At 45.6% G+C, this 144,179-nt stretch overlaps 1 protein-coding gene across 2 annotated transcripts; it reads right to left on the reverse strand.

Annotated features, from left to right (window-relative positions):
* Positions 1–630: 630 nt before the first annotated feature.
* Positions 631–85,046, reverse strand: MAML1 (mastermind like transcriptional coactivator 1). 2 transcript variants are annotated; one of them, XM_040440902.1, is made up of 5 exons: positions 84,608–85,046; positions 12,615–14,060; positions 9,278–9,559; positions 5,977–6,091; positions 631–4,974 (listed from the first exon to the last, which is right to left on the reverse strand). In XM_040440902.1, exons 1-5 carry the CDS (start codon positions 84,926–84,928, stop codon positions 3,977–3,979), a joined length of 3,162 nt encoding a protein of 1,053 aa, XP_040296836.1. In that variant the 5' UTR covers positions 84,929–85,046; the 3' UTR covers positions 631–3,976. The 2 variants fall into 2 exon arrangements, with proteins under 2 accessions (XP_040296836.1, XP_040296827.1); XM_040440893.1 differs by having other exon boundaries at positions 12,615–14,063.
* Positions 85,047–144,179: the final 59,133 nt, after the last annotated feature.

The raw sequence follows: 144,179 nt of genomic DNA on the forward strand, positions 1-144,179 counted from the left end.
TTATAAACGTGAATCCTTATCCTGTTATTAAGCTGCCCTCTCCCATGTTCCCATGTCCCCCCTGTATCCCCACAGCACTTACTTAAGCTTCAATAGCAGGCAGAGCAGACGGCAGCAGTAACGTCACTCACTGACGTCGAGCGCCTGCTCCGCCCCCTTTATGAATGAAGCAGGCGGAGCAGACGCGCGACGTCAGTGAGTGACGTTACTGGTGCCGTCCGCTCTGCCTGCTATGGAAGCGTGTGAATCGTAAGTGCTGTGGGGATACAGGGGGGACATGGGAACATGGGAGAGGGCAGCCTAATAACAGGATAAGGATTCACGTTTATAAATACTTCGGTGAGCGGCGGGGCCCGGTGTATTGGGGGACACTGTTATGAGGGGGATCTGTGGATGACATATAGCAGTGTCATCCACAGATCCCCCCCCATAACAGTTCCATCCACAGATCCCCCCACCCCATAGCAGTACAATTTGAAATGGACACTGTTATGAGGGGGATCTGTGGATGACATATAGCAGTGTCATCCACAGATCCCCCCCATAACAGTTCCATCCACAGATCCCCCCACCCCATAGCAGTACAATTTGAAATTTATTTTTTTTTCCTGAAATTTCCCTTAAAATGAAGGGTGCGTGTTATACGCCAGTGCGTGTTATACGCCGATAAATACGGTATATACTATCCGTGACCATATTGGGCAATATTGACATCTGCAATTTTCATATTTCCTTTCTATTCAAGAATTTCATTGGTTCTGGATTACCTGTATCACAAACATAATTGAGGCAGACATTTTTACCATAAAAACACCAAATTCATGAGATGCCACAATCCATTTGCTTGGAAGTGTTCACTGACTTCTCAAGCGTCATACAGGCCTCTCTGGAGGTGCAGAATTGTTAAATGCATAATTAGAAAAAATTTGTATAGACTGGAGCCACATCAGCACAACTGTGGAAATGTACTCAAGTGTTCCATAACTGTCATCTACAGGAAGAAATACAGAGCTAGAAGGGGAAATAACCAAAGTTTCTAAAAATGATGGTTTGTCACTCCCTCCAGATCTCTAGTGTAAGAAAGAATACAGTAACTTCCACAGTTTACTGTCTGCTCACAGAAAGTCCTTTAAGTTAACTACTCTGCAAACCCATAAACCCATCATTAGTGTACAAAGGATGGAATACAGAAGACTAGTCCACTTTATTTTCAAAAACGTGGGCATCGATCTACAAAAAAAAAATGACTGCCTTACCCCACACTCAACCCCTTTTTTACGTTATAAATCAAAAACCACAAAAGACTAGTCAATTGCAGTAATTAAAATATATTGTTCTGTACCCAGGAAACTTGGTAGTGGGCTGCACTGGGTACTGTAGCCTTGTGCCATTCAAGTGAGTGAGACAAAACTGCAATACTCAGAAGACATGCTGCTATGTGTATGACGTTTAGGAGTACAGTGCAGTGTAGACCGTGAAGAGGCTGCAGTGCTCACCCAACTATTGTGGTCTCTTCAAGCCGCTGATCGGTAGGGATATTGAGAATCGGACCCCCACCGATCAGATATTTATGGCCTATCCTAAGACTAGTACATCAATATTATCTAGGAAAAGCCCTTTAAGGGCAACACCTATGCAACATTTAATAAGACAATTTAAGGGCCCTGACAAAAACTAGCCTAACATTACTGGGGAACTATAGGCTGCACAGACTTCTTTAACAGTACAGAAGTCCTGCCACAGCTTCTAAAAGGCACAATGGTGAAAAATCATGGACTGGTCAGAAGTTAAGAAAATCTCAGGTCTAATGTACAGTAATAAACAGGTTAACTGTTATGTTACCTCCTAGTTTTAGGTCATTGTCTACAACTCAAGACAAGTTCACAGCTAGATTTGCAATAAAAAAAAGTGGACAAAGTAATAAATCAACCCAACCAGTTGAGATTCTAATGGGGAGGGAGCAGATCTCCTCAAAAATGTATTTGTGTAATAAGATGTTAGGTTATAAGAAGGGTCAACAATGTTATAACTCATTTTTCAACTGACAAGTAACTTCATTTTCACTTGTTTGTAATTTCAGTATACGTTTGATATTTCATAGAGAAAGTTTAGATCGGTGAAGGTCTGAGCGCTGAGACCCCCATTAATCTCTAGAACGGGGGGAGAGAACGGCTTGCTTAGCGTGCCCTTTCCTCACTGGAGGACAGGAGGAAAGTCTATGAGCCTGCCTCATGCTACGAGGCGATAGAAGCGCTTCTTTCCCCTCATTCTAGAGGTCGCGGGGGTCTCAGCACTTAGACCCCCCACTGATCTAAACTTTTGATATGTCCCTTAGACATATCAAACGTTTACTGAAAGTACAGGTACACATTAGGTTCAATGAGCCCACTGCCAGCACCCTGGTTACACTCCATACAATGTGAAAGACTGTATGTGATGTGGGAGCCAAATAAACTAGAGCTATACCAAATGATGAACATAGGACAGCAGGAAATCTCATCATTGCATAGTTTTATATGTGTATAAAGGTGTTTTTTAATGGAAGCAAGATCCATATAGTTAACATCTGGCAATGTATGTGTTTGGATGGCGCCATATCTATACAACTTGTACATCGTAGTGTATCCAGTCAGTAGAAGGTGTTGGTAGAATTTTTGTTATTTGCAATTATTCTCATAGGATCTATTGCCTGAATATAATGGGGCACCCAATGTGCTGATCAGCAGGATTTCAAACAGAGCTTTCATTTGCAAGAGAAGACTGGATAAATCACAACTGCTAGAAATACACAAACCTTATATACATGTTCCAAATGGTCATCAATCCTGCTCACTCAGGTTATAAATCTCTCTCTGTAAGGCAACTGGCCACAGCACAACCTCTCTCCCACTACTATAGTAAAAGGCCAGGTGATAAGGAAAGGGAACAAAAGGAAGTTAAAGATTGGTGTATTCTGCAACATTCCTACAAAACAAAACATTTTGGGCACTTTATTATTTCTTACTTTTATGCTTCGTTTAGTGTTCCTTTACTACTAGGTCAGTTGATCCTTAGCAATATTCTTCAGTAATTTTTTCTGCATGTTCTATTACCAACAAAGTAACTGTTTCTGGTATGTTGCTAAGGAGCAACTGACTGAATTTTAAATGCAATGTAGCAAATCTCAACATAATTCCTTCTCACTGTAGGACAGCAGGAGGCTTTCCATCTCATTCTTCAGGTTTGTTTTTCATAAACTCATTTTTCTAGTAATTATTGAACGAAGGGGTGTACAACTGGAACAGTGATGGAACAACTTTTTAAGATCATCAATAAAAATGCAAGATTATATAATACATATACAGGGCACAGAGTTGGGAGCTGGAGCTGCTGTTCTTTCCTAAAGCTCCAACAGTGAATATTCTTCTAGATATTACAAAAATAAAAAGGAATCGTGAAGTTTACAGATAAGGCCTTAGGAACAAAACAGCTTCTCAGCCACCCAAAGAAGAAACAGAGCACATCTCTGGTGGGCAATTTCACAGTGGGGCGAGGTACAGCAATAATGGGGTTTTGTGATGAAGTTGCCGCAACCAGGGGTAAACACAGTGATGAGATTTAAGCTATAGCTTACAAATACAGGACAAAACAAAAAAGTAGCATTCAACTGGCTCTCTGCTACTGAGGACCTACCAATCCCCACAGTGCTTATGAAAAATAAGGCATTTGTAGAGATAGGGAGAGGGGTCCTGCCATCATTAATGACAGACGGGCAGTGGCGAGCAGAAAAACCCACATATGCTCCAGGCATTTGTGGTCAACAGGGGTAGGAAAGGAAGCAGCAGGCCATTGTATGTTCCAGCCTCAAGAACAACAGCATCTCAATGGCACAGGTTTTTGGTCCAAAGAAAATTTACATTTAAGTTTTTCATATTTTTTTCATAAAATGCACCAAAATGTTCTCAAAACCATTATGTAAAAAATCCCAGGCTCTGTATCAATGGTTCCCCAAAAACTCATCCAAGTCATTCATCCACTCTTCTGCCGAAGTCCTGTCTTTGAGCAAGCAGTCCAACAAATCTGCGTCCCCTGACAAGTTCTGTAACCCAGCGTTGCCCGACTGTCCACCAAATCCAAACTGCATGTCCTGACCTGTTGCTCTAACCTGGTAATTTTGATTACAATGAAGCCCAACTCTGTTAGCCATTTGTTGACCTGGGTTCTGGCTGAACGCTGTCAAGTCTGGCACTGCTTGGTTCATCACAGGTAGGACCTGCTGGTTAGGTGTTGGCTGCTGAGTGGCAGGATTTGTCCTTTGTTGGGAAGCCATATTTTGCATCATCTGACCAGGGACGGAACCGTTCAACGAGTTCATAGGTCGACCAGCTCCTAGACCAACTTGTGGAAGGCCCTGGACAAATGGTTGGTTAGGTATCTTGTGGTGATTCTGCTGGAGATGAAAACCAGGATTGGCAGCATTGAATGCACTCAAGCCAGTATTTCCTTGAGCCTGATTGTTAATGTTTTGGATTTGTTGATGTTGCCACCCTGGATTTTGAGATGCCATGGCAGGCATTCTTGGCATCTGGCTCTTAGATATAGCAGGGTTCATCCCTGCTTTATTATGCTGTGCTGCCAGAGCAGAATTTGCCATAGTGTTTGGTCCATAACCAGTGGGTAGTGTGTTTCCTTGACCCATGTTTGGCTGCCTCTGTATCTGTGGCTGTCCATTAGACATGTTACCCTGTGCTGCATGATTTTGAACCATCTGTGGGAGACCGGATCCCATATTGTACATTCCGCTACGCTGCACATTCTGCATATTGGGGTATTGGGAAACAGCTCGTTCTTGAGAATTTGCAACAGAAGACAAGGGTGGAACTGCGGCATGCCCCCCTCCCATCTGAAGCATAGGCTGTGACTGAGTAAACATGCGTGGACTTCCTGAAGTCTGATGCGCCATATTGTTCACCCCAGGCATAACTGAAGTTGACCCTACAAAAGAAACAGAAGAATCATGGTAGATGTTTAGTTTATTTACCTCTGTACTGTAATGCTTACCTTTGCCCTCATGGATAGAAGACCCTGAATATGCAGAAGCCCACTCGGGGACCACAGGCTTTTGCCTTCGGCAGCTGCTGAGCCCAATGTGCCATTGTTCTTAAGCTAGGACCACATAATAACAATGCTTGTGCAGCACCCAGCTGTGTGTATGTGGTTCGTCCTAATAAATTAGCACTAGCGCCACCAGTATAACTATCCTTATAAATCAATGTTAGACCTTGAGACAAAATTTAGGATTATTGCCAAGCCAGTACATCATCTGTAGACCGCTGCTTTGGGGGTTATTGCAACCTCATTAGTGCAGAACAGACTTTGCTGGGTGAGGCCCTTTTCAGGGACATGGGAGGACCTTGTGGAGAGCACCTAGTAGATGAAAAAGCATCTTATAGGCCAAGGCAGTTCTCAGTGGGGGGAATATGTATGAAAATTAGCCCTCACCAAAAGCAACCAAAAAAAAACTGCCTCTGAGGGCAGTGAAACACTTCTGCCTCTTTATACTCTGGTCTATTTCCCAAAAAGTGAATGCCTACAGAAGATGGACATCAAATCATGCACATAGGATTCCTCTTGCATCTCAAAGCTTTTCCCAAAATAAAGCCCTTGACGATCATAACCTTGCTGCAGATTTAATGCTTTACTGTACAACTTCTGATTCTCAAATGTTGAGAAGTATTCTATAATTATGATCTATACAAACTAATCAAAACTATATTCAGAAACTCTAATATGATAGTTTTAAACCCATTTTATATACATAATTATGAGATTTCTTTCAGACAGATAACTACATATTGACTTTTACAGGAAAGTGCAGTGGGCATGCTCTGTGACATGTGTAGGTCACATTGGTGTTACCTTTTACTGCAATTCTGATTTTTTTTCCTGATTAACAGTTCCCTTTTGCACAAGCTTGAAAATGCTTAGTGACCTCACCTGGAAAAGGGCCTACTGTCTGCTGTGGATATGAATTCTGCTGCTGGTCCTGGTACTGAGGAGGAGGTCTGGTAAGGTGCCGCTGTAGTTGCTCCTGTTGGTGCCTTTGCTTCTCCTTTTATGAAAACACAAATATAATACACAGGGTCATATAACGCTGAAACACTCAATGGCATCAGTACATGTGACAATAGAAACACTGGTCTGAAAAGGCTTTATAACATAAAAGGCAGTTTTCTTTTCACTGTAGTCTGACCGCTAGGCGCTCTGACACAGCATGCAACCGGTGTAGAAAAGTGCAGGTCAGCTCAACAGACACATTCTGTGATCCAGACAGTCTCCGTTTGCTGCACAGCAATCCCAAGCTCAGAACCTCAGTTCTGCACCGCAGCTCCGGATTGCGAACCTATTTAAGTAAATGGGTTTGCGGGCTGCACTACGGGCCACGTTGCATGAGGCCTTATGGGTTTTGTTTTTACGAAATTCCCTGTGCAGTAAGACTGGCCTGTTACATTCAGTTTCAGGGTTAGTACAATTACAACAATACCACATTTATATCGTTTTTTTTTCTTGTGTTTTAACACTGAAAAAATAAAATAAATACTTTGGAAAAGAAAATTTCTTTTCATCGCCATATCGGACCGCCATAACACTTTTTTTTAGATCGTTACGTCTACAGAGCTGTGTGAAGGCTCATTTTTGGTGGCACGATCTGTAGTTTTTATTAATACTATTTTTGAGTGTATATGACTTTTTGATCACTTTTTCAAGATTGTTTTTGGGAAGTGACAAAAAAATTGTGATTCTGTAATTTTGATATTCTTTCCATCTTTCACAGTATGGGATAAATACATTTATATTATAACAGGCTTCACTAGGTTTATTTTGTTATTGTTTATTTTTATTCTAATTATGGGGAAAAGGGGGCGATTACAATTTTATTGTTTTAGATCCCTAAAAAAAAAATATATTTTTTATTTAATTTTTTTAACTTTTTTGTTCAACCTAGATTGCTTCTCCTTTACATTGACTTTGCAATTCATTGCAGATTTGCGATGTAATTATGGAGACCTGCCATCTGGGCTCAATAGCAACTACAACAGCATGGGTTTCATAAGAGAGACCCAGGCGATCACTGTATGGGGGATCTGTTCAGGACCCAGGAGCAGTGGCGTACCAAGGGGGGGGCGGCCCGCCCCGGGTGCCACTCACAAGGGGGGTGCCAGCCGCGACTGAGGATAAAAAAAAAAAAAAAAAAAAATATGTGGCGAGTGGGCCGGCCCAGGCGTGGCGCTGTGATAGGGGCAGGGCTCCAGATGGTCTCTCCGTCCCCCTGTGCTGCTGCCGCCACGGCCAATAAGAAGAGGGACAGGGCCGGGGGAGGGGCTGTGGCCACTGCGCCACCAATGAAGATAACTGAGCTGTTAATACAAATACAGGAGGCGGGTGCTGGAATCACATAGCCTGCACCCGACCTCTATGACAGGGAGCTGCGATCAGCTGCAGTTAACCGCTCAGGTGCCGCTCCCTGTCATAGAGGTCGGGTGCAGGCTATGTGATTCCAGCACCCGCCTCCTGTATTTGTATTAACAGCTCAGTTATCTTCAGAGTGCCCCCCCCCCCAGTATAATAAACATTGAGTGCGCCCCCCCCCCCCAGTATAATAAACATTGAGTGCGGCGCCCCCCCCCCCCAGTATAATAAACATTGATTGCGGCGCCCCCCCCCCCCAGTATAATAAACATTGGTGGGCAGTGGCAATGAGGGTTAAAAAATAAAAAATTAACTCACCTCCTCCAATTGATCGCGTAGCTGCTGCCGGTCTCCTTGTAATTTCTTCAGGACCTGTGGTGACGTCACTGAGCTCCAGCCTCTATCACATGGTCCATTACCATGGTGATGGATCATGTGATGAGCTCAGTGACATCACCACAGGTCCTGCGTCCTGAAGAAAGTACATGAGACCGGCTGCTACGTGATCAATTGGAGGTGGTGAGTTAATTTTTATTTATTTTTTTAACCCTCATTGGCACTGCCCACCAATGTTTATTATGTTGGGGGGGGGGGGGGGCGCACTATGCCACCAATGTTTATTATACTGGGGTGTTGGGGGGGGCACTGCACCACCAATGTTTATATGTTTATTATGCTAGGGAGGGGGGGCGCACTGCCCACCAATGTTTATTATGTTGGGGGGGCACACTGCGCCACCAATGTTTATTATGTTGGGGGGGCACACTGCGCCACCAATGTTTATTATACTAGGGTGTTGGGGGGGCGCACTGCACCACCAATGTTTATATGTTTATTATACTAGGGAGGGGGGGCGCACTGCGTCACCAATGTTTATTATACTGGGGTTTAAGGGGGTGCAGGTTTTTATTTTATTAAGGAAGGGTTAAGGGGTCTATTAAGGGGTGGTTAATGGGTTTTATTAAGGGGGGTTAATGGGTTTATTTCGTTAAGGGTGTGTGCAGAGGTTTATTTTATTAAGGGGTTTTATTTTTATTTATAAATATTATTGAAAACATTGAAAAAAGTTTGTGCATGTTTTCTTAACTTTCTTGGGGGGGGGGGGGTGCCAAACAAAGGGTTCGCCCCGGGTGCCAAATGCTCTAGGTACGCCCCTGCCCAGGAGCGCAGAGCTCCAGGGTTTCACCTTCCGAGATGTTGTGGTCACAATTGACTTTGGCATCTGAGTGGCTAAATGTCCGCAATCTGCGTTATCGCAGATCACAGACATTAGTCCCGGGTTTCTGTTCAAAACAGTTGAAACCCGGCAGCTATTTTGACCACTGTGCTCGTGAGCAGGCGCCATCTTTAAAGATCCATATATACGGCAACGGACGGTAAGGGGTTAAAAATCAAGAATATCAATTCATGGACATTGCAGAAAAAAGGACCCCGGTAACACAGAGTTCTTTCTTCCGCATTGTCCATGAATTATTGATGGGATTAGCTTACCGAGGGTGACATATTAACCTGACAGATCAGCTTTAGTGCTCGCCCACACAAGTGTGTGTGCACCGCGCCAGTGTTGCGGCCATGTGCACTCCATATCCTGGGTGCGGACTTGAATGGGTCCGCAATCCTCTAGATAGGGAACGGTATGGAGCGGAGGAATGGATCAGAAGCCCTTTGGAGATTTAGGTCCGTTCCTCTAAATAAAAAACTGTGTGGACTGTCTCTTGCAGATCGCGGACCCATTCAAGTCAGGGCACACACGCTCGTGTGCATGAGTCCCTAAAAGGTAAAGGTCTCCTTCATGCCAGTCTTAGGCCTTCATGAGACAAGAACATACCTGCTCTGCAAGCAGCTGCTGCTGTTGCTGCTGTCGCTGACCGAGAAGATACTGCTGTTTCTGCTGCTCCAGGAGTAACTGCTGCTTCTGCTCTCGCTGTTTCTGCTGTTCTAGGAGAAGCTGCTGTTGTTGCTGCTGTTTCATCAGGGCTTGCTGTTGACTGTTCAAGTAAGGTGCATTTCCATGGTTACCAGCCATAGACACAGTAGGGGGCTGTGCCACCACACCAGGTCCTCCCACAGACACAGGGACACGAGCCACATTGGGCTGAGGATTCTGGTCCTATAAAGTATCCAGAGAGAAAGGGGAAAATGCCACATTATGCCGACAAACCATTCATTTGAGTCCTTCAAATACTGAAAGCAATCACAAAGTCTATAGACATTTCCTTACAGTTTAACCCCATTTTTCCATTTTCGGTTTTTACTCCCTGCCTTAATTTTCCATCCACATAGCTGTATAAGAGTTTTATTTTATTTTTTTGTGGGACAAGTTGCACTTTCTAATGGCACCATTTTATAATGCATACGTTGTAGTAGAAGATGGACCAAAAATTCCTAATAGGGTGGAAATGGCAAAAAATAAAAAAACGCAATCTGCCATCATTTTATGAGTTTCATTTTTATGCTGTCCCCAGTTTGGTAAAACTAACCCGTTCCCTTCATTCTCCAGGTCAGTACGATTACTGCGATAACACATTTATGCAGTTTTTCTTACATAAATATATAAGAAAAAAAAAAGAAAAAAAAAAGAAAAAAAATCTTTGCATTGCCATCTGTTTATAGTTAAGTCTATGGAGTTATGTGAGAGCTATGTGTTTACTGACACCATTTTTGAGTGCGTATGATTTTCTGATCTTATTTTATTACATTTGTTTGGGAGGTGAAGCCGTGACAAACAAAAAAACGGTGAATCTGCAGTTTTGATTATTTTTCGGCACTCGCCATATAGGATACACTTATATTTTAATATATGGGTGTTTTGGGATGCCTATGATCTTTCATTATATTCCTATAGAGTCTTGCCACAGGTAGGGCTCCATAGAAACTTCACTGTGGCAAGCCTCGGAGGGTTCAGAAGGCCCGAGGCTGCCACAGCAATTGAACGGCTCCCTCGATCTCAACGTGGGTGATCCATTTGGGCCCTGGGAGTGCAGTGCTCCTGAGGAAAGCCTGCTCAGATGCCGTTTAAAAATTCTGTGATAGGTGTCCTTGTGTTAAACTGCAGATACTCAGCGCGAGTGGGTGTCATATTTAAAGAGGACCTTTCACCTGTAGATGAAAGTTAAACTAAAGATAGCCTTACTTACATGCCCCCGGTATTGCTTATTCAGTCATTTTTCAATCAGTGCCCCCGTTTGTCCGCGCTGCCCCCCGGAATATTTGCCGCCTTGTATGCTAATGAGCCATTAGGCTCAACTGGGCGGGCCTTCAAAAGTTCTCCCGGGCGTGTCATTCTTCTCCCTGGCATGGAGCGCATCCAATCAGTGCGCTCCGCTCTTAGCCAGGGAGAAGACGCTCCAGTTCTCGCAAGATGGCTCCGGATGGATGAAATCGATCCAGTTCTCGCAAGAACTGGAGCGTCTTCTCCCTGGCTAAGAGCGGAGCGCGCTGATTGGATGCGCTCCATGCCAGAGAGAAGAATGACACGCCCGGGAGAACTTTTGAAGGCCCGCCCAGTTCAGCCGAATGGCTCATTAGCATACAAAGCGGCAAATATTCCGGAGGGCAGCGCGGACAAACGGGGGCACTGATTGAAAAATGAATGACTGAATAAGCAATACCAGGGGCATGTAAGTAAGGCTATATCTTTAGTTTAACTTTCATCTACAGGTGAAAGGTCCTCTTTAAAGTCCAGACTCTCTTCATGCATGCACGACGGAGGTCCGGAACGGGGTTGTAGGAAAACAAAAATCTTATTGATATACAGAGGATGAAAGCCCCCTCCCAATCCTAAAAGTGGCCATACACAAGATGAACGCCTGCAAAAACTCCCCAATTGCAGTGGGACCAGCGAACCATCTATGTATTTGTATGGGGTGGCTCAACTCTGACCAACAGCAGATGATGGGAATATAAGGATTGGTACGTTGGATTTCAACATGCCGCATTCTTTGTTCTCACAGGAGATAAGCTGACTAAGGGCACTATTCGGCTGCATGTTTTTTGGGCCAATTATCTGGAACAAGCGTTTATAGGATTTACGAGCAAATACTTGTTTGTCAGCACTGTCGGCATTTTTCCATCAGGATGTTGCCGATAATCAACAGAACTGTACGAGGGAGAAATGACCGCAGTACAATCAGTTTGCATTGGTTTGAGTAACCAGGCCAGTGCATACAAGTACGGATGGATGTGTTCTCATCCATTGACGCTCACACTGCCCAAACAATGGGCAGTGTACTAAAACCCTTATTCCCCCTATCCCTACTGAGGACACAAACCGATTAGAGACATGAGGCATTAATCTGAAGATTTTAGCGGGATCTGCCAATGATCGGCATAAAATCAGCCAGCTTAAAAGGGCATCTGTCAGCAGATTTGTACCTATGACACTGGCTGACCTGTAGCATGTGAGCATGGCAGCTGAAGGTATCCGTGTTGGTCCCGTGTTCATATGTGCCCACACAACTGAATGCTTTAATTTATGCAAATTAGCCTCTAGGAGCTAGACATCATGATGTTTACACTGCCTGGTCCTATCACAGTGATGAGGGGGCGGCAGTTGCAGAGAGAGCTGAGCCTCTAGGAGTAATGGCAACGCCCCTGTTGCTCTCAGAGACTCATTTGCATATATTAAACCATTCTCCGCAATGCTGACAGATATGAACCTAGGACCAACACAGATGCCTTCAGCTGCCAAGTGCACATGTAACAGGTCAGCCGGTGTCATAGGTACAAATCTGCTGACAGAAGTCTTTAACCAGTAGAAGTCAGATAAAAGAAGGGGTGGCTATTTTGGATCTGCCCACAGGAGATATTGTGATTCTAGCCATACACATGAGATAACGAATATCTGGCTGACAGCCATCTCTCACCATTACACATGTAAGGCTGGGCTGAGAAGGTATGTGTTGTGAATATGAGATAAGCCGCCACCTGAGGTGTCTGGCAGGACCTATCTCCTCGAGAACATAAAAATCGGAAAGAGTTGGGCATCCCCATACAAATTAAATGGTGGGCCGATCCTGCCCAAATCGTTGCATTTGTCCAGCTTTAATGGCTGGAGGAATATATTAGAAGGTCAATGTCCACCATGCAATGTGGTCTAATCGGGTTCTTGAATATTTATACACCATTTTATTTTCCATTTTACACGGCAATGTCATGGCACTTACCTGCCCATGTGATACTAATGGTCTATAAGGAATTCCAGCCTTCTGTTTCATCATAAACATTCGGCTCTGTTCCTCTGTCATTGGAGGCAATTGCTGCTGCGAGGACTGCTGCTGCCTCTGCTGGAGATATGATATCATTACATTCTTGTTCTGATTTTGGGTTACAACCCCTGGACCACAGTCTGCCTCATAATGTGAGAGGGGTATGGTGTTGCCATAATCCAGCATGGCATTGGGACCTACAGAATGGTTGGGATTTAAACTGCTCGATGGTTTATGACCAATCATGTTTACGTGGTTGGGCTGCATGTAGGAGCCTCCCCCACGGGGGGAATTTTTGTTCATTTTAGGCATCATAAGTTTCTGGTTATTAAAGTCTTGTTGGTAAACAGAAGGGCTGGTTGGTTTGTCCATGCTATACGGAACACCTAGAGGACTTTGAGAAGATCTTGACTGTTGCCAGTTGGTCATTTGATTTGACTGATGGACCTGCTGAGCCTGCTGCTGGTTTTGCAGCAACTGGTCCCTCTTTTGCTTAGCTGCAATCTGCTGAAGTTGGTGCGTTGAGGACATCTCTTTGGTAGTTCCAGCACCCTGTCCACTCATTAATACATTGGGTAAAGGTCTCTGCACATTCTGCGACTGGTTTGGAGGCTGCATTGCTGTCTGGTTGGATGATTCTGTCCCAGAAGACTGCTGGAACACCGTCTGGGAACCACCTACCACTGGAGATGAACTGCTTGTAGGCACTGAATTAGCTCCACCAAAAGGTGACGACCTGACTTGTGGTGACCTGACTTGTGGTGACCTGACTTGTGGTGACCCAAGGGAATCCTGCTCAAATGCTGCAGGAGAAAACTCAGTTTTGATGTGAATGTCTTGTGTTGATGGGGTCTGTGTAGCAGAATTTGAGGCGTCATTGTCCTTTTTGTCCTCAAAGTCGTCATTGAAAATATCCTTCATATCCTCATCAGGAACAGATTTGTTAAGTTCCTCGATGAGTTCCTTCCATTCCTGTTCATTCAGGTTAAGGTCTGGCATCAAATTATTTTGAGACATGGACCCACCAACTCCAGAAAGCATACATGGCAAGTCATCCACGGGCTCCTGTTTCATTTCTTTGCCAAGGCAAAGTGTGAAGTCATCAGCATCTCCATTACCATTTAGCTGCAAACCAGCATCTGGGAGACACTTTTTACTGACACCATCAAGTCCAATTGAATGGCTGCCATTTAACTGCAAAGAATCTCCATTGGGAGGCTTACTATCCAGCTGATGCAAGGGAGAAACTGGAGGCATCCCATTCGATGATCCAATCACTGATGTTAGTCCATCATCATGTCGGAGCTTCTTGGACACTGAGAAGATATCACCAAATCCATTTTGTTGATCCCCATTTTGAGGCGAAGCTGCACTATCCAGCTTTCTTTTAACGGTTTCATGAAGCTGCTGGAAAAAGAGAAAAATAATCAGTTGCGCAGAAAGAGCAACAAAATAAAAAAATTGTTCATGTGAACTTAAAAAACAAAAAACACTGTAAATCTACTTGAGGTCAGTGAATTAAGAACATTCCTGATTACATTTATAGCTGTATCCATAGACCTAATACTTATCACAGAGGTGGGTTTGTTACTACATAACCATTTTAGCTAATCCACTGTAACACACTTGGAAACAACCAATATGGTTCCCGTTTTCAGTTTCTGATCCGATCTGTATCAGGTTTTTTTGCTTCAGTTTTTCGCCGATGCATTTTTGCGTGTAGATTTTACTGGGTGGCCTGGCTCAGTTAATATTGGAAAGGATATACAGATTGGTTAAAATAACTGTAGTGTACGACTGATTGCTATGACTGCTTGTAGAATACCGGCGCTGGCACAGAGAGGGTAAAAAAAGTCATACATACAGTAGGCTCCTCCACGCGTGCGCTAGCTACCGTCCGGAGCAGCGCGCGAGGCGAGTTAGAGCAAGAAGCGTTCCATTAGATCCATAGAGCGCTTCTTGGAACAACAGGACCACACCACATTACGGAACGATCATCTATCAGATACAGGTAGAGACTTTACAATTAGTGTCCTGTATAGATGTATGACATTTAACTCACAATTTACGTAGTTTTCTACAACTGGCAACCACCTGTGACGTAACGCTTTAGCAGTGAGTCTGGGTAACCATGTATAGAAGAATGTTTCCAGTCATTCACAGCAAGCTGAGAACTTAAGAGGGGTATTCCACCTCTAACAGCTCCAACAGCTGAGTAACTGCGCTCAAAACTCTCCTAGAGGTGAATGTAAAGAGCCGCGCATGTGCAGCCCCGTCTCCAGACGCCACAGCCACTAAACAGGGCCCCATTCTCTAGACAGATGTGGGTACCAGAAGTACACACAGCTCTCTCCATTCATTTCTATAGGAGTTACGGGAGAGCAGCACATGCCCACCTCTAAATCAGTACCCTGCTGTCCCCCTGGTCAATCTGGAGCTTGGGTGGGTGTGGGTTTCAAAAGGTAGGACGCACAACTCTCAGGCATATCCTGCAAGTAAACAAATTGTATATATGCTTTTTAGCAATTATCACAGCTGTACACCAGGGGGCAGTAACAACTAATGTTTTAGTCCACAGTCACACAAAACAGAAGCTCCGCTCAAAGTGGCAGCCAAACAAATTCCACTGTGGTTATAGTGACCTTTTCGGATAAATGTGTCCTCCCAGCCTGAGCTTTCCTAGTTCTATGGACTTACAACATATGTAGGAGTTTCTCACAGATATAAGACCAGATCTGTGTACTTAACTGCCTATACTTTGTACTAATAAAACGAATTGCGGCAAATCGTTGCTTTCTGCCTTTTCTACCTACTGCCTCCATTCACTTCTATGGAAACATGCAAGCAAGAAGTGGGACCTGTATACAGGAGGCCAAGTGCTTTCAGCCGTTATCAGAACTACCACAGAAGTGAACAGGGGGAGCAATGCATGGGTGGCAACCTCTCCATCTTGAAAATGGTGACACATTTAACCATTAGGGGACCTTGCAATTTTCCGTCATCGCTTTTCACTCCCTGCCTTCCCAGAGTGATAACTTTTAATTCTGCCAGTTTTTTTACAGATTGGTAAAATTGGCCTATTACCTTTATTCTCCAGGTCAGTATGATTACAATGATATCACAATCGTATAGGTTTTTTTTTTGCATTTAAATACTAAGAAAAAAAAAAAGAAAAAAATCCTTGACAAACGATTTTTTTCTCATCAGTATATTCTGACCCCTATAACTTTTTTGAAGATAGGCTACTTTCACATCTGCGTTAGGTGCGGATCCGTCTGGTATCTGCACAGACTGATCCGCACCTATAATGCAAACTATTGGATCCGTTCAGAACGGATCCGTTTGCATTACCATGAACAATTTTTTTTTTTTGTTCATGATAATGCAAACGGATCCATTTTGACTTACATTGAAAGTCAATGGGGGATGGATCCGTTTTCAATTGCACCATATTGTGTCAGTGAAAACGGATCCGTCCCCATTAACTTACATTGTAAGTCAGGACGGATCCGTTTGGCTCCGCATCGTCAGGCGGACATCAAAACGCTGCAAGCAGTGTTTTGTTGTCCGCCTCCAGAGCGGAATGGAGGCTGAACGGAGGCAAACTGATGCATTCTGAACGGATCCTTATCCATTCAGAATGCATTGAGGCTAAACTGATCCGTTTTTGGGCCGCTTGTGAGAGCCTTGAAACGGATCTCACAAGTGGACCCAAAAACGCCAGTGTGAAAGTAGCCTTATGTGTACGGAGCTGTGTGAGGGCTCATTTTTCAGGGATACCATTCTGAAGTGTGTGTGACTTTGTGATCGCTTTCCATTACATTTTTTTTGGGGGGGAGAGGGGAAGCTGAAGTGCCAAAAAATTGGGAATTTGCCGTTTCTAGTTTTTCTTTTCCGTTACACCATTCGTTGTATGGGATGATTGTTATATTTTAATGGTACGGGCCTTTTCGCACGTGGCAATGCCCATGATAGGCAATTTTTTTATTGGATTTTCAATCATTAGATTGCCCATTGTGTTCCGTGATGGCTATACATCATTGAACACTTCATTTACAATATACCAATACAGTGCTGCCACCTGGTGACCTGTATTGGAATATTTTAGTAATAACTGTGGGAGCCTGCTTGAGGCATTCGGCTATTACATTAATGTAACCGGTTGACTGATCTCGGCCGCTATGATGGAAGCGAGCTGCTCCCGCTTTCGTATAGCTCAGTTGTAGTGGTCAAATCATCTAAGGGTTTAAATGTATTCGATCAGCCTTATGCCTGATCACATACATCCGCTGTGGGTCTCTCCATCTTTAAAATGCCACCCTCCGCTGTACATGTACAGCGGAGTTAGTGAAGGGGTTAAATACAAAACTATATTAGAAAGTTACACAACCTAAAAGGTGTCGTCATACTGCGACAACCCCTATTATACACTGCTCAAAAAAATAAAGGGAACACTAAAATAACATCCTAGATCTGAATTAAATATTCTTCTGAAATACTTTGTTCTTTACATAGTTGAATGTGCTGACAACAAAAATCACACAAAAATAAAAAAATGGAAATCAAATTTTAAAACCCATGGAGGTCTGGATTTGGAGTCACACTCAAAATTAAAGTGGAAAAACACACTACAGGCTGATCCAACTTTGATGTAATGTCCTTAAAACAAGTCAAAATGAGGCTCAGTAGTGTGTGTGGCCTCCACGTGCCTGTATGACCTCCCTACAATGCCTGTGCATGCTCCTGATAAGGTGGCGGACGGTCTCCTGAGGGATCTCCTCCCAGACCTGGACTAAAGCATCTGCCAACTCCTGGACAGTCTGTGGTGCAACGTGACGGTGGATAGAGCGAGACATGATGTCCCAGATGTGCTCAATTGGATTCAGGTCTGGGGAACGGGCGGGCCAGTCCATAGCATCAATTCCTTCGTCTTGCAGGAACTGATGACACACTCCAGCCACATGAGGTCTAGCATTGTCTTGCATTAGGAGGAACCCAGGGCCAACCGCACCAGCATATGGTCTCAAAGGGTCTGAGGATCTCATCTCGGTACCTAATGGCAGTCAGGCTACCTCTGGCGAGCACATGGAGGGCTGTGCGGCCCTCCAAAGAAATGCCACCCCACACCATTACTGACCCAATGCCAAACCGGTCATGCTGGAGGATGTTGCAGGCAGCAGAACGTCTGTCACATGTGCTCAGTGTGAACCTGCTTTCATCTGTGAACAGCACAGGGCGCCAGTGGCGAATTTGCCAATCTTGGTGTTCTCTGGCAAATGCCAAACGTCCTGCACGGTGTTGGGCTGTAAGCACAACCCCCACCTGTGGACGTCGGGCCCTCATATCACCCTCATGGAGTCTGTTTGACCGTTTGAGCAGACACATAAACATTTGTGGCCTGCTGGAGGTCATTTTGCAGGGCTCTGGCAGTGCTCCTCCTGTTCCTCCTTGCACAAAGGCGGAGGTAGCGATCCTGCTGCTGGGTTGTTGCCCTCCTACGGCCTCCTCCACGTCTCCTGATGTACTGGCCTGTCTCCTGGTAGCGCCTAGATGCTCTGGACACTACGCTGACAGACAGCAAACCTTCTTGCCACAGCTCGCATTGATGTGCCATCCTGGATAAGCTGCACTACCTGAGCCACTTGTGTGGGTTGTAGACTCAGTCTCATGCTACCACAAGAGTGAAAGCACCGCCAGCATTCAAAAGTGACCAAAACATCAGCCAGCAAGCATAGGAACTGAGAAGTGTTCTGTGGTCACCACCTGCAGAACCACTCCTTTATTGGGGGTGTCTTGCTAATTGCCTATAATTTCCACCTGTTGTCTATCCCATTTGCACAACAGCATGTGAAATTGATTGTCACTCAGTGTTGCTTCCTAAGTGGACAGTTTGATTTCACAGAAGTGTGATTGCCTTGGAGTTACATTGTGTTGTTTAAGTGTTCCCTTTATTTTTTTGAGCAGTGTATTAGGACATATGGATGTCAAGGGGTCCCCAGATCAGAACCATGTCTATGAGTATGAGTGACTCCTTCAGGCAGACCCAGCACATCCATGCATTACTAATGGATGGCTGGCATGTAATGCTACACTTCCCCTGCAGAAGCCGCTAGCAGATCACTACCACCGAGTGGACCTCTAAAAAGATGCCCTCATAGGACAATCCATTAAGGGTCACTTTTGATAAATGTTGCCATCATTAGGATCCTTGCAGCCCACAGGAAGGACCTACCTCAGGACCTAACAGGGGTTTCAGTGCATAGTAATGTCACTATTAACAGCATTTTCTGATCCCGACGCCAATAATTATTTTAAAGATCAGTCAAAACTATACATTTAGGCCACTTTCACACATTCAGTGTCTGATCAGTGATTTAGAGCCAAAACCCGGGTACAGGTCAAAAAACACCAAAAAGGAGCAAATTCTTCCATCATACCGGATCTCTGTGTAGCCTCCACGTTTGCATTTAACAGAATCACTGATTGAGAACACTGATCGAACACCGATTGTGTGAACACGGTCTTATGGTATCTGGCTGAGCTTTCTCTGCATTCAGACGAGGCAATCATTACAACTGACAGGGAAAAAAAGCTAATATTGCCTATAACTGGCCAGTAAATAGTCACTGTCTATGGGCCAGACAGAGGATTCCTATTGGGAAAAAACAGAATTGAATAGGATGGATTTGATTCAAGATAAGGCTGAGGTGTCGGGTGGCCACCATCTCTACATCTATATTAATACGGCTGTGGGGAATAAAAATTACATTGAAATAGTTATGGAGAACGTTCTATGTAATTCAAGGATAACAGTTATATATATTTTTTATTTGCTAGTTTATTAGAGGTAGGCATGTATACCGGAGTTAGTCTGTCAATGATTGCCAAAACATCTGTAATTACCTTATAATAACAGCTTTTATTAATGTCCCCTATCCCTTTCCACTGCTCCCTTAAAAGACTGTTGCTATGGCTCATCTGTCTCCGGCTAGGAAGACGGAGGGGCGGTCCTTCACACTGCATGCCTGCATTAGGCTTCAGAGTGAGGAGGCGTGTCTCTCAGTAATCCAATCTGATTGGCTCGCAGGGAGCTGCTGGCTACAGCAAGTTTGTATGTGACCTGAGGGAATGCAGTTTTGGCCTCAGAGAACTGGCAGAGGAGCCCTCTTGAGAAGATACTCATAATGAAGGATTTAAAACAGCCGTAACTATGGGGAAAACTTAAGGAAAAAAGTGGTAAGAAAAGAAACTAAAAAGATTGCTTTATGCATAATGCTGCTGCTGCAGCAGTAACATATGCTTATAAAAAATATATGTGATGAAAATATAACCGTTATCTTTTAAGGATAAACAGATCTACTGATCACAGGAAAGTGAGCAGTATTTTGGAAACTAGTGGTCATAACATCTGCAGATAATTTCTTTTCCTTTTACAGTCATTTTGGTGCACTGTATTGGCAGACATTGCTTTACACTGTACATTAAACCTGAGATATCCCCACATCACCTTAGTTTCCCTCATTTTACCCTGTTGTCCTCCTGTTATTTCTTAACTGAGCAAAGAATGATGTAGATATTCATAAAGGGAACACCATGTACATACAAAGTAACAAACGTGCTGAGGACTTCGTCACCAACTACCAGAGCCTATAGACAGTCAATGATTTGACCATGGTTTTACAATATTGGACAAAAATTTGAACACCTTGGACAATGATTACTATCATTCTATATTTACAAATACTATGGAACCCAAAGTGTCTCCATGGCTACAGACTACAGACACTGTGTAGTCTAACCTTGCAGCCACTCTTACCTTTTGTGCAGATACATTTGATAGGTTACAAGTAGTAAGCTGGCAGCTGGAAGTGAGTAAAACATGGCTGTAGGATCAGATCACACTGGATTTGCCTGCATTTGCAACCATGGAGACATACAGGTCTACAGGCAAGCTGTAGACAAAAAACTGAAGGAGATCATAAATACTGGCAAAGTTGCTTTAATTTTCATTTTAGATGCATCCATTGCATATAAATCATTTATGTCACCACAGACGCACCAATGATCAGAAGAATCACCTACTTTAGGCATCGTTGACAGAATTCAAGGATCTTTGTCCAATGTGGCATTTCAGACGACGGTACCCAACAACTACAGTTATAATTGTTATATAGCAGATCAATAGTCAGACCAAACGAGCAACCTTAAAAACCAAGCCAAATAAAACACAAAGTTGCTGTGCCTCTAGTTTTGAGGACTCTGGGGCACAAGGTGCATACTGCAGTCGTGGAACATTTTGGAGTTAAATAATGTGTTAAGCTGCTTCCTAGGTTTGTCTGACACCCATCAATTAAAGTACTGTAGTAATCACCTCTACCTGCACGAGAGAGATGAAGAGTGAAAAGGATGAGTAAGACCAACACCCACTCGAAACCTGTAACCAGCGTCTGACACACAAGAAGTAAAGCGATTCCTGTTTTCATGGAGAACAATGAAGAGCATTTTCAGCCAAAAACACAAAAGCATCACTAGAAAAGAGGTCCACAAATTGGCCACCGACTGTATTCAAGCAAGTTATCCTTTCTCGGAAAGCTGGGTGGTGGTGATGTAGGTGCACTAGAATATTTCTGAAAGCCATCCAATTTTTCATCACGCTAGGTGTTATAGTAGAAGTGTAATAGAATTATATAAAACTGGAAGACCACTTCATTGACAAGACAACTTCCCATTGTCTTGACCATCGGCACATACAGTGGAGTGCGACTCAGTATGCCTTGCGGCAGTGACTTGAAGTCCAGTTCTATATATACACTGCAATATTAAATTAGATCAAGAGGCAGTGCTGACTTAAATAGAGAATATTGTTGATTATTTGAGGCAAAAAATAAATAAAAATAATGTGTTTCAAGTGAAACCTCTCTATCCAAGCTTGAAATGCACAGAATAGGCACAGTTATATAGCATGTAGCACATATAATGCAGTGTTGAGTAATCTCATGATGGGGCCTCAAGGGCACATTACATTCAATATCCTATTTTTCCTGCTGCGAAGAGGCAGCCCACCATGCAGCCACCATGCAGGGGACAAGGTGCCCTTTTTCTGTGTGTCAGGGAAGTAGACTGCACATCTGGTACACACTATACATATGGCTGTATCAGAGGTGCATGGGGCCTCTACTGTAAATCTACATTTCTATAGAGCCCTAAACTATATGGAAGTAGGAAGCCAGTACCCCCTCCAACTGAAGGAAATCTAAAACCTTTTTTTCCTCCTCGGTCATCAGGATCCACAGAGGAAATAAAAGCAACAGTTGTAAAAAGGTAGTAATGACTTGAGTCACACGCTGAGAGTTGTGGGGGTGAAGACGCAAGATGGTGTCCAATACACAGTGACCATGCATAATGACAAAGAAGGCAGGCGCTCACTCTCCAGACCTGGGAGCGGGGAGGGGTTGGGAAAGTCTGTATGGTGGAACGTCTGCCTCAGGCATGTGGAGACTAGTATCTCACACAAGACAATTCAGCTACTCCCTTACAGCCGACCTTCTCGTATTACAGAGCAAACAACTCAAAGCAGCCAACCTCCATCCACAGTGAGAAGACAATCGTCATCACTGCTGCTACATATCATGGAGGGGTTCAGGATATAAATCATGGAAATGTTCCTCTCTCCTGGTGACATGTTCAACAACTGAAAGGTCAGGCAACAGGATTTCCTGGAGATACATTAACACTACGTTACTCTGCCCCAAATGATGTATCTTTAAAGTATAAGTGTTTAACATCCCACAAAATAATGTGCAAAAGTATCACATTTCCTTTACTACACCAATATCAATGGGCCAGTTAACGGAAACCTCCCGTCACACGCACTTTATATACTACAGCTTGCTTAAAGGGTTTGTCATCAGAAATGTTGTTATGTAGCTGACTGACATTAGTGATGCTCTAATGTCGGCAGTACATAACAATGTGATTTATAATTGTGTCCCTGCCGAATCATTTAGCACACCCAGGTCATCTTGAGTGACGTCCGACTTCTCCCGATTGGCGAAGAAATGCTGCGCCTTCCCGTTTTGTATTTGGCGCAGGCGCAGTAAATGAAGGACGCGCTCCTGGTGCTGGCTTCCTCACTGCACCTGCGTCAAACGAAGGAAGCACCTGCACCAAATACAAAACGGTACGGCGCAGGCGTGAGATTTCTTTGCCGATCAGAAGAAGTCGGACGTCACTCAAGAGGACCTGGGCGTGCTAAATGGTTTGTAGACCGAGCCTCTAGGTGCTGAATCAATGCCCTCATAGCACCTAGAGGCTCAATAGCATATTTTAAAAGTGTATTTGTAAGAGAACGGCGGCAGGGACACAATTATAAAGAAGACTTATGTACTGCTGACATCAGCACATGGCTCATGTCAGTCAGCTACATAACAGAATTTCTGGTGACAAACCCTTTAAAGCGTTTTTTCTTCACAGACAAATATGGAACCAGCTGATCATGACAAGTCCAACTCCCGACAGTTGACGCAAATGTGTTATTTTGATTACCCGATTGGAGTCGGGAGGAAAATTGGCTTCCACCTCATGGGTTTTTTGCCTTCCTCTGGATCAATTTGCAGGATAACAGGCTGAAGTGGATGGACAGATTTTTTTTTTCAGCTTTACAAACTACGGGGGTCAGTTATTAAGACCAGCGTTTTAGACGCCGGTCTTAACACCTTGCGCTGGATCAGCCGAAGATATGTAGAGGTGCCAACCTCTACATAACTTAGGCATATGCACCGCCGGTCTAAACGTAAGCCAGCTTCACCGCCCCTTGAGCGGGGAGAAGTCACATATTGCAGCGCATATAACCTTTGCGCCATATATATGCCAGAAAACTGGCGCATATCTGGTAGTAAATGACCCTCTATGTTACAAATAGCTGATTTTATTGGGAGACTAATTACGCTTCATGTAATGCATGGAGAGCAGCTATTCAAAAAGGAGGTATCTGAGTGGGGGACACCCCCCTCAGATGTTCACAGGCCATAACATAACACTGGGGCATATTTATAGGGGTTATCCTCTAATATTTTTCTCATGTCATATCACCTGGAGGGGGTGAGTATTACAAGTATAAGCTGGTATTTTTTTTCTCCTCATCCAGTGATATGGTGTAAATCTTTATTGGCCACTTCCAGGCTCACGTGCCGTACGTGATCCTAGCCCCATTTCAAACCACAATGCTGGCGGGTTGCTCATGCGCTCTATGGCAGTTTTTGGCGCTGTATAGTGTCTACAGGTGGATATGCTTTCTGCTACATACAGTATGCAAGCCCTCTGACCGATCAGAATAAAATAAACAAACCCTAATATAGAAAAAAATATTGGACCGCAATCTCTGCCCTAACAACTTGTACAGTGATTTACATTGATTCCAACCCTGCTGACAGCCGCACAGCCCCACATGTTACATGCTTATACAGGACATAACAGTAACAGGAAGGGATCCCGTGATGGTCTGGATTGCGCAGAATTTTCCTAATACTAAAACCATTTTAAACAGTGTCCATGGTTTATTTACAAGTCGAATGAAATGTTAATGAGGGTGACTCAAAGCATCCATTACATCTGTATGAGGGGCATCACAAGAAACCAGCAAGGCGGCCTCGTCCAAATACAAACTTATAAGGCTACTTTCACACTAGCGTTCGGGGCTCCGCTTGTGAGTTCCGTTTGAAGGCTCTCACAAGCGGCCCCGAACGGATCCGTCCAGCCCTAATGCATTCTGAATGGATGCGGATCCGCTCAGAATGCATCAGTTTGGCACAGTTTGTCCTCCGTTCCGCTCAGCAGGCGGACACCTGAACGCAGCTTGCAGCGTTCGGGTGTCCGCCTGGCGCCAAACGGATCCGTCCAGACTTACAATGTAAGTCAATGGGGACGGATCCGTTTGAAGTTGACACAATATGGCTCAATTTTCAAACGGATCCGTCCCCATTGACTTTCAATGTAAAGTCAAAACGGATCCGTTTGCATTATCATGAACAAAAAAAATAAAAAAAATAATATATGTATTTTTTTTTTTTGTTCATGGTAATGCAAACGGATCCGTTCTGAACGGATCTAAGCGTTTGCATTATAGGAGAGGATCCGTCTGTGAAGATACCAGACGGACCCGCTCTGAACCCAAGTGTGAAAGTAGCCTAAGGGATAGCTGTATTATGGGTGAAGCTTTAATGCTTTAATAATGGGGGTGGACTCCACCCAGAAATCCTTTCGATCAGCATAACCTGTCCTGGGAACCAAAAAGTCATCCACTTGTCAAAAACACCATGAAATGTATTTTTTCTTCAATTGTTTTGAGTGCCATTTAGTCACATTTTACTTGCACTTTTTCAGACTTTTGTTCTAAATATAATTATAGCGCGACACTGTCCTAATGCAGTTTTATATTACAGGATTGTGGTTTGTGTTTAGTTTTTTTTTTTAAAGAAAGCCTGACCTAGTAGCATAGCTGAGCAGAAGACCCCGCAGGTACTGTCAGCATAGCGGAATGGGTGGCCTGATCGAGGAGTGAGTACTGACCAAACCTTCTGCCCACAACAGGGCAGGAGACAGCTGACATTTTTTTTTAAAGCCCAGAGAACCTCTTTAATCCTGTGATCCGATTGGTTGCCATGGCCAATAAAGCAGGGCTGTGGAGAAGGAGTCAGAGGCAATTTTGGGTACCTGGAGTCAGGAAAAAAATGAACCGATTCCAACTAAATTTAAATTGGAATACAAAATAAAAAAAAGCAAGTTTAAATGTCCCAATTCACAAAAAGTTATAATTACCGTATTTTTCACCCTATAAGAAGCACCTGACCATAAGACGCACCTAGGTTTTTGAGGAGGAAAATAAGAAAAAAATGTTTTTAACTAATGGTGGTCTGTGGATGGCACTGTTATGGGGGCATCTGTGGATGGCACATATATAGCATCTTATCTTGTGTGTCATCCACAGATCCCCCATAACAGTGTCATCCACAGATCCCTCACTAACTTCTTTGCAGTCAGGAGGACGGGCGGGCGCTCGCAGCGTAGCTCACTACATCACGCGCCTGCTTCATTCATAAAGTGGGCGGAGCAGGCGCGTGACGTAGTGAGCTACACTACGAGCGCCCGCCCTCCTGACTGCAAAGAAGTTAGTAGTACAGCGCTAGATTTAAGATGATTGGAATACTTTAACAATACCCACAAGTTAGATATGATTACCGTATACTACAGTGAGCGGGGCACAGTGTAGTAGAATACAGTGACTGCACCGGGACTCTCAGCCTATTCACCGGACAGCAGTCGCAGCATTCGCCCCATAAGACGCACTTTTGGGCGGAAAAGTGCGTCTTCTAGGGCGAAAAATACGGTACTTCTCTACTGTAAGAATAAAGGACAAAGCATGCAGTGCGTCACGTTACCGCAAAACGAACACGTTAAGTGACCATGAAGAAGCATGCTTTTCATATGCTTCACTATATGGCACGCAACGCACAGTTAAGGAGCGGCAATACTTATACTTTTTATTGTGCTGTGTTCCGCGTTGCGCCCATGGTTAACCTAGCCTCTCACTGATAACGGATTAAGTAAATATGTTTTTTGCAGGACTAGAGACACTTGTATAAGTGACGGGAATGGGTAGTCAATAGCTCAAGACTGAAGCTGTAAATCATTGGAAAAACTGCTGTCATTCAGCTAAGGCTATAAAACCTTGTAAACTCAGATTGTTAGCTTAAACTTTAAACATGACTATAGGATTCTCCTAGGGAAATCAAGTTTTACAATATAGCCCCTTCCCCTGGCCCTTCTCCTGAATCCCCCCACTGCCCTATCTTCAGCAGAAGATCAGCACCCAAAGGAGAAGGCAGCAGCTTCCTAGCCAGTAGTTCTGTGGTAATGACATGTATGTTGCCTTTCTTTCCCTCAAGCAATGTATAAAATACATTCGCATATTAAATACAGAGGAGTCGGAGTCGGAGGTACCAAAAACTGAGGAGTCGGAGTCTGAGCATTTATCTACAGACTCCACAGCCCTGCAATAAAGACAGGTTTCTTTTAGACTTGTTCCTTTCACCAGTCCTATGAACGGATTTGTTGAACTGCATTACATCATGTCAAAGAAACAAAAAACGTGTATTAGAAAACTACCTTTCATACACAACTATTACGCTTCACAGGCATAAGAATAGACAACCCCTTTAAGAGGGCATTCATATCTCATTTTTATTTTACAAGTAGATCTGCTCTCAGTTGTCTTAAAGGTGTTAATATGTCCCTATATCCAGGAAAAACAGCTCGTCTTGTCTTACCACCGCTTCACAGTCTGAATACAATAAGATACTTGACATAGCCTGAAGCTGGCTCCTCAAAGGCCCCAAGACATAGCAAGCAAGTCACAGGATGCACTTCCGTTAACAACGGGGGCAGTTACTGGTCACTTTAAAACAGAAGCTGCATTATGGTGAAGATCTCCATCAGTATAGACACACAGATGGGTACACATCCATGCAGGCAATGAGCAAAGCAGTCTTGGCTGCTACTCCTGGCTCACCCCAAGAAACCCAATCAGGTCTACAAACCAGAAGAACTTGTTTCACCAGTGGGTGAAAAGAGATCTGGGATTGGCTTTCAAGAGAGAAATCAGTTAAAGGTGCAATTCCATAGATGGCTGCTTAGGACAGCCCAACTGAAGCATATACATAAAAAAAAAAAAAAAAAAATCTAGATTTTTTACCTTATATTTCCAATATCACTACTATGGATCATTTTGTGATGAGCGAATCGACTTCGGATAAAACATAAAACTTCGTTCGGAGCAGGAGCTCCGTACAGTATTAGACTGTATTGGCTCCGATGAGCCGAAGTTATTGCTTCACGAGACTTTGCGCAATAACTTCATAAATTAATTAGTACTGTAAAAAAAAAAACATTTCCTGAAGTTATTGCGCGAAGTCTCGCGAAGCAATAACTTTGGCTCATCGGAGCCAATACATTCTAATACTGTACGGAGCTCCTGCTCCGTACAGTATTAGAAATAAGTTTTACGCGAATCGACTTTGGATGTTTCATCCGGAGTCATTCGCTCATCCCTAGTCACAACCTCAGAAGGCAGACACTGAATGCACAACAGGTTAGTGATCATAGCGATGACATCATACCTCATGTTAATGGAGTTGTGCCACATTAAATGAAATTTTTTATGTAATCCAGCATGAAAAACTACCAGTAGGTACTTCTGTCATTTACTTTCTACTACAAAAATGCTGCAGTTGTAAAATACTCTTTAATTCATTATAATAGTGCCCCCTAATGTTTAATCGGTATAGTAATGTGTACGTCCACCTACTGAAGTGGCTGCCCATGCTCAGTTCCATCCTTCAACTGCCACCAGATGCATCTATTCTTGCTTTAACAGTTAGGCCCCTTTCACACGAGAGAGTATTCCGCACGGGAGCAATGCGTGATGCAAACGGATGCATTTTTTTTTTACGCATGGTTGCTAAGAGATTTTGTTTGTAAACCTTCCGGGGTTTTTTTAGCACATGCATGCAAAACGCATTAAACCGCATTGCACCCACACGATAAAAACTGAACACGATCGCAGACAAAACTGAATGACTTCGTGTGTGAAATTGCACATTTTTCACTGAACGCATTCGCAACGCATCTAGACCTAATCCGCACACGCTCGTCTGCAAGGGGCCATACAGGGAGAGGGCTGCAGCAGAAGGGATATGCCCCCAGAGCCGTGCTAGGGAGAGAATCAACAGAAAGGACACATCCCCTGTGCTGCCAGCTTAAAGGAAATCTAGCAAAGAAATTTAGGAAATGAATGGGGAGATCTCTGGATCCATGTGCGGTACAGGACTGGTTTATCAGAAAGATTGTCATGTACTATATGATCTCTGAAGTCAATGGAAGCATTTTCTGTATTATGGGATGTAAAATCGGAGCGAGGACATGCAGCTACAGCTCCTTATAAAATGTCGCTGTTTGGCAAACAAGATGCACAACCAATCAATGGGAAGTTTAAGTCGACGAACTTTACTTTTGCTAGTGGTAAACAACCATGGGCATTATAAGGGGGGGGGGGGGGGGAGGATGTGGGGCGTGAAGCGGAGAGTGATCCACCTAGATAAATTTGAGAAAAAGCAGAGAACAGTGGAACATGCTGACTGTCTAAAGGTTAATACTTTCCACTTATAGCTTTGTGTCTTTTCTCTCCTAAGTGATCCTTCTGCATAGAACTGTTACAAGAGCGTTGTGAGGTAGGTTCTCTTTTGAACAGAATAGGGGTAAACTAAAGTAAAGGGAATCTGTCACCAGTGACCTCCCAAACTACTTATTTCCATAGACACATAGCTGTGGTTCAACCGATTAAAGCGCTGTTTTTCTTTGGTGATCTGAGGCTCTATTCCCGAGTTGTGATCAGTTTGCTTTATGTACAAACGAGGTGTTTAGTGCATTGAGTGCGTCACTGTTGCACCCAAGATCCACTCTCTTCTGTAGTCAGCCCCTGCCTCACTCCTTAGGACCAGGCAGTCACAGAGCAACAGTAATGCCCTTCTTGCACCAAATGCCCAATTTGCACATTAGGAAAAAGTATCACAAGAAAATCTCTCTCTGCAAACCAGGATAGGTCATCAATATCAGATCAGGTAAATCCTGAACATCAGGACACACCCTAAACCTTGGGCTCCATTCAGATGTCCGTAGTGCATTGCGGATCCGCAATACACCCAGCCGGCACCCCCACAGAAATGCCTATTCTTGTCCACAATTAGGACATGCTTTATTTTCTTGCGGCGCTGCGGACCAGAAGATCAGGCCCGCGCTCCAGAAATACACATGCGGAGAGCACATAAAAGGCACAAATGCCAACGGACAAAATAATGTTGCATGTAACAGTTTGTTTCTGTCCGAAACCCGGCATGTATGCTGGAAAGTGGTCGGATCACCGCTGGACCTCATTACAGTCTATGGGGAATCGGCGGTGATCTAGAGAACCTGGCGATGCTTGACAGATATAGCCTCATGTACATGACACCTGTAATTCAGTCCACAGACCGTGGATCCGCAAAATACGGACACCTTACAAGTGCAATCGTCATTTTTCTCACTCCCATCACTAGAAAAGACTATTCTTGTCCACAAAAAGGAGAAGAATATACACATTCTATAATCTGTGGAACGGACATACAGATGCGGACAGCGCACGAGTGACATCCACTTGCTGTCCATTTATTTGCCAATTCTTTTGATCTGTGTGCAATCCACAAATAATGCTGATCAGACACGGATGCAAAATGCAGTAGTGTGCACAAGGCCTGATTCTGAGGGCATGTTCCCATGTAAAAGCGGTATATAGCCGCATCATTTTGCAGGCACAGCATAAAAAATGCAGTCTTTCAGAACAGAGATTAATGGACACATGGTTTGGTGGGCAAACTGCTCTAGTATACCCATAGAGGCAAGTAATCTAGATCCATAAGCTGTAAGAACCGGGACATTAAATTAAATGAAGATGACAGATTTAAAGTGCAAAGAAGATTCCACATGCTCTGCCCCCCCCCCCCCCCTTCCCACTACGTATAACACATCATATCTGTTATAAAGAAACTAGAGGAGGGGCTGACTGATAGCAGCAAGAAACCTGCCAATATAAGTGGGTCTGACTGGAAATACTTATTTAAAAGCGTTGACCACACAGCTGTCGCGCATTTCAGACCCTTATGCCAAAGATGAATGCTAAAAGAGTTTGCTGTGATTTATATATTGATGGCCTATCTTTAGGATAGGTCATCTAGATCAGATGGAGGGAGGTCTGACGCCCAGCGCCATCCACTGTGTAGTGGACAGAGCCAGATACTGCAGCACCGCTGCTCTGATATCAATATCAGATTGGTGGAAGTCTGATCAGCTGTTTGTAGCTGCAGAAAAAAAGCGCACCAGAACAGGAAGCGGTGGCCTGGCTACTGCAGCTCCGGGAGCTAAGCCGACACCAAAAACTACAGTGTACAGTGCCTTCTGCACAATGGTTTGCTCCTGGTGCTGGGGGCTGCCACAACAGCAACATCTAAGGCTACTTTCACACCTGCGTTAGGTGCGGATCCGTCTGGTATCTACACAGACGGATCCGCACCTATAATGCAAACGCTTAGATCCGTTCAGAACGGATCAGTTTGCATTACCATGAACAAGCATTACCGTTTTGACTTTACATTGAAAGTCAATGGGGGACGGATCCGTTTGAAAATTGAGCCATATTGTGTCACCTTCAAACGGATATGTCCCCATTGACTTACATTGTAAGTCTGGACGGATCAGTTTGCCTCCGCACGGCCAGGCGGACACCCGAACGCTGCAAGCTGCGTTCAGGGGTCCGCCTGCTGAGCGGAGCGGAGGACAAACGGTGCCAAACTGATGCATTCTGAGCGGATCCGCATCCACTCAGAATGCATTAGGGCTGTACGGATCCGTTCGGGGCCGCTTGTGAGAGCCTTCAAACGGAACTCACAAGCGGAGCCCCGAACGCAAGTGTGAAAGTAGCCTAAAAGGTTGAAAACCCCCTTTAAGTCCCATCCGACTACTTGGCGGAAACACAAGATAAGGGCTCATGGAGCGCAAATGGCACCGTCTGTGTGCACACAGTTTGCAGACCCATCGACTTCAATGGATCCACGATCTGCACCATACAAAAATAGTACATGTTCTAGGTGTGGAGGCATGGACCAAAATCCCACCGAGGCACTTCATACGGCTTCCGATCCATGCCTCCACTCTGCACCGCTCTGTATCTTGAGTATTGCGGACTCAAGTCAATGGGTTTGCAGTCTGCAAATCAGGCACAGGTACACACTTGTGTGCATGAGGCCTAAGAATGTGGGCCTCACTTACAAGGAGGACTATATTGTATGTACTGTCCGCCAGAGCAAGGGTATGTTCACACGTGGCAAATTGCAGCAATTTCTGAAGAGGCTATTCCATATATGTGAATGGTAGCACATACAAGATGCAAGGGGGAGGGGATGGTGGGGGATGGGGGGCAGCAGGAGTGCTCAGATAGGCACAGAGACCAGACAAGAAAGTTGCTCACCTCTGTGTGTTCCAACAACGTTGCAGGCAGAGCTGGATGTAGGGGGTGCACCTCGCAGTCCCCAGGCCTATGCATGGCTGTGAACGGATCCGTTTATCATCTTTAACATAGCCAAGACGGATCCGTCTTGAACACTATTGAAAGTCAATGGGGGACGGATCAGTTTTCTATTGTGTCAGGAAAAACGGATCCGTCCTGACACACAATGTAAGTCAATGGGGACGGATCCGTTTTCACTGACAATAGAAAACAGATCCGTCCTCCATTGACTTTCAATGGTGTTCAAAACGGTTTGGCTCAGTTTCGCCAGACTCCAAAGCGGAATGGAGACGGAACGGAGGCAAACTGATTCATTGTGAGCGGATCCTTTTCCATTCAGAATGCATTAGGGAAAAACTGTTCCGTTTTGGACCGCTTGCGAGATCCCTGAACGGATCTCACAAATGGAAAGCCAAAACGCCAGTGTGAAAGTAGCCTTACACATGGGCTTTCTGTGCGGATTCTTGTATGGAAAAGCCCAATACTGTACCAGTAAAGTGTAGAGATTTCACAACTCTTCTGTACACGCTGGTTTTTTCTTTCATTCACCTGCCGTGTGGATTTTGAAAGCAGCAGCATGCCAATGCTTTGTACGGATTTCACCCTTTTCAATGTAAGGGCGAGATCTGCTGTAAAACCGCATCAAATCTGCAAGTACCACACGCACAAAAACGCGTAGCCTAAGAGGTGGAAATTCTGAGACACTGGATTCGGCTCCGTCATAAAACTTTGACTTTCACATGCTGCTTGGCACACAAGGCGCTATCTTGGTGCGGGTATCTGGTGGTACCAGCAGCACATGCGTACTCGGGCCCACTGCGCCAGCCACTAGGACACAAATGCCAAGATGTACGTTATTTTGTTTCGGTATCAGTGGAAACAGGCAGGAAAACACAGGCGGGCTGCAGCTACGTGCCATTTGTTCCAACATGAATGACACTTAGCCTTAATACCCTCTTTTGTCCGGGGAGCTCTGAAGAATGCTGAGCTGTTGCTTTAGCAACAGAGGCCCACATTAACCCCTCCGGTGCCGGCGGGGGCCTGTCAGGCACAGACCAGCTGGTCATTCTAGTGGTAAAAGAGGTCAGAGCAGAAATGTGCACACACTGGGGGAAGGAAGGGGGAGTGAACATCTGCACCGACAGCGCTCCCCCTTCCCCTCCACACACAGCTTGTCCTTGCAAACCATTTCAAGAGACCGGGAATAGGCGGTTGGGGAACCTTGAGCGGCTTCCTAGATTATAACATTTTAATGAGTAATTATTGCAAGATGTTACATTAGCAAAGAGCGATACATTGATTTTCCTAAAGGAAGGCTTAAATACTACAATACTTAAAGGGGTTGTCCAGGATTAGAAAAACAGAAGCACCCCTGTCCACGGGTTGGGTCTATTATTGCAGCTCGGCTCCATGGGAGTCAATGAGGCAAAGCTACAATACCACTCACAACCCGCGGACAGGGGCTGTGCGGTTTGTGGACGAAAGTGGCCATATTTTTCTAAGGCTACTTTCACACTAGCGTTAAAGTTTTCCGGTATTGAGTTCCGTCACAGGGGCTCAATATCTGAAAAAAAAAAAAACGCTTCAGTTTTATCCCAATGCATTCTGAATGGAAAGCAATCTGTTCAGGATGTCTTCAATTCAGTCCCTCTTACGGTATTTGGCCGGAGAAAATACTGCAGCATGCTGCGGTATTTTCTCCGGGCAAAATTCCACAACACTTGCTGGAATATCAGATCCGGCATTAATTCCCATTGAAATGTATTAAAGTCGTATCCGGTACCAAGTGTTCCAGAAAACCGGATCCGGCTTCCAGGTCTAAGCATGCGCCGGATCCGTTTTTCTGGATAACACCGGAGAGACGGATCTGGTATTTCAATGCATTTGTCAGACGGATCCGGCAGGCTGTTCCGGCGACGGAACTGCCTGCTGGAATCCTCTAACACAAGTGTGGTGGTACCCTAATTCTGGACATTCCTTTTAAGTAAAGCTAGATTTCCTTAACTACCTACATAAGGCCCCAATGTCTGACAAGAAGTCAACATGGCAGCACTTGTGCTTACAGATGAGGGATCTATCGGAGGAAGGCGGGGGAGGATCTACAGGTATATGATCACTGGCAGATGGTGATAAGCGAAGCAAGCTTCAGATCTGTCTCCGTACATTATTAAAATGTATGGTACCTCGGAACCAAAGTAGAGTTCGGTTTCATGTATTAAAGCGTTTTTTCCCTCTTTAAAAATCAATCTACGTACAGCATTAATTCGAAGTTTTGAACGAAACGACTTCGGATGTATGATCTGAAGTTCGCTTCGCTCATCACTAGTGGCAGATTCCACTCCTTTCAAACCAACCACTCTGTAGACCTCTTAGGCCTCTTTCACACTAGCGTGTCCGGATAAGGTTCGGATGCGTTGCGGCAAACCCGCGCGAGTAGGTACCCAATTGCAGTCAGTTTTGACTGCGATTGCGTTCCATTGTTCAGCTTTTATCGCGCGGGTGCATGGCGTTTTGCACGCGCATGATAAAAAACTGAATGTGGTACCCAGACCCGAACTTCTTCACAGAAGTTCAGGTTTGGGTTCAAGGTTGTGTAGATTGTATTATTTCCCCTTATAACATGGTTATAAGGGGAAATAATAGCATTCTGAATACAGAATGCATAGTACAATAGGGCTGGAGGGGTTAAAAATGGTCCATCACCATGGCGATAGATCATGTGATGGACCATGTGAGGAGCCTAGTGAAGTCAAAGGTCCTATTCCTCACAGATTAAGACAGAAGAGATGCCGGCTGCGCGAACAAGTGGATTAAGGGGAGTTAAATCATCATTTATTTATTTTTAACCCCTCCAGCCCTATTTTACTATGCATTCTGTATTCAGAATGCTATTATTTTCCCTTATAACTATGTTATAAGGGGAAATAATAATGATCGGGTCTCCATCCCGATAGTCTCCTAGCAACCGTGCGTGAAAATCGCACCGCATCCGCACTTGCTTGCGATTTTCACGCAGCCCCATTCATCTCTATGGGGCCTGCGTGGTGTGAAAAACGCACAAAATAGAGCTTGCTGCGATTTTCACGCAACGCACAAGTGATGAGTAAAAATCACAGCTCATGTGAACAGCCCCATAGAAATTAATGGGTCCTGCTTCAGTGCGGGTGCAATGCGTTCATCTCACGCAATGCACCCGCGCGGAAAACTCGCCTGTGTGAAAGGGGCCTTAAAGGAACACTCCAGATTACTGGGGCAGATTAACCTAAAAAACCCTCTGGAAAATGTCATTTTTTTATTGTAGATTTAGAATTTATGTCTGAAGTAAATATACCTGGGCACTTTTCACCCCTTGGGGTTCTTTCCCGCTACCGTTAGGAGTGCTCAGAACAGCCTGCCGGAGCTCTCTGGATCTGACATCCCTGTCAATGCCAGAACTCATTACACTAGCGAGAATCCTTAATGGATCTCTCCTGGCTGAAGATGATGGAAATAGGTATTTTCCCACTCGTTCACAATTTCCAGACATCACACCAATCTTCAAAACAAAGTCAAAATCGTGGCAAAACTGCAGCAGTTTGTTTATTTGTTAAGGCCACTTTCACACTTGTGTTTCTATTTTCCGTTATTCAGATCTGTCATAGGATCTCAATACTGGAGAAAAACGCTTCCATTTTGTCCCCATTCATTGTCAAAGGGGACAAAATGTAGCTGAACAGAACGGAATGTTTGGTAGCGTTCCCATACCGGAGAGCAAACCGCAGCAAGACTGATCCGTAATGAACCCCAAAGCAAGTCAAAGGAAACGGATTCTTTTAACTGACAAAATCTGACAATAGAAAACGATCCTTCCCCCATTGACTTTCAGTGGAGTTCATGACGGATCCGTTTTGGCAATGTTAAAGATAATACAACCGGATCCGTTCATAACGGATGCAGATGGTTGCATTATCAGTAACGGAAGCGTTTTTGCTGAACCCTGCAGGATCCAGCAAAAACGCTAGTGTGAAAGTAGCCTTAGGCGTTTGGTGTTGATCAGTCATGGATCTGCACAGGCGGATCTGTTCAGATAATACAACCGTCTGCATCCGTTCAGAACAGATTAGTTTGTATTATCTTTAACAGCCAAGACAGATCAGTCTTGAACACCACTGAAAGTCAATGGGAGACGGATCTGTTTTCTATCGTGTCATAGAAAACGGATCCGTCTCCATTGACTTACATTGTGTGTCAGAAAGGATCAGTTTGGCTCAGTTTCATCAGACAGACAGCAAAAGCGGAATGGAGACGGAATGGAGCCAAACTGATGCATTCTGAGCGGATCCTTTTCCATTCAGAATGCATTAGGGAAAAATGGATCCGTTTTGGACCTCTTCTGAGAGCCCTGAACGGATCTCACAAACAGAAAGCCAAAAACCAGTGTGAAAGTAGCCCAATATATATTCCCCCCCCCCCCCCCCCCCCCCCCCCCCACCTACATCTGAGCACCACCTAAAGCAGCCAAAATAGACCAACAGGTTTAAGGTGGATTCAGACATGTAGATTCTCTGACAGATTATCGGGAACCAACATTCCTGCGAACACTTGTTCACTACAATCTGCGGCAGATCACCCGATGAATGAGCGAAACGCTTGTTCATCGGATGATGAGGTCTTTCCTGCATGCACCGCCAAAAAAATGAACATGTCCTATTTTCCGCATAACAGACAAGGATAGGACTGTTCTATTAGGAGCCAGCTGCAAAATACGGAATGCACACGGACGTCATATGTATTTTTTGCGGACTGCAAAATACATACGGTCGTGTGCATGAGGCCTTAGTTGGAATGCCTCCTTTTTCTACCAGGCTTCTAGGTGGTCAGGACTGCAATGCCAGGAAAGGAGACCCATGTTTTCCATCTACAAAAATGAACTCGCTGCAAGTAAGACAACAAACTAGCAATCATCAAAGCAGTGGAAGAATTATAAAATGGTCCCGTATTTGTGAAATACCACTCGATTGGGGGGTCTTTATCAAACTGGTGTAAAGTAGAACCAACTAAGTTGCCCATAGCAACCAATAAGATTCCTCCTTTCATTTTCTGAAGGAGCTGTTCAAAATGAAAGGTGGAATCTGATTGGTTGCTATGGGCAACTAAGCCAGTTCTACTTTACACCAGTTTGATAAATGACCCCCAGTAAGTCTGCAAGCACCACGCACGTGTATACACATTACAGAAGGCCAGCAGCAATCTCAGTAGAGCTGGAAAGTGATTAGGTGACACTGATTTAGCAGCTTCCCACTATGGATGCGAGAAGTAATCTGTGAGCTGTGAGTAAAAGTAGCTGCACACTCCATGGATCTCTCTCCAACTGCAGAATGTGCTCTTTAGCCAGCACTGGGGAGGGGTGTACAAAATTGCCAGTTAACCCCTTATGGCCTTGTGTATGAGGTAGGCGGGCCTGGAGCCCAGCAGGATGGTTCACTCTTCAAACAAATTGTTCTGCTCAGTGAAGTCTGCTTCTCCCCCACCCACGCAAATACGAAACAATGCATTCCTGCAGTCTCGCATTAATGTAGTGTGAGGCTTGGTCTACTCCGTGCTCCCAACTGTCCAGTCTCCACGAGCACACAAGACTTGGAGAGAGAAAAGGTCCTGTTTCATGGTAAAGATATAAAGTCAGCATGCATACAGTCAAGGCATATTGGTTTGCCTAGTTACAACTCAAGGAAATCACTTTTCCCTCCCACACAAAAACCAAATTTAGCATTCACTAACTTTATGTAAGACGGTGGTGACATCACTACCAAGCCATATCAGGTTAGAGAAGGCAGCATGTTGGAGGACAGTGACATCACTTCCAAGGCATATCAGATTACAGAAGGCAGCATGTTGAAGATATTGGTGACATCACTACCAAGCCATATCAGATTAGAGAAGGCATGTTCCAACACAAGCCCCAGCAGAAGAACTGCAACACTGGACAGAAGAACGCAACAGAGTTTATAAGCTTTCTGTAGGAAACCCAATGTGCAATCTGCGAGATACGGTGTGGAACAGAATTACGGATTGGCGACTACGGAGTGCTTCTGTGAGTGGGTTTTCTGTCCGTGCCACTGCAATGAGAAAAAAAAAAAAAAGCAGTGCAACTGGTGGATGCGGATCGTGGACCCCATTCACGTGAAGGAGTCCGTGTCCGCAGATGGTAGGCACACAACTAGTGGTCGTGCACGAGACCTTGAGCTGCAAATTCCACATGACTAATGGTGGACTTACTCATGTAGATATTCAGACAGATCGTCGGGGACAAATGATTATAGGAACGCTCGTTCCGAATAATCTGCCTGTCTGAAGGTGCAGCAGACCACCTGATAAACTAGCAAAGCACTCGTTCATCAGGTGAAATGACTGTTAGTGCAGGCACCTAAATCATCGTTTCTGCCAGCAGATCGTGCTGACTGAACGGCGTTTTGCCGCCCAGAAACAACTCAGCCGTATATAGCAACAGCGATTGCTCATTCTCATACTGTGGAGGAGATCGCTGCACGTAAATACAGTGCTCCACCCCCACTGAACAAGCAGCCGACTGTCAGGAAGGAGTGCTTCCTTTCAGATAATCGGCTGCTCCCCAGGCCGTGTAAACCCACCATGACATGGATTTTCATAGATTTTGCAAGGGATTTGTAGAAGATTTTGCCATATGATTGTAAAGGGTTAAATCCACAGCATAAACAGAAATGTTATGGATTTAAAATCTACACCGCAGGTACAGTAAAGTCCGCTGCCGATTTTTCTGCAGTGTGCGGATGAGATTTTTTTAAAAGTCTCTTCCACTTTGCTGATACTGGGATACGCTGCTGACTGTCTGCAATGCCACAGCAGTAAACCTACAGCGTACCTACCTTGTGAACACACCATAGAGGGGTATTTCAGATATTTTGCAGTACTACACACTATGTGCAAATGGCTGCAACAAAACATTGTACTGTAGAAACTGCTCAAGCGACAGTAATGTCTCCTACACTAAAAACACCTTCAGATATAATATGCACGTTGTATGCATGCTTTCCACAGGGTTGATAAGCGGATAGCTACAGCCAACGCGCATTCAAGTACAGATCAGTCAAGTTTACAAATGGATTTCCTTACCCAGCCCAGGTTGGACACAAACACAGACTATTTCATGGAAAGCCAAGTGACCAGCCCTATCAATAAGTCTTCGGACTGTGGAAGGAAACTGGAGTGCCCAAAAGAAAGGACACACGAGCTCCGGGCCACAATGTTTTTACAGGATCTACGAGAGACTTTATGGGTACTGTATAATGGATCCATAGCGCACAGAACAGTAATGCTACCATGATGTCTAATGATATAGAAGACACTTCTGTCATTCGGGTCCTTTTCACCACATGTCTAAAAGGTCCTTTTACCAGGCTGTTGATCGAATAACCAAACGTTCCTACAAGTATTCATGCCGATCACTGCTGTGTGTGAACATCCCCAGTGTTCAGCCAACAAACCAGCAAATCGTAACTTTTATGTGGGCATAAGAATCATCAGTTGTCAGCAGAAGATCCCATGTTAACAGGAGCGCGTTATCAATAATGAAACTGTACGCGCTTGAACAACAGTAAAAGTTATTTCTTTACATATGGCTCGCAGGGGGTTAAATCATAAAGAAGCTATATTAATACTCAGGATCCCCCTCCAATTCCAAATGCCAGGCTTGATACACAGGAGGTGCCTCCTCAGCAATACACTGAACAACTTGCTATATAAATCGATCAGCGCTAGTCATGACCAGGCAACCTGACAGTGTGAAGGATCCTTAGGCCACGTTCTCACGAGCAGGCTTTCCCGTCCTGGTGCGATGAGTGTTGCGAACAGACAGCATCCAGACCGAATCCTGACCCATTCATTTCAGCGAGTCTGTGCACATGAGCGTTGTTTTTCATGCATCATATCTGCATTCAGGAAAAATCTCAGCATGTTCTAGATTGAAAAACGTACAATCAGTCCTGGACCCGTAGAAATAAATGAGGCTTGCCTGAAAAACGGAAGACATCTAGATGTAATGCGTTTTTCACTAATGGTTGCTCGGAGATGTTGTGTTGGGTATGGCTATATGGCGATGCTGTAGCGGCTAGGCTCGCAGGGGCATTGCACACTCCCACACTCACCCTGCGACCCCATTCATTTCTATGGGATCACTCCTACACTGCGATGCCCCTGCAACCCTGGCTGCACCAGTGTCACTGTGTAGCCGTACCCCAATTCTTCAGTTTTTCTTTACACGTGTGGAAAAAAAAAAAACATAAAAAAATTGATTGAACCTGCATGGAGAACATCGAAAGACAAAACTGATTCAACTTGTGGGCAAAACCATCAGTTTTTCTGTGAACAAATCCCGACACAAGCCGCATGGCTCGTGTGAAAGAAGACTTCATGGTCCACTTGACTACACATCACTCACCCAATACAGGTCTCGTTTAAGCTTCTGTGTCCGAGGTGACACCTGTGAAAAGGTGGTCAGTGTTTCATCTGTGAAGGGTCCATGTCTCATCTGTACTCTACATGCACTTCTAGGCTGCAAAATTGTGAAGACCACCGACAGAACACAGAAGATATCCGTGGTCTGTCAGTGGTTTATCAATGACTTCAATGGGTGTGTTTGGTCCACATCACGGACCAAATTGGTAAATGTCCCCATTGTTTTTCCTCTGTCAATAAACACATTACTTCATGTCTGCAAGATGCAGATCCACAAAACACAGATACCAGCCGTGTGCATGCCGCAGCACAGTGCAGACAGTGCTTCCGCATCCATGCTGCAAAACACAGGACATGTTGTATACTTCGCCGCAGACCAATGGAAGTCTATGGGCCCGCACCGTGATGTGGCGCGCACACAGCCGGTATATGTGTTTTGTGGATCCATGGTTTGTGTCTGTCAGCAGATTTGTACCTATGACACTGGCTGACCTATTACATGTGCACTTGGCAGCTGAAGGCATCTGTGTTGGTCCCATGTTCATATTTGCCCGTATTGCTGCGAAAAATGAAGTTTCAATATATGCAAATGAGTCTCTGGGAGCAACAGGGGCGTTACCGTTACTCCTAGTGGATCAGCTCTTTGCAACTGCCACGCTCTCTGAACTTTGACAGGGCTAGGCAGTGTAAACGTCATCCCACCTTGCCCTATAGAAGTGCAGAGGGGGCAGCAGTTCCAGTGAGAGCAGAGCCTTTAGGTGTAACGGCAAAGCCTTAGTTGCTTCTAGAGGATCATTTACAAATATTAAAGCTTCCATTTTTCTCAGCAATGTGGACACAGATGAACACGGGACCAACACAGATGCCTTCAGATCCTAAGCGCAAATGTAGCAGGTCAGCCAGTGTCATAGGTACAAATCTGCTGACAGATGCCCTTCAAGTGTGAACGAGGGCCTAAAACATATGAAGGAGCTGGCACAGTACAGACGCTTTAGAACTGTACAATACATTATTTTTCTCTGTTCAATCTCTTCCAAACTCTCAGCACTTAATCTCAAGGGAAACGTCCTATGGCTTAACAGGTGTTCTCGTGGCGTTGGCAGTGGACCTCAGGATCGTGTTACAGTCAAGTGCGTTTATATAGGGCCTTCCACTTTAACAAGAGCAAACACTGCACCCTTGCCTCCCAGAAATACTTGAAGTCACTTCTATTGTGTGAACCGGGAAATAAGTAAAGAGCGTGGTGAAATTCAGCATTACTTGGCAAAAGCGATTGAGAGAGAATTGATGGATTCAAAAAAACTGTTTATCATGAGGCTGTATAGGAAGAGTAATGGACACCAAAACCACATATGAAGATAGGGGTATGCCCATCTCCCTGATCATAGTGTAAGCTTTTACTTAGGTGCCATGGATCATTTTTGTAATTATGTTGTATTATCTAATTCCCACCCTTTTTGACAAAATTCCTTCCCTCCTACCCCATTGTTGTATGAAGGTAACTATTAGATATGGCCACCGCTTCTCGCCCGAATCCAGGGGCCGTGCTTGCGCAGAAGACACTATTTTCACCCAGTCACTGCAGCCCTGAATGTGCACGCTGCCGCGCATGCGCAAAGCTCATTTCTTCAGTGCCGCGTCTCGTACAGAGCCGCGCTTGCTCTGTACGCAGCGCGGCCATAGGACCGACGGAGATAGGACTTGGAGGACGTGCTCTGCATCTGAGGACTGGGGGAACAAAAAGCCTATGTGAGTGGCAGGTGTACTAATTCATTTATCCCTTATCAAGGGGGTTATCGGACGCTGATGCAGGACACTATGCAGTGGAGGGAGGCTCAGAGTGATGTCATAAGGAGGCGTGGCCAGCCTTAGTAGCAGGAAGTGAACAGCAGAGCCGACTGCTTGCTCTAAGATCTGAGGGATTTTCTCATTTCGACTGAGCGGCATCCTAGTGTGCATGACTAGAAACGTAGGCCTGCTGTGACACTTCTGTCCCAGTGACGTCTGACCTCGCACACACAGCCTTCTCACGCACGGTGGCATTATACTTGCACTACCGGCGAGTCTGGAACAGGGCTGAATTGAAGAGCTGTTTCCTGGCATGCTCTGAGAGGGCGTAGCTACTGATAAAATGGTGCCAGGTTTCTTTGCCTTGAACTTTATAGTTCAGAGGTTTTTTTTTGTAAAGCACAGATTATCAACAAAGCTAAAAAATAAACCTAAACTATAGACCTAAAATGTAAAAAAATAAAAATAGTGATATAAAAAACACCCGATACCCGACTCGCTCAACAAATATGGCTACTGAATGGAAGTATTATCCTAAAGACCAGGTTCTTTTCTCCAATAATACAGTATGCAGGGCCCTAAGTGATGGAAATCTGTAGCTCGGATACACCCTGTGTAGCTCAGAATTGGCCATCTGGCAGAGTAGTCTGTGCCACAGTGATCACAGCTGACAACCAGCGCCAAGTATGCATTTACCAGCACCTCAAGAGATGTACGGTGAAATCTAGACACAGAGCAGCCTGAAAGGCCTTTACAGGCTTTTCTCCTGTTTTTCAGTCATAAAAACATTAACTGCCTACTTATACAGTAATTCTGGATCCCTGCCACAGAAAGAAGTGCCAGCATTGTATGCTCTAGTCGGCCTGCTGACTTGAATTTCAATATATGAGTGCCCTCTTACGGCTAGACTCAAACAAAGGCCAAATCTGCCACCGAATCGAAGACAATGTGTGAAAAAAGTGACATGGATCAAACACACTGCATGTTAACAGAGCCCAAAAGTGGAAAATGGAGAATAAAATAAACGACTGTCTGCTGCTCGAGGAGCAGGCCACACTGCGAATCAGAGACGTATCATCTACAAGCAGGTCTACAAATGTACAAGAAGACGGGCCACCAGCACAGGAAGAATAGAAGATGAACTAAAGACCAGCATGCTAATGAGTGACTACACAAGCCTAATGAAGTGTTAATCACCTTGAGTGCTGTGGATTTATACCAGGGATGGAGGGTGGTGGGGGTCCGGTTTATCTTGTTCACACCATGGCAGATGAGATAACCAAATTCACACTATCCCTGCACTAGCTGGAATTTAGACGCTTCCTACCAGCAAAATCATCTGTATAAATGGATTGACCGGTCACCTAATAAATGTAATGAATGACTATAATTAGTTCTCACGTCCCATTTGTTGGAATACACATGCTAGTGTTCTCACGTAGAGTTTGAACAAGCAACCTATTAAGCCTTATTCACACTAGCTGCAGTGGTCACAGGTTACAACCCCCAACTTGTATTTTCTATGGAGGAAACTACAGCACCGAAATTACATGCAAAAAAATCTCGATTGTGGTTAGACTGGGCTCACATCACTGCTTTGTTTTCCGTTCTTCTGATCCGTCAAAAAATAAGCTAAAAAAACCTGATCCTTTATTTTGAGAATCTGGTGAGCACCTTCTAGGCCAGTGATGTAATGTCCACCAAATATATGGACCTGGACTATATACAGACGTACAGCACTGTGCTCTGTATGCTGTGAGGAAGCTCATCAGCAGGGGTGCTGGAGGTCAGATACCCACCATTCGATATTGATGACCAAACCTGAGAACAAGTCATCAATACCGTACTCCTGGAAATCCCCTTTAATGATGCAACATGATTATTCCATAGATTCCCCCTAAGATGACAATCTAAGGTCTCATCACACAACCGTGTCTGTACTGCAGTTCACAAACTATGGGTCTGCAAAAGGAGGACACCTTCTGTGTGCCATCAATATTTTTCTCACTTTCATTAGAAATAATTATTCCTGCCCACAATACGGACAAAAGGACCTTTTCTATAGTTTGTGGATGGACACACGAATGTAGTCAGCGCACAGATGATGTTTGCTGTGTTTTTTTTTCTGACCCATGTAAATGAATGGGTCCACGTGGATCGGACGTGATGCAAGATAAGGCCTCATGCACACAACAATGTGTAGGAAAAGGAATAAAGGATGCACCAATGGGTCAATGGACTGCAAGATTACTCATATCACATCTTATATAGAATATATATATATACACATACACACATATATACATACACACACACACTGGCTCAGGTGCAACGTCCAAGGGAATGAGCTTCTCACCCTTAATATATGCCAGAAATAGGACAGCACTCCAAGACTTGAAAAAACTGTGTCTTTATTCGCCCATGTGAAGCAGTAGCGACGTTTCAGCTCACAACTGAGCCTTTCTCAAGGCTTTAGAAAGGCTCAGTTGTGAGCTGAAACGTCGCTACTGCTTCACATGGGCGAATAAAGACAGTTTTTTCAAGTTTTGGAGTGCTGTCCTATTTTCTATCTATCGTTGGTTGGGATGGCCCTTGTCACTATGATCATATGAGTACAGGACAATAGTCCCGCAGACGGCCTGATGTGCACAGTATAGTAACCTCGGCCGGTAAGTCTCGGACGGCATACAGTCGTGTGCATGAGCCCTAAGGGCTATAAGGGCTGGATCATGCCAGGCACCTGCTGATTCATAATACATTAACCCCTGCTCTATGCAGATGGATAAAGTCAGAGAACAGGAGAAACTGTTTAAATAGTGACTCACTGACATTCCTTAAAGTCGTAAACACACCTTTAAAAAGGGGGTGGCGCTGACAAGTGACCGGGTGTGAAATTCTTAGCCTTGACCTTAATTATTTCTTCAACCATAAGGCTACATGCACACGAACGTTGTTTGTGTCCGTGCAGTTTTTTTTTTTTTGGCGGATAGGATGCAGACCCATTCATTTCAACGGGTCTGCAAAAAGTGCGGACAGCACACTGTGTGCTGTCCGCATCAGTATGTCCATTCCGTAGCCCCGCAAAAAAAAAAAAATAGAACATGTCCTATTCTTGTCCGTTTTAGGCATGGTTACAATGGAGTAGCCCCAAAAAAAAAAAAAAAAAAAAAAAAAACACAACACGGATGGCATCCGTTTTCTTTTTGCAGATCCGCAATTTGCAGACCGCAAAACACATACGGTCATGTGCATGTAGCCTAAATTAGCAGAAACCATTTCTACCCTTAGATTTCACCACACAGCTATCATTACGACTCCGGCTTTCACCAGACTGGAGCTCTCTCTCTGCCTATATTGTATAATCTTATAACCTCAAAATAAAGGCCAGACATCTACGGATATCTTAGGCCTCTTTCAGACGGGCGTTGCAGGAAAATGTGCGGGTGCGTTACGGGAACACCCGCGATTTTTCTGAGCGAGTGCAAAACATTATAACGCATTTTGCACTCGCGTGAGAAAAATCACGCATGTTTGGTACCCAAACCCGAACTTCTTCACAGAAGTTCGGGCTTGGGATTGGGGTTGTGTAGATTGCTATTATTTTCCCTTCTAACCATGTTATAAGGGAAATAATACATTCTGAATACAGAATGCATAGTAAAATAGCGCTGGAGAGGTTAAAACAAAATAATAATAATTTTAACTCACCTTAGTCCACTTGATCGCGCTGCCCGGCATCTCCTTCTGTCTCCTTTGCTGAACAGAACCTGTGGTGACGTCACTCGGATCATGTGTGATGGATCATGTGTGATGGATCATGTGTGATGGATCATGTGTGATGGATCATGTGTGATGGATCATGTGTGATGGATCATGTGTGATGGATCATGTGTGATGGATCATGTGTGATGGATCATGTGTGATGGATCATGTGTGATGGATCATGTGTGATGGATCATGTGTGATGGATCATGTGTGATGGATCATGTGATGTCACCACGTGATGTCACCACAGGTCCTGTTCAGCAAAGGAGACAGAAGGAGATGCCGGGCAGCGCGATCAAGTTGACTAAGGCGAGTTAAATTATTATTTATTTTTTAACCCCTCCAGTGCTATTTTACTATGCATTCTGTATTTAGAATGCTATTATTTTCCCTTATAACCATGTTATAAGGGAAAATAATAATGATCGGGTCTCCATCCCGATTGTTTCCTAGCAACCGTGCGTGAAAATCGCACCGCATCCGCACTTGCTTGCGATTTTCAAGCAGCCCCATTCACTTCTATGGGGCCTGCGTTGCGTCAAAAACGCACAAAATAGAGCTTGCTGCGATTTTCACGCAACGCACAAGTGATGCGTGAAAATCACCGCTCGTGTGAACAGCCCCATAGAAATTAATGGGTCGGTATTCAGTGCGGGTGCAATGCGTTCAACTCACGCATCGCATCCGCGCGGAATACTCGCCCGTGTGAAAGGGGCCTAATAGGGGTATGGAGGGCAATTACAAGCCAAGGCTGTAAACAGTGGGTGGTGGTTTCAGCACAGCTGTGGCCCCATGTCCAGCACCAAATCTTTGCCCAAAATCCTCCATCTGAACATGCCCTTAGCCTTTCATTTAACATTTGAGGCAACTCTGACAGCTGCATGGTGGGAATTCTTAGCATCAGCTACACTTCGTACAGGTATGCAATAAAAAGTCGCTGTGCTTTCCCACAATTTCATGTAATTTATGGATTTATGGTGTAATTAGCAAATTTCTAAATCACTTCATTTAAAAAGATAAGCCTGCATCCACCTGAAAAAAGCTGTTAAGTCATGGCTTCTAGAGGTCTCACTTCCATCTAATTTGCAGTTCACTGCCTGTTACCAGGTAAGATCCGTCCATAATAGTAGAGATACAGAACACAGAAAAGGATATGTCACAATTAAAATCAATGCGTCAATGAACTGCGAGAAGTGAGCGGAAGGCGGGGGGGGGGGGGGGGGGTCAGAGCCAAGTGTGAGTACCCCCGCCTTATCTGTTCTGTGAGTTCCGGAGCAGGACACAAACATAGTAGGAAATAAGGTCACATCAGTACAGTGCTGATAGATTCCAGAGAAGACACTTGTGAGAGAAATGCATCTAGCTGTGCAGATAAAACAGGGAATAAAATGGCTGAAAGACATTAGGTAAGCCCCCCAAAAAAAGACCTGTTCCCTCAGTTATGGTTGTACATAGATGCACAGCCATTTATGAAAACTCAGGTAAGCTTTAAAGCGTATCATTGCCTTCGCGCCAGGTATGTGGTGTCAAGAGGGACTAAATTTTGCACAAGCATCATTAGTGCGAACATGTGGAACATATGAGGGGTTTTATACCACTCATTTAAAAAAATAAAAATAATGTATAGCGTCTAAGGAGGGTCCCAACAGACTACAATTTATACCAAAAACTGGAGTGAAATTAAAGTGCATTTGCTTTTCTGAAACACGGACTGCCAGAAAATAAAATTGGTGCATCTTACTCCAGCACCTAATGTCAGTCTTAGTCTATTTTCACACTGGCGTGTTGGCCGTTTGAGAGATCCGTTCAGGGCTCTCACAAGCGGTCCAAAACAGATCAGTTTGCATTCTAATGCATTCTGAATAGAAGGGGTCCGCTCAGTTTGCATCAGTTCTGTCTCCATTCCGCTTTGGAGATGGACACCAAAATGTTGCTTGCAGTGTTTTGGTGTCAGTCTAATGAAATTGAGCCAAACAGATCAGTTAGGATAATACAACCATCTGCATCCGTTTAGAACAGATCAGTTTGTATTATCTTTAACATAGCCAAGACTGATCCGTCTTGAAGACCATTGAAAGTCAATGGAGGACGGATCCGTTTTCTATTGCGCCAGATTGTGTCAGTAAAAACTGATCTGTCCCCATTGACTTACATTGTGTTCCAGGACGGATGCGATTTCACTGGCACAATTGAAAACGGATCCGTCCTCCATTGACTTTCAATGGTGTTCAAGACGGATCCGTCTTGGCTATGTTAAAGATAATACAAACGGATCCATTCTTAACGGATGCAGACGGTTGTATTATGTGAACAGATCTGTCCATGATGGATCTGCACAAAATGAGAGTGTGAAAGTAGCCTTAAAGGGGTTGTCCTACTATAGGAATGTAAGCGTCCCACACAAAGTCGTATCCAATTTTAGTCATAATGTGTGAAGAACAGATATCTTTTATTAGATTTTTTTCTCACTTCCAGCAATATAAAGGGCTACTGTCATCCACAAATACATCCAAGAACAGGACCTGAGCAGACATTTAAAGATCAGACAATGAAAAACTAAATAAATAAAAAATAAAACAGATGTGGGCATAGCACCATAGAAATGAATGAGTCAGGATAGCACACTGAAGAAAAATATGGTCATGTGCACAAGGCCTTCTGTTACGATCAGCTGGCCCCCAGCCGATCAGGTCCTTATAGCCTATACTGCCAATAGGGGATATGTTCTTATGATGGGATAACCCATTTAATAAATTCTCTTGTGCATGTCTCAAGAATGTTATTTAGCACTAAAGCATGTGTTGCCCAATGACAAGTTGGGAGCCAAGGGAAACTGCGGCTTATGAAGACAACAACCTTTGGGAGTTACAATTTCCATGAAGCCAACAAAAAATTATTAAACTGATTCTCCGAACTACAGACAATATTAGATACTGACCGTAGCGATAAGATGGATATGGCTTGGTTGAAACTTATTCAACACAGCCAAATGCATATGTAATGGCAGGTTTACACTAGGGAATCGACCGATTATCGAAAGTACCGTTATTAGCTGATATTCAGGATTTTGTACATTATCGGTATTGGCATCTAACCTTGCCGATATAGTGTATAAAGCGAATACTAGTGAGCGCTTCCATTATGGAAGTGCGCACTAGTATGCATCAGGTGCCGGGAGCGGGGAAGAAGCGCAGCAAGCGCTTCCGATACTCACCCTCTCTGGTCTTCTTTGACAGGGTCCGCGCTGCACTGTCCTGACCCCGTACAGCGTCAGGACGTAGTGCGCGCACTATGACCTGATGCTGCACGCTGTCAGATGACAGTGCAGCGCGGCCCAGAGAACACAGGGGAGTGAGATGCCGGACCCGGAGATGAAGATGAGCCGCGGCGCAGGAGAGGTGAGGAGTTTTTTATTTTATTCATCTGAGGTCTGATAGGAGTTAATAAAAAGGTCTGATCTGAGGTCTGAGAGGGGTTAATAAAGTCAGTGAGGAGGGGGGAATGAAGTGGAAATTGGCATTTGGCACTAGTATGTTATAAATTTACTACCAACTAAGGGCCGTATTAATTTATCATTTATATTATAATATACTAGTGCCAAATGCAAATTTCCACCACCTCAGTGACTACCAACTAATATAATATATATTATGAGATATAAAATATCGGTATAAATTATCAGTTATCGGCCTGAAAGTTCAGATTATCGTTATCGGCTCGAAAATAAAATAAAAATAATAAATAATATCAGTATCGGTCGGTCCCTAGTTTACACGTTCTAATAATCAGGGACGAATGTTTCTGCGAACGCTCATTCCTGACAATCTAAAGGTGCAGCCGATCAACGAAAGGATCACCCCATGGATCGTGTGTTGCAGGAAAGTAAATGATCATTCCATCTAAAAATCGATCTGCTGCCCAGAAACAACGTAGCCATATACAGCCATATCTTATTATACTGTGGAGGTGATCACTGAAAATGCAGCGCTTCACCCCCATTGAATGAGCAACCAGTTGTCGGGAAGGAGCGCTTCCGTCCCGATACTCAGCATGCGCAAATACATCAACAGGAATAAGTGTCAACCAATTATGGTTAGGACCAGACAGTCAAAATACCCATCTGTGGGCTGCCCACACTGAAAATTTCATGTCCATGGATACCGCCAAAGCCAATATGAGGAGTTTCAAAAAAATCTGATGTCCAGCTTAAAAGACAGAACTTTTAGGATTTTTGGGGGTCCTTTAACACAGTGGGGCACATTTAATAAGACCGCTGCCGTAAGCTTCATCTAAAGCTACTTTCACACGAGTTTTTACTGGATCCAGCAGGGCTCAGCAAAAACGCTTCCTGATAATACAACCATCTGCATCAGTTATGTACGGATACGGTTGTATTATCGTTAACATCTCCAAGACGGCAAAGAAAATGTATTGTGGCAGAGGGAACGGATCAGTTCCCATTGACTTGCATTGGGGGTTATGATGGATCCGTCTTGCTCTGCATCCCAGGACGGAAAGACGCAACTAAACAGAATGGAATGCATTTTGGAGCAACCGTTATGTTCAATTTTGTCCCCATTGACAATGAATGGGGACGAAACTGAGGCATTTTTTTCTGGTATTGAACCCTATGCCGGATCTCAATACCGGAAAACTAAAACGCTAGTGTGAAAGTAGCCTAACTTATGACAAAGCATGCACCTCATCATAAATTAGGTGCATCTATGGCCGTCCTTGCTCCTGACAAAAAAACAACAACTCCAGGCCCTGGCTGTCGTAGTTTTTCCACCAACATTTATGCCAGTTTCCAGGTGTAAACGTTAGTAATTGGTGGGACCGACACAGCCCCCGAATCGCCCCTGCCCAGCTGCCGTACACAGTGTGTATCCGGCTGTGTGACTAAATATTGTCACACAGCCCTAAAAAAGGGAAATCACAACTATCTTTTTTCAACTAGAATAGTCACAAGTCCCTTAATAGATGACCCGCAGTGTTCTTCAGCTCCAGTCCTTATACTTTCAGGATTTCCTTAGTATTGAGTAGGTGATATAATTAGTGTCAATGATTCAGGACTTAACACAGGAATTCATTCTGTGGGATATACCCAAATCATGACCGGCAGGTGGGCCCTGAGGAATGGAGTTGAGAACCACTGCTCTAGCAGTAACCTGGGGTCTCATCAAAGCTTGGTTGAGGACAGCCAAAATCAAAAGTTGAAAATCAAAGGGATTTTGGTTATAACAAGTTTTTTTACTATACACTGAAGAGGGCATAAACTGTTAGATCAGTGATGGTTCGACTTCTGGGACCTCCACCGATCAAAAGAACGGTGGAGCTGGTGCATCATAGATCCACTCATATCTATGGGACTGCTGGATATAGCAGCTTTTGTAAAACTACAACTCCCACCATGCCCTGCTGTAGGCTGATAGTTGTAGGAAGTCTAGGCATCTTGGGAGTTGTAGTTTTGCAACAGCTGGAGAGCATCAGGTTGGCCATCCCTGATATAGAGTATAGTGCTTGGTTATCCCCAGCAGAGTCATGGAGCACATGCTTGACATTAGTCCATTCCCCTGTTCTTGTGATCGGTGGGTGTTCCCAGCAGTCAGATCCCGACTATTTAACTGTAAAAACCCCATCATGTACAGAGGGGATAACTTGTTTTAGCTAGAATACCCCTTTAAATAAGGAAGGTGGAAGTTCATTGTAGTCTTGAGTAGAAACCTTCCATAAAGTGGTATTCCCATCTGGACTTTTATGGCATACCCATTGTATTTCTGTATGGCAGGCATGGCCAACCTGCAGCTCTCCAGCTGTTGTAAGATTACAACTCCCACCATGTGCTGCTGTAGGTAGTCTGGGCATGCAGGGAGTTGTAGTTTTGCAACGGGTGGATAGCCTCAGGTTGACCATCCCTGCTGTATGGCAACCAATGCACTCTACTACTTTCAGAAATCCCATCCAAGTGAATGAAGAGAACTGCACATGGGCGGCCACCTTGAGATAGGAGCAGGTCCCAGATCCTCACCTACTGGAAACTTATACCATACCCTGTGAATGTGATAAAACCCTTTTAAGGAGTATATTTACACACAGAAGCTTCATTACGGAAATTTCTGAGACTGATAAATCCATTCTATACATCTGAATAGAGTTTTCTGCATTACGTACATGGACTTCTGCACGGTCCATTGAGAAAAACTGGACAGCCACAGAAAATGCTGTAATCTGCCGTGTGTGTTCTCTGCCTTACCCTGAAGCAACACGCTCCCGCACAAGCACAGCCAAAAGCCGCCTTCGACAATGCTAAGCAACAAAGCTCAGATAACCTGCAGTAACCCATGTAACAAAGGCATTCATTGTGTAGGGGACATTTGCTCTCTAGAGCACATACAGCAAGGTTCCTTTAGTCTGGTATCATCAGAACATTTCAGGATATGTTCTGGAATCATATGTACAGAAAAGGGCACATAAAATTGCCAATATGACATTTACTATTGCACTTCGATATGTCGTCTGCAACCTGTGGGTTCCGCAGCTCTGAAACTACAACTCCCAGCGTGGAAAATAAAAATTTAAATGGAGTTAGTTATTACAGTAACTCCTTCTGTTTTAAAACAAGCCAAAGGGAGGGGAAAGGGTTAACGTGAGCATATTCCACTTCGCAGTAACCTTTACAAAGCTGGACACAAAGCAGCCGTGCTGGTGCTCAGGGGATTATGAGGCTTTGAAGCACAGTGACTCAGAACAATTGCTTATATTCGAAGAGACCGAGGGTAGAACATGATGAACCTTCCATAACAAGCAAAATAACCAAACGACCATGTAGTAAACTACTAGCTGCACCATGACTAGCAATTTAAAGGGAACACACTGGACCTCCGCTATAAAAGCTAATATATGCACAAATAATGCAGTTGGAGCCAATGTCCATAAGCTCTCACTTCTTCTAGTGTTTAATGTCTAATGATTTCGGACAACACAGCACGTTATGTCCCCACTAGTCCATGCTAATGGGATTGAATGCAACTACACCCTGGATAGTCAACGCAAACTCAACATTTACACAGATGGAGACATGAGCAAAACACCATAGCAGAACAGACTGTTTTAATATAGACACATTTCTTTGACGTAAATCTCCGTGCTAGCTATAAGGCGGAGGTCCTGAGCAAGATAACCCTCTCCATGATGGCCCAAATTCCATAACGGGGCACATGGAAAAGGGCTGACCAAATGAGAAACTGCAAGTACAAAAGCTGTATTCCTAACCCCTTTAGAGGTTCTGCTCTTCTGAGTCCCCATATTGTCCTTTAAAGAACAGACATTGCAAGTGGTCCATTTAAAAAAAAAAAAACTAATCTATAAAAAGGGCCACCATAATCTAATTCAAAATTTACCATGGACCGCCCCATTAAATGTAAAGTGTCAGAACCTGCCAATTTTGAAGGGTCTGCGTGACTAATGTGTAGGTGGCCTTCTGACTCTTCCCCTAATGGTAGATGTCAGGGGACAGAAGGATCGGGCTGTTGAATTTCAACATGCCTGACAGGGCCTTGGAGTCAGTAAGCCAAAGTTCTGACACCAACTCCTTCATAAATGGCCAATACCATAGTTATAACAAATTTACTGTAGTACAATGGTAACATCAGGCTTTTTCTTACTATCATGTAAGAAATCAGGGTACTTAGGCCTCTTTCACACTTGCGTTGTCCGGATCCGTCGTGTACTCCATTTGCCGTAAGTGCCCGCCGGATACGTAACACCGCAAGTGAACTGAAAGCATTTGAAGACTGATCCGTCTTCAAAATGCGTTCAGTGTTACTATGGCAGCCAGGACGCTATTAAAGTCCTGGTTGCCATAGTAGTAGTGGGGAGCGGGGGAGCAGTATACTTACAGTCCGTGCGGCTCCCGGGGCGCTCCAGAATGACGTCAGAGCGCCCCATGCGCATGGATGACCTGATCCATGCGCGTGGGGCGCCCTGACGTCACTGAAGCGCCCCGGGAGCCGCACGGACGGTAAGTATACTGTTCCCCCGCTCCCCACTACACTTTACCATGGCAAACAGGACTTTAGCGTCCTGGCAGCCATGGTAACTATTCAGAAAAAGATAAACGTCGTATCCGGTAATTGCTCGAAACGACGTTTAGCTTAAGGCCGGATCCGGATTAATGCCTTTCAATGGGCATTAATTCCGGATCCGGCCTTGCGGCAAGTGTTCAGGATTTTTGACCGGAGCAAAAAGCGCAGCATGCTGCGGTATTTTCTCCGGCCAAAAAACGTTCTGGTCCGGAACTGAAGACATCCTGAACGGATTTCTCTCCATTCAGAATGCATGGGGATAATCCTGATCAGGATTCTTCCGGCATACAGCCCCGACGACGGAACTCTATGCCGGAACAGAACAACGCAAGTGTGAAAGAGCCCTTAAATATAAGTTCTATTTAATGGAATACAATTTCTGAAATTTCTGACATTTTCTAAATTCCTGTAAGTAAATATACATTTAACAACTGGAAAACACTGTCTTATACTTAAAGGGGTTGTCTGAGTTATTTTTTTATTCTTTGTATGTTTCTTACTAGGCAAATGTAAGGACTTTACAATTCACTTACTTTATCTCCAGTTGCTGCTTTCTCAGATTTCAGAGGGTCACATGACCTGTAATGTCAGCTTCTCTCCCTGCTATGATGTTTCCTGCACAAGCCTGAGAGATCAGATATGAGTCTGTACACCAGACTGTGACTGTGCTGGTCACGCCCCCCCTTTACTGCCCTCTCTCCCTGGATTCTTAACCCCTTCAGCTGCACAGACTCAGGGATGAAGGCTTTATCGAGCAGCTGGAGGCAGTGAGGAGACAAATGCTGGGACTAGGCGCTGACAGATGAGTTCTGCAGAGCATTGCACGAGAACAGGTAGGGAGAAGATCCTGTGTGTATCAGCAGTGTCATTATACAGCTGGGACTTCTAGTCCTACACATACAACATACTTCTAAGTATCCCAGCAGGCAGACATGTCACTCAGGGCAGCACTAGTATTCCCTCCCTTTGCAGAGCAGGGGGAGGGGCAGAGACTGTTTTTGCTGGTAAACAAAGGGACAGAAGAGAACCAGGGAAATGAGAAAATAGATTTTTTTTTTTGCCGAAAACTTGCTTAGCTTAGTTATATATTGCTGACCATCGGATTTACAGCGCTATATATTTTTTTCATAACTCGAACAACCCCTTAAATAATTGTAAGAAATCTATTAATTTGTTCTCGTGTTGCTGCTATGTTCAGTGCTTGCCATAAAAGGGTTAAATAACTTTTCACAGGTGCCTGCTGCCTGCCTACGCTATGAAAGGATTCATAATTACCTGGTGTCTACAGCTCTGGCTCCTGTGTGTCTATCTGGATTCAGAGGTGATGTGTCACACAGGAGAAAAAATCACTGCTGAAGCCAGTCATGGGCTGCAGCAAAGCAGATGATCATGCAGAGGATGAATTAAAGAAGACGCGAAGCAGAGGATGGAAAAGAAGAGGAGCCAACATGCAGGACCAGAGTGGTAGGGAAGTAAGATTCTTTCCATAGTGGAGGCAGGTTGCTGTCTTCCTGTTCTGTCCTGAAATGACTGGAGGCTTGTCCAGTAGTGAACTTCCTTCTCTGGTCGTTAGAAAGGAAACTTACTACTGAGCATGTGCAGCACTGTTTCAGGCATTGTAACTAAGGGCCTTGCAGTTGCATGAAGATACCTAGTATAAGGGACAGGGGAGAACACGAGAGGTGAGAACTGATTATCTATCTAGGACACCCTGTTATCACAGATTTTGATAAATTGGGGCGTTAGATTCATATTTACGATTAACATTTATAAATTTATATGAAAGTTAATAAATTAACTACACAATAAAAGATAATACTTTAAGCTGGAGTCAGGACATTTCTACTGACTCCACCAAAAATTATCTTCAACTACAACGCCACAGCTCTGGATTCTCTGATGCCCTTGTCCTCTGAGAGATAAGCAGCAGCTTTAATCCCCTCTTCCTATTCAGAACACATGCATGCTCCAAACAGCACACTGAGCATGCATGTGTTTAGGGGGCAGGGCTTGAGGTACAGTTCAGGTGTTTGACCAGCTTTAGTTCTATTGGTACAGAGATTCTTACAGCAGTGTTCTCCTGTGAGGAGCCTACAGAAGAACACAAAAGGTGCTGTGCCCATTTGTGTGAACAGCTTTTTTCAGGTGCTGTGGGAAAGTCTATGAGACTGCATCTTACGGGAGAGCAAACACAGAATAGGAACAAAGGGCTATACATGGTTTAGCTGAAGACTTCCATCAAAACTTAACAGGTCAGATGTTTTTAGAAACAAAAAGGTATATTTTAATACCTAATTAAGAGGTCCTACCTGATGCCATGAAACAGAAAGGTCATGGCACATTCTCCTTGAAGGCTAGAAGTCACTGCCTTGGTTGTGGGTGGGTGGGTGGAGGGCACTGTTGTCTATTTTGTCTTTGAATCACTGGCCTTGGTCTTATACAATAGGGAGTTGATCCAAGAACAGTTCTTTGTCACGTCCGAATAGGGAAGATACTAATTATTAGAAAAGCTCCCCATTCAATTGTTGGACTCCATCTCAAACACAAGTCTTTCTTCTTTATGGGCCTCTGTGTTTGAGGTCGCTTTCCATGCTGGAGTAAAGCAGGAATCTCCTCACCGGGACACACTTGAGCCTGATTTGTTTGCGTTTTAATTCAATGTTCTTTATATGAAAGTCTGACCAGATACAAGGATCATTCCAAACAACCAAGGAGAAAACCAATCCTACTAGAGCTGTCCCTCTTTAAATAAGTATTTAATACTCCGAGTTTTCCACCAGCAAATACATTTTATAAAAAAAAAAAAAAAAAAAAAAAAAAAAAAATCGATATGTCCCACACTTCTCTGCTTATTAATTTCTTTATATTGCATCCACACTAAGAAATGAGAAGATTGGCACTTCTACACACAAGATATTGCACATTCAAAATCAAAGGCACTTGCAGAATATCACAGTGGTAGTAGGCCTACAACTTAAAGGGGTTATGCAAATATTGATGTAAATTTTTTTTAAAAAAGTCAGACGACATATAGTACAGGGATCAGCAACATCCGGCAGGCCAGTTGTACTAAAACAAACGCCTCGAATCCTCTTTTCACTTTTATGTGAGCTACAAGAATAGTCAAGTATGCATGCTGAGAGTTATAGTTTCAAAGCGGCTGGAGTTCCGAAGGTTGCTGATGCTTAATATAGTATATGACAATACCTTTATAACAAAGCTAGAACCAGCTCCGAGTTCAGCTCCGAACCCGAACATACCCATAATTTCACCTAGGCAGCCCCCCCTGACATGAGCACCAGAGCAGTTCATGCTCCAATACTCTTCCTTGCCCTGCGCAGGATAGGGGCTCTTTTATTTAATATAACACACTGCCGGGCAGAGGCTTCCTGGGTGAAATTCTGGGCATGTCTGATCGGTGGTAGGCTCGATAATCCCGATAATGTAGCAGAGCAATTGGAGCAGTTCGAGGGGGTTGTCCGGGTTCAGCTCTGAACCCGGACAACCCCCTTGAGCTGCTCTGCTACATTATCGGGATTATTCGAGCCTACCACCAATCAGATATTGTTGACCTCAATATCAAAATCTCAGACAACCCATCCTTTTATTGACTTTTTACATCCATTAAAAGAAAGCCATGGGCAAAGGCTACTTTATACTGGCCGATTGAGAACGAATGCTTGTTCATGATAATTGCACAGTATAAAGGTGCCATCCATTACACCGTGAATGAGCAAATACTTGTTAATCAGGTGAAAGCATCATTGATGCAGCACCCAAGATAATTTCTGAGCAGTTGATCATTCTGTGTAAACAGGGATCTGCTGCCTAGAAACAATGAATCTGAATGGGGACAAGGGATCATGGTAGTGATCGCTTATCTCCATACAGTGTAGATGATTGCATGTAAATAAATTTCACTTCCACTCATTATCGGGCAATAATTGGAAACGTTCAGTTCTTAATAAAAGAACTGTGCATGAGCCTATGTAAAGCTGGCTTAAAAAGGATAACTGTCATATTTTCATCAAAAAAAGCTATTTCAGCATATGTTACTGCTGCAGCAGCATTATGCATAAAGCAATCTTTAGTTTCTTCACTTACCACTGTTCTCCTTGAGTTTTCCCCTTAGTTTTGAATCCTACATTATGAGGATCTTCTCAAGATAGCTCCTCTGCCAGTTCTCTGAGGCCAAAACTGCATTCCCTCAGGTCACATACAAACTTGCTATAGCCAGCAGCGTCCTGCCAGCCAATCAGATTGGATTACTTAGAGACACGCCTCCTCACTCTGAAGCCTAATGCAGGCATGCAGTGTGAAGGACCACCCCTCTGTCTTCCTAGTCGGAGACAGATGAGCCATAGCAACAGTCTTTTAAGGGAGCAGTGGAAAAAGGACAGGAGACATTAATGAAAGCTGTTATTATAAGGCAATTACAGATCTTTTGGTAATCATCGACAGACTAAGGGTGCATTCAGACAACCAACAGCAGACAAGAATAGGACGTGCTCCATATTTTTTGCAGCCCCGCAAAACAGAACGGATGTGGACAGCACACGGTGTGCTGTCCGCATGTTTTGCGGTCCCATTGAAATGAATGGGTCCGCACCCGTTCCGCAAAATTGTGGAACGGATGCAGATCCATTTATACGGTCGAGTGAATGCAACCTGACTCAGGTACACATGCCTAGCTCTAATAAACTAGCAAATTAAAAAAATATGACGGTTATCCTTTAAAGGAGTGAGAGAACATCAAGTGACTGCTGTTTCATGTTTCTTTACACTATTTCTTCCTGCTTTCGAGGTAGGAACAAGCATGTAGAAACACGAGATGACCATCACATTTTCTGAAACAGCAGTCCCTTTTTTGCCTAGTTTTGGACAACCCCTTTAAGAAAAGGCTATTTCTTAACCTTTTAATTCAAGGTTTAACTTTGATGACTGGAATGGTTCTTTCACTCCTTACACCCGGCAATGCAGTTTATGACAAATAATATTTGTTTTAGAATTTTCTACCTATAAATCCTAGGTGTGTCTAGGGGCTCATGCACACAAACTTTTTTTCCCCGTATCTGTTCCATTATTTTCTTACAGATCTGCATGCAGAACCAATGGGTCAGGGGAAAAAATAAAAACTTTATATGAAATGACTCCGTATGCATTCAGTTTCCATATATCCACATGTCCGTTCTGAATAAAAATAAAAAAAACATCCTATTCTTGTTCATTTTGCAGACAAGGACAGGCATTGTTACAATGCACCCAACATGGATGTCATCTGTTTGTTGCGGACCAGTGTTTTGTGGACTGTAAAATACGTACGGTTGTGTGCATGAGCCCTTATGGAGATAAGAATGCACACATATACAATGTCAATTTCAAGATTTTTGCACAGCATCATAAAGTCAGATAATACAGCAAGTCAGAGAGCAGAACGCTGGTCCAGATGGCAGCTACTTTAGCCAAGTCTATGCCAAACATGAACGCTCAAATTAACTTTTTACTGACAGGGAAAGGAGAATATACTACTGCCAGCTTATCTTCATTCAGATCCCTCTGTTCCTTGGGAGGGGGGTCCTCTTACATACTAGATGGCATGATTTAGCTCTCCAAAATCAGAGGGTTCTACCAGCTTGTTACAGACCTGCTGTTCAAATACTTATTTTTGTCCATCTCCCAAAATCTGGATAACTTACAGCAAGTCATGGTAAAGCTAAAATGCCCCCCTTCCCCCCCCTCCGATCTGCTGTGCCCTCTCCCCTCATGACACATCCAGGCCACTCTATTGTTTATCTCCACCAGCTTCCTTTTTCTTATTTTAACCATACAAGACAGGAAAGTCACATCAGTTAAACGGCTTGTGGTCTCTAAACGGCAAGAAAATCTCTATAAAGCAATCACCTATAGGTTGGCCAGAATATCTGCAACAGCAAATCACAGAGCCCATGTTTACCCACGGACAGGTTCCACCGCTTTGTCATACCACTTACGCATAGTGACCCGGAAGGCATGCTATGTGCCAAAACAGAAAGACCAACCCAACGGGAAAAAAGAGCAAAACAAACTAGAATTTCCTAAGCAATTCAAATGACATTTTAAGTGGCATACAGGAGGGGTGCAATTCTTAAAGACACTAGGCTGTAGTGATCGTCAAAACAATATCTGTTCCCTGTAATCAAAACTTCTCAAATATCTTCTTCTAGGGAGTCTTGCGGCAAGCAGGCAATTCTCGTACTGGGTAAGAAAGGAGGCAGTGGAAGAAGCAGCAGCAGCACAGACAAGTCAGAAATGCAACACAAGACAGACAGGAAGTGTTCGCCTGAGATAAGGAATGCAGTCCCTCCTGATGACATCCACAAATGGGAATGCAGGGCAGACTGGGACCAGTCTGGGAATGCAGGAGAGAGAAAAGGCTGCCATGCCTTCTACCCCTTGCTCTGCAGGAGGGGTCCGATAGGCGCCTGTGGCTCACGTCTGACCACTGAAAGGAGAAGGTGTACCAGAAGTGACTGAAGAGTGGTGAAAATCACAGCCTGGGGATTGTGGCAACTAGTAATGCATATTAAGGTGTAACGGAAATAACGTGGGCAAGATAGGAAGTGGTCTGTGCTTAAAGCAATAAGTTATCTTTCCTCAGTGACTGCACCAAAGAAGAGTTGATTATTTTAACCAAAATTTCTAAGTACTAAAAGGTACCTACCATAATGTGGGAGTGCAGAGAAAACCTGCAAGACACACCTAAGAAACGGGACATGTTACAGTTCTCCATATCACCTACCGTATTACCTGAGGTGTTGGTGGGCGGTCTGCCACAGAAGAACTGGTGACCTGAGGCCAACAGTTCTTCTAAGGCTTCATGCACACGGCCGTTGTTTGGGTCCACATCCGAGCCGCCGTTTTTTGCGGCTCAGATGAGGACCCATTCACTTCAATGGGGCCGCAAAAGATGCAGACAGCACTCTGTGTGCTGTCCGCATCCATTGCTCTGTTCCGTGGCCCTGCAAAAAATAAAATAAAAATAGAACATGTCCTATTCTTGTCGGTTTTGCGGACAAGAATAGGCATTTCTACAATGGGCCGCCCGTTCCATAAATTTTTGGGCGGATCTGTCATGGATCTGCAAAAACGGATCTGTTACAATAATACAACCGCATGCATCCATTCAGAACGGATCCGCTTGTATTATCTGTAACATAGCCAAAACAGATCTGTTACAATAATACAACCGCATGCATCTGTTCAGAACGGATCCGCTTGTATTATCTGTAACATAGCCAAAACGGATCAGTCATGAACTTCATTGAAAGTCAATGGGAGACGGATCAGTTTTCTATTGTGCCAGAGAAAACGGATCCGTCCCCATTGACTTACACTGTGTGCCAGGATGGATCCGTTTGGCTCCGTTACATCAAGCGGACAGCAAAACACTGCAGGCAGCGTTTTGGTGTCCGCCTCCAGAGCGGAATGGAGACTGATTAGGACAAAACTGTCCATTTTGGACCGCTTCTGAGAGCCCATGACGGATCTCACAAACGGAAAGCTAAAACGCGAGTGTGAAAGTAGCCTAATATCGCACTGCAACCACCATAAGGACCTAGCCTAATAAAATGTACTCCTCTCCAAACAAGTTTCTTTTCAGCAATAAACCAGTGATGAAAGCAATACAGCAATTTAGCAGATAAAAAACAAAAAAACAAAAACAAACAATTTGCACGTGGCAATTAGGCACATAGCAATTAAATGACGTGACTTGTTAAAATAATTACATATGTGGGAGTTAGACCGAGGGATCATATGCAATGGTGACAGAGCCAATACAAAAGTAAGGCAAGAAACTATTTTTTAATAAGATCCAAATGGAAATGATCAGCAATAGCGGCATCCGGCCTGAACCCTTCATTCCAGTGCGCATGTGCACGAGTATTGTTTTATTGCGTTAAAGGGGTTATCTATGGCTATAAACTGCTCCCCCCCCACCCCCAAATGCCAGGCCCCTCATATTAAATATACATGTACTTACCTGGCTCCCTGCGCCGCTGCTGCTTCTCCCCGTATGCAGGTGAAAACATTTGGTGTCGTGGGGGAGCAGCCATTGGCAGGCGGTGCGGGGACCAGGAGGGGCCCAGCATATGGGGGGGAAGGGGGAATTTATAGCCTTGGATAACCCCTTTAAGGGAAAAAATAAAAATAAAATAATCACTTTATATATTGTGTGTTTTTCACGTAGTCTTGGCTCCATAGAAGTGAATGAGGCTTGCATGAAAAACCAGAAGGCATCCGGATACAATGGGTAAGAACCTGTTTGTTTGCCATGAGCAACTTCAACACTTTTCTCACTTGTCCTAGTCATTACTCATATTAGGCTGGGTCCACATCACGTTTTGCCCTATGTTTAAGGGTGCCTTCACATGTGGCAGAAAATTCCATGACTGACACAAAATCTGCCACGTGAGAAGGCACCCTAACATATAAATGGGGGGGGGGGGGGGGGGGGTTGGAGGCTGCAAAGACACCCTACACCACGCTTTTCTATCCTGCATAGTCCAGCAAATAAGTACCATATACATTAATGTATTTTTTATTCTTTTTTTTTTTACAATGGAACTCGGATGCCGCTCTATAACATCGATCAGACATCCGTTTAATGTACTTTTTTGTATACATTTAAAGCAAGATAAACATGATGTGAACTCAGCCTTATTCTCTATTATGAATTAATAAAAGTAGGACGAGGGCTCATTCACATCTGTGCTTAGAACAGAAAATGAAAAATAACTCATCTGTCTTAAGCCTCATTCACACGTTAGTGATTCACGGACGTGTGCTGTACGCGTTCTCCACGAACAGCAAACGTCCCCATTCGTTTTAATGTGTGTATTCACACCAGTTTCTTACCAGTCTGTGCATTCGTGTTTTTAGCACGGATCCATCATGCCTATTATAGTCTATGGGTCAGTGAAAACCACAAACCTAAGGCCTCATGCACACGGCCGTTGTTCGGGTCCGCATCCGAGCCGCAGTTTTTGGGGCTCGGGTGTGGACCCATTCACTTCAATGGGGCCGCAAAAGATGCGGCCCCATGCTGTCCGCATCCGTTGCTCCGTTCCGTGGCCCCGCAAGAGAAAAAATATAGCATGTCCTATTCTTGTCCGAACTGCGGACAAGAATAGGCATGTCTACAAAGGGCCGCCTGTTCCGTTAATTGCGGAAGGTACACGGGCAGCTTCAGTTTTTTGCGGATCTGCAAAAAACAGCACGGTCGTGTGCATGAGGCCTTACACAGATGCCATCCGTGTTTCACGGATCATTAGGAAGAGATGCTTGGAAAATTCTTTAGTGTCAGTGAAACACAGATAGCAAAAAACAGACACACGGACCTTCACGGATGCAGCATTGAACACCTTTTCACAGATGTAAGCACGGACATGCGAATGAGGCTTTAGGGTCCATTCACACATCCGTATGAACGCGTCTGGATCCATTCCGAAATTTTGCGGAACAGTGCTGACCCATTCATTTTCAATGGGGCCGCGGAACGGAAGTTTGGATTGCGGACAGCACTGTCCACATCCGCACTTCCGTTCCGCAGCCACACAAAAAATAAAAAAATAGAGCATGTCCTATTCTTGTCCGCAGACACGAACAAGAATAGGCATTTCTATTGGGGTGCCGGCCTTTAAGAATCAGCTGTGATCGGATATAGTCCTGCATGCAGTTATATGTCATTTTTCTGTCCTTCTGACAGACCAGAAAAATTTTCCATTTTCTAAACACAGATGTAAGCGCAGCCTGATTTTGACATTTTAACATGATACAAAAAAATATTGGAGGTCATTTCCTGGAGTTTCTGACCCCGTTTTTGAAGTGGCAGGGGCCGGCTGGGGCATAGGGCCCAGCAAATTTACTAACATTTACTCCTGGAAACACGTGTAAGAAAGGAGTGAAAACACCAGTCAGGGGCTGACAGTTTTCACTCCAGGTGCACGGACTGCTGGAGGTGCACCTAAGGCTACTTTCACACTGGCGTTTTGGCTTTCCGTTTGTGAGATCCGTTCAGGGCTCTCACAAGCGGTCCGAAACGGATCAGTTTGCATTCTGAATGGAAAAGGATATGCTCAGAACGCATCAGTTCAGTCTCCATTCCGCTTTGGAGACGGACACCAAAACGTCCGTCTGATTAAACTGAGCGTTTTCTATGACACAATAGAAAACTGATCCGTCCTCCATTGACTTTCAATGGTGTTCAAGACGGATCCGTCTTGGCTATGTTAAAGATAATACAAACGGATCCGTTCTGAACGGATGCAGACGTTTGTATTATCTGAACGGATCAGTCTGTGAAGATCCATGACGGATCTGCACCAAACGAGAGTGTGAAAGTAGACAAATTTATGACAAGGTCTGTGCCTCGTCAAAAAACTAGGAGCTACCTCCGGCAGCACAGGGGCTATCAAAAGGCAAAAAAAGCTGGCCTTTGATAAATGACCCACATTCTGCGTGAAAAGATCCTATACAATCTGGCCTTGTGGGGGGGCCTGCAGTAATTGGATACCCTGTAAATGAAACTAACTACTGTAAATAAAGGAAAAAGCAGTAAATCAGCTAAAAGGACGGCAGGCCACCAGCAGCCTGGATAGTACAAGACCGATGCAGCAGCACAGACATGTACAAATCAATACCAAGAGTGCAGCTAAGGAAGCACATACCTGAACTCTGCTTTACCTTTCTTCTTGGAAAAGCTGCATTAAAATGTTGCTTACCAGCAAACTGGTCCAAAAAGAGGATCACAGGTTTTTACTGTATACAAAGAGTAGCACATGATCAGACTTGTCTGAGGAGACTGTCACTTCTCGGATCCACTCCTAGAACAAGAAGTGAAGGATGGACAGCCACGAATGCATAGCCACCATCTGTTCACTGCTATGGGAGTTCCGTCAGCTCACCTGTCTATTTCCGGCAGTCCCATACTGGTGATTGGAGAGGTGGCATTGAATGCATAGTGAGCTCTCCATCCACCACTAAGGGACGTCCAAAAATAGCTGAAAGTGCTCACTCAGCTATTTTCGGAACTCCCACTGCAGTGAATGAAGAGCATGCTACGTCTGTGTGGTTGCTCTCCTTCACCTCAAGGGTGAGTCTCAGAAAATGGAAATACCTCTTTAAAAAGGGAATCTATCAGCTCCGAAACACCTACCAAACTAGAGTAAGCGGTGTACAGTGCAAGTAATGCTGAGTCCAATAAAGTCATTTTTTACTTCATACTCACTTGTGTTCCGAGAAAACCAGCAGTAAAATGCATTGACAGGACTCCCGAGTCCCCTCCATCATGTGTGGGAGCTCAGGAGTCCTCTCAATGCATTTTACTGCAGGTTTGTGAAGATAAAAGTTACATAATCAGACTCGGCACTGCTTACACTATACAATGCCTACTCTAGTTTTGAGGGCGCTTTATACTTCTATGTGAATAATAAGACACCATGGGGTAGATTTGTTATCGAAATTGAAGTAAAGGAAAACTGGCTTAGCTGCCTATGGCAACCAGATTTCACTTTTCAGAGCTCCTTTGGAAAATGAAAGGTGGAATCTGATTGGTTGCTATGGGCAACTAATCCAGTTTTCCTTTACACCGCTTTTGATAAATCATCCCCAATGCTTGTGTACAAAGCTGCAACTCCAAGTCACTGAGCTCCAGACGTCTGCTCATAATTCATTAGAATTGGTTTCATAAAAATCACATAGGACTGCCTCTCCTCCCTTCACATGTATACACAAGATATGGCATCTCAGTCCATACGGAGACATTGATGTCCTCAGACTGTATCAACATAAAACAATGTCAACCCTGAAATGGCAAAAAAAAAAAAAAAAGGTAAATATTTAACGCTAGTATTAAAATAGGCTGATTTGTTGGAAATATCTGATTAATAATGCAAACCGAGATCCTATGACTGCTACCTAGGCGTGAGCACAGTGACCACCCAGATAGCTGTGTAGCTGGGTCGTTTGCTAGGGGGACACTGCCCAACAACTATAGCTTATTACATGCATTTGAGGGTCATGGGGTAGAATATCCATGGCTTGGCTTCTCACAGAGGATGCAGATCTATAGCTCTGGGCCAAATTGATTCTGAGCTGAATACATGGCAACATGTCAAATACTGCCATACTAATGAGATTTTTTCTGGAACTAGAATTCAGAGGAGCGCTTAATTTCCATTTAAGGTTCAAAACCAATATGATCTGGCAGGCAAGAACCGTACTGACCGCCACCAAAGCGTTCTTCAGCCACAAAGAGGGGGAAAGCTACTGAGCAACCGCTAAAGAGATGAAAGGCATTTATCACCTGTGAGTGGGAGTAATCACCCAACAAGGTGTCCCTGGTGACAATACTGGAGAAATCGGCATGCAGACAACGCTGCTTGCAGCAATGAATTTAACTTACAACCTGAGAGACGGCAGAAGATATAAACAGCATACATGTGATCATGGCTCCCAGTATAGTAAAACCACACACGGGCTGGATTACGGTAGGTATGCCTCATTGCCTTAGGCTTGCTCACGCAGGAGCCTCTGCAATGCACACAATGCAGGTAGCTTCTGCTTTTATAGCCACATGAAGGAAGCAAAGTACATAGGGGGAGATTTATCAAACTGGTGTGAAGGAAAACTGGCTTAATTGCCCCTAGCAACCAATCAGGAGCCACCTTTCATTGTCCAAAGAAGCTGTGAAAAATGAAAGGTGGACTCTATGGGCAGCCAGATCTCCCCCATAGTCTACAACCCAATACTCCAAAGAGGATTAAAAATGTTCCAGTTTAAAAAAAAAAAAAGCCTACCTATCTAAACCTGCAGATCTATCCTTCACAGAAGTGTTGCTGCCCTCCGATCAGCTTTCATCACCTGGAAAAGTAGTCAGAAAGTGCTCATTTGACTTGTAGTGCTGTGACCCAAGTGGGTTATCCACGTACTTCACGGAGGAAGACAGATATGTTTCTGCCCCAATCTGTAGACAACCCACATCTAATAAGAGTGTTCCCCGGGGAATTGCTGGCACACTGCGTTTGAGCCTGGCATATATGCTGGGCAAAAGGTGCCCATATAGTGGCATACATTGTAGCTGTCAGAAGTATACATCAGGAAATCTTCCCAACATATACAGTCTACGAAAGCCTCCGAATCAGTGCAGAGCCTCGTACACAGGCAGGGATGCTGTGCAAATACACTGACATCCACTTACAGAAGTATGTAGCTTAGGGACAGCACCACAGCTTTATGACAACTAGGGCTATCAAATATCCACAAACCTGTACATCACGTGAGTAGTTTGTCAGGAGCTGCACCACATGCATTAGGCAGCGTGCCCTTTCTTGCAACACTGTTCATAGACTTGACCCATCGTCCACCTGACACTGGTCCAGCCACCCTAAGAAATGTTCTCTAAGGGTCCATTCACACGTCCGTGTGTGTTTTGCGGATCCACAAAACACGGACACCGGCAATGTACGTTCCGCATTTTGCAGACCGCACATCGCCGGATCTATAATAGAAAGTGCCTAATCTTGTCGGCAATTGCGGAACTGTGGATGAGGAAGCGCGGATCCGGAAGCGCATAGTGCGGCCCCATAGAAATGAATGGGTCCGCAATTCCGTTCCGCAAAGTGCGGACGTGTGAATGGATCCTAAGGCGTCTCCCACATTTGCAGTACCACCTTCCGGCAGGCTGTTCTGGATTAGAATTTCAGGAATCGGACGGACAAAAACCGCTGCATGCAGAGTTTTTTTCCCCCAGCATATTTGCCTAGTAACGACCAAATTATAGTTAATGTGGCCAGTGGGCATTCCGGTAACACTTGGCAATGCCAGATCTGGAGAACTCTGGCAGGTTCTTCTCTGCTGAAATGCTGTGGCGCAAATGTGATACTTGTTTAAGGCTAGTTTCACACCAGCGACGTGAATCCTAGCAGAGAACAGCCTGCCGGAATTCACCGATATTGGACGGAATGTCCGCTATCCCTATTAATTATAATGCGGTCCGGGGGACATTCTGTCCGCATCCGGCTAGCAAACGGAGAACCCGCTTAACACATCGCTGCACGCTATGGTTTGTGACCAGCCAATCCTCCGCTTGCCTGCCAGATTGTAGCTACCGCTGGTGCAAAGGTAGCTTAAGTGGGGGACAATTTCCCTTGACTTAGGACCACCGAGTCATGACAGACATAGTCGCATGGCATGCAGCAGTGTGCACGCCCTTCCATCACAGTACAGATGTCGATACCTCTAGGCTAAAATTTCCTATAACCATATTCATATTATATTTTTAAAAACCCCAGAAGTTTACAGACACGGGTGAGCTTTGGGAACTTCAAAGGGCCCATTTTAATTCATCTGAAGTCTAGTTCTGCACTTATTTATGCGTATTAAAAGAGGGTGGCAGCGCACCAGATCCACAATGTAACCCTTACAGCGCAAGCGGAAAAGTCCGGCCAGCAAAGCTGCTAAACATGCAGACGGCGGATACTTCTATTTTGCTTCCACGTGTAGCTGTACCTTTAATGGCAGAGCTTAGCACTGGAGAACGAGCGATTACATGGAGCTCTGGAATGCGTACTGGGTTTGTGCCTAGTGCACTGAGGGGTTGATATAAGGACACAAGGCAACCTTAGAAGCCGATCCTTTATCCTAACCATGACATATGCCGGAGAGGGTTTTGAAGTCTGGGCAAGCAGAAGGTGCTGGCAGTGAGACACCAGCAACCAGAGTGTTAAAAGCTGCGGCCCCAGCAGATGCTCGGAGCCTCGCTGTTTGTCAGAGCCTATTAAATGGAGAATTCCTGAAACATAGGAGGGTTACAGTATGCATCAGCCTGCTAATTAAAAACCCATCTAAGGGGCGCCTAATTATCCTGACCCATATTTTCTGGAGAGACAGAAATGAAGAAATGTCAGACACCCTGTTCCCTCAAGATTAACACGACCTGAATATCCAAGAACATTGTTTATGGAGGGATATCAGCAGTGACATGCAGCAGTATGCTGGACGCTCCATCTTTAGGTAACAAAGTAGGTCAATGAAATATATAACTTGCCCAAAATATTCTCTGTAAGGCCTTATGCAAACAGATGTATTTTTGGTCTGCGTCCGATCCGCCAAAAAAAAAAAAAAAGAAAAAGCAGACAGCACACGGAAGCCCTCCATGTGCTGTCCGCATCTGTGCTGCAAATTATAACATGTCCTATTCCTGTCCATTTCGACAATGCGGCTTGCAGAAAAGTGTGGCATGCACATGGCCTGTATTTTGCAGATACACGGTTTGCGGCCATCAAAATACATACGACTGTGCGCATGTAACCTGTATGCATGTGACCTAATAACATTTTTATCATTTTCACTTTTACCTGATAACTCTCACAAATGTGTGCTACTTTCCTATTCTGCAGCACTTTCTCACAGCGATGTCATGTGCAGGCCGTCAAGAGACGGGCAGAGCACAGCACTGAGTGCCTCGGCTCGGGCAGGGCTCCTGAATGGTAGCAGCTAGAGACATGCAACTGGTCTCGTTTGAAAACTTTCATACAAGACGAGAATGACAGCTACAGTCCAAGCAACAGAGGAGAAATCACTGTTAGAAATTGAGTCGGGAAAAATTGCAGATAAAACCTGCTTTTATTTTCACTTTCAGCTTTATTCACAGCATCCCGTTTTCTAGCAGTGATATCTTCCCATGTACTGAAAATATTGCTGTCATTCTTGGAATGTCAGCTTTCAGACAATACAAAGCCCATATCTCTAGCTGGTATGTACCAAACCAGAGATATGAGCAGCTAAAGCAGATTGGTCTTGTCCATCTCTGGTTAGTCTACTTTCACACTCACGTTTTGGCTTTCCGTTTGTGAGATCTTCTTTTCAGGGCTCTCACAAGTGGCCCAAAACGGATCAGTTTTCATTCTAATGCATTCTGAATGGAAAAGAATCCACTCAGAATGCATCAGCTTGCAGCGTTTTGGTGTCCGTCTAATGAAATTGAGCCAAACGGATCCTGGCACACAATGTAAGTCAATGGGGACAGATCCTTTTTCACTAACAATAGAAAACAGATCCGTCCTCCATTGACTTTCAATTGTGTTCAAGACGGATCCGTCTTGGCTTTGTTAAAGATAATACAAACTGATCCATTCAGAACGGATGCAGACGGTTGTATTATCTGAACGGAACCGTCCATGACACAAAACACGAGTGTGAAAGTAGCCTTAGCTGTATGTGAGAAGATACACACTGCTCTAGGGTAGTGGGGGGAGGTTGTCTGCATTCTGATTGGTCCTGCTAGTTCATGTGATGAGAACAAGGGGTTATGGGAAGTGAGGGAAATACAGGATGGCCTCAAGGACAGGGCAAAGATCACCACAGGAAGTGCAGCAGAGGCCATTTTAGGAAGATGCTGAAATAGAGGCAGAGAGAAATAAGGTTGCTAAGGGCTGAATTCAGACATCAGAAAGGTAAAATTAACTGAAAAATAAAGCTTCATGAATAGCTTCCCTTCAGCATCACATATGTTAGGAATTTCATTTTTGGTATTAAAATGGCAGTTACACTTTAAGTGCACCAGAGGGGGGTCCTAGTGCACCCTAGCCTTGCTTCCCTGGACAGTCCACTCTCCACCTGATTGACAGGGCCAAGTACCCATGTGGATACCCTGTTATGTTATAGGAAAATCTCCACTTGTAAGGGGTGCAGCCACATGTTGCAGCAATTTGACTACAATGTGTGAATACATCCTTACAGATTTACTAGCCATGCCATTACCCAACCAACACGAAAGCTTCACATGACTGGTATATGCTGTCAGTGGTGCCATATGCCCCATTCCTCATGCCTATGAATAGGAACACCCCTGACTACATCAGCCACCTGGAGGTTTGCTTCTTCATAGATCTGCACTGATGGAGATGCGCAGAGTTCAGAGTGAAGAAATCTACTTACTGAAATTAAATAATGCTTCCTGTCATTACAGCGGCATCACCAGGATGTATCCTCATGCCGCCTTGCCACAGAAATAACCCACAGGCAGAATTCAGAAAACATCAAACGAAAGGAGACCCAAAAGGAACAGAGTGTTCCTCAGAATCCAGTAAGTGCCAGACCTCATCTCATGAAGATCCCACTGTGTGACAGAGTAGAATTTCACTGCTTGCAAATTAAAGTAGGCTTGGACCCCGAACGAAAAGGCTTCTTGTGAGCACAGGTGGCCGAGTCAGGACAGAAAGTTAAAGGATTCATTCTGGAGATGGCCAACATGGCGTGCCAGTAACCAGCTGGCACCACATAAGCTGCACTGTTATGTAGCATGCATGATGCAGAGAAGGCCCAACCAACTGTAAAAAAGAATCTAACGCTGGAAGCTTTTGAGTGCTGGGTGATTAAAGGGGGGTTTCACAGGATTAGAAAAAAAAAATAAAAAATCAGCTTTTTCCCCACCTGACCACAGGTTGTGTGCAGTACTGCAGCTCAATGGAGCCCAGTTGCAATATCAACCCATGTACAGGTTTGGCACAGTTTCTGGAAGAGAGCTGCCATGTTTGTTGCTCTAATCCTGTACAACCTCTTTAAAAGGGGTTTTCTGAGAGTTTTTTTTTTTTTTGGATAGGTCATCAGTATCAGATTTTTGGGGGTCCAACATCTGGGACCACAGCAATTAGCTGTTTGAAAGACACCAGCACTCCTGTGAGCACTGCGGCCTTCTCACCGCTCACCAAGCAAAGCGCAGTACATTGTATAGCGGCTGTGCGTGGTTTTGTGCTCAACCCCATTCACTTGAATAGGCCTGAGCTGTGCCTAGGCCACGTGACCAATGAACGTGTTGTCACTGGCCTTCGAAAAGCTGAGAGAAGGTCACAGCGCTCACAGGACAGCCGAGGTCTTCTCAAACATCCGATCAGCAGGGGTCCTAGAGGATAGGTCATCGGTAGTGTTGAGCAAACTTTGTTTTTCAAGTTCGGGTTATCTAAGAATTCCATTATGGATTCCGCTACCACGGACCATAACCGATATGGTCCGTGGGAGCGGAATCCATAAGGGAATTCTTAGATCACCCGAACTTTGTACGCCAAACATAAAACACAAAGTTCGCTCATCCCTAGTCATCAGTTCTAAAGTCCTTATCTCAGCTCACCAAGCACAGTGCCATGCTCTGTATAGTGGCTGTGCTTGGAATCACAGCTCAGGCCCATTCACTTCTATGGGGCTGAGCTGCACATAGGCCACGTGACCAATGAAAGGGACGTCACTGGCCTAGGGAACGCTGGAGAAGGCCGCTGCGTTACTGTCAGCACTGCTGCCTTCTCAAACAGCTGATCACGGAGGGGTCCCATGTGTCAGACCCCCACAGATCAAAACATCAGTAAAAATAAAAAATCTTGGGAAACCCCCTTTAAGGCAACTCAAGCTTTGCCAAATACCTTCATAACCAATTGGCCCAGACACTGCTGTAGGAGACAGGATATAGAGCAGATGGTGGAGTCTTCAAGGAGACCTGTCTTTACCAAGAGAACTGGTTCTGCATGGTAATTGCATTACCTGTACTTATTACACTGGACATACCAAAGCGCATCCATCATGTAGAACAAACATCACAGTATAATAATGGGGATTCGGGCCTGTAGTGCCACAGTCCTGTGCGGGACTGATCCATTCAGACAAATGCTGGAAGGGAGTGAAGAGACTTACAGGAGAACAGGTGTCCCCTAGTCCACAGGCAGACGTCTCTTCTGGATACCTGACTGAGGTGGTCAGTGTGTTAAAACAGTACATACCTTTGTTTCAAGTCCATTGGCTATTCCATCCTTAGGGAGCCTTCAGATGTTGCAGAATTTTCCGTGACTGAAAATCTGCTTCATTTACCTTAATGGAGCCTGCAGAAGTCCATGCGCTTGCTGCTCCATTTAAATGAATGGAACTGATTTTCAGTCACAGAAAACTCTGCAACAAAATGCGCAGAGTGTGAAGGCGCCCTTATAGTTGTGTTGCATTCAGGTGGCCATGTGCGAGCCAAACTCATTGCATCATAGTGGGTACAGGACAGCAGACCCACAGTCAGGATGGGCAACGTGGCCATCACACAGACCGCATTCCCCGGACCACACACACGTCCAAGTGAAAGCGACCATAAACAGTACTGAGATGCATCGAGTTGCCCCAGGCTGGGGCTATAAAGGCGACTTTGGGTAATGACCAGAGTGCAGTGCTGCTTAGGTCGCAACTAATAAAAGTCCATGTGGTTGATTTGTGACCCACAAGGTTGGCGCGAGATGAGCCGTAACAAATCTGTGACAACCTGCGGGTTGCGATGCAACCCCATTTCCTTTAGTTATGCCGAGATGCTACAACCTCTGACATCACAACGGGGTCAAAGTCAATGTGTAGCCCTCACACTAACCCTTTATCTGTTAAGCCTCATTCACAGGTCCGTGTCCGTGCTTAAATCCATGAAAGGTAGTTAGTGATATCTCCATGAAGATGTACCCGTGTTGGGTCCGTGTGTCCGTTTTTTTGCTGTCCGTGTGTTACAGACACTTAACAGCTGAAGAATAATTTTCAAAGCATCTCACCCTAATGATCCGTGAAACACGGATGGCATCTGTGGTTTTCACAGTCCCATAGGCAATAATGGGCGTGATGGATCTGTGAACACAGACAAAATAGAGCATGGATCCGTGCAAAAAAGACCCACGGACCGTGCTAAAACTCTGTCTGAATACACACATTAAAATGAGTGGGGACGTGTGCCGTCCATGGAGAACATGGGTGTGAATGAGGCTTTATACCATGTCCTCAACTTCCGGAGCTTCTCTGTGGCCGTCCTATACATGTGTTCTCAGTTGAAGGGAATGTCAGACAGCTTTTGCTGGAAAGTACATGTATGGAATTTAACCATTTAAAAATGGACTGCTACTGATATTCTCTATTATTGCTCCAGAAAATGAACGACCAAATTAAGCGTTCTTGTTGTCAAATGGATGGGTCAATACACAGTCTGCCACAATCAGCACTGAGTTGCCAGGGTATTAATACTTTTCTAGGAGAAATAGCATTATATTATCACATTCTTCAACAGCTGAGGTGCATATCATGAAGTTCTGCAGCAGCTGGTTTTGCCCCAATACAAAATCTAACAGGTGCCCAAGATACTAAGCGTCATTGTGTTTGCGTATAATGTGCGTGCCGCAGAGCTGTGCGCGTATAATGTGCGTGCCGCAGAGCTGTGTAGATTTACACAGCCCAATGTTTGGCTGATTATCGGCAACGAACGTTCCTACGAATGCTTGTTCCCAATAATCATCCCATCTAAAGGAGCGGCAGATCACTGGATAAATGACCGGGTGAAATGATCGGCAGTGCGGACATCTTTATTCATTGTTCCCAAGAAATGTGATAGCAGCAGTGACAGCTCGCCCCCATACTGTTGAGGTGATTGCTGTATGCAAATGCACCGCTTCACCTCCACTGAACGAGCAGCTGACTATCATCAAGAAACGCTTCCTTTCCGACAATCAACTTCTCCTCGCCATGTGTAAATCCACCTTAGGCCTCTTGCACACAACCGTTGTGGTTCTGTTCCATGCATTGGGGATCGCAATTTGCAGTACCTAATGCCCGGGCAACGTCCGTGCGGCGGCCTGGTCGGATCCAGACCCATTAAACTTGATCCATCCGTTCCGCAAAAAGATAGAAGTTATATTTTTTTGCAGAATGGAAGCACGGATCGGAACCCCACTGAAGCACTCCGTAGTGCTTCCGTGGGGTTCCGTTCCGCATCTCTAAATTTGCGGACCCATTCCGTAAGGCGGAACCTAAGGCCCCTTTCACACTGGCGAGTATTCCGGACGGGTGCAATGCGTGAGGTGAACGTATTGCACCCGCACTGAATCCGGACCCATTTATTTCTATGGGGCTGTGCACACGAGCGGTGATTTTCACGCATCACTTGTGCGTTGTGCGAAAATCGCAGCATGCTCTATATTCTGTGTTTTTCACGCAATGCAGGCCCTATAGAAGTGAATGGGGCCGCGTGAAAATGACAAGCAAGTGCGGATGCGGTGCGATTTTCACGCATGGTTGCTAGGTGACGATCGGGCTGGGGACCCGATCTGTATTATTTTCCCTTATAACATGGTTATAAGGGAAAATAATAGCATTCTGAATACAGAATGCATAGTACAATAGGGCTGGAGGGGTTAAAAATAAATAAATAATAATAATAACTCACCGAGTCCACTTGATTGCGTAGTTGCGGATCTCTGTCTTCTTCTGTAATGTTGAGCTGCCGGCTAAGGACCTGTGGTGATGTCACATAACATGATCCAATCACATGGTTCCTCACCATGGTGATTGGACCATGTGATTGGACCATGTGATTGGACCATGTAATTGGACCATGTAATTGGACCATGTGATTGGACCATGTGATTGGACCATGTAATTGGACCATGTGATTGGACCATGTGATTGGACCATGTGATTGGCACAGTGACATCATCAAAGGTCCTATTCCTGTGCACAGCAAAGAAGAAGACAGAAGAGAAGCCGGGCTGCGAGATCAAGTGGATTAAGGAGAATTAAATTATTATTTATTTATTTTTTAACCCCTCCAGCCTTATTGTACTATGCATTCTGTATTAAGAACGCTATTATTTTCCCTTATAACCATGTTATAAGGGAAAATATTACAATCTACAGAACACCTAACCCAAAGCCGATTTTTCTCACACGCGTGCAAAACGCATTACAATGTTTTGGAATCGCGCATTTTCCCACAACGCACCCGCATCTTATCCGGGCAAAAAACATGACGCCCGTGTGAAAGAGGCCTAACAGATTGCGAATGAATTCATGAGCAGGCATCATAGATGACAGAGGGACCTTCCAGGAATGATACGGTCACATTCGCCACAAGACCGTGCCATATGCTGGCACATAATGTGTTCTCCGACGTATGCTAGTACAAGCAGTTTGATGAAAACACGAAATAAGGTTTAGGGAAAGATCATTACATAGGAGAAGACTATGAGGTCTCCTCGACAAGAAAATGATCTGATTACTGTGCCAGCAACGAGAAGAAGTTCCAAGTCTATAGTCCAAATACAAAACGTCCTCCATCTGTACTCTGGCAGTACAGGGTTATTATAGGCACACTATTCAGTTAAAGGTCTTTGAAAGCTTTAGAGAACCTCAAACATAGCGACTTCCAAAACTCTGACATTGGCGGGAGAGGGACCAGGGAAATCATGACAGCAAGAGCTCCGACCACACAGAAAGTTTTGGTGACTCAAATGGGAGTTTCCATACAGATGTATGAAATTTGCCAAGTAAGTCCAGCACTGAAGCAAAAAGAATCTTATTCTACCAAGGAGCTAGACAGGACAGGGTTAACTCTCCCTCCATCAGGTTGAAGACTGTCAAGAGAGGCAGCAGAGGAAACTTTCCATGAGTGCCTGATAAACACAGGAGAATGTTTAAGGGTACTTTCACACTTGCGTTCTTTTCTTCCGGCATAGAGTTCCGTCGTCGGGGCTCTATACCGGAAAAGAACTGATCAGTTTTATCCTAATGCATTCTGAATGGAGAGAAATCCGTTCAGGATGCATCAGGAGGTCTTCAGTTCAGTCTTTTTGACTGATCAGGCAAAAGATAAAACCGCAGCATGCTACGGTTTTATCTCCAGCCCAAAAAACTGAAGACTTGCTTGAAAGCCGGATCCGGCATTTATTTCCATAGGAATGTATTAGTGCATTCAAAATACCGGAATGCGAAAAAAGGTGAAAAAAAAATAAAATGCCGGAACCGTTTTTCCAGATGAAAGACGGATCCAGCATTTCAATGCATTTTTCTGACTGATCAGGATCCTGATCAGTCTGACTAATGCCATCAGTTGGCATACGTTTTGCTGGATCCGGCAGGCAGTTCCGGCGACGGAACTGCTTGCCGGATCTCTCTGCAGCAAGTGTGAAAGTAGCCTAATATGAGGGGAAGTTTTATAGTCTCTTTTGCATTAGTCTGTGTGGGTCATTTATTATACTCACCCGACATAAAAATAATTGCAAAGGGCATTTTGTGACCATTTTAACGCTGATGCAACAATATTTAGTTGCACAGACTGTTTCACGCCAAGTACGACAGATATGAAGGATGGGGGCAGAGCGGGGGCTGTTCCGGGGGCAACAAATTTACCACCTTTTCACCTGGAAACAGGTGAAAAAGTAGAAGAAAAATTATGGCTTGCGTAGTTTTGCAGACGCACAGAGCGCCATATATTTTGCCTAATTTATGATAAGGCACATACCTCATCATAAATTAGCCATATAGTACAGCAGTGCAAGGAAGGGGGGGCTATTCCGGTATTGAGTTCCGTCACAGGGGCTTAATACCGGATAAAAATTGATCAGTTTTATGCATTCTCAATGGAGAGCATTCCGTTCAGGATGCATCGGTTCAGTCCCTCTTCCGTTTTTTGGACGGAGAAAATACCGCAGCATGCTGCAGTTTTCTCTCCGGACAAAAATCCTGAACACTTGCCAGAATGCCGGATCCGGCATTAATTTCTATTGAAATGTATTACTGCTGGATCCGGCATTAAATGTTCCGGCAAAACTGATCCTGCTTTCCGGTCTTCGCAGACCTTTAAAAATGCAAAAATAAAATAAAAACTGATCTATTTTTCCAGATGACACCAGAGAGACGGATCCGGTATTTCAATGCATTTGTCAGACGGGTCCTGGCAAGGGAACTACCTGCCGGAATCCTCTGCCGCAAGTGTGAAAGTACCCCAGGACTGGCCAAAAAAAGCCGCCTTCATAAAATTTCCCCTTGTGTTGCCGTAATTTGTGCCAAATTCAACAATGTCACTCAATGTATGATACACTTTCTACACCATCCCTTTTAATGAAGACTACAACAATTTGAGATTTTTATGTAAATTTGCAGTTGATATATCTGACTTAAAATGGGTTGTCTGGGTGGTTTTTTGGACCCTGAAGAGAAAGTGCCTAGGCAAGCTTAAAAAAAATAAAATAAAATTATAAAATACTCACTTGCTTTGGTCGTCCTGGTTCCTGAAGAATCTCTCATCCCACCGCTTTTGGTCCCAGCCTGGCTGAAGAGTTGATGAGCCAGCTCCACTTCCATCACCGCTGCTGAACAATCAATGGTCTCAGCAGTCACGGGCTAGGCCTGTACAAGGAACCACTGAGGCCACTGACTGGCCAGCAGTGGTGACATAAGGGGAGTTGGCGCATCAAACACAGGAGACAAAGTAATGATAGTGGGGGCCAGGGCCCTGCATAACAATACAGACTTTTAGGTCAATGTACGTGGACAGCTGAGTGACAATTCCTCCGTGTACAGTCACCAGTGGTCAGCACCCAGTATTGAGAAAATACAGAAGTCCGAAAGAACCAAACTGAACTTCTGCCTCCTGCAGATGGTTAGAGATCTTTTAGAGTGCTCAGTTTGTGAGCAGTGCATGAGATAATGCCCAGAACTGACCCCTCCTGCAGATAAAGAGGGCACAGCATTTCAGACGCCGAGAAGCAGGCCAGCAGCTTGTAGCAGCCCTGCCAGCATTTCAAGACTCTTGTTAGGAGATATCTGAGATGAGTTACATGTCCAACCAGGACTGAAATCCCTGCTAACGATGCACAGCAGACAGACCTCTGGCACCGGTGCCAAGCCTTCCCTGTGCCAACCCAATGCAAACAAACCCTACAGCTTTACAGCTGACAGACACTCCATAAAAGATGTCCATCCAGGCGCATTTCACACACGCCATGGCCAACATACAAACAGAGAGGAGAGCCTGCCAAGCCAATGTGAAAGAAACGGGAGGGTGGCAAAGTCTCTCTGCAGTGGGACATGGCGGATATCTGGGCCAGGTTTCTGTTAACATGGAGGAACCAGGGTCTGTGACCTGACTCACTGACAGACACATGAAAGGGACAATATTAACCCTTTGCTTGCCAAAACACTTGGTCCTGACATATGGAAACGTTTTCTCCAAATGGTCAACACATTTTTGTACTCAAAATGGTGGTCATGGGCTTTGGGTTGTTTAGTGAGATCAACATGCCACGGTGGTCCTCCATTGTTCCTCTGTTGGCCTTCAATTCCATGAGGAGGTTTTTCTGTTACATTCCCAGTATCTACCAATGCGACATTGAATACTTTTGCGCTAATACATGCAATCCTTGCCACACACCACCAGTATCCAACAGAAAGAATCTTTCTGATCGAGAGGTGCAACCCGCATCTACCAGACATTTCCAGCGTATCCTCTGGATATGTCATACATGCTTGATAGAAGAATGCCCCTATAAACTAAACCAAACTTAAAGGGGTTTTCAACCGTTTAGATATTGATGACCTATACTTTGGATAAGTAACCAATGTCAAATTGGTAGGGGCCAACCCCCCACCAACCCAATTCAGCTGTCTGTGGCAGCTGCTGGTGCCGGAGTCAGAAGCAGACAGCTCTGTACATTGAGTAGTGGCCATGCTGGTCCATTCAAGTGAACGGGACTGAGCTGTAATTCCAGACACAGCCACTATACAATATATGGCACTGTGCTGATAAACAATGAAAGGGGCAAAGGGCTAGCTAGAGTGCCTTGTCAGTCAGCGGATTGATGAAGGTGGCAGAAGTCGGACCCCAACTGATCTGATATTGAAAGCCTATTTGTAGTACATCAATATCAAATTCCCAGCAAAACCTTTTAAAAGGAGTCTGTCAGCAGTTCTGACCATGCAAAACTGCTGATAGCACTAGGTAGGAGCTGGTAAGAGCAGGACACCCATACTTCTGAATTCGGATACAGCTTTTATCATCAGAAGTAGGGTGAATATAAACTTATTCTGCTCCAGCAAGTGCACACATACTATGGATCTATGTTTGCTATGGGCTTATATTGTACCCTTTTGTACCTCCAATTTATGTTGTGGAAGCACAGAGGTTTTCTCCTGGATTCTATGGGAATAAGTGAGGGATAAATAAATACATGCCATATTGCAGATTACAGAATTTTCCACTAGCAGCATTGCTTCGATCGACAAATATGGTGCCACATGGCAGCACGAGGAGTGCCTACACCACGTAGAGGGTCTTGTGTGTGGACCCTTATCTTTTCATCTTTCAAGCCCAATTCTACTGGTACCTGAAATTGCGGCACTCCCTCCAGATGGAGTCCAGAAAGCCGAGTAAAGGGCAGCTGCTGGCCGCGTTCAGGTCTGCACAGCTCAGTTAGGCTACTTTCACACTAGCGTTCGGGGCTCCGCTTGTGAGTTCCGTTTAAAGGCTCTCACAAGCGGCCCCGAACGGATCCGTCCAGCCCTAATGCATTCTGAGTGGATGCGGATCCGCTCAGAATGCATCAGTTTGGCACCGTTTGTCCTCCGCTCCGCTCAGCAGGCGGACACCTGAACGCTGCTTGCAGCGTTCGGGTGTCCGCCTGGCCGTGCGGAGGCAAACGGATCCGTCCAGACTTACAATGTAAGTCAATGGGGACGGATCCGTTTGAAGATGACACAATATGGCTCAATCTTCAAACGGATCCGTCCCCCATTGACTTTCAATGTAAAGTCTGAACGGATCCGTTTGCATTATCATGAACAAAAAAAAAAAAATAATAATTTTTTTTTTTTTTTTTTTGTTCATGGTAATGCAAACGGATCCGTTCTGAACGGATCCAAGCGTTTGCATTATAGGTGCGGATCCGTCTGTGCAGATACCAGACGGATCCGCACCAAACGCAGGTGTGAAAGTAGCCTAACCCATCTACAGTTATTATGATGAAGGGGGTCACCAACGATTTGCTCCATCCTACAAAAACTAAACATCTTGGTTTCTCTAAGGGGGTGCCATCACTGGCAGGTGCAGTGAATGTGGCAGTACTATCTGATGCCAGTGCAAACAGCACAGACCTCAGTTTCCTACAGTGCTGTATGTTTCAATCACAACATTAGGCTACTTTCACACTTGCGGCAGAGGATTCCGGCAGGCAGTTCTGTCGCCGGAACTGCCTGCCGGATCCGTCAAAAAAAGGCATACAAACTGATGGCATGTGTCATACGGATAAGGATCCGTATGACAAATGCATTAAAATGCCGGATCAGTCTCTCCGGTGTCATCCGGAAAAACGGATCCGGCATTTATTTTTTTTCACATTTTTTCCTCAGTCTGAGCATGCGCAGACCGCAATGCCGGATCCGTTTTTCTGGAACACTCGGGTATCTGGCATTAATGCATGTCAATGTGAAAAAATGCCAGCATTCCAGCAAGTGTTCCAGAATTTTGGACGAAGATAAAACCGCAGCATGCTGCCGTTTTATCTCTGTCCTGAAAAGTCAAAAAGACTGAACTGAAGACATCCTGATGCATCCTGAACGGATTACCGTATATACTCGAGTATAAGACGAGTTTTTTGGCACATATTTTTGTGCTCAAAAAGCCTCCTCGTCTTATACTCGAGTCTAGTCTAGCTCCGGTAATACAGGCAGTGCGAGGAGCAGCGCTCACTCACTGACGTCACGCGCCTGCGCCGCCTAGTGGGAGAAGGCGCGTGACGTCAGTGAGTGAGCGCTGCTCCTCGCACTGCCTGTATTACCGGAGCAAAGACAAAGTAAGAATACTGCTGTGAGCGTCGGGGAGGGGGATCTGTGGATGGCACTGTAGGGGGATCTGTGGATGGCACTGTAGGGGGATCTGTGGATGGCACTGTAGGGGGATCTGTGGATGGCACTGTAGGGGGATCTGTGGATGGCACTGTAGGGGGATCTGTGGATGGCACTGTAGGGGGATCTGTGGATGGCACTGTAGGGGGATCTGTGGATGGCACTGTAGGGGGATCTGTGGATGGCACTGTAGGGGGATCTGTGGATGGCACTGTAGGGGGATCTGTGGATGGCACTGTAGGGGGATCTGTGGATGGCACTGTAGGGGGATCTGTGGATGGCACTGTAGGGGGATCTGTGGATGGCACTGTTTAGGGGAGGGGGGGGATCTGTGGATGGCACTGTTTAGGGGAGGGGGGGATCTGTGGATGGCTCCCTGTATTTAATGCAGAGTGTGTGTGTATATAATGCACACACTCTGCATTAAATACGGGAAGTCACCCTCTTGCAGATGTGTGTATATAATGTAGAGTGTGTGCATTATATACACATACACTCTGCATTATAGCTGCATTTCCCACCCTAGTCTTATACTCGAGTCAATAATTTTTCCCATTTTTTTGGGGGTAAAATTAAGGGCTCGGCTTATACTCGGGTCGGCTTATACTCGAGTATATACAGTACTCTCCATTCAGAATGCATTAGGATAAAACTGATCAATTATTTTCCGGTATTGAGCCCCTAGGACGGAACTCTATGCCGGAAAAGAATAACGCTAGTGTGAAAGTACCCTTAGTCATCCTGATAGCTCTCAACTTGTCTCATTAGGGTACTGTCACAATAGCGTTATTCTTTTCCGGCATAGAGTTCCGCCCTAGGGGCTCAATACCAGAAAAGAACTGATCAGTTTTATCTCCATGCATTCTGAATGGAGAGCATTCCGTTCAGGATGCATCAGGATGTCTTCACTTCAGTCTTTTTGACTTTTCAGGACGGAGATAATACCGCAGCATGCTGCTGTTTTATCTCCGTCCAAAATTCCTGAACACTTGCCGGAATGCCGGCATTTTTTCACATCGACATGCATTAATGCCGGATCCGGCATTGCGGTCTGTGCATGCTCAGACCGCAAAAAAAGTGAAAAATAAATAAATAAATGCCGGATCCGTTTTTTCGGATGACACTGGAGAGACGGATCCGTCATTTCAATGCATTTGTCATACGGATCAGTATCCTGATCCGTCTGACAAATGCCATCAGTTTGCATATACGTTTTGACGGAACTGCCTGCCGGAATCCTCTGCCGCAAGTGTGAAAGTACCCTTACATGGTGTCCCCACAAAGCCTGCCTCAAACTTACTGGAGAGACATGCGATTACTCAGCCACTGAAATGTCAGCCTGGCGTCTGCAGCGTGGTGCCCACCCCTGCACTAGCTGGCCGAGGCTGAGCATAACCCCCGTCTCCTGGCGGCTGCACTCTCATGCCCCATGGTGCAACTTCCTACAGTACATGAATCATTCAGGGGCGCTGAGAGGCTGACACACGATGACTGGATTAACCCTCCCGCTGCCAGGACACTGCGCTCGACACTCCATTACTGTAAACTTCACTTACTTCCTCACAGGGAGCGACAAAGGCCTGACTCAGGCTCCTCACATGCACAAAACGGGCGTTAACTCTTTCGCTCCTGGAAAGTAGTCATCAGCTAGTGATAAACGTAACCAAGCTCATCTTTAGTCAGGTATTACCGATTTCTAGTCTAGGTAAGCGCAACCCCGAAGCAATGACTGGAAAGAGGCCTCTAAAAATAAAAAGATGTTTGGGGTGGCTGCTGTTATCAACCTTACAGCTTGTCCAAAATGTGGTGAGAACCTTATGTAATGAACGCTGAGCCCTTCTGGTTATTCACAAGCCCCATGAGGTTTTGCAAGATGACCATGATCAAGCTGAAGAGACGAGGAAGCTTGTTATAGGGCAGGGATGGCCAACCTGAGGCTCTCCAGCTGTTGCAAAACTACAACTCCCAGCATGCCCACAGCTATTAGCCTACAGCATGGCATGAGTTGTACTTTTGCCACAGCTGGAGGGCCGCAGGTTGGCCATTCCTGTTATAGGGGAACCACATCCGACATGCAGAATACAATTCAGCAATCCCAGACTGGCACTTTTGGGTTGAGGGCACTAGTAAAAAGAGGAGTTGTTGGATACAATCGCTCACAAGGTGTTACACCTGTCCTGGACAGGTAAAAGTTATACTAAGTAAACACAACAGCTGCACCAAATCTTTAGTAACACCATAGAAACCGCATAAGATGAAGCAAAGCACTGATGACAAAGTAGTCACCACAACTGGTCCTCTAAATACCCAAGCCCGGCATCTAGACCAACCATGTGGGCAACCAAAATAAAAAGGCTTCAAACGTCTTCCCAAGAGGTGACCAAGTAAGATTAACCCATGCTGTTATTAGAGACGTCCCATGATGGAAGCCAAGTCTGGCATCTACCGAACTTTTGTGATGCTAGACCCCCAGATCTTTGGGGTTATCATGCGACCATGCGTAGTCCAGCTGGTACTGCGGGAACTATTCGTCACATGACTGATGACACCAATCTCATCTATCACACTGCCCGATATAACACGGGTGGGCAATCGGAACATGTTGGGAGTTGTAGTTTCATAACAGCCACAGGACCAGGAACTTTCAAGCAGATGAGAAACAAACGCTGGGCCCTATAGTCCCATTACACATTGGAAAGCAACAGGTACTGTCCACTTTACCAGGGTAACCAGATGGCACCGCCAAGTGAGGAGTCACAAAGTGTGCCACCCATAAAAGCCAGTGGAAACTATATTCCCATTGATTTCAATAAGACAAGCTGGCGGCCCCTACCAGATGACTGACAAGTACCGGTACTGATCCGGTGCACGGGCAGCAATGGGAAACTCTCTTCTAACCCACAGGATAAACTTCTGCACAAGTCTCGGCACAGGTTGGAGGGATGCAGACTACTACTCCCACCCTCCAGGGGGGCAGCTCTTACCGCGATCAGGGTGCTGTTCCTGCACTGCTCCCCGTTGCTGCCTCCGTCTCCCGGCTCCATGGTGCCGCTGCTGGCCTGGTTACTCCGCGCAGCGTCCGTGTTGGCAGGCGGCTGCTGCCTGTGCTTGCCGGCTCGCTTGGCCTTGGCCTGCAGGCAGCGCTGGTGCAGCTGGAAGGTGTGCTGCCGCTCTATCTCCAGCCTCTCTCCGGCCACTGCATCGTAGTGGGACTCGCAGTTCCCGTGGTGCCGCCGGCACAGCTCTATCCGCCGGCGGAGGCGCTCCATCACCGCGCTGTGCCGGGGAACCACAAAATCCGCCATCTGGGGAGAGAAACGATGAGAGCAACCTGTTCCCTGCAACCAGCCCTCCCGCTTCACAGTCCCCCAGACCCTCTTCGCCTTCTCGCCATTGTTATCTGCGCAGCCGCCATCTTGAAACTGCTTTTCTCTCTTTTTTTTTTTCGAGTTCTTTTTTTTTTTTCCAATTAGTACATGGGCGTGACGTCACGGGAGACATGCTCGGCGCCAACCAATAGAACCACGGGTGGGCGGGGCTGGGCGGTGACGCAGTGTTTTGTAAACGAAGTTGTTTGTCTACGGGGGAGGCTATGCGATAAAAAAAAAGAGGCGGAGACGGCAAGGAATTCGCCTTTCGCCCTATCATAAGTATTCGACGGGTTGGGCGGGACTTTGACGCTGTGATTGACAGGCCTCGCCACGCCCACAAGTTGTTGAAGTTTCCTAGCTCTAAACAAGTGGTTTATTTAAGTTTTTTTTTTTTTTATTGGAACAAAGTTCAGATTCTGCGGAGAATCTAAAAATAGACGGAAGGGCAGCGACTCCTGATTACGCTGAGCCGCGCACAATACAGCCCGCGGTTATTTATAGGCTCCTTCAGAACTAGACTTCTTCTTTTATTGGGAAATGTATCTGGCCTGGAGGCTTTTTATTATCAGATACTATTGTTATAGAGGACGGCCAGTGCTTCATCCGTGCCTCTCCCATGTACACAGTTAGGCCCCTTTCACACGAGCGAGTATTCCGCGCGGGTGCAATGCGTGATGCGAACGCCATCCAGACCCATTCATTTCAATGGGGCTGTGTCCATGAGCGTTGGTTTTCACGCATCACTCTTGCGTTGCGTGAAAATCGCAGCATGTTCTATATTCTAAGATTTTCACGCAACACTGGCCCCATAGAAGTGAACGGAGCTGCCTAAAAAATCGCATCCGCAAGCAAGTGCGGATGCGATGCGTTTTTCACGCATGTTTGCTAAGAGATGATGTTTGTATGCATTCAGTTTTGGATCACGCGCGTGCAAAACGCATTAAATCGCATGGCACCCGCGCGATAAAAACCGAACTGAACGCGTTCGCAAACAAAACTGAATGGACTTGCTTGCGAAATCGCACAGCTTTCACTGAACGCATCCGGACCTAATCCGGACACGCTCGTGTGCAAGGGGCCTTAGGGCTCATGCAGACGACCATATGTATTTTGTGATGCACAAAAAATACGGATGACATCTGTATGTATTCCGTAGTTTGAGGAACGGAACAGCTGGCCCCTAATAGAACAGTCCTATCCTTGTCCATTATGCGAACAATAATAGGACATGTTCTGTTTTTTTGTGGAACGGACATACGGACACGAAATGCACACTGAGTAACTTCAATTTTTTTGCGGACCCATTAAAATGAATGGTTCCGCATACGATCCTCAAAAACAAACAGACACGGAAAGAAAATACGTTCGTGTGCATGAGCCCTTAGGCTGAAAAAGGATCTCCAGAGCAGGGAAGACCACGGACAGAAGGCATGCCATCCGTGTTGTGTCAGAGGTTTTTCACGGACCCATAGACTAATGGGTGTGTCCACGACATGTAGTGCATGTCTCCAGTGTTTTTCTTCTCATCCACAATCAATGGAAAAACACAAAGGTGTGAACAAAGACATTGAAATCAGTGGATCCGCGTGCTGTCCGCATACGTTGCTCCGTTCCGTGGCCCCGCAAAAAAAATATAACATGTCCTATTCTTGTCCGTTTTGCAGACAATAATAGGCATTTCTACAATGGGCCGCCTGTTCCGTTCCGCAAATTGGGGAAGGCACATGGGCGGCTTCTGTGTTTTGCGGAACGGTGGTGTGCATGAGGCCTAACTGACATGTGACGGAGGCCTTTGGCTGCTTTCACATGTAGGTTTTTGCTGGTGGTTTTCTTTTTTGCACCTGTTTTTTGGTGTAAAATTGCCAGCTCTAGATGATAGCTGAAGACACAGCGGGAAATATATCATGAGGATCATATTTGGAGTCATTTTTCCTTGAGTCTGCATGGATGTACTTTGCACTAGATTTATCGAACATCATATGTTTGTTAAATTTGGCTCATCTTTAACCCTTTCAGCCCCATAGTTTTTTGTTTTTGTTTTTGCTTTTTCATTTTTCACTCCCTGCCTCTCCAGGACCATAACTTTTTTTTTTTCCGTTCACATAGGCATATGAGGTCTTGTTTTTTGCAGGAAGTTGCACTTTCTAATTCTACCATTTAATATTGAATACGATGTAGTGGGGTAAAATTGTAAAAAAAAAAAACACCAAATTCCATCACAGTTTTATGGGTTTTGTTTTTAAGGCGTTCTCTTTTAGGCTTCTTGCACACAAACTTTTTTTTTTTTCCGTTTCCGTTCCATTTTTGCAGTTTCCGTTTGCGGTCCGTATGCGGAACCATTTATTTCAATGGTTCCGCAAAAAAAAACGGAATGTACTCCTTGTGCATTCCGTTTACATATTTCCGTATATCTGTTCCGCTAAAAGATATGCAGCGTCCCACTCAGGACACGTGGGAACTGCAAAATAGCTTAAAGGGTTTCTACCACCAGATTTTGAGATTTTTCGCTGACTGACACTAGTGATCTGCTAGTGTCTGCACTACCTAACAGTGCTCTTGTATCACCTTTGTCTACTGCCGTTAAAGGGACATTGACAGGCCCAATAAGCATAATTATCTATATATATTCATGCACAGGTCTTCTAATGCAGTGTTTCCCAACCAGTGTGCCTCCTGCTGTTGCAAAACTACAACTCCCAGCATGCCCGGACACCCTTTAAAACGGCATTATCCTACTGCATGTCATTTTGTATTGCAACACCTGTTGTATCCCCGTTCATAGGCTGGTCTGGTGTAATTTATACATCCCACCACTAGATGGGGATAGTACTTAGGTCATATAAATACCTAGGTCAGGCCTGGTGAGACAGATTAGTGGGATGGTTCTAGAGTCTGGAAGATTAGGTTAGAGAGTAGCAGAGTCAATGGTTACTTTGGGGCTACAGAGTAACCATTGACTCTGCTACTCGTCAATAGGGTTGGCTAGGTTTAGCTAGGCTAAGCTCAGCCAAACCTATTGAAGCCAAATGCAGAAATGAGGTAAAGCCAAGGTATGAGGCGCAGGAGAGCGTTTTCCTCCTGTGACCTTCTTAGATCCCAGCACCTACAACCAGAGGATAGCGTTTTCGTCCCTGAAGAAAGTTAACCAAGCTAAAGAGAGACATCGGTGATAACAGCCATTACTAAAGGCTTAATGGGCACCTTTGCGCATGGTGGAGGACAATCTAGCTACAGGCAGCCTCACCATACTTTGAAGAATACAGATTAGCTATCTGTTCAAGGGCTTGGAAGTCTCAGCAACGAGAAGGACTAAGCATACCAAATAAGTATTACAGGCAACCTCACCAAATAACTCTGGTTCAATAGGGACCTGAAGCAAAGTTACCTACCAGAACTTCTTTTACAGAACCTTCAAGCTAAGCTAAACCCAGCCAAACCTATTAACAGTGGATCAACAGGATTCCTTTAAACTGCAAAAGACTGTATTCTGTCTGATGTATATGCTGCAACTAGAACCAACATCAGTAAAAGTTGTGAGTTGTATCCTACCACTGTCTACTTCATTCTTACCATTAGTTGGAGCACCATTAACGGTACTGGCATCACGACAAATACCATCAAGGGACTCGACCGCAACAAGCACCCCTGACACCAAGGGCACCTCAACCTCCATCTTGGCTGATGCTTCCCTACCACAGAATGTGCCCCGGAGGATTTCGTGCTGTCTTCCTCATCACTGTGCTGCCAGCCCAGGGAGGCTTTCTGCTAACCGTGAGTAAACCGATGAACTGTGTTATTGTTTGGCCCCTCATCGGCCCACAGTGCACCTCACGTGTTGCCCCTGTGGTTTTGGCTGGCTGCAGATAGAACTTGTCCTATTATTGTCCGCATAACGGACAAGGATAGTACTGTTCTATTAGGGGCCAGCGGTTCCGTTCCGCAAAATACGGAATGCACACGGACGTCATCCATATTTTTAGCGGACCGCAAAATACATACGGTCGTGTGCAAGAGGCCTTATTCTCCAGGTCAGTACCACATATGTATATGTAAAAACCTTGAATAAAAATATTTTTTTCTTTTATCGCCATATTCTGACCCCCTATAACTTTTTTGCAGTTATGTTTATGGAGATGTGAGGGCTCATTTTTTGCGGGGTGATCTGTACTTTCCATTGATACCATTATGGTGTGTGTATGGCTTTTTGATCACATTTTATTTAACATTTTTGTGGGAGGTGAAACAACCAGAAAACGGCATATTGGCTATTATGACTTTTTTTCAGTTTCACCATTTTCTGTATAGGTCATCAGTATCTGATGGCCGATCAGCTGTTTGAGAAGACAGCAGCAGTCACAGGATCAGCATAGCACAGTGCTGTACATTATATAACAGTTGTACATGGTATAACGCTCATCCCTATTCACTTGAATGGGGCTGAGCTGCTCCTGGGCCACATGACCGATGGCCATTACTGGCCTAGGAAAAGCAGAGAGAAGGCCGTGGCACTACTGCGAGTGCCGATGCCTCGTCAAACAGCTGATCGGCAGGAGTCCTGGGTGTCGTACCCCACTGATCAGATACTGAAAAACCCCTTAAGGGTCTATTCACGCAACCATAGGTGGTTTGTGACCGTATTGCGGACCACAAACAGCGGTTCCTCAATATATCGGCAACGGACATGTGAATCCTATATCACAGATGCATACCAATTGACTTGAATTGGGTCTGCAATCCTCAAGAACTGGGGTGGAGGTACGGATCGGAAGCCTTTCCGTGGGCTTTTTGGTCCGTGCCTTCCCACAGGACATGTCCTATCTTTTGCCATATATACGGGATTCAAACAGCCAGTGCAATTTGCTGTCATCAGCACAGGCACGGACGGCTTACGTTTGTGTGAATGCACCCTTAAAGCGGGCCTGGCAAGAAAAAAACTAAAAGTGGCCCCATGTGGTAGGCGGGTCCAAATTGACAGAAGGGCCAACACAAGTAGGCTGGGCAAGCAATACCATATTAAGGCACAAAACAACGTCCCATGAGAGTCACATATCTCAATGCACCACAACAAACTGGCCGAGCAGCTTCAAAAACCACAGTGTAGCACAAAATACCTCCTTAGAAGCTGTCCCTCCGTGGTGGCCAGCTGCCATGTTCTATCCTCCTACTCCAGTTGCCTCAGGATGACAATACAGTTGTAGTCAGGAGGGCACCTGTGGTCACCGGCTAGGTACATACACTGCTCACTAAAAGTTAGGGATATTTGGCTTGTAGGAGAAATTTCAGGATGAACCTAAAATGCACTCTAATCTTTATAGATGAACTTAAAGGGATCCCCCCCAAATGCCCGGACTCCTCACACAGATTGTACTTATCTCGCTCCCTGGCATCCGCGTCGCTTCTGCTGCCCACGGGACTGCCGCTGCATCTGCCCGTTGCGCGGGGTGATGCTAGGGAGACTTGTTCCCGTCACGGTCTGCTATTGGCTGCCCACCCCCCTGTATGTTTTGATCCGAGTGATAGGGAGATGCAGCGGCGGGCATGCGGGAAGCAGAAACGACCCGGTGCCAGGGAGCGAGGTAAGTACAATCAGAGGGACCCAGTCATTTGGGTGGGGGGGCATTTTTGGGGTTGGATAACCCTTTTAATGTGACCTTCTCTAAACTTTTGAATGCACATGTCCAACTGTTCAGTGTTTCAGTACTTTTTGCACAACTTGCCGTTCTCTAACAAAGAGCTTAAAGGAGTTCTCCAAGAGTATAAAATATCCCGTCATGTGTTGGGCACCCCACATGGAATATACTTACTCCGGTCCCTGCACCGCTGCTGCTTCTCCCTGCACAAGGATGAAAACATCCGGTGTCGTGGGGGGGGGGGGGGACAGCCAATGGCATGCGGGGATGGGGACGAGCCTCTGTAGCGTCACAGGGCGATGTTAGAGAGGCTCGTCCCTGTTCCCGCCTGCCATTGGTTGCTCCCCCCGACACCGGATGTTTTCATCCGTGCATGGGGAGAAGCAGCAGCGGTGACCAGGCAGCAGCGGGACCAGGAGCGCCGCAGGGTGCGTGGTACGTATATTCCATGTAGGGTGCCCGGCACATGAGGGGACATTTTATACTCTTGGAGAACCCCTTTAACGGCAAAATTCACAACAGGTGTTTGATCCATGAATCGCTCAATAAATTTCCTGGTTTAATTAGAATTGGTATTTTAACAGTCCTCCTCATAATGCTGTTCACATTTTGACATCATGAGACCAAGACGACACCAAACAATTGATCAACAGTACCTCGCTATTGTGAGGCTTCAAGCAAGATGTTCTCAGACGGAAGTTGACACTGAGTTTAGAGTGTCACAGAGTGTCATCAGCAGGTTGCAACAGAGATACAGAGAGACTGAAAGAATCACAGAAATGCATAGAAGTGGGCGTCCTTTGGCCACATCCCACACTGATAACCACTTCATTGTGAACAATGCCCTGCGCAACCAGATGATGAATGCCACAGAACTCCAGGCACATTTAAGGGAGGTGTGAGGCACTGAAGTGTCACGTCAGACCATTCAAAATCATTTACATCAGCGTGCTCTACATGCTAGACGATCTACAAGGGTACCTGACCACAGGCTTCATCGTCTTTCATGTGCCAGGGAGCATCTACGCTGGACGAGGGACCAGTGGGCCTCAGTGCTGTTCACAGATGAAAGTCGATTCACGCTGAGCAGAAATGATGGCCGCCAACGTTGTTGAAGTCAAGGAGAGCACTATGCATCAGTCACTGTTGTCACCAGACGAGCCTTTGGTGGTAGAGGTGTTAAAGTGTGGGCAGGTGTGTCTAGTCAATACAGAACTGCCATACACTTTGTGAATGGTACAGTGACAAGCCCATACTACTTGAATAACATTATTAATCCAGTCATTATGCCTCTTCATGAACAACACAGGCCTAATTTCATCTTCATGGATGACAATAATCCAGTTAATCGAGTTTGCATCATTAGGGGACGGCTGCTGGAGACTGGCGTACCTCAAATGGAGTGGCCTGCACTTTCTCCAGACTTGAATCCCATTGAAAACCTATAGGCTCAGCTGAGTCGCATTTAGAGGCTTGTAACTCTGTACCCCAAAACCTCAATAACCTGAGGGCCGCCCTTCAAGAAGAGTGGGATGCCATGCCTCAGCAGACAATAAGCTAACTTGTGAACAGCATGAGACATAGTTGTCAAGCTATAATTGATGCTCAAGGCCACATGATAAGTTATTGAGACATTGATATGTTTGTGGGGGTATACCCACCACAGTTTAGTTTCAATAAATTGTTTGAGATGAGGAAATCACCATTGCATGCTTCTACTTAAATGCCCTACTTTCATGATTTAATATCACTGTAGCGCAAACTTTTAATGTTTTCCATAAATTTAACCCAAAAGCCAAATATCCCAAACTTTTTGTGTGTAACTACTTCACGCCTCCAGCATTAGTTTACTCTGGTAGTGACGGCTCATAACCTAACTGGCTGGCGGCCCTCTGGGCATGTCGGGGGGTAATAATTCAATTAAGAATTATTAATTATGGTCATAAAAATAATTAACCATAAAAAAATAAAATTTATAAAATTTGTCATAAATTCTTAAAATCATGACCTGGTGAATTGTAGACAACCTAATTGATACAATTCACATCTGAGTCAGACTATTTCCTCAGATAAATAAGTTCTTTTTGACGTGAGATGATGTTAATGATAAAATGTAGTTCTGCATTATACAATAATACACAGGTATTATAAAAATATGCAGATTTATTGGTTACAAGGTTATAAACATATATAAGTAAATAAACACAATGATACATGCAAATGAATATATATAGCGTTAATATAAAGTAGGGTTGTCCCGATACCACTTTTTTAGGACCGAGTACAAGTACCGATACTTTTTTTCAAGTAGTCACCGATACCGAATACCGATACTTTTTTAAAATGTCATGTGACCGTTTTGGGGGATCTGTGGATCTGTGGATGACGCACTGTCATGTGGGGGATCTGTGTATGACACTGTTATGGGGGACCTGTGGATGGCACTGTTATGGGGGATCTGTGGATGGCACTGTTATGGGGGATCTGTGGATGGCACTGTTATGGGGGATCTGTGGATGGCACTGTTATGGGGGATCTGTGGATGGCACTGTTATGGGGGATCTGTGGATGGCGCTGTTATGGGGGATCTGTGGATGGCACTGTTATGGGGATCTGTGGATGGTGCTGTTATGGGGGATCTGTGGATGGCACTGTTATGGGGGATCTGTGGATGGCACTGTTATGGGGATCTGTGGATGGCACTGTTATGGGGGATCTGTGGATGGCACTGTTATGGGGATTTGTGGATGGCACTGTTATGGGGATCTGTGGATGGTACTGCTATGGGGTGGGATATCTGTGGATGGCATTGTTATGGGGTGGGGGGATCTGAGGATGGCATTGTTATTTGGTGGGGGATCTGTGGATGGTGCTGTTATAGGGGATCTGTGGATGGAACTGTTATGGGGAGGATCTGTGGATGACACTGCTATATGTCATCCACAGATCCCCCTCATAACAGTGTCCCCCAATACACCGGGCCCCGCCGCTCACCGAAGTATTTTTTTATAAACGTGAATCCTTATCCAGTTATTAAGTTGAACTAACGCTGCCCTCTCCCATGTTCCCCTGTATCCCCCTGTATCCCCACAGCACTTACTTAAGCTTCCATAGCAGGCAGAGCGGACGGCACCAGTAACGTCACTCACTGACGTAGAGCGCCTGCTCCGCCTGCTTCACTCATAAAGTGGGCGGAGCAGGCGCTCTACGTCAGTGAGTGACGTTACTGCTGCCGTCCGCTCTGCCTGCTATGGAAGCTTAAGTAAGTGCTATGGGGATACAGGGGGGACATGGGAACATGGGAGAGGGCAGCGTTAGTTCAAAAAAGTATTCTATTTATGTATCGGGGCGGGGTATCGGCGGCTGAGTACCGCCGAGAAAACTCGGAATCGGTCCCGATACCGATACTAGTATCGGTATCGGGACAACCCTAATATAAAGCATTACAAGCTTAACAATACATGTGAGTGGAAATAACTTGTCACATTATAACCAAGCTATTATTAGGTTAGGATATCAAAATAAGAGCATAAGTTATATACATTACTTCTGTTCAGAGAAAACCTCATAAAAACAAGATGGGCATGTCTAATCCTAGACATCATTATAGAATGCTAAATACATTCTGCCCCCCCCCCCCCCCCCCCCCTAACCAACTACACATCACATGACTTCAAGATGGGCAAATCCATCCAAGGATATAACTTAGAAGAGACAACTGTATCCTTCCGCCCCATCCTGGACTATTTTCACATATATGACTTTGATAAGACTATTAAGACAAATAACAGGGATCTAGGATCTTAAATGGGAAGGACTTGAAATAAATCTTTCCTTTGGGAATCCATCTCTTTAGCTTGGCGAAGAATGTTCTACCAAAAGTGTATGTGTGTATATATATATATATATATATATATATATATATATACAAGCATTTATTTAATGCTTTGCTAGATTATGAGTCTAGATTCTTCTGCAGGTAGAATGAAGCCTCACAATATCCTAAGACTACATCTCAATATGGAGATGATTAATTAATTTAATAATTTATTTATTCGCCAATCTAGATGGTATAATTTCACCCACACTATCAAATTAGTCTTAATAAAATGAAATATCATTTTCTGTGTCTCTTACCAAGTCCTAGTAGGAATCTCACTTCTGCTCCTAGGAAAGCTGGGTGGTCCATCATAGCGCATCTCATTATGGCTTTCATCTAGATAGACTCCTCTACTTCTCCTCTCCTTTCTTCTTTCTTTCTCCCTTTCTCCTTTTCTCTACCTCCTGTGTATGGCTTATGATCACAAACTTATCAGTTAGACACACCTTCCTAGTTTGGAACTTTCCAATCATTGTCGGATGGGCGTGACCATTGATAAAAGATGTGACATCATTACCTTACCCAAAATGCACTTTTGCTACTGTTGTATTGTCACCTACTGATACATAGGTGGCACTGCTGTATAAGCTATCTGCATCATAGTATAAAGGGTTAACTTATGTAAGTCTGAATATACATTTTGACCTTAGAAGCTTTAATTCAAAGCCATAGGGATTAATTCTGACACTTGTAGCAATTAGAGACAGACCTCTAGGCGTCTCACTTAATGTTTCTCACACTGTTGATTTATGGACACATAAATAGTTTGAATGGCCTTGTTTTCTCACAGAGATATCAGTACCTCCTCTGTCATACCAAAGATGTGATTAACGGTTACAAAACACACATCTTCACAGACACTCTTCTAATGAGAAATATATACAATATACTGGATACATGTTGTCTTCGCAACATATAACAATATAATATAAACAAATATATATATGTCCTACTGATTGTCTTATGCTAAGGACTAACTAAGGCTCATTAAATGAACACATGAATATTATATATTTTGCTTCTTTAATAAATGCCTAATTGTATAGGTAATTATCACCAGCTGCATAGAGCTTATCTTTATCTCCCGTCATAAATTTAAAAGTAGACAAGGAGAATTCTTCTCAGACTGGTACATTCATGAGAAGAATGACACTAAAAAAAAACAGAAACCTTTGTGTGACCTTACTTCGGCCTACTTAAGACATTCAAAATTGCAACTATAGTCGAGCATGGCTCTTAAAGGTAATTACTCCAGTTTTTTGTACCAACCCCTTTACTGAAGTGGCTTTGGGATTTTTTTTATTACTTATTATTCCCAGTCATAAATCTGGAGTGAAACTCATTAACATAGCTAACCGCACCCACTTTGCCACTATTTTAACCTGTTGCGGACACATGACGTACCGGTACGGCATGATGTCCCGGTACTTAAGGACACATGATGTACTGGTACATCATGTGTAGTTCCGATCACCGCCGGGGACAATGAGCAGGCACCCGGGGACAATGCGCGGGGGGGTCCTGTGACCCCCCCGTGTCGGCGATCGCCGCAAACCGCAGGTCAATTCAGACTTCCGGTTTGCGGCTTTTACAGGCTGCTGTGGCGGCGGGCGGCGGTGCCATCGGGTCCCTGTGCGGCTGTAAGGGGAACCCGATGGCATGGAAGGCAGCGCAATGCCTTCCTTAGGCATCGGCGCTGCCTTCCGGTGACGAGCCTGTGAGATCCAGCCCCCTAGATCTCACAGGCAGGAAGCTGTATGAGTAATACACACTGTATTACTCATACAGCCAATGCATTCCAATACAGAAGTATTGGAATGCATTGTAAAGGGGATTAGACCCCCAAAAGTTGAAGTCCCAAAGTGGGACAAAAAATAAGTGGAAAAAAAAGTGGAAAAGATAAAGTTTCCCCCCCCCCAAAAAATTAAAAGTTTCAAGTAAAAATAAACAAAAACCTCATTTTCCCCAAATAAAGTAAAAAAAAATTGTAAAAATTAGGTATCGCCGTGTCCGTATCGACCGGCTCTATAAACATATCACATGACCTAACCCCTCAGATGAACACCATAAAAAATAAAAATTGTGCTAAATTATTTTTTTGTCACCTAACATCACAAAAAGTTCAACAGCAAGCGATCAAAAAGGCGTATGCCCACCAAAATAGTACCAATCTAACAGTCACCTCATCCCGCAAAAAATGAGCCCCTACCTAAGACAATCGCCCAAAAAATTAAAAAAGTATGGCTCAGAATATGGAGACACTAAAACATCTTTTTTTTTGTTTTAAAAAAGCTGTTATTGTGTAAAACTTAAGTAAATTTAAAAAAGTATACATATTAGGTATCACCACGTCCGTAATAACTTGCTCTATAAAAATATCACATGACCTAACCCCTCAGGTGAACACCGTAAATTTTTTTTTAAAAAAAGGGTATAAAAAGCCATTTTTTGTCACCTTACATCACAAAAAGTGTAATAGCAAGCGATCAAAAAGTCATACGCACCCCAAAATAGTGCCAATCAAACCATCATCCCATCCCACAAAAATATGGCTCTCAGACTATGGAGACACTAAAACATGATTTTTTTTGTTTCAAAAATGAAATCATTGTGTAAAACTTACATAAATAAAAAAAATAGTATACGTATTAGGTATAGCCACGTCCGTGACAACCTGGTCTTTAAAAATACCACATGATCTAACCTGTCAGATGATTGTTGTAAATAACAAAAAATAAAAACGGTGCCAAAACAGCTATTTCTTGTTACCTTGTCTCGCAAAAAGTGTAATATAGAGCAACCAAAAATCATATGTACCCTAAACTAGTACCAACGAAACTGCCACCCTATCCCGTAGTTTCTAAAATGGGTTCACCTTTTTGGAGTTTCTACTCTAGGGGTGCATCAGGGGGGCTTCAAATGGGACATGATGTCAAAAAACCAGTCCAGCAAAATCTGCCTTCCAAAAACTGTATGGCATTCCTTTCCTTCTGCGCCCTGCCGTGTGCCCGTACAGTGGTTTACGACCACATATGGGGTGTTTCTGTAAACTACAGAATCAGGGCCATAAATATTAAGTTTTGTTTGGATGTTAACCCTTTCTTTATAACTGGAAAAAAATTATTAAAATGGGAAATTGGCCAAAAAAGTAAAATTTTTAAATTGTATCTCTATTTTCCATTAATTCTTGTGGAACACCTAAAGGGTTAACAAAGTTTGTAAGATCAGTTTTTAATACCTTGAGGGGTGTAGTTTCTAGAATGGGGTCATTTTTGGGTGGTTTCTATTATGTAAGCCTCACAAAGTGACTTCAGACCTGAACTGGTCCTTAAAAAGTAGGTTTTTGAAAATTTATGAAAAATTTCAAGATTTGCTTCTAAACTTCTAAGCCTTATAACATCCCCAAAAAATAAAATGTCATTCCCAAATATGAAGTAGATATATGGGGGATGGAAAGTAAAAACAATTTTTGTAGGTATTACTATGCATTATAGAAGTAGAGAAATTGAAACTTGGAAATGTGCAAATTTTTCAAAATTTTTAGCAAAATTTTGTATTTTTTTATAAATAAAAATGAATTTTCTTTACTCCATTTTACCAGTGTCTCGAAGTACAATATGTGACGAAAAAACAATCTCAGAATGGCCTGGATAAGTCAAAACGTTTTAAAGTTATCACCACATAAAGTCACACTGGTCAGATTTGCAAAAAATGGCCTGGTCCTTAAGGTGAAAATGAGCCCGGTCCCTAAGGGGTTAAAAACTAGAGTGAGTTGTGTAAAAATGCAAAAAATCACCAAAATTACGTGCCAGTAACCTGAAGAAATCGCAAAAACCTACTTTGTGACTTTTTGAAGAATTTTGCAGTGGAGGACTTCATAACTTCACCCCACCGTGGGCCAAATTACACTTCAAAGTGCCAAAACCCACAGGTTCCAAAATAGAATGCTTGCACTTAGAGCACGTGCAAACGACCATATTTTGTATCCATGTCTTTTCTGCATTTTTTGCACATCGCACACAGATCCATTCATTTCTATGGGTCCGCAAGAAAAACAGGTCCGTTTGCTGTCCGCATCCATGTGTTTGTTTCGTAAAAAGATAGAACATGTCCTAGTCTAGGCCACAAAATACAGACCACTGACCCAGGGACCTCAATGGGTCTAGAAAAAAAACAGATGCAACATGGAACTTATCAGTGTTTTGTGGACTTATGGGTAAAAAAAATAAAAAAAACAGAACCAAATTCATGTGTGTAAAGATCTTAAGGTCCCTTGCAGACGTGCATGTCCGGATTATGTCCGGATGCGCTGCGGATGGGTTCAGTGAAAACTGTGCAATTTTGCAAACAAAGCGATTCAGTTTTGTTTGCGATTGCTTGCAGTTGTTCAGTTTTTATTGCGCGGGTGCAATGCGATTTACTGCGTTTTGCACGCGTGTGATAAAAAAACTGAATGTTTACTAACAACATCTCTTAGCAACCATCTGTGAAAATTGCATCGCATCCGCACTTGCTTGCGGATGCGATGCAATTTTCGCACAGCGCATTAACTTCTATGGGGCCAGCGTCACGCAGAATATAGAACATGATATAGAACAAGATTTTCACGCAATGCAAAAGTGATGCATGAAAACCACGCTCATGTACACAGACCCATTGAAATGAATGGGTCCGGACTCCGTGCGGGCGCAATTCGTTCGCATCACGCATTGCACCCGCGCGGAATTCTCGCTCGTGTGAAAGAGGCCTAACACTTCTGTCTTGAGATGTTACTCCAGTTCGCACACCACCCTTTACTGGAGTAATAAGATTGAGACAATTTTTGCAACTTTTGAAAAAAAGTTGCAGTTGAGAAATCTGGAGGGAAACTAATTAACATAGCTAACCACACCCACGTTCCCAATCACATCTCAAAATTGTGGTTACTGGTATAAAAATACAAAACTTTGAAAAAGTTTTGCACAAAAAAGTCACAAAGCCTTATTTTGGCGACTGTCTGAAGCCAGTAAGCTGGAGTGCAGGACTCAGAAATATGCAAAGAGGTATCCCCCTGGGGAAGGAAACACTCATCTTGCTAGTGCCACCTTCTGGAAGTGGCTCCCTATAGCCTCATTCACACATCAGTGTTTTGGTCAGTGATTTCCATCAGTGATTGTGAGCCAAAACCAGGACTGGAGCCTCCACAGACATAAGGTACAAGGGAAAGATCTGCACCTGTTCTGTGTTTAGGGCCGCACCTGGTTCTGGCTCAAAATCACTGATAAAAAAAAATCACTAACCAAAACACTGATGTGTGAATGAGGCATATGAGTCAAGATTCAACTTTTTAATAAGTCTTGACATACAAGGGAAAATAGCAAGCACTCCGAAAGAAGCTGTCTACAGATAACTTGGTTATTTTCCCTTGTCATGTTCCAAGGCTTGTTAAAAAGTTGGACTTTGACACATACAGTGGGGAAAATAATTATTTGATACACTGGTGATTTAGCAAATTTTCCCACCTACAAAGAATGCAGAGGTCTGTAATTTTTATCATAGGCACACCTCAACTGTGAGGGACAAAATCTAAAAAAAATAAAATAAATCCAGAAAATCACATTGTATGATTTTTAAATAAATAACGTGTAACTGCCATTTCATTTTTTATATTCTAATGGTATAGTACACCTTGCTGTATAAATGATTTTGTGCTTCAAAATTCAATCATTTTCAGTTTTACCTGATAATAACTTTCACAAATGTGTGCTACTTTCCTATTCTGCAGCCTCTTCTCACAGCGATGTCATGTGCAGGCCGTCTCCTCTGTATTATAAACAAGAGACGGGCAGAGCACTGGGAGGAGGAGCACAGCACTGAGTGCCTCGGCTCGGGCAGTAAGTGGATGGGGGAGGGCTGCTTTTGAAGGTGATTGTAATGGATCTCCTAGCACCCCGACCGGGTACTTCCGTTGATAGGTGCTCCTAGTGCTTCCCGAGGTCTCCAAGCACTCCACTTGACACTGTAAGCGCTGCAGACCCCACGAACCGCCGAAGCTTGGTTGAGGCCTCACCGTCTCCTACCCACCCTGGACCTACGAAAAGGCTCCAGGCTCCAGTGGGTGAACCTCTCCTACATCCAGAGAGCAGGAGAAGCTCTTAATAGAGCTAGTAGTTATGCCAGGGGAGTATAGCAAATCTTCAGTGTATAGCAATCCCCCAGTGTCGATCAGTTACCCAAACACCAGCCTCAACATGATGAAGGCTAAAACAGGAACTCTTTATTTGAACACACAAGCCTTGATTTATACCCATTTTCCAACAAGGTTACCACCCGCAGGGTTTTGTAAAAACAGCCAATACCCACGTACAATACACTCACACACTCCCACACAAAATCTTCCCCTCTGTTCGTGACACAATTACCTCACTCTGGGTTGATGCAATCATCACAGGCAGGAGAATACACAATGTCCTCTGTCCTGGAGACAACCGAGACGTAATTCAATTATCTCTCAGGACAAAGGACATCGCCAATACACACAGAGAGACAATGGAACAGACCTCACTACTCAACGTATACAATATCCCACCCTTTTCAATACACATAGTCATTTAACATCCCAAAATGGCACGAATTAGACAAGGTTTTCAAGTTAGTACAAGTCCTTTGTGAACAAAGGAAGCGGGGCAAGAGGCTGGTAGCCAGGCCCCTCCAAAACCCAGTGGCGAGGTTGGTTTCGCCACAGTGATATCTCCTGAATGGTAGCAGCTAGAAACATGCAACTGGTCTCGTTTGAAAGGCTTTCATACAAGACCAGAATGACAGCTAAAGTCGAAGCAACAGAGGAGAAATCACTGTTAGAAATTGAGTCGGGAATAATCGCAGGTAAAATCAGCTTTTACTTTCACTTTCAGCTTCATTCACAGCATCCCAATTTCTATCAGTGATATTGTAACGGTCACGTCCACACACACACAGGGGGAAGGGTAGTGACCACTGCGCTCCACCCTCACCCCTGGCCCTGCCTACTTGCCTCACGAGTCCTGATGACAGGGGACAACTGGACGGCAATCCCTAACTTAGGATATGTGCAGGGAAGACAGACAAGACAAAATACGGAACATGAACGGACCGGGTCAGAACCAAGAGAGCTACGCAGTACAACGGATTAAGCAAAGAATGGTCAGGAGAAGCCGGGGTCAAATACCAGGAGAGTAGCGAAGTACAAGAGGAGTCCTAAGAGAGTAGTCAGGTGGGAGCCGAGGTCACAATACCAGGATGTATGCGCAGTACAGGAGGAGCAGGCAGAGGATCGTCAGGGAACAGGATCAGGTAAATATTCAGTAGTCCAACAAATAGCCAGGAGCCTAGAAATTAACAGGCAACCTGTAGCCAGCAGGCTGCCTGTATTTATAGTGGGGAGTGAGGGTCATGTGACGTGGCCAGCATCACATGACCGACAGACCAACCAGTCGAGCACCGAGTGATCAGCTCGGTGCTCAAGGCAGACTAGGAGCAGGGAGCCACCCAGCTAGTAAAGCCGCCCTGGGAATGAGGTCAAACAAAGAACCTCATTCCAAAAGCTAAGCAACAGTTCTGCGGGCAATGGGGGACCGAGTGCACCTTCGGAACCCCGTGACAGTACCCCCCCCTTTTACGAGGGGCCACCGGACCCAAGACTTCAGGCGATGGCTTTTCAGGGTGTTCTAAATGAAATTTACGAACCAGTCTAGGAGCATGAACCTCCCTGGCAGGTACCCAAGATCTCTCTTCAGGTCCATACCCCTTCCAGTGAATCAGATACTGCAAGGAGTTACGCACCTTCCTGACATCCACTATTTTAGACACGACATACTCGACAGCATTACTAACAAGAACCGGCGGAGGCGAGGCTTTCGATGGTACTACCGGTTCAAAATATTTTTTAAGTAGAGATTTATGGAACACATTATGAATGTGGAATGACTCGGGCAGCTCCAACCTAAATGATACCGGGTTAATCACCTCCGTGATCTTATATGGACCAATAAAACGAGGAGCAAATTTTCTAGAAGCTACCTTGAGAGATAGATTCTTGGAGGACAACCATACTTTATCCCCAACCTGAAAGTTCACCCCCCTTGAACGTCTCCTATCGGCCTTGAGTTTTTGAGAACTTTGAGCCTTTTCTAGGTTCGATTGAACCCGGGCCCAAACTGTGCACAGTTCGGAGGAGAGTTTATCAGCTTCAGGGTTAGAGGAGGAGACGGACGACCCAGAATGAAAACGGGGATGAAAACCATGGTTACAAAAGAAAGGGGAGACCCCAGCAGAAGAATTGACACGGTTATTCAGAGCAAATTCAGCCAACGGAAGGAATTTGACCCATAATTGCTGGTCATCAGCAACATACAACCTCAGGAATTGTTCCACAGACTGATTAAGGCGTTCAGTCTGCCCATTACTCTCAGGATGGTAGGCGGAAGAAAAAGACAACGAAATTTTACATCTTTGACAGAAGGCCCTCCAGAATTTGGACACAAACTGCACACCCCTGTCCGAAACAATATTTTCCGGGATGCCATGTAAACGAACAACCTCTCTCACAAAAATAGACGCCAGGGTTTTAGCATTCGGAAGTTTAGACAGGGGAATGAAATGAACCATCTTGCTAAACCTATCGACCACTACCCAAACCACAGTCTTACCCTCCGCCAGCGGTAGGTCAGTTATAAAGTCCATCGAGATATGGGACCAGGGTCTACTGGGAATGGGTAGGGGTCGTAGGTTACCAGCAGGGCGAGTCCTAGGTGTCTTAGACCTGGCACAAACCTCACAGGCTGACACGTAGGACTTGACATCCCTGGTCAGAGTGGGCCACCAATAAGATCTAGAAACCAGATCCTTAGTGCCCTCAATACCCGGATGTCCACAAAAGGCAGAATCGTGACACTCACCCAACAGCTGGAGACGAAATTGTACGGGAACAAACAACTTATCTGTTGGGGTGGATGCCGGTGCCAGATGTTGTTCAGCCTTAATGCGAGCCGAGATATCCTGGGTTAGAGCCGCTAAGAAGATGTTTGCTGGTAGGATGGATTCAGGCGGCGTCTCAGTGGGTTGAAAAGCATGGAAGCTCCGAGATAATGCGTCTGCCTTCACATTTTTACTTCGCGGCCTGAACGTAATGGAGAAATCAAAACGGGTAAAAAACAGAGCCCATCGGGCTTGTCGGGGATTCAACCTCTTAGCGGACTCGAGCAACATTAGGTTTTTATGGTCAGTGACAACAGTTACTCGATGCCTTGCCCCCTCCAAAAAATGTCTCCACTCCTCAAATGCCCATTTAATGGCCAACAGCTCCCTATTCCCTATGTCGTAGTTTCTCTCCGTGGGAGAGAATTTCCTAGAGAAGAAGGCACACGGTCTCAGGTTAGTGAGGCTAGCAGGACCTTGTGAAAGGACTGCTCCTGCGCCGTCCTCGGACGCATCCACCTCCACAATAAAGGGTCTCTCCTGATCAGGTTGGATCAGAATGGGAGCGCTACTAAATGCCTTTTTTAATGTTTCAAATGAAGAAATGGCCTTGGTAGACCAATTCTCCAAATCCGCCCCTTTCTTAGTAAGGTCGGTCAATGGCTTAGCAATTACAGAAAAATTCATGATAAATTTACGGTAGTAATTAGCGAAACCCAAAAACCGTTGTAAAGCCTTTAGGGATGAAGGCCTTACCCATTCCTTAATTGCTAAAACCTTACCAGGATCCATCTTAAAGGCGTGAGGAGTCAAAACATGCCCTAGAAACAGTATCTCCTGTACACCAAAGACACATTTCTCTTGCTTAGCGGATAGCTGGTTCTCCCTCAACACCTCTAATACTTGTTTGACATGGGACACATGAGATTCGAAATCAGGAGAGAATATCAAAATGTCGTCAAGATAGACAATAATAAATTTACCTAAGAACTCCCTAAGAATATTGTTCATTTAGTTTTGGAACACAGCTGGGGCATTGCTGAGTCCAAAAGGCATCACCTGATATTCAAAGTGTCCTATCGGAGTATTGAACGCTGTCTTCCATTCGTCTCCCTCCTTGATTCGGATTAGATTGTATGCCCCTTTCAGGTCAATCTTGGAAAACCAGGTTGCCCCCAAAACCTGGTTAAATAAATCCGGAATCAATGGGAGAGAGTATCTATTTTGGACAGTGATTTTATTTAATCTCCGGTAATCAATACAAGGCCTAAGACCACCATCCTTCTTTTTAACAAAAAAAAAACCCTGCTCCCATAGGAGAGACTGAAGGTCTAATATGCCCTTTAGCAAGGCTCTCCTTAATATAATCCTCCATAGCCTTGCGTTCGGGCCCTGAAAGATTATAAATTTGACCTTTAGGAAATTCGGCACCCTCAATTAGCTCTATGGCGCAATCATAAGGTCTATGGGGGGGTAGAACCTCTGGAGTAAGGGACGAGAACACATCAGAATATTCCTTAATAACAGAGGGTAATGTATTAGACCTTACTGAAACCCCAGCCTGGACCACGGACAAGCATGAGTCACACTTAGGTCCCCATTTCACCAACTCTCCTTTGGACCAATCAATTGTGGGGTTATGTAAACGGAGCCTAGGCAACCCTAGTACCACCTCAACCGGTAGGTTCTCCAGGACTAGAAGAGAACATCTTTCAGAGTGGCACACACCCACGGACAGAGAAATTTCAGAGGTACATGACCTCACCGTACCACCAATCAGGGGAGTAGCATCAATAGCCATGACATGGATAGGTGTAGGTAAAGCAAACATTGGAATACCCAATTTACAAGCAAACTCAAAGTCAATAAAGCTGGCCGCTGAACCGGAGTCAATAAAGGCCTTACCCGGCCACTTATTAACCCCCAGAGAAATTGTTATGGGTACCAAAAGCTTACCTTTAGAAAAATCAGGGTGTACCTGGTCTTTAGGTTGTCTTGCTTTAGAAGACTTGTCAGAGAGGTCCCTCTTAGGACACTTGTTGATCCAATAGCCAGGATCTCCACAGTAGAAGCACTCTCCGCGTCTGCGACGAAGATTACCCCGGGTCATGCCAACCTGCATGGGTTCCTCGGTGGAGACCTCAGTGTTGTCCCTGGAAAAGGCCTCTGGCTGGACCACCATCTGAGAACTGAACTGTCGTTCTTGTCGTCTCTCTCTAACTCGTCTGTCAAGTCGGACAACTAGGGTCATCATCTCCTCTAAGGTCTCAGGAATTTGGTAATTGACCAATAGATCTTTTAAATTATCAGATAGACCAGACCTAAACTTACTCTTCAGGGCTGGTTCATTCCATCCTGAGGGGACACACCACCGTCTGAATTGGGTGCAATACTCCTCCGCAGGGAGATGGCCCTGAACCAGTGCCCTAAGAGCTGTCTCAGCTACCAGGGCCCTGTCTGGTTCGTCATAGAGGGTACCCATGGCCTGAAAAAACCAATCCACAGAAGTTAGACAACTGGCCCCAGGAGGTAACGAAAATGCCCAGTCCTGGGGATCACCCTGTAGTAGAGAAATAATAATCCCTACGCGTTGGCTCTCGGGACCGGAGGACACGGGGCGCAAACGGAAGTAGAGTTTGCAATTCTCCTTAAAGGAGAGAAACCTCTTCCGGTCTCCAGAAAAGGGTTCTGGGAGCTTGATCTGGGGTTCAAAATATGGACTGGAGGACAGAGGAGTGGAAGAACCTTGCCCTAACTCACAAGAACGGAGTTTCTCTCCTAGCTCCTGCACCCTCTGTGTCAAGTTAGAGACATGGTCAGTCAGGGTAGTAAGAGGATTCATGATACAGTGGTTATTGGGCCTGTTAATCTGTAACGGTCACGCCCACACACACACAGGGGGAAGGGTAGTGACCACTGCGCTCCACCCTCACCCCTGGCCCTGCCTACTTGCCTCACGAGTCCTGATGACAGGGGACAACTGGACGGCAATCCCTAACTTAGGATATGTGCAGGGAAGACAGACAAGACAAAATACGGAACATAAACGGACCGGGTCAGAACCAAGAGAGCTACGCAGTACAACGGATTAAGCAAAGAATGGTCAGGAGAAGCCGGGGTCAAATACCAGGAGAGTAGCGAAGTACAAGAGGAGTCCTAAGAGAGTAGTCAGGTGGGAGCCGAGGTCACAATACCAGGATGTATGCGCAGTACAGGAGGAGCAGGCAGAGGATCGTCAGGGAACAGGATCAGGTAAATATTCAGTAGTCCAACAAATAGCCAGGAGCCTAGAAATTAACAGGCAACCTGTAGCCAGCAGGCTGCCTGTATTTATAGTGGGGAGTGAGGGTCATGTGACGTGGCCAGCATCACATGACCGACAGACCAACCAGTCGAGCACCGAGTGATCAGCTCGGCGCTCAAGGCAGACTAGGAGCAGGGAGCCACCCAGCTAGTAAAGCCGCCCTGGGAATGAGGTCAAACAAAGAACCTCATTCCAAAAGCTAAGCAACAGTTCTGCGGGCAATGGGGGACCGAGTGCACCTTCGGAACCCCGTGACAGATATCTTCCCCTGTACTGAATATATTGCTGTCATTCTTGTATTGTATGAAAACTTGGAATGTACCAAACTAAAGATATGAGAAGCTAAAGTAGCCCCCCCCCTCCTGTCTGTCAGTGTGGAGGAGAATGAGGGAGCAGCTACAGAGATGACAGGCTGCAGAAATTGAGAAAAATATATGGAAATGTGTGTGACATTATCATCAATATAGTGACCCACATAATAAAATTACGTTATTTTTACCACATAGTGAACACCATAAAATAATTCCACAAAATAATGTAAAAATTGCTTTTATTATCTTTCCCCCTAAAAATAAATTGATAAAAGTTATTTAATACACTATATATACACTAAAATGGTTCCTAAAAAAACATACTTTTAATGTGAGTATTAAGAGGCTAAAACAAATGCTTACTGATTTCATGTAATTGCAGGGCTTGTCTCTGGCTAGCTGTATGTGAGATGATACACACTGCTCTGGGGTAGTGGGGGAAGTTATCTGCATTCTGATTGGTCTTGTCTGTCTCTGGTTAGTTGTATGTGAGAGGATACACACTGCTCTGGGGCAGTGATGGACGTTATTTGCATTCTGATTGGTCCCATTTGTCTCTGGTTAGCTGGATGTGAGAGGATACACAATGGTCTGGGGTAGTGGGCGAGGTTGTCTGCATTTTGATTGGTCTTGCCTGTCTCTGGTTAGCTGTATGTGAGAGGATACACTCTGGTTTGGGGTAGTGGGAGAGGTTATCTGCATTCTGATTGGTCTTGTCTGTCCCCGGTTAGCTGTATGTGAGAGGATACACACTGCTCTGGGGTAGTGGGGGAGGTTGTCTGCATTCTGATTGGTCTTGTCTGTCTATGGTTAGCTGTATGTGAGAGGATACACACTGCTCTGGGATAGTGTGGCAGGTTGTCTGCATTCTGATTGGTCTTGTCTGTCTATGGTTAGCTGTATGTGAGAGAATACACACTGTTCTGGGGTAGTGTGGGAAGGTTGTCTGCATTTTGATTGGTCTTGTCTGTCTCTGGTTAGCTGTATGTGGGAGGATACACACTGCTCTGGGGTAGTGGGGGAGGTTATCTACATTCTGATTGGTCCTGCTAGTTCATGTGATGAGAACAAGGGCTTATGGGAAGTGAAGGAAATATAGGATGTCCTCAAGGACATGGCAAAGATTACCACAGGAAGTGCAGCAGAGTCCATTTTAGGAAGATGCTGAAATAGAGGCACAGAGAAATAGGGTTGCTAAGGGCTGAATTCAGACATCAGAAAGGTAAAATTAACAGAAAAATAAAGCTTCATGAATGTCTTCCCTTCAGCATCACATATGTTAGGAAATTTCATTTTTGGTAGTGAAATGGCAGTTACACTTTAATTTGCCTTTTATTGCATGAAATACACTCACCTAAAGAATTATTAGGAACACCATACTAATACGGTGTTGGACCCCCTTTTGCCTTCAGAACTGCCTTAATTCTACGTGGCATTGATTCAACAAGGTGGTGATAGCATTCTTTAGAAATGTTGGCCCATATTAATAGGATAGCATCTTGCAGTTGATGGAGATTTGAGGGATGCACATCCAGGGCACGAAGCTCCCGTTCCACCACATCCCAAAGATGCTCTATTGGGTTGAGATCTGGTGACTGTGGGGGCCATTTTAGTACAGTGAACTCATTGTCATGTTCAAGAAACCAATTTGAAATGATTCGAGCTTTGTGACATGGTGCATTAATCTGCTGGAAGTAGCCATCAGAGGATGGATACATGTTCTCATTCTGTTTACGCCAAATACGGACTCTAACATTTGAATGTCTCAACAGAAATCGAGACTCATCAGACCAGGCAACATTTTTCCAGTCTTCAACAGTCCAATTTTGGTGAGCTCGTGCAAATTGTAGCCTCTTTTTCCTATTTGTAGTGGAGATGAGTGGTACCCGGTGGGGTCTTCTGCTGTTGTAGCCCATCTGCCTCAAGGTTGTGCGTGTTGTGGCTTCACAAATGCTTTGCTGCATACCTCGGTTGTAACGAGTGGTTATTTCAGTCAACGTTGCTCTTCTATCAGCTTGAATCAGTCGGCCCATTCTCCTCTGACCTCTAGCATCCACAAGGCATTTTTGCCCAAAGGACTGCCGCATACTAGATGTTTTTCCCTTTTCACACCATTCTTTGCAAACCCTAGAAATGGTTCTGCGTGAAAATCCCAGTAACTGAGCAGATTGTGAAATACTCAGACTGGCCCGTCTGGCACCAACAACCATGCCACGCTCAAAATTGCTTAAATCACCTTTCTTTCCCATTCTGACATTCATTTTGGAGTTCAGGAGATTGTCTTGACCAGGACCACACCCCTAAATGCATTGAAGCAACTGCCATGTGATTGGTTGACTAGATAATTGCATTAATGAGAAATAGAACAGGTGTTCCTAATAATTCTTTAGGTGACTGTAATTTGATAAAATAGAAAAACAGAACTTAATATTTGGTACAGAAACCTTTTTTTGCAATTACAGAGGTCAGACGTTTCCTGTAGTTCTTGACCAAGTTTGCACACACTGCAGCAGGGATTTTGGCCCACTCCTCAATATAGATCTTCTCCAGATCTTTCACGTTTCAGGGCTGTTGCTGGGCTACACTGAGTTTCAGCTCCCTCCAAAGATTTTAGATCAGGAGACTGGCTAGGCCACTCCAGGACCTTGAAATGCTTCTTACGGAGACACTCCTTAGTTGCCCTGGCTATGTGTTTCGGGTCATTGTCATGCTGGAAGACCCAGCCATGACCCATCTTCTATGTTCTTATGGAGGGAAGGAGGTTGTTGGCCAAAATCTTGAGATACATGGCCCCAGTCATCCCCCCTTCAATACAGTGCAGTCGTCCTGTCCCCTTTGCTAAAAAGCACCCCCAAAGTCTGATGTTTCAACCCCCATGCTTCACGGTTGGGACGGTGTTCTTCTACTCATGCTCTTTCTTTCTCCAAACACGGCAAATGGAGTTGATAGCAAAAAGTTCTATTTTGGTCTCATCTGACCACATGACCTTCTCCCATGCCTCCTCTGGATAATTCAGATGGTCTCGGTGACCTTTAAATGGGCCTGGACATGTGCTGGCATGAGCAGGAGGACCTTGTGAGCCCTGCTGGATTTTATTCCAAGATGCCGTAGTGTGTTACTAACAGTAATCTTTGAGACTGTGGTCCCAGCTCTCTTCAGGTCATTGACCAGGTCCTTTCTTGCAGTTCAGGGCTGATTCCTGACCTTTCTCAGAATCATGCTTACCCCATGAGGTGAGATCTTGCATGGAGCCCCAGACCAAGGAAGATTGATAGTCATCTTGTGTTTCTTCCATTTTCTAATAATTGCGCCAACAGTTGTTGCCCGCTCACCAAGCTGCTTGCCTATTGTCGTGTAGCCAATCTCAGCCTTGTGCAGGTCTACAATTTTGTCCTTGGAGTCCTTAGACGGCTCTTTCGTCTTGGCCATGGTGGAGAGGTTGGAGAGTGATTGATTGAGTGTGTGGACAGGTGTCTTTGATACAGGTAATGAGATCAAACAGGTGCAATTAATACAGAAAATGAGTGCAGAGTAGGAGGGCCTCTTAAAGATAAACCAACAGGTCTGTGAGAGCCAGAATTCTTGAAGTTGAAGAGCACCTATGGTAAAAATTACAAACCTCTCCATTCTTTGTAGATGGGAAAACTTGCAAAATCGCCAGTGTATTAAATACTTATTTCCCCCACTGTAGGGAGCGACGTCCAGAAGGTGGTGCTAGCGAGATTGTACTCTTTGCCTGGGAGATACCACTATGTATATTTTTTTCTCCATGGAGCATTGCCAGTAAGTCTTCATACACAGCTGGTCTCTTTAAGGAGAGCCAGCATCCTGCCTAAGTGGAGTGCAAGGCTTGATAGATTCCCAGATTCATCAGTCCACTAAATATAATAGGCAACTAAAAAACCAAATCACCAAAAAATAGAACCATAATCTTCACATAGTGGAAATCGATACATTTTAGTTAAATGTAAAATTACATACATGATGGTAAAAAGGCAGCACAAAAGTGGAACACAAAAGGTGAGGAACAGGACCCAAGGAGGGGCCGAGAGGTCAGCACACCAGAGATCAGGGGAAAAGTTATAAGATAATGAACACCGAGATACCTCAGGACAATAAGCCCCAGACAAAATGAAATAGAGGCAAATGTGAGGATGATAAGTCTTGGTGATAAAGAAGGATTGATGAACATACCCTGGTTGGTGTGTCGATCTCTCAGCCACCTCCTGACCCAACGCCGTTTCGCCAGTAATCTGGCTTCTTCCGGGGATGTGGAACAATAGGCAAACCCTCCCCTATTATACTGCCCACACAGGTGTGTAAGGAGATAATTAAAAACTTAAGTAACACCTCTACCAATGACGATGGAGCTTCAAGTCTTAAGGACCAATCGACAATGTCAGTGCCCAGGATGGGGGCAGGACCAAACTGACGCGGCGGTCACGTGACGAAGCACATGACCGCAGCGTCAGAGAAACATGATCGATGCCCCTATTAGAAAAGGATGGCCAGTCTGCAGCCTATAGGAACATGCCGAAGGAGGAGTCGGTGTGACAGAGACGTCACATGGCGGACCACTTGACCGCACCGTCACTAACCTTATGCTGCCGCGCCTCGCTGTGATTAATATACAAGCACCGAAAGCGGGATGAGTATGATGCAGCGGTCATGTGATGAGACACACGACATAATGGTCACCGCCTCCACCTGGAACAGGCAGCTGACCGGCATGCAGAGAAGCGCTAGGGGTAGAATAGTTATGACGAAGCGGTCACGCGACTCAGCAGGTGACCGCGACGTCACGTTTACAACCAGATTGCACCTCCTTCCAAATACTTTGCAGGTAATAAATATGGTATAAAGTACAACCGATCAAGCGGATAAAAAAACCTCATAACTGAGGATCCAAATCATGATTTTCTTACGAGAGGCTAATAGGTGGAGACAGCCAGATAACAGTACAGAATACAATATTAACATATAAGGCATTGTCTTACAAAAGTGCAGCTATAGAATCAATGCATTCATAAAAATAATGACAATATAGTGCCGGTACTTAATCAAAGGCACTATTAATATAAAGTGCAATGTGCAATCATATATGTTTAAGAGACTATTATATATTGTCAATATGACAAAGATATAAGTCCAAAAGCTTCACATTATATATGCAAAGCATCTGCAGATAATAATTATTGTGCACGATGTGATACCAGGTTGTATAACCTATAAAGTTGTGCATATAGATAGCAATAAAAAGACACAGGAAGGGGGGTGAGGAAGTGAAGGGTGCATGGTGCCAGGGCCGGCGCCACCAGTAAGGCGACTTAGGCAGTCGCCTAGAGCGCCATTTAGCAGGGGGCGCCCGTTGCGGTGTAAAAAAAAAAAATCTAATAAGTTGGTTATATAAGTTCAGCCGGCCGGCGGCGCCCCTCATGCTGCGGCTCCTGAGCGGCTGAGCGCTTGCCGCTCTAAAGAATCTCTGGCCGCCGGCTCAGTGCTGCGCAGCCTGCCTGCGCCTGCTGTCATGCTGTGTCTGCTCTGTGCTGTTGTTAATGTAGCGTGGCCGAGCTCTGTTTGGTCCGCGCTACAGGAGCTTTTGTTTCCTGTACCCGGCCGGAGTGACAGGAAATGCTCACTTAGTGTGCACTTCCTTTCAGTCCGGCCGGGTACAGGAAACAAATGGCCACGCTACACTAGAGGTGACGGGGGGGGGGGGGATTTGGGGGCTGGAATGAGAGTGACAAGGGGGGGGGGGGGGTAAAATGAGAGTGACAAGCAAGGGGGGGGGGGGGTAAAATGAGAGTGACAAGGGAGGGGGTAAAATGAGAGTGACAAGGGAGGGGGGGGCTGGAATGAGAGTGACGAGGGGGGGTAAAATGAGAGTGACAAGGGAAGGGGGGGGGGTAAAATGAGAGTGACAAGGGAAGGGGGGGGTAAAATGAGAGTGACAAGGGAGGGGGGGGCTGGAATGAGAGTGACAAGGGAGGGGGGGGGCTGGAATGAGAGTGACAAGGGAGGGGGGGCTGGAATGAGAGTGACAAGGGAGGGGGGGGGCTGGAATGAGAGTGACAAGGGGGGGGCTGGAATGAGAGTGACAAGGGAGGGGGGGCTGGAATGAGAGTGACAAGGGAGGGGGGGGCTGGAATTAGAGTGACAAGGGAGGGGGGATGGAATGAGAGTGACAAGGGAGGGGGGGCTGGAATGAGAGTGACAAGGGGGGGGCTGGAATGAGAGTGACAAGGGAGGGGGGCTGGAATGAGAGTGACAAGGGAGGAGTGAGGTAGAATGAGAGTGACAAGGGAGGGGGGGCTGGAATGAGAGTGACAAGGGAGGGGGGCTGGAATGAGAGTGACAAGGGAGAGGGAGGTAGAATGAGAGTGACAAGGGAGTGGGGAGGTAGAATGAGAGTGACAAGGAAGGGGGGGCTGGAATGAGAGTGACAAGGGAGGGGGGGCTGGAATGAGAGTTACAAGGGAGGGGGAGGTAGAATGAGAGTGACAAGGTGATGCAAGTCCCGAGACTGTCTATTGAATGCTTTATCCGTTGAACAGATCCTCCTGGCCCTCAAAAATTGGCCACATGGAATGCTTCGGATGAGACTGTGTGGATGACAAGAATACACATGTAAAATCGAATTGGTAGATGTCGCCTTACGGAATAGGTCAGTGGATATCTTCCCAGACTCCTCTACCAGAATCTGTACATCCAGAAAGTCGAGACAAATCTTATTAATCCTGGACGTCAGCGTAATGTTCCGGTTGTTGTAATTAAGTAGTCCCACCAGATCGGTGAATCCAGACTGTGGGCCCTGCCACACGACAAAAATAGCGTCAATGTAGCGGGCCCACATCTGGACACCACCGATGTCACCATATACCTCTGCAAGGGACACCTCCCTCTCCCACAGCCCCAGGAACAGATTGGCGTAGGACGGCGCGCAGGCCGCCCCCATAGCTGTTCCCTGGAGCTGTAGATAAAAGGCGTCCCCGAAGAGAAAAAAATTGTGAGTTAAGACAAACTCTAAGAGTTCTAGAAAAAACTCACCTAGGTCATCCTCTATGCTGGTCATGGACAGAAAAAAACGGACCGCCTCTAGGCCATCCTTATGGCGAATACTGGTATATAGCGATTCGACATCACACGAGGCAATCCACATGCCCGGTTGAAGGTGCAGATCATTAAGGCGGCGTAAGAAATCAGTCGTATCCTTTACGAATGATGGGAGTTGTTCCACAAGAGGCTGCAATGTAAAATCAATGAATTTACTAGCTGGTTTTTATAGGATGCCCTTTCCGGATACAATGGGACGCCCGGGAGGACATGTCCCATTTTTGTGGATTTTGGGAAGTAAATATAGGCACGCCACTTTAGAGTATTCAGGAACCACGCTTTGGGCTTGTTTTTTAGTGATAATGCCATTATCCCCAGCACGTTCCACAAGAGCACCCAATTCTCGTTTATATTGTTCACTAGGGTTGAATGTCAATCGTTTATAGCAAGTGGGATTCCTAAGTTGCCTATATGCTTCCTTTTCGTAGGCATCTCTAGGCCACACTACCACATTGCCGCCTTTATCGGCGGGTTTAAACACCAGGTCCTTCATTTTTTGTAATTCTTTGACAGCTTTTCTCTGTATGAAGGTCAAATTGTTCAGTCTCGTTGGATACGTGGCCGCAATTTTATGGAGATCGCGGGTGACAAGCTGTACAAAGGCCTGGATATTGGGATGAGTATGACGCAGCGGTCATGTGATGAGACACACGACATAATGGTCACCGCCTCCACCTGGAACAGGCAGCTGACCAGCATGCAGAGAAGCGCTAGGGGTAGAATAGTTATGACGAAGCGGTCATGGACAGAAAAAAACGGACCACCTCTAGGCCATCCTTATGGCGAATACTGGTATATAGCGATTCGACATCACACGAGGCAATCCACATGTCCGGTTGAAGGTGCAGATCATTAAGGCGGCGTAAGAAATCAGTCGTATCCTTTACGAATGATGGGAGTTGTTCCACAAGAGGCACAAGGCCCATCTGTCGACACACCAACCAGGGTATGTTCATCAATCCTTCTTTATCACCAAGACTTATCATCCTCACATTTGCCTCCATTTCATTTTGTCTGGGGCTTATTGTCCTGAGGTATCTTGGTGTTCATTATCTTATAACTTTTCCCCTGATCTCTGGTGTGCTGACCTCTCGGCCCCTCCTTGGGTCCTGTTCCTCATCTTTTGTGTTCTACCTTTGTGCTGCCTTTTTACTATCATGTATGTAATTTTACATTGTTAATAAAGTTTATCGATTTCCACTATGTGAAGTGTAATATGGGGGGAAGATCACTCCAATAAACCAGGTGCATGAGCCAGCCCAGGGTTAAAGAAAACAGATGTTTTTTTTCCAAAACGAAAATAGGTACAGCTTCCAGCAGCCAAGGTCCAAACAAACCCAACTTAAAGTCCGCTTAGTTCAGTACATCATAATCAATAGAACAGTCCGTTCAAAAATAAAGGTATTTTTACCCTGTTTTTTTTTAGTCCGTGGTAGATTCCAGTCGGCTTTCCTGCCAAACTTTCCACATGTCCTCAGTTTCCAGCTCTGTTCACAGCCAGCCACAGCAGTGTGTCCACCACACTCCACACCCCACACTACTTCCTTTTCCTCTTATCAGGAGAGTGAGTTAACCTTGTGGGTACCGGATTCTAGGTAGTGCTTTCTTAAAGGCACCACAACCCAAATAATGGTGATACATATCTATCACTGAGGACCCAACCTTGGCGTCCTCTACATATCCCCCCCCCTCTGCCCCGACGCGGGGGCGGCGGAGGCACTTGTGGATAACATGCAATGCACCCGCGAGAGAGCATCAGCATTCTGATGTTGACTCCCTGACCTATGTTCGACCACAAAGTTGAAATCCTGGAGAGAGAGAGGAACCATCTCGTGACCCTGGCATTGGTCTGTTGGTGCTGTCTCATCCAGGTCAATGGGGCATGGTCGGACACCAGGCGGAATTTCCTACCCAGCAGGAAATATCGCAGAGAGTCTAGAGCCCACTTGATGGCCAGACACTCTCGCTCTACCACAGCATAGTTCCTCTCTGCCGCTGTCAGCTTCCTGCTGAGAAAGACCACAGGGTGTTCCTCCCCATTGACCACCTGAGACAGGACGGCACCTAGACCTGCACTTGAAGTGTCCATCTGGACCACAAATTCTTTCGAGAAGACTGGTGCGACAAGCACCGGAGACTCACATAAGGCCCTTTTAAGTTTCTGAAAAGCCTCCTCAGCCTCCCTACTCCATTTGATCATGACGGATTTCTTTCCTTTTGTTAAGTCCGTCAAAGGGGCCGCAATAGTGGCAAAGTTAGGGACAAATCTCCTGTAGTAGCCCACTATCCCCAAGAACGCCCGAACCTGCTTCTTGGTAAGAGGCCGAGGCCAGTTCTGTATGGCTTTTACCTTGCTCATCTGTGGCTTTACTAGCCCTCTGCCTACGGTGTATCCCAGGTACTTTGCTTCCTCCATCCCAATGGCGTACTTTTCCGGGTTCACTGTAAACCCTGCCCCTTTCAAAGAGTCTAGGACTGCCTGGACCCAAGGGAGATGGGATTCCCAGTCGGTACTGAAAATGACAATGTCATCCACGTATACTGATGCGTACCGTCTATGGGGACGCAATATCTTGTCCATTGCTCTTTGAAACGTGGCAGGGGCAGAGTGTAAGCCGAAGGGCATCCTTTTGAATTGCCAGTGGCCCTCCGGAGTGGAGAATGCCGTCTTTTCTCTGGCTTCCCGGGTGAGAGGAATTTGCCAGTACCCTTTCGTGAGATCCAGCGTAGGGATATATCGGGCAGGCCCTAATCTCTCAATTAATTTGTCTACCCGGGGCATCGGGTAGGCATCAAACTTTGAAACCTCATTTAGTTTTCTGAAGTCATTGCAGAATCGCAGTGTGCCGTTGGGCTTCAGTACCAACACAATCGGACTTCACCATTCACTCAGCGATTCTTCAATGACATCCAGCTCAAGCATTCTTTTTACTTCTTCAGATACCGCTTTCCTCTGGGCCTCTAGAACTCGGTATGGCTTCAGCCGGATTATCACATTGGGCTCTGTGACAATGTCATGTTTAACGACATTAGTGACCCCTGGCAAACCTGAGAATTTATCTCTGTTTCTCTGAAGAAACTCTATTGTTTGTTGCCTTTGGGACTTGGACAGCGTGTCAGCCACAAATACCTGGTCGGCTCCTACAGGGTCCTCTACCATGACCCTTGCCATAGCGGTCACTTGATCCCGATCTTTCCAGGATTTCAACAGGTTTACGTGGTAGATCTGGTAGGGTTTCCAGGCTGGTGTACCTTATAATTCACCTCACCTACCCTTTCTACCACCTCAAATGGACCCTGCCACCTAGCTAAGAACTTGCTTTCCACAGTGAGAATCAGAACCGCTACTCGGTCTCCTATTGAAAACTGCCTTAATTTAGCTGACCGGTTATATACCCGCCTCTGGGCATCCTGGGCCTTCTAGAGATGTTCCTTAACCAGTGGCATCACTTTAGCCACTCTCTCTCTCATTTGGGAGATGTGTTCTACCAGGGTCTGGTGCGGTGAGGACTCACCTTCCCAGGTTTCCTTCACCAAATCCAGAAGTCCACAGGGTCTCCGCCCATACAGGAGTTCAAATGGCGAGAATCCCGTGGAGGCCTGCGAAACCTCCCATATGGCGAACAACAAGGCTGGTAGCAACATGTCCCAATCTTTTCCGTCCTTCTAGACTACTCTTTTTAACATGAGCTTTAATGTTTTGTTGAATCGCTCTACAAGGCCATCCGTCTGTGGGTGATAGACGGACGTCCGCAACTGTCGGATCTGAAACAGCTTGCAGAGGTCCGCGAGGACCTTCGACATAAACGGGGTGCCCTGGTCTGTCAAGATCTCCTTGGGCAGCCCCGTGTGGGAGAACATCTGAAACAATTCCCAAGCTATGTCCTTAATGGAACCGCCTCTGGGTACCTAGTTGCGTAATCTACCACGACTAGTATGTGCTGATGTCCCCGTGCTGATTTTACCAACGGCCCCACCAGATCCATGGCAATCCGCTCAAACGGTACCTCGATTATGGGCAAAGGTACCAGGGGGTTCCGATAGTGTGATACTGGGGCTGTTAGCTGGCACGTGGGGCAGGACGCACAATACCTCTTCACCTCTGCCTTTACCCCAGGCCAGTAGAACCTGTCTGTTATCCTGGCCTCTGTCTTCTCTGCTCCCAGGTGTCCACCTAATGCATCATTATGAGCCAACGAGGAGCTGTCTCTGATACGAGTGGGGCACCAGTAGCTGTTCAATAATTTCCCCTCGGATTTCTGCCACTCGGTACAGCAAGTCCCCGTTTAGCGCAAAATGAGGGAACCTGAGTTCTGCCTCGGGAACCTGTGAGACTCCGTTTATAACCACCACCTGCTCTCTAGCATGTGTTAAGGAGGGATCCTGTAACTGGGCGGAGCCAAACGCACCTTTGGGTACATTCAGGTCTGGGTACGTTAGTTCGGGTGAGGTCTCCCCCTCGTCTTCCTCGACTGGGGTCTGTGGTGGGGAGAGTTCCTCCTCATCCTCCCCCAACATCACTTGCAACAGGGAGCCTTCCCCCCCCCTCAGTGGTCAGATCAGCTCTGGACGCTAAATCATGCACATCCTGAACATTACCCCCATCATACATGTTACCATTACCATTCTTACTGCCACTAGGAATGTCCATAGGGTCCTGGGCAGTTCGGGACCACTACTCTCCTGATTTGACCCATCAGAGGTCAAAGTCTCTAGTCTTTTTGACTGTTCAGGGAACCCACTTTGCGCCCGTTTCCACAGGTCTAGAAATATCGGACAGTCTCGCCCCACAATAACATCATGGATCAGGCTGTTCACTATCCCAACTTCCTGGGTCACGGAAGTACAGCCATGGGCAATAGTCACTAGTATTAAGGGGTATTCCTTAGTGTCCCCATGAATACAAACAACACGAAGAGTCTTACTTACAGGGCCGAGTCTCCCGATTGTTCTGGCGTGGACTAGCATCACCATGCTGCCGGAGTCCAAGAGAGCTTTGGCCGGGAGATGATTCACCCAAATTTCACACTCAAACTGATCGGCAGTTACATCAAGATGTGTGACGCATGCTCGCTGTACGTACAGGGAGAATCTCCGTCCTGTCCCGCATTCCATGGGCTCGTCCTGAAGAGGGCATTGGGTCCGGGTATGGCCATAGGCTCGACAATGCCAACACTGTATGTCCCCCATCTTTCTTACAGTAGTTAGCCTCCGCGGTTCTGAGGGCACTGTTGTAGGGACCTCTGGTCCAGAATCCGGGATGGCTCCCCTCCTGGGTTCGGTAACTGGTCGTACTGCTCTCGACGTGGGTTCCCGGTGCTTGGCGGGTCCGAGCAAGTCCTCCACTATGGTGTACCGCTCTACTTGTTCCACCAACTGATTCGCCGTCGCAGGGTCCCCATGGCTTACCCAGCGCTGCAGGTCATGCGGCAGCGATCGCAGGTACCGGTCCATGGCCACCCGACTACAATTTGCGGGCCCGTCAATTTCTCAGGCTGCAGCCACTTTTTTACTAGTTGCACCAGGTCATGCATTTGGGCTCTTGGTGGACGGCCAGCCTGGTAACCCCAGCGGTGCACTTTTTGGGCCCGAACAGCCGTAGTTACCCCCAGTCGAGCCAGGATCTCCGCTTTTAGCTGCTCATTGTTTTTAACGAGTTCGACTGGCAGGTCGAAATAAGCCTGTTGAGGGTCACCCGTAAGAAAAGGCGCGATGATGCTGGCCCATTGGTCCTGAGGCCACCCTTCTCTCTCTGCTACTCTCTCGAAAGTCAACAGGAAGGCCTCAACGTCATCACCAGATGTCAGTTTTTGTAATAGGTGGCTGGCTCTTACAGCAACTTGGGGCCCAGGGGCATTGTTCGTTTGCACTTGTCCTTGAGCCAACTGTTGTACAGCCTCCTTTAACGCAGCTACCTGAGCTTGTGTAGCTTCCTGATGTGCCGTAAGCTGAGCAATCAGCACGCGGTTTGTCTCTTGCTGCGCCGCCATTGCTTCCTCATGGCGGCGGGATGCCTCTACTGTGGCATGCTGCTGAGCCGCCGAAGCTTTCTGCTGAGTTGCAGTGGCTTGCAGCAGGGCTTTCATAACCTCCTCCATGTCTTTTCCTGCAACTTGCAGATATTTCACCCAAGACATGCAAAACAGGGTACTGTCTCTTTAAATGTCACTTTTTATGATTTAAACGGCTTTTGGGGCTTTCATGCCCTGCCCGCATCCTCCACCAATTGTAATATGGGGGGAAGATCACTCCGAAAAACCAGGTGCATGAGCCAGCCCAGGGTTAAAGAAAACAGATGTTTATTTTCCAAAACGAAAATAGGTACAGCTTCCAGCAGCCAAGGTCCAAACAAACCCAACTTAAAGTCTGCTTAGTTCAGTACAACATAATCAATAGAACAGTCCGTTCAAAAATAAAGGTATTTTTACCCTGGGTTCTTTTTAGTCCGTGGTAGATTCCAGTCGGCTTTCCTGGCAAACTTTCCATATGTCCTCAGTTTCCAGCTCTGTTCACAGCCAGCCACAGCAGTGTGTCCACCACACCACACACTCCACACTACACACCCCACACTCACTTCCTTTTCCTCTTATCAGGAGAGTGAGTTAACCCTGTGGGTACCGGATCCTAGGTAGTGCTTTCTTAAAGGCACCACAACCCAAATAATGGTGATACATATGAGGACCCAACCTTGGCGTCCTCTACAGAAGATTATGGTTCTATTTTTTGGTGATAGTTAAGGCCCCTTGTGGGTCAGTAATTTTTGTGATTTGATTCTGTCTGGTAATAATTTGGTAGCCATTATATGCTCTTTGTGTTTTCAGAGTGCATTATTTTTTCCTCAAGTCTTATCTTGAGATGGAATTCCGGACGCGTACAGCCCTATGGCATACACAGGCAGAAGATCTGTTCAACAATGGTGGGAACACTGGTGAGGAGGTGGATGGTCGGCAGATCAGGGACCTCAAGAATGAACTCAAAAAGTACCATCTAAAACAAGTCAAAACCTGGTGGAATCAGGTATCACTTGAAAATTATCTGAAATTCAACTATATCCCAAGAGGACTAAGGATTCAAATTTTTCCCACGTATAATAGTCAGGATATGGATTTTTTGATGAAATGGGAGGATTCATGCAATGCCTGTTCCAGGTCCTTGATACAGGCAATCATTGAATTAAACAAAAAAAACGCTGTGTGAACTGGAACCAATCATCAAACATACTACTGAACAACTGGTGTCACGTTTGTCTGCCAGTGAACAAGAAAGATGGGAAAAAGAGATTCAAGACTCCTATGATGTGTGGGAAAAACAAATTAAGGCTGTTAAAAGCAAAAAGTTCCAGCGAGATAAATCAGATTTTGAGAATAATTTTGTTTACAAATGGCGTAGGATCCCGGCTGAAAATAGATCCAGATCTAGTTCGGTATCTTCCAGCACATCTGTGGGTAGTGAGTCCAACCAATCAGGGTGGAAACCCACACGATATCCCAGTTGCAGAATGAAAAGGAAAGTGTCTCCCACACACTATAAGCAAAATTATCCCAAACGTAATGCTGATAACCCAACACTTGACACTAAATCTAAGGTAATCAATCTATCGGACAAAGCATTGTCCAAATCACAATTAGATGTATTAAGTCTTGGTTTATCATGTCCTCCCGGACTTCCTATTGTATCCGGAAAGGGCAACCTATGTGAACCAGCTAGTAAATTCATTGATTTTATATTGCAGCCTCTTGTGGAACAAATCATTCGTAAAGGATACGACTGATTTCTTACGCTGCCTTAATGATCTGCACCTTGAACCGGACATGTGGATTGCCTCGTGTGATGTCGAATCGCTATGTACCAGTATTCGCCATAAGGATGGCCTATAGGTGGTCCGTTTTTTCTGTCCATGACCACCAGCATAGAGGATGACCTAGGTGAGTTTATTCTAGAACTCTTGGAGTTTGTCTTAACTCACAATTTTTTTCTCTCCGGGGACGCCTTTTACCGACAGCTCCAGGGAACAGCTATGGGGGCGGCCTGTGCGCCGTCCTACGCCAATCTGTTCCTGGGGCTGTGGGAGAGGGAGGTGTTCCTCGCAGAGGTATATGGTGATATCGGTGGTGTCCAGATGTGGGCCCGCTACATTGACGATATTTTCGTCGTGTGGCAGGGCCCACAGTCTGGATTCACCGATCTGGTGGGACTACTTAATTACAACAACCGGAACATTATGCTGACGTCCAGGATTGATAAGACTTGTCTCGACTTTCTGGATGCACAGATTCTGGTAGAGGAGTCTGGGAAGATATCCACTGACCTATTCCGTAAGGCGACATCTACCAATTTGATTTTACATGCGCATTCTTGTCATCCACACAGTCTCATCCGAAGCATTCCATATGGCCAATTTTTGAGGGCCAGGAGGATCTGTTTAATGGATAAAGCATTCAATAGACAGTCTCGGGACTTGCATCAAAGGTTTTCGGATCGTGGCTACTCAGAGGCGAACATTGCACAATGCCACCAAAAGGCCAAACAGGCACAAAGAGACCCACTATTGGTATATAGGCACAAACGACACAACCAAGCCGACAAGGTACAGTTCATTACTTCCTATAACCCACAGTGGAAACTAATTCGGAACACACTAGCAAAACATTGGGAGATATTACAACTGGACTCCACTCTGGGAAAAATATTACGTCTATTACGTACAGACGTACAAAAAACCTAAAAGATCTTCTGGTAAATAGTTACCATCCAGGCCATCAGATAAAGTTGAATCCTGAATCAAAAGGTCCCAAATGGTGATGTTCCCCATGTGGCAAGTGTGTGGCATGTTCTAACATCGACAGAGTCTCCACCTTTGGTAACCCATTTACGAACAATAAACGGTACACCATTACACATACCATCACGTGTAATACACCTGGTGTGATATATTTGGGGATGTTTCCATGCCAACGTATCTATGTTGAGTTGACCTCTAGAGAACTTAAAAGGAGGACACGTGAACACATCCTAGGTATTGAGGCTGCCAAAGATGAAAATGACATCTCTCTGTTAAAAACTATTCCAAAACATTTTAAACTGTTTCACGACTGTAATAGCACCCTATTTAGAATCCGTGGCATCGATAGGGTGTATATCACACTACGTGGCGGTAACTGGAAAAAGATCCTGGCACAAAAAGAAGTGCGTTGGATTCATGAGTTAGACTGTATGACACCTAGGGGACTGAATGAGGACGTGTCCTATGCCCCTTTTCTTTAACAGATGAGTATCTATATAAAATTGAGTCTTCTTGGGGCACCTCTGCGCATCCTGGGTCCCTTGTTTTTAATTGTTCCCATTTTTTCTTTTTTATCCCCTTGTTCTTAACCTGTTGTGTTTTCTCTATTCATATTTAGTACCACCTATGACATCTCCCGGAGCGATGGACCATATCAGTGGAAGTGTGACTGCATATAACCTCCTTTGGAACCTTTTCTTACCTTTTGTTTTGCTTGCAACCCACTTTGGATAGAACAATATCATGATCTTCTTTGGCTATGTGATTATAAAACAATCTTGACAGCTTAGTAACCTCTCCGGTGTACATGTTTCTTTCACATAGGATTGATTATTTGTTATTATCACATTTCAGCCTCTTGTGTTGTTTTTGTTCACTGCACCATGCACCCTTCACTTCCTCACCCCCCTTCCTGTGTCTTTTTATTGCTATCTATATGCACAACTATATAGGTTATACAACCTGGTATCACATCGTGCACAATAATTATTATTTGCAGATGCTTTGTATATATAATGTGAAGATTTTGGACTTATATCTTTGTGATATTGACAATATATAATAGTCTCTTAAAGGGTTTCTATCACTTCGTTTCACCTATTTAGCTTTCAGACACTAGCGATCCGCTAGTGTCTGCTTTATCTAACCATCCTAATATAAGAGCTTATTGTCCTGCCGTTTAGCTAAAAAAATAACTTATATAGATATGCAAATGAGCCTCTAGGTGCTATGGGGGCGTGATTAGCACCTAGAGGCTCCGTCTACCTTAACAAACTGCCGCCGCCCAGCGCGTCCCTCCAGCCCGCCCATCTCCAGCTGAAGCGATCCTCTCCGTGCGCGTCTCTGTTCTGCGCATGCGCAGTGAATGTCTGATCGCTTCCCTGCTCAGACATCTCCACTGCGCCTGTTCCTCGGAGCACTATGACGTCATCGGCGCAGGCGCAGTGGAGATGTCTGAGCAGGGAAGCGATCAGACATTCACTGCGCATGCGCCGAATACGAGGAGCATCGCATTCCGGAGGAGATGGGCCGGCTGGAGGGACGCGCTGGGCGGCGGCAGTTTGTTAAGGTAGACGGAGCCTCTAGGTGCTAATCACGCCCCCATAGCACCTAGAGGCTCATTTGCATATCTATATAAGTTATTTTTTTAGCTAAACGGCAGGACAATAAGCTCTTATATTAGGATGGTTAGATAAAGCAGACACTAGCGGATCGCTAGTGTCTGAAAGCTAAATAGGTGAAACTAAGTGATAGAAACCCTTTAAACATATATGATTGCACATTGCACTTTATATTAATAGTGCCTTTGATTGAGTACCGGCACTATATTGTCATTATTTTTATGAATGCATTGATTCTATAGCTGCACTTTTGTAAGACAATGCCTTATACAGTTGCAAGATAAAGTATGTGAACCCTTTGGAATGATATGGATTTCTGCACAAATTGGTCATAAAATGTGATGTGATCTGATCTTCATCTAAGTCACAACAATAGACAATCACAGTCTGCTTAACCTAATAACACACAAAGAATTAAATGTTACCATGTTTTTAGTGAACACACCATGTAAACATTCACAGTGCAGGTGGAAAAAGTATGTGAACCCTTGGATTTAATAACTGGTTGAACCTCCTTTGGCAGCAATAACTTCCACCAAACGTTTCCTGTAGTTGCAGATCAGACGTGCACAACGGTCAGGAGTAATTCTTGACCATTCCTCTTTACAGAACTGTTTCAGTTCAGCAATATTCTTGGGATGTCTGGTGTGAATCGCTTTCTTGAGGTCAGGCCACAGCATCTCAATCGGGTTGAGGTCAGGACTCTGACTGGGCCACTCCAGAAGGCGTATTTTCTTCTGTTTAAACCATTCTGTTGTTGATTTACTTCTATGCTTTGGGTCGTTGTCCTGTTGCAACACCCATCTTCTGTGGAGCTTCAGCTGGTAGACAGATGGCCTTAAGTTCTCCTGCAAAATGTCTTGATAAACTTGGGAATTCATTTTTCCTTCGATGATAGCAATCCGTCCAGGCCCTGACGCAGCAAAGCAGCCCCAAACCATGATGCCCCCACCACCATACTTCACAGTTGGGATGAGGTTTTGATGTTGGTGTGCTGTGCCTCTTTTTCTCCACACATAGTGTTGTGTGTTTCTTCCAAACAACTCAACTTTGGCTTCATCTGTCCACAGAATATTTTGCCAGTACTGCTGTGGAACATCCAGGTGCTCTTGTGCAAACTGTAAACGTGCAGCAATGTTTTTTTTGGACAGCAGTGGCTTCCTCTGTGGTATCCTCCCATGAAATCCATTCTTGTTTAGTGTTTTAAGTATCGTAGATTTTCTAACAGGGATGTTAGCATATGCCAGAGACTTTTGTAAGTCTTTAGCTGACACTCTAGGACTCTTCTTCACCTCATTGAGCAGTCTGCGCTGTGCTCTTACAGTCATCTTTACAGGACGGCCACTCCTAGGCAGAGTAGCAGCAGTGCTGAACTTTCTTCATTTATAGACAATCTGTCTTACCGTGGACTGATGAACAGCAAGACTTTTGGAGATACTTTTATAACTCTTTCCAGCTTTATACAAGTCAACAATTCTTAATCGTAGGTCTTCTGAGAGCTCTTTTGTGCGAGGCATCATTCACATCAGGCAATGCTTCTTGTGAAAAGCAAACCCAGAACTGGTGTGTGTTTTTTATAAGGCAGGGCAGCTGTAACCAACACCTCCAATCTCATCTCATTGATTGGACTCCAGTTGGCTGACACCTCACTCCAATTAGCTCTTGGAGATGTCATTAGTCTAGGGGTTCACATACTTTTTCCACCTGCACCGTGAATGTTTACATGGTGTGTTCAATAAAAACATGGTGACATTTAATTCTTTGTGTGTTATTAGTTTAGGCCGACTGTGATTGTCTATTGTTGTGACTTAGATGATGATCAGATCACATTTTATGACCAATTCGTGCAGAAATCCATATCATTCCAAAGGGTTCACATACTTTTTCTTGCAACTGTATGTTAATATTGTATTCTGTACTGTTATCTGGCTGTCTCCACTTATTAGCCTCTTGTGAGAAAATCATGATTTGGATCCTCAGTTATGAGGTTTTTTATCCGCTTGATCGGTTGTACTTTTTTATACCATATTTATTACCTGCAAAGTATTTGGAAGGAGGTGCGGTCTGGTTGTATACGTGACGTCGCGGTCACGTGCCGAGTCGCGTGACCGCTTCGTCATAACTATTCTACCCCTAGCGCTTCTCTGCATGCCGGTCAGCTGCCTGTTCCAGGTTGAGGCAGTGGCCGTTATGTCGTGTGTCTCATCACATGACCGCTGTGTCATACTCATCTCGCTTTCGGTGCTTGTATATGACTCACAGCGAGGCGCAGCAAAATCAGGTTAGTGATGGTGCGGTCATGTGGTCCGTCACGTGACGTCTCTGTCACACCGACTCCTCCTTCGGCATGTTCCTATAGGCCGCAGACTGGCCATCCCTTTCTAATAGGGGCATCGATCATGTTTCACTGACGCTGCGGTCATCCTGGGCACTGACATTGTTGATTGGTCTGGTCCTTAAGACTTGAAGCTCCATAGTCATTGGTAGAGGTGTTACTTAAGTTTATAATTATCTCCTTACACACCTGTGTGGGCAGTATAATATGGGAGGGTTTGCCTATTGTTCCACATCCCCGGAAGAAGCCAGACTCTTTATCACCAAGATTTATCATCCTCACATTTGCCTCCATTTCATTTTGTCTGGGGCTTATTGTCCTGAGATATCTTGGTGTTCATTATCTTATAACTTTTCCCCTGATCTCGGGTGTGCTGACCTCTCGGCCCCTCCTTGGGTCCTGTTCCTCACCTTTTGTGTTCCACCTTTGTGCTGCCTTTTTACCATCATATATGTAATTTTACATTGTTAATAAAGTTTATTGATTTCCTCTATGTGAAGATTATGGTTCTATTTTTTGGTGATAGTTAAGGCCCCTTGTGGGTCGGTAATTTTTGCGATTTGATTCTGTCCGGTAATAATTTGGTAGCCAAATAAAAAAACTAGCAACAGGGACAGATTGTCCACAGATGTAGCTTGGAATAGGTATTATATATTTTTTTCTTTCCTAAGCTCCTTGGGGAGCATACTACTGGGGGCACTACAGGGGTCATTACTAGGGGCAGTTCCAGCAGCATGACGAAGGCAGGGGTGGCTTGGGGCTGTATCCTGCATCTTATTTCCTACTCCTACTACTCCATATCTTAATTAGAAATTAGGGGCATCCTCCAGCAGTGCGGGAGGAAACAAAGACCGGTGTAAATGTCTGTCTTGATAAATGACCCCCAATACCCTTGCCAAAAGGGTTTGTTCCTGTACAATCTGCAACTAGTGTCACCAAACCTCTGGTGTTTTTTGGGGGTAAGGGGAGTAATGTACAAATGGCTCGTGCGGCGTACCTTTTCAAAACTTCAGGGAATTCTCTGCCTGCTAGTCCCATAGTCCTTTCATGTCACACTTCTAAGGCTAGTTTCACATCTCTGGCAGCAATTTGGGCAGAGAACAGCCTGCTGGAATTGTCCGGATCAGGCACTGCCGGATGCAAACATAATGTCCACTGGTCCAAATAACTATAATGGGGTCCTGCCGCAATCCAGTAAATATGCCTGGAATCGGCTGGACAGAAACCCCTGCATACTGCAGTTTGTGTCTGGCTGATTCCTGGCATTCTCTATCAGAACTGCTGGATCACAGTGCCGGACATCTGAAACCAGTCTATCCAAAAGTGATTAACTGACCCCACAGTTAAACCATATCTGTAGAGATAAATACCAAGTGACAGTTGAAGACACTTTGACACTTAGGATAAAGTCACATCTGTGGCCGGTAACGCTGGCAGTAAACAGACTACCGGAGTTACCATATCTAGTATAGCTGAACACTAGCAGGCACCATCAGATCTCTATTCAGTGAATGGGGATCCAGCGGTGTGCAGTGGTCTCAGGCCAGGGCCGGACTGGCCTGCCGGGATACCGGGAAATTTCCCGGTAGGCCGGAAGGCCTGAGTGCCGGAAGGCCTGAGTGCCACAAGGCCGCGGCCCTGGTGACAAGTGGGGGCGGCCGGCGGCAGGGCACAGCAGCAGGAGATGAGCGCTTCAATTGTGGAAGCACTCATCTCCATAGTCATCTGTATCGCCATCCTCAGGACGGCGATACCAGGGCCGGACTGGCCTGCTGGGATACCGGAAATTTCCCGGTAGGCCGGCAGGCCTGAGTTCCGCAAGGCCGCGGCCATATAGCGAGGGACACAGGCCGGAAGAGGCCTACATCGCATCGCTGGAGGTAAGTATAAGTGTTTTTTTTTTTTTTTATATAGGTACAATACTGGCACATGATAAGGGGGGACTACTGGGCTGGCCCATGATAAGGGGGCTACTGGCACATAAGGGGGGCTACTGGCACATAAGGGGGGCTACTGGCACATAAGGGGGACTACTGGCACATGATGGGGGGCTATTGGCACATGATAAGGGGGGCTACTGGCACATAAGGGGGACTACTGGCACATGATAAGGGGGGCTACTGGCACATGATAAGGGGGCTACTGGCACATGATATGGGGGCTACTGGCACATGATATGGGGGCTACTGGCACATGATAAGGGGGCTACTGGCACATAAGGGGGACTACTGGCACATGATAAGGGGGGCTACTGGCACATGATAAGGGGGGTACTGGCACATGATATGGGGGCTACTGGCACATGATATGGGGGCTACTGGCACATGATAAGGGGGCTACTGGCACATGATAAGGGGGCTACTGGCACATGATAAGGGGTGGCTACTGGCACATAATAAGGGGCGGCTACTGGCACATTAGGGGCGGCTACTGGCACATAAGGGGCAGCTACTGGCACATAAGGGGGGCTACTGGCACATAAGGGGGGCTACTGGCACATAAGGGGGCTACTGGCACATAAGGGGTGGCTACTGGCACATAAGGGGGGACTACTGGCAAATGATAAGGGGGACTACTGGCACATAAGGGGGGCTACTGGCACATAAAGGGGGCTACTGGCACATAAGGGGGCTACTGGCACATAAGGGGTGTCTACTGGCACATAAGGGGGGACTACTGGCAAATGATAAGGGGGAGCTACTGGCACATGATAAGGGGGGGCTACTGGCACATGATAAGGGGGGCTACTGGCACATGATAAGGGGGGCTACTGGCACATAAGGGGCGGCTACTGGCACATAAGGGGCGGCTACTGGCACATAAGGGGCGGCTACTGGCACATAAGGGGCAGCTACTGGCACATGATAAGGAGCGGCTACTGGCACATGATAAGGAGCGGCTACTGGCACATGATAAGGGGCGGCTACTGGCACATGATAAGGGGCGGCTACTGGCACATGATAAGGGGAGGCTACTGGCACATAAGGGGCGGCTACTGGCACATGATAAGGGGCGGCTACTGGCACATAAGGGGGGTTACTGGCACATAATAAGGGGGGCTACTGGCACATAATAAGGGGGGCTACTGGCACATAATAAGGGGGGGCTACTGGCACATGATAGGGGGGGCACTCTGGCTACTGGCACATTATATGGGGGGCTCTGGCTACTGGCACATGATGGTGGGGGGCTCTTATTACTGGCACATAATTGGGGGCATCTATGGGGGCACATCTTACTGGCAGATGATTGGGGGCATCTATTGGGGCTAAAAAGAAGGGGTATTTTATATGGGGGGCTCTGTATAGGGGCATTTTATACTGGGACACATTATGGTGGGTACTATGGGGAAGGGGGGAGGAGCACTATGGGGGTCATCTATGGGGGCACTGAGAAGGGGTATTTTATATTGGCACATTATGGGAACATTAGCTCAACTGGGGGCATTACAAAGGGGTATGTTTTGCACATTATAAGGAGAATTATTACTACTGGGGGGGGGGGGGCATTATGGTGGGCTTTATTACTCTCCCATGGTATGACCCCCTAGTAGCAGCACCAGCATCTGCCTGCTCTGCTATCCCTCTGCCCCTTCTCAAAATCCTTATTATGAAATCTTTCTTATTAGGATAAAGCACAACATCAGCTCCGCCGAGACCCCGGCCAAGTGTTGAAGTGGTGTCCGAGATCCCCAAGGGCCAAGCCAAGTAACTGTAAGTTTTTATGTGAAATATGTTTATGTTTGTAGTTGATCTTTATTATCGATTTTACATTGCAGATTATTATTATTTTTTGCAGCATATGGGTGAGATTTTATAAATATTTCTATTATTTGGTCGAAAGGCTTATTGGGGGGATTGTAACAGGACTGCCGTAGAATATCTAAAATAGCTGGTCAAGTAAAATGTTGCATGCAACAATCATTAAATAGGTGGCCAACAAAAAAGGGGCGGGTCAAAGGGCATGGTAAAACACTGTCTGAGCATGCTGAGAGTTGTAGTTTTGCAACAGTTGGAGGCATCCTGGTTGGGAAAACACTGTGATAATATGAACAATGGGGGTTCTACAAAAGAGCTATCGTGGGGAAAAGTTCATATTCGTGTTTACACACGTGTTTTAAAATGAATGCTTTCTCCTATTATAAACAAGTAAATAAGGACGCAATGATGTGGGGCTGGTATGCAACTTTTTCCAGGGCTGGTTTTTATCCCCAGTCCGGCCCTGTCTCAGGCTGTACCGGATACAGTAACTACAGTAGTTTGTTTTGTGCCCGAACAGACTACCGGAGTTACCTGCCACAGATGTAAACCTACCCTTACATATTAATTGGTAATTGTGGTAGCCAATAATAAAAGTATTTACTACAGCAGATGTGTCAGGAGAGCTGACATCTTCTTTAAAGAGGACCTGTCACCACTCCTGACATGCCTGTTTTAATAGCTTCATGCATTCCCCATGTAATAACAATTCTGGAGCATCTATTTTTATAGCTCTGTGTTGTGCCAGTAGAGGTACAGAGCGGATGTAACTAGTTGGGGGGGGGGGGGGGGGGTTCCTACACAGTCTGACAGTGGCAGAACTGATTGGATGGAGTCAGACTGTGCACCTCCCCTCTGTACCCTTACTGCAGACTGCTAGCAATTCATTCATAGCTTCTAGTAGAAATAATAAAGGAATGGCACACCATAAAGCCATAAGAATAGATGCTCCAGAATTGTTATTACTTGGGGAATGCATAAAGCTATTAAAACAGGCATGTCAGGAGTGGTGAAAGGTCCAATTCTGTGAAAACAGCCACCCCGGGGATCAGCAACAAATCCAGCTCTTAGGAGATATGAAAAACATGCAGTGTAGGGCTTGGCTGTATAATGGATTTGTGTTGTATGGATCTGTAATATGGAGCACATAGCCTGCTATGGACTTCTACTATAACTCCATAGACTTCCAGTCCAAAGGCCTTGATTTTTCTCTGATGATAGTGAATGGTGTGTTATATAATGTTGTTATTGGAATCACTCCCTTTACAAGTGAAGTGATCTGACAACCAGCACTAGGAAAAGCAGGCCATACATATTAGATAAGTGTTGGCCAAAAACGCTGTTTTTGGTGGGATCAGCTAACCTTCTAATGTGTATGGGGGACTCCAGACTCTCCACCGATGGCAGATGCCGGTGCAAATAAGGATCGGACTGTTTGATTTCAACTGCCCAATCCTTTTCTTCTTGGGGAGATAAGCCTTTGCCGGAGGAGTCTTGCGTTGGCTTTCTTCCCATTTACAACACATGCATTCGGCTGACCATTAACCGCTCACGGTAAACCATGTCAACAGCCAGAATACTAGTTACTACATAGCTTCATTTTTTACAATACTTAGCTCTCTTCAAGTCAGCACATATGGGCGTATTCACACATTGTGATCATATTGCAATTTTTTTGTGGCTAAAAGTCTAACAGAGATTTATTAAGCAAAAGAAGAAAACTAAGAAAGTAGTATACATTGCGAAGGAGCTGCTGTAGATTTCAGTTTAGGCGACGGATCTCTGGAGGAAGCGCCTAATTTATGATGAGGCTTGTGCCTTGCCATAAATTAAGTTGCAGGGGATAGTGGTGATGCCATAGAAATGAATGGGATTGCAGCGCGACTCACATTTTTGCCGCAACCCTGACACGGGAGTGGCATAAACGGGAGTTGCATAAACATTTTTTGTGACTAGCGTGTCAGTGTCGCAGCAAACATACGAGTCGCAGTGCGATCCCATTCATTTCTATAGGGTCACCTCTACACTGCAATGCCCCTGGGATCCTGGCCATGATAGCTGACCTGTGTCCTAAATGGAGTCAACCAAGAGGTGGTGTAAATAAGTGAAAAGTGTTGTAGCAGGCACCAAACCGATCACACTGTGAACTGCTGTAATAAATTTGGCATATGCTCTGCCGGACTCCTACTTCTATGCTGTCTAGATTTAAAAGGAACGTGTCATCAGAAAATGATCTCCTATTTAAAGGGAACCTGTTATCATGAAAATGCGAATTAATTTGCAGGCAGCATGTTATAGAACAGGAGGAGCTGAGCAGATTAATATATAATATTGGGAGAAAATATTCAGTAAAACTTGTAATTCCTTCATTTAAATTCCTGCTGCTTCTGGGCTGTGAAGTTGAGGAGGCGGCCTTCAATTTATGACTGTGTATATACAGAGATAGCTGTCAATCACTGATAGAACCGCCTTCTTGACTTCAAGGCTCAGAATGAGCAGGAAATTAAATGTATAAAATACAAGGTATACTGAATCTTTTCCCATAAAACTATATATCAATCTTCTTAGCTCCTCCTGCTCTATAACATGCTGCCTGCAGCTCAGACACCACGTTCAATGTGACAGGTTCACTTTAAATCATGTTTTTGTGTTAAAACATATCTGTTTAAAATCATTGGTTATTTTTTTTTATATCTAATTTTCCATGTCACTATCTATATTTACAAAAAAAAATCCTGCAGGTTTTGCACTGGCCAAATGCAGCCATACAGTTGTATGTTGAGACTTCTTGTTCTGTAGAAGTAACTTTTCAGTAGCCATTAACTTTATCACCACAGGCAGAATTACAATGACAAGTAACACATCTATATACAGTAAATAACACAGGATAACACCATTCACAATAGGTGATATGACAAGTCATCTACTCCCTCCTGAACTCTGCACAGATCACAGAGCATGCCTAGAAAACTCTCCCATAAGGACAATTGCACTTGGGTGCGGTGGAATGGATATAAGATCCTCACAAATTTCCGCAGTGGTTTTTGGGGCAGACTTAATGCGGTTCTGCCGCAGATCTCACCCTTCCATTGAAAGTGGTGAAATTCGCAGCTAAAACCGCAAACATAATTGACAGGTTGCAGATTTAGAAATCCGCAATGCAGGTCAATCACTGCACAGAAAAAATCTGCAAAATGTACATGAGATTTGTGAAATCTCATACACATTGCTGATACTGTAATACGATGCAGATTTTCTGTGTGGGAATCCACATGGAAAAACGAACATATTCCACAACTAGGGATGAGCGAACCCGAACTGTATAGTTCGGGTTCGTACCGAATTTTGGGGTGTTCGTGACACGGACCCGAACATTTACGTAAAAGTCTGGGTTTGGTTTCGGTGTTCGGCGCTTTCTTGGCGCTTTTTGAAAGGCTGCAAAGCAGCCAATCAACAAGCGTCATACTACTTGCCCCAAGAGGCCATCACAGCCATGCCTACTATTGACATGGCTGTGATTGGCCAGTGCAGCATGTGACCCAGCCTCTATTTAAGCTGGAGTCACGTAGCGCCGCACGTCACTCTGCTCTGATCAGTGTAGGGATAGGATGCGGCTGCTGCTGTTAGGGCCAGATTAGGCAGGGATTTACTCATCAAAAACACTTACTGAAGTGATCGATCTACAGCTGTGTATCATTCAACTTCTGCTACTTAATTGCTCACTGTTTTTAGGCTGCCCAGAGCGTTTTTCTGTCACTTTTTTTCTGGGGTGATCGGCGGCCATTTTGTGTCTTGTGGTGCGCCAGCACAAGCTGCCACCAAGTCCATTTAACCATCAATAGTGTGTTTTGTTTTTTTTGCTATATCCTACATTAGGGGCTTGGCTGTGCTTGCTATTTTATTGAGGGGTGAAATACAATTGCCAAAATAGCAGTACTCTAAATCTGGTGTTTCAGCTGTGGCTAGCCAATTGTAATACTGTCTGCTGTCTGGCAAAGGATATATTTTTTTCTGGGTTGAAATACAATTCCCAAATTAGCAATTCCCTAAATCAGTGGTTTCTGCTGTAGCAGGCCAAGTTTAAATCTATCCATAAAAGGGTATATTACATTAAAGGTGCTGATAGGGTCATTCTCAATAACTTCACACGCTACCGTGCATCTCCAAGTGTAATTCTGTCCGTAAAGGGATACCTGTCATCCATCCAGGGCCTAAATACTAGGCCTACAATTTATATTCAGCTAAATCCGAGGTTACTGCTGTGGCTGGTCAAGTTATTTAGTGTCCGTCAAAGCACAGTTTTTGTTCTGGGTTGAAATACAATTCCCAAATTAGCAATTCCCTAAATCAGTGGTTTCTGCTGTATCAGGCCAAGTTTAAATCTATCCATAAAAGGGTATATTACATTGAAGGTGCTGATAGGGTCATTCTCAATAACTTCAAACGCTACCGTGCATCTCCAAGTGTAATTCTGTCCGTAAAGGGATACCTGTCATCCATCCAGGGCCTAAATACTAGGCCTACAATTTATATTCAGCTAAATCCGAGGTTACTGCTGTGGCTGGTCAAGTTATTTAGTGTCCGTCAAAGCACAGTTTTTGTTCTGGGTTGAAATACAATTCCCAAATTAGCAATTCCCTAAATCAGTGGTTTCTGCTGTGCCTGTATTAGTGCAATACGGTACCTAAATAGATAGCCAGATAGTGTTAGGTGCCTGTAAAAAAAGGCCTGAATTTGAATTCAATACATTGGGCCAAATAATCTTTTTCTTATTGTGGTGAACGGTAACAATGAGGAAAACATCTAGTAAGGGACGTGGATGCGGACATGGTCGTGGTGGTGTTAGTGGACCCTCTGGTGCTGGGAGAGGACGTGGCCGTTCTGCCACAGCCACACGTCCTAGTGTACCAACTACCTCAGGTCCCAGTAGACGCCAGAATTTACAGCGATATTTGGTGGGGCCCAATGCCGTTCTAAGGATGGTAAGGCCTGAGCAGGTACAGGCATTAGTCAATTGGGTGGCCGACAGTGGATCCAGCACGTTCACATTATCTCCCACCCAGTCTTCTGCAGAAAGCGCACAGATGGCGCCTGAAAACCAAGCCCATCAGTCTGTCACATCACCCCCATGCATATCAGGGAAACTGTCTGAGCCTCAACTTATGCAGAAGTCTCTTATGCTGTTTGAAGACTCTGCTGGCAGGGTTTCTCAAGGGCATCCACCTAGCCCTTCCCCAGCGGTGGAAGACATAGAATGCACTGACGCACAACCACTTATGTTTCCTGATGATGAGGACATGGGAATACCACCTCAGCATGTCTCTGATGATGATGAAACACAGTTGCCAACTGCTGCGTCTTTCTGCAGTGTGCAGACCGAACAGGAGGTCAGAGAGGAACACTGGGTGGAAGACGATGCAGGGGACGATGAGGTCCTAGACCCCACATGGAATGAAGGTCGTGCCACTGACTTTCAGAGTTCGGGAGGAAGAGGCAGTGGTGAGACCGAGCCAACAGCGTAGCAAAAGAGGGAGCAGTGGGCAAAAGCAGAACACCCGCCGCCAAGAGCGTTTGCCTGCTACTGGCCACCGCCACCTGGGACCGAGCACCCCAAAGGCAGCTTCAAGGAGTTCCATGGCGTGGCAGTTCTTCAAACAATGTGCTGACGACAAGACCGGAGTGGTTTGCACGCTGTGCCATCAGAGCCTTAAGCGAGTCATTAACGTTCTGAACCTTAGCACAACCTGCATGACCAGGCATCTGCATGCAAAGCATGAACTGCAGTGGAGTAAACACCTTAAAAACAAGGAACTCACTCAGGCTCCCCCTGCTACCTCTTCTGCTGCTGCCTCGGCCTCTTCCTCCGCCTCTGGAGGAACGTTGGCACCTGCCGCCCAGCAAACAGAGGATGTACCACCAACACCACCACCTCCGTCACCAAGCATCTCCACCATGTCACACGGCAGCGTTCAGCTCTCTATCTCAAAAAACATTTGAGAGAAAGCGTAAATTCCCACCTAGCCATCCTCGATCCCTGGCCCTGAATGCCAGCATTTCTAAACTACTGGCCTATGAAATGCTGTCATTCAGGCTGGTGGACACAGACAGCTTCAAACAGCTCATGTCGCTTGCTGTCCCACAGTATGTTGTTCCCAGCCGCCACTACTTCTCCAAGAGAGCCGTGCCTTCCCTGCACAACCAAGTATCCGATAAAATCAAGTGTGCACCGCGCAACGCCATCTGTGGCAAGGTCCACCTAACCACAGATACGTGGACCAGTAAGCACGGCCAGGGACGCTATATATCCCTAACTGCACACTGGGTAAATGTAGTGTCGGCTGGGCCCCAGGCGGAGAACTCTTTGGCGCACGTCCTTCCACCGCCAAGGATCGCAGGGCAACATTCTTTGCCTCCTGTAGCCTCCTCCTCCTACTCCGCTTCCTCCTCCTCTTCTTTCACCTGCTCATCCAGTCAGCCACACACCTTCACCACCAACTTCAGCACAGCCCGGGGTAAACGTCAGCAGGCCATTCTGAAACTCATATGTTTGGGGGACAGGCCCCACACCGCGCAGGAGTTGTGGCGGGGTATTGAACAACAGACCGACGAGTGGTTGTTGCCGGTGAGCCTCAAGCCCGGCCTGGTGGTGTGCGATAATGGGCGAAATCTCGTCGCAGCTCTGGGACTAGCCGGTTTCACGCACATCCCTTGCCTGGCAAATGTGCTGAATTTGGTGGTGCAGAAGTTCATTCACAACTACCCCGACATGTCAGAGCTGCTGCATAAAGTGTGGGGCGTCTGTGCGCGCTTCCGGCGTTCACATCCTGCCGCTGCTCGCCTGTCTGCGCTACAGCGTAACTTCGGCCTTCCCGCTCACCGCCTCATATGCGACGTGCCCACCAGGTGGAACTCCACCTTGCACATGCTGGACAGACTGTGCGAGCAGCAGCAGGCCATAGTGGAGTTTCAGCTGCAGCACGCACGGGTCAGTCGCACTGCGGAACAGCACCACTTCACCACCAATGACTGGGCCTCAATGAGAGACCTATGTGCCCTGTTGCGCTGTTTCGAGTACTCCACCAACATGGCCAGTGGCCATGACGCCGTTATCAGCGTTACAATACCACTTCTATTTCTCCTTGAGAAAACACTTAGGGCGATGATGGAAGAGGAGGTGGCCCAGGAGGAGGAGGAAGAGGGGTCATTTTTAGCACTTTCAGGCCAGTCTCTTAGAAGTGACTCAGAGGGAGGTTTTCTGCAACAGCAGAGGCCAGGTACAAATGTGGCCAGACAGGGCCCACTACTGGAGGACGAGGATGAGGAGGAGGTGGAGGAGGATGAGGATGAAGCATGTTCACAGCGGGGTGGCACCCAACGCAGCTCGGGCCCATCACTGGTGCGTGGCTGGGGGGAAACGGAGGACGATGACGATGCGCCTCCCACAGAGGACAGCTTGTCCTTACCTCTGGGCAGCCTGGCACAAATGAGCGACTACATGCTGCAGTGCCTGCGCAACGACAGCAGAATTGCCCACATTTTAACGTGTGCGGACTACTGGGTTGCCACCCTGCTGGATCCCCTGTACAAAGACAATGTGCCCACCTTACTTCCTGCACTGGAGCGTGATAGGAAGATGCGCGAGTACAAGCGCACGTTGGTAGACGCGCTACTGAGAGCATTCCCAAATGTCACAGGGGAACAAGTGGAAGCCCAAGGCGAAGGCAGAGGAGGATCAAGAGGTCGCCAACGCAGCTGTGTCACGGCCAGCTCCTCTGAGGGCAGGGTTAGCATGGCAGAGATGTGGAAAAGTTTTGTCACCACACCACAGCTAACTGCACCACCACCTGATACGGAATGTGTTAGCAGGAGGCAGCATTTCACTAACATGGTGGAACAGTACGTGTGCACTGACTGATGGTTCGGCCCCATTCAACTTCTGGGTCTCCAAATTGTCCACGTGGCCAGAGCTAGCCTTTTATGCCTTGGAGGTGCTGGCCTGGCCGGCGGCCAGCGTTTTGTCTGAACGTGTATTCAGCACTGCAGGGGGCGTCATTACAGACAAACGCAGCCGCCTATCCACAGCCAATGTGGACAAGCTGGCGTTCATAAAAATTAACCAGGCATGGATCCCACAGGACCTGTCCATCCCTTGTGCAGATTAGACATTTATGACTACCTCCCCTTAACAATATATTCTTGTACTCCAGGGCACTTCATTCAATCCTCTTTTTTTAATTTTACCATTATATTGCGGGGCAACCCAAAGTTGAATGAACCTCTCCTCTGTCTGGGTGCCGGGGCCTAAATATCTGCCAGTGGCCTGTTCCAGTGGTGGGTGACATGAAGCCTGATTCTCTGCAATGGGACCTCTCTCCTCTGTCTGGGTGCCGGGGCCTAAATATCTGCCAGTGGCCTGTTCCAGTGGTGGGTGACATGAAGCCTGATTCTCTGCAATGGGACCTCTCTCCTCTGTCTGGGTGCCGGGGCCTAAATATCTGACAATGGCCTGTTCCAGTGGTGGGTGACATGAAGCCTGATTCTCTGCTATGACATGAAGCCTGATTCTCTGCTATGGGACCTCTCTCCTCTGTCTGGGTGCCGGGGCCTAAATATCTGACAATGGCCTGTTCCAGTGGTGGGTGACGTGAAGCCTGATTCTCTGCTATGACATGAAGCCTGATTCTCTGCTATGGGACCTCTCTCCTCTGTCTGGGTGCCGGGGCCTAAATATCTGACAGTGGCCTGTTCCAGTGGTGGGTGACATGAAGCCTGATTCTCTGCAATGGGACCTCTCTCCTCTGTCTGGGTGCCGAAGCCTAAATATCTGACAATGGCCTGTTCCAGTGGTGGGTGACGTGAAGCCTGATTCTCTGCTATGACATGAAGCCTGATTCTCTGCTATGGGACCTCTGTCCTCTGTCTGGGTGCCAGGGCCTAAATATCTGACAATGGCCGGTTCCAGTGGTGGGTGACGTGAAGCCTGATTCTCTGCTATGGGACCTCTCTCCTCTGTCTGGGTGCCGGGCCTAAATATCTGACAGTGGCCTGTTCCAGTGGTGGGTGACATGAAGCCTGATTCTCTGCAATGGGACCTCTCTCCTCTGTCTGGGTGCCGGGCCTAAATATCTGACAGTGGCCTGTTCCAGTGGTGGGTGACATGAAGCCTGATTCTCGGCAATAGGACCTCTCTCCTCTGTCTGGGTGCCGGGGCTTAAATATCTGACAGTGGCCTGTTCCAGTGGTGGGTGACATGAAGCCTGATTCTCTGCAATGGGACCTCTCTCCTCTGTCTGGGTACCGGGGCCTAAATATCTGACAATGGCCTGTTCCAGTGGTGGGTGACATAAAGCCTGATTCTCTGCTATGACAAGAAGCCTGATTCTCTGCTATGGGACCTCTCTCCTCTGTTTGGGTGTCGGGGCCTAAATATCTGACAGTGGCCTGTTCCAGTGGTGGGTGACATGCAGCCTGATTCTCTGCAATGGGACCTTTCTCCTCTGTCTGGGCCTAAATATCTGACAGTGGCCTGTTCCAGTGGTGGGTGACATGAAGCCTGATTCTCTGCAATGGGACCTCTCTCCTCTGTCTGGGTGCCGGGGCCTAAATATCTGACAGTGGCCTGTTCCAGTGGTGGGTGACATGAAGCCTGATTCTCTGCAATGGGACCTCTCTCCTCTGTCTGGGTGCCGGGGCCTAAATGTCTGACAGTGGCCTGTTCCAGTGGTGGGTGACATGAAGCCTGATTCTCTGCAATGGGACCTCTCTTCTCTGTCTGGGTGCCGGGGCCTAAATATCTGACAATGGCCTGTTCCAGTGGTGGGTGACATGAAGCCTGATTCTCTGCTATGGGACCTCTCTCATCTGTCTGGGTGCCGGGGCCTAAATATCTGACAGTGGCCTGTTCCAGTGGTGGGTGACATGAAACCTGATTCTCTGCAATGGGACCTCTCTTCTCTGTCTGGGTGCCGGGGCCTAAATATCTGACAATGGCCTGTTCCAGTGGTGGGTGACATGAAGCCTTATTCTCTGCTATGGGACCTCTCTCCTCTGTCTGGGTGCCGGGGTCTAAATATCTGACAGTCGCCTATTCCAGTGGTGGGTGACATGAAGCCTGATTCTCTGCTATGGGACCTCTCTCCAATTGATATTGGTTAATTTTTATTTTAATTCATTTCCCTGCCTTTTGCAGCCCTCTAGCCCTTTCCTGGGCTGTTTTACAGCCTTTTTAGTGCCGAAAAGTTCGGGTCCCCCTTGACTTCAATGGGGTTCGGGGCGAAGTTCGGGTCGAGTTCGGAACCCGAACATTTCTGGGAAGTTCGGTCAAACTTCTCGAACCCGGACATCCAGGTGTTCGCTCAACTCTATCCACAACGTGTGCAGATGACCTATAAGTCACTGAGGTCAGCTCGTGCCCATTGTGTCTAAAGCTGGGCATGCACATTCAATAGCTGGTCGGCCAAACTATCCTGACTCGCTCCCAGCTCCTCCATACACATACACAGCTGAATATGTATGTGTGTTCTATGGGATGGGCAGAGAAAGCCGCTGCCAGACACCTCTGGTGACGGCTTATATCCCACGAGATCAAGGTCTGGGCAAGGGCTATTTTAGTTTTTGTTTTTAATACTACTAGGCAGAGACTTCCGCCAAGCAGTGTATTCGGTGATGTCACCATCTCTCATGGGCGGGCTTTAGCGCTGCCAAGCCCGTCCTAGCCATTTTATAGGTCACCTGATCTCCAGAAAATGCCTTTGCCCTGCGAGTTCCAGCGCAGGGCAAAGGAGAGCATCGGAGCATGAAATGGTGGGTATGTCCCTTTAAGGGCGAAAATATTCACTTCGCCCCATCCTTCACTCTCCCGACATCATCTGTTGAGTGAATTGAGAGCTCCCCACACAGATTAGATTGTTGGCCGAATCCGCTGCTATGCTGTGTTTAATTTATTCTCTCTGTATTGTAGTGTGGACCGTGTTGCTAGTAATAAGGTGAATGGTAACGACTAGAGATGAGCGAATTTCCGCTTATGAAAATTCGTTCACACTTCGTTTGGCAGTAAAAGGTAAATTGCCTTATGGATTTCGTTACCACGGACTGTAACGCAATTCTATGATGAAATGCATAACGGAATGCCTTTAGAGGCATTCCATTATTCATTCCATCCTAATAGAAGTCTATGGGCTGCAAAATTGATCTGTCCCGTTTCCGTTATGCAGGAGAGGACTTGCCCTCAAGTTCTCCCTCAGTTAAGATGGTGGGTTATCTCTCAGCTGGGTGCCATCTTACTTCCTGTTTCACATTTAAACCTCTCAAGCCTGTTACTAATTGCTTGAGTATTGTGTTTTAGCTTCTGCTTGTGCAGTCCTCTTGGTAGGAACGAGCTCTCTGGTTTGTTCCTCCTCCTGCTACTCTGTGACATCCTGTTACCTCCTGTTGCCGACCCGGATTGCTTGACTACATTCCTGTGCCGCCTGTCCTGACCCATTGCTCGTCTGACTTAGGCTCTACTGCATTCTTCGGTCCTGCACCGTTGCTACCAATAAAGGCTCCGCCTGCCTGGCTCTACTGCATCCAGTGGCGTAACTACCGGGGAAGCAGGGGAAGCAGCTGCTTCGGGGCCCGGGCTGCCAAGGGGGCCCGGCGTCGGCAGCGTGTGTGACAGTTTATTTTCAAGTTCTATCGATGTCTTAACTGTTCAGGACCCCTTCACAGCAGCTGACCAGGCCCCCTCGCTAATATAATCTAATCTAATCTTTCTTGTCTCCTAAAGTCTTCTGATGTGTCTGGGATTCGAACCCACAACCTCCAAAGTCTAAGTGTATCAGAGGCAAAGCATTAAAAAAATGAGACTTCTACTGTTATAGCTGGCTAAGTGTACAGCTATACACATGACAGCTGCCCCAACACACCCAGCACTGCTATATCTCTATATGACAGCTATCCCAGCACACTCAGCTCTGCTATATCTCTATATATGAGCAGCTGTTATGTGTATAGATGTACACTTAGCCAGCTATAACAGTAGAAGTCTCACATTTTTTCAGTCAGCAGCAAGGTGTCTCCTATGGTCTAGTGGTTAGATGCTTTGCCTCTGATACAGAAGGTCGTGGGTTCGAATCCCAGCAGAAACCTTTTCTGAAATATAAGCACTGACTCCATATATGGACATACAGGGGGCGGGACACAGGAAGAGGCTGCATCGCATCGCTGACATGGAGGTAAGTAGAAGTGTTTATATATATTTTTTTAATACCCGACTGTTACTGCCATTGGGGGAGCGGGGGGCACTTGATACTGGCACATGGTTGGCACCTGATACTGGCACATTGGGGGGGGGGGAGAGAGGGGTTGGCACCTGATACTGGCACATGGGGGGGGAGAGAGGCACCTGATACTGGCACCTGGGGGGGAGAGGGGTTGGCACCTGATACTGGCACCTGGGGGGGGAGAGGGGTTGGCACCTGATACTGGCACATGGGGGGGATGCACCTGATGCTGGCACATGGGGGGAGGCACCTGATACTGGCACCTGGGGGGTCAGGGGGGTTGGCACCTGATACTGGCACATGGGGGGGGGAGAGAGGCATCTGATACTGGCACATGGGGGGGAGAGGGGTTGGCACCTGATACTGGCACCTGGGGGGGAGGGGGGGTTGGCACCTGATACTGGCACATGGGGGGGGAGAGGCACTTGATACTGGCACTTTTTTTGTGGGGGGGGGGAAGGTGGCATCATGATACTGGGACATGTGGGGGGGGGGAGAGAGGCACTTGATACTGGGACATGTGGGGGGGGGGGGAGGAGAGAGGCACTTGATACTGGCACATGATGGGGGGGGCATTATGGGGGACACTAGGCCGGCAGCCTATCAGAGGCCGGACACTGAGGGGCATCTACTGGGGCACTATATATGGGGCATTTTATACTGGTACATTATGGGGGGCACTAGCAGGAAGGGGGGAGAGGGGCACTATGGAGGCATTTACTGGGGGCACTATATAGGGGTATTTTATACTGGGACATTATGGGGGCACTATGGGGACATTAGCTCAACTGGGGGCATTACAACGGGGTATTTTTGCACTGTCACATTATAAGGAGAATTATTACTACTAGGGGGGGCATTATGGTGGGCTTTATTACTCCCCCATGGTATGACCCCCTAGTAGCAGCACCAGCCTCTCCCTGCTCTGCTATCCCTCTGCCCCTTCTCCAAATCCTTATTATGAAATCTTTCTCATTAGGATAAAGCACAACATCAGCTCCGCCGAGCCCCCGGCCAAAGTGTTGAAGTGGTGTCCGAGATCCCCAAGGGTCAAGTAACTGTAAGTTTTCATGTGAAATATGTTTGTTATACACATATAGCATCCACTGTGCCCCACAATATACAGTATACCGCTACACTGTGCCCCACAATATACAGTATACCGCTACACTGTGCCCCACAATATACAGTATACCGCTACACTGTGCCAAAGGAGTGGGGTTTACACAGGAGGAGGAAGGTGCGAAGCGCGC

This window comes from Bufo bufo, chromosome 1 (assembly GCF_905171765.1).
Source record: "Bufo bufo chromosome 1, aBufBuf1.1, whole genome shotgun sequence".
In the NCBI taxonomy this organism is placed as follows: Eukaryota; Metazoa; Chordata; class Amphibia; order Anura; family Bufonidae; genus Bufo; species Bufo bufo.

What these genes read in the sequence shown, in the direction of transcription:
- MAML1 (XM_040440893.1), bottom strand. Translation starts at nt 84,928, where the DNA reads ATGGCGGATTTTGTGGTTCCCCGGCACAGCGCGGTGATGGAGCGCCTC. An exon ending in AGCAGCTGCTTGCAGAGCAG is followed by an intron (nt 6,092 to 9,277) that starts GTATGTTCTTGT and finishes TTTTCATAAAAG; the next exon opens with GAGAAGCAAAGGCACCAACA. An exon ending in GACAGTAGGCCCTTTTCCAG is followed by an intron (nt 4,975 to 5,976) that starts GTGAGGTCACTA and finishes TTTCTTTTGTAG; the next exon opens with GGTCAACTTCAGTTATGCCT.